This window comes from Durio zibethinus, chromosome 18 (assembly GCF_047325235.1).
Source record: "Durio zibethinus cultivar Kanyao isolate XHJ-2024 chromosome 18, ASM4732523v1, whole genome shotgun sequence".
Lineage (NCBI taxonomy): Eukaryota > Viridiplantae > Streptophyta > Magnoliopsida > Malvales > Malvaceae > Durio > Durio zibethinus.
Genome location: NC_143179.1, coordinates 15,064,153 through 15,201,300, shown reverse-complemented (window position 1 = coordinate 15,201,300; position 137,148 = coordinate 15,064,153). Strand labels below are relative to the sequence as shown.

Below are 137,148 nucleotides of genomic sequence, written 5' to 3'. Positions count from 1 at the left end.
TCTTGGCTTAGAATCTATTTTAAAGATCACCAAATTGAACCAAGAGATTTTCAGCATTCAAAGGTAACACTTTTAGCCAAAACTATGCTTGCTTGTATATGTATATTGCTTGTATAATCTTATTGATTGATCTTAGCTTTAAGAAATTAAAATTTTAAAAATTTCATTGCTTTAACTTTGATAATGATATATAATTCCTTTCAAGTGGTATCAGAGCCTTGTCAATATAGACTATACAAATTAAAAGTTTGTTTGGTTATTTATGATATCAAAATTGTTTTGATTGCAATCTATTATTGTAATGTAAAGGCTGAAAAATTAAATTTTTTATTATTATTTTTATTGGATTCTTTTATAATATTAAAGCATGATGTCTTAGGATGATTGGGATTAAATTTTATGATTTATGGATATCATTTGCATGCTCAATTCTATGGTAGTGGTATTATAAAAATTGTTTCTCATTCTAGGGATATTATTTGGCTACAAAATTTTAATACATGAAAATAGACATAATGATAATCATTGCATAAAAATTTCAGAATTTTTTGAGTTGATTTGGTTATTCAAAAGTTGATGACAAATTCAGCCTAAAAATCTACTAGTGGTGGCTGGGTATGTAAAATATGCATATGATGTATGGTTGCCCTAATATGAATATGGTAATTGATTTTCTTGATGCAGCTGGTATTCTTAAAAGCTAATAGACTTTAAAAACTTTCTCACTAAGATTTTATGGAAAATCTACTAGGTAATTAATATTGAAAATCTTAGAAAACTTGTTCATCAAGATTTCAAGATTTGCTTTCTTTATCACTAAGTTTAATGGATTATTTTTATAAAAGTCAAAGTAATTGTTACTTATGATTCAAGAATCAAGAAACCATGGGAAAGAATTTAGAACTCTTGGATGGTGGCTAGTCAGGGCAGCATAGCAAAAGATGGGCAAAACTACCTAGTTTTCATAAAAACAACCTTAGTCGCAACTTGCTTTTTTTCTTGGATGGGTTTTTGGCCAAGCCCTAGATTGGTGCTATTTCTTATTGAATTTGGATTCCTAAATAGTTTGAGTTTGAGAAATAAGATTTCATATAAAATCCAAAATGATTTGGACCTTCTAAATTGTTTAGAATTTCTAATTAACAAGAAACTATTTCATTACAACACCTAGTTGAACTAGAAAATCATAGTGTATGAATTTGACTTGATTTTAATTGATTGATATCCCTAAATGGTTTAAAGTGATGTCAACCATGTTACATTAAAATTAAATTATAATTATAATTTCTTAATTGTTTAGTAAATTATGATTGTAAATTACATATTCCAAGATAATAGTTAGACATATTTGGCCATGCTAACTAAACATGTCTATGGCTCACATAAAATTGAATTGAATTGATAATTGATATATGATATTGATATTGACTCAAAGAATAGATGTGCAAGACCATGAATTTGAGCCATATATGATGATTGTTGTAGTATGCATGTTAATTATGAGATAAATACCATGTATGCTATATTAATTTATTGTTATACATGCTAGAATTTATATGTGCTAAATGCCATATATAATTGTTAGATGCATGATAAGATTACATGTATTGGATATATGATGAATTTTTATGCATGCTTGATGAGACTTATGATGAATAAAAAAAAAATTTTCATGAAAAATATTAAGTCTTAATGCCTTCCATTAGCATCAACAATTAAACTTTCTGCTAGTAGGACTTGTTGAGTAAAACTCAAGGCATTCATTATTCGAAATAAAGTTGTGTTATGGTTAATGGGTCTTACCTAACTATCATTGTATTGTTTGAATGCAAAAAACTTGACTGTATAGTTATAGAGGCAATGATTAGGCAAATCACATAAAATGTGATTAGACAAAAAGTTGTCATCCAATTGGTTAGGAGTCACAAGGGGATATGATTGTTAAGCAAGTTATCTACCTAATTTACTATCATGGCTTGTTGAAACAAACCTCAAGATTATGGTAAACTAAATGGGATGCTAACCCACTAGAAAAATATGATTTTTTCAAATTGATAGTGAAAGCTATTGATTTGATTAAAATAGTGAGAGTAACTAATATATAGATTTGTACCTTATTTATATTGGTATTGATCAATATGATTGATACTTGTTTATATTTTTAAGTTGCAAAATGAGTAACCGCTTGTCGTTTCGTAGCATACTTGATGCTAACAAGCTCACATGCCTAACTTCAATGATAGTACCGTAATTTGGAACTTGTCCTAATGCAAAAGAAAATGCTTTATGTTTTTAATGAATCAATTCCATTAGAACTAGATGCTAGTACTAATGATACAATGTGGTAGGTTTATGAAACCCATAAGGACCATGCTGATTAAGCTGCATGTATCATGGTGGCTATTATGACTCCTGAGTTATAAAGGCAACATGAGAATATGGATGCTCCTCAATTATTTTGCACCTTAAAGAGTTATTTGACTGACAAACAAGGGTGGACAGAAAGGTTTGAAACCTTTAAAGAATTGTTCCAAATAGTTTTGTTTGAGAGCACTTTGGTCAAAGTTCATTGCATTAAGATGATTAATTGGATTGAAAAACTTGGACAATTGAGATTTGTGATAGATCATGAGTTAAGTGTTGACTTGATCTTGTAATCTCTTTTTAGTAGCTTTCAACAATTTGTAATGAACTTCAATATACATTAGATGGAAGTAAAATTACCATAATTGATGAATAGGCTTAACACTATCGAAAAATCCATTAAAAATCAAAAGCCTAAGACTTTTTTGGTTTTTTTATCTAAGGCCAAGAAGAAGTCATCCAATAAGAAAAGTAAGAAAGTTGATAAAAAAAAAGGATGAAAATAAGGCTATCAAGCCTATTAGCAACATCAAGAAAGACAATGGTGCATGTCACCATTGTGGTAAGAAAGGTCATTAAAAGAACAACTGCAAGGTCTACTTGACAAGCTTGAAGTGAAAAAAGTCTAGAGAGATTTTTACTTCAGATACATTTATGATTAAGATCAATTTATCTCTTTTTGACATATCTTTTTAGTTATTGGATGCCAGATGTGCTTTTAACTTATGTAATGACATATAAGAACTGAAAAACAGTAGATGTCTAAAGAAAAAAGATGTGTCCTTGCATGTTAAAAATGGTGCAAGTGTTGTTGCCTATGTCAAAGGGACTTATTATTTACCTTTACCTTCTTGTTTAGTTTTAGAACTAAATGATTGTTATTATATTCTTGCCGTAACTTGAAACATCATTTTAGTTTCTTATTTAAGTATGAATGTAATTGATGATATGCAAGCGCACAAAATCAACACAAGTAATACAACGATAAGTAGAATATCGTTCTCACAAAGACTGTTATTATGGAAGAATCAAGTACTGAAATTGTATCACCTTTTCTTATACTTAGATAAATCAATTAAAAGTTATGAAACAAATCAAATAAACTCTAAAAAACTGCAATACTATAAATAAAATAGATCAAACCAACTATAAATAACTAAAAACACAAAAAACTAAAATCAAATAACTAAGATACATCAAAACCAAAATCAACTAAGCAACTAAACATGTAATATAAATCAAAAGCATAAAAGTTGAATGCTGTATAGAACAAATAAGCTAAACCAATCATAATCCTAATCAAAATAACATGCAATTCATGCCAATTAACTCAAACCAAAAACCTAATATATTTTTAAAACATGTAAACAATTTAAATTAATTAAAGAACATGCAATTAAACCAAATTAAACTAAAATAGAATTTAAATTAACCAATTTATAAAACCCTAAAATAATGACACCTTAAACTTTATAATACGAAACCCTAATAAAACCCTAAACCAATTTAAATGAACTTTAAAAATCAAATGAAAACACAATATCAGAAACTTATTAAATCAATAACTACTTAAACAAAAGAAACATGCAAGAACTTAAACATATAAATCAAGAATTAAACCTAAATATGCAAACTAAACAAATTAAACATAAACCAAAATTAAATCCAATCTTTAATTATATAACCGAATCTTCAAATCAAGATTAAACATGCAACTAAATGAATTGAACCAAAATAGAACCTTAACCAAATAGATTTACCCAAAAATTAAGCAAGAACACAATTTATGTACGCAAGAAAACAAAATCAAATACAAAGATTGAGTTTTTAAACTAAAATGCATAACCAAAATTGAATAAGAACTTAAAACAAGAATTTGATTGCTTAAAAACTTAAAAAGAATATACTTGAGCTAATCCTGAAAACTAGAAAATTTAAAGAACAATAAATCTTTAAAACAAAAACTTGAAAACTAAAGAAAGCTTAAAGAAAACTTAGAATAAGAAAAACTAAAGTTGTTAAGGTTGGACTACCACTCCAACCCTTTACACCCTTTTTTCTAAGAAGAATATGATGCATTTATAAGCAAAAGAAACCCTAAAAATCCTTAAGTAGGTTCAACTTAAGTGAGACTTCAAGAAGTCTTCTCTCAATTTTGATTAGACTTAGTTTTTTCAATCCAAGAATGCTTCTTCAACTAAGACTCTTAAAAGAAAGCTTCTAGATTTTTCCTATACCATACTTATCATGTAGTAACTCTTCCATACTATATATCAACTTACCAAAAATAGAATCTTACTAAATCAAGAAAGTATAGTTTCAACCTTATTAAATTTAGCTTCCAAACATTCACTTTAAATTACTCCATCTTGATCTTCATCTTCTTTTCCATGACATGACTTAAATTTTTAAAGAAAAATCATATATTAACTTCATCCAAAAAGCTTCATAAATGCCCATACAAGTTGTATTTATAACCCACGCAAAATCTTACTCTAAATAGAATTAGGAATACTTCACCACAAAATAAAGAGATTCAACTTCAAATAGGAAAAAAAAATAGAATTGCCACTTCATCTTTTTTAACTAATAGAAAAACTCTCAAATGCCCTTTCATCCCATAGTAATCCTATGCATGTGCACTTACACAAGCTACCATGGACTTGCAATCATGTGAAAGTACAATTTTACCCCTATTCATTGCCAAAATTCCAACTTAAATTCTTGCATGAAATTTCATCTTATTTATTCAAGATTCATCACTTCAACTTTACAACACTTGCTAAAGCCAATCTTGAACATTTTTCCCATTTTTGAACTTTAAATTTGTCAAGAAAATCAAGAATTTCTAAGAACATTTCAACTATCTATAATATGATCAAGAATCATCCAAGAATCATAAAAAAAACTTCAAGAATCTTCAAGAATTACCAAGAACCATTCCTTTATTCAAGAAAACCTACAAAATAAAAAACTCAACCATTTAAAAGTAAAAAAAAACTTTATTTTGCCAAGAACTAAACAAAAATTAACCATAAAAGCACTAGAAGTAACTCTATAAAATAGAGTTATTAGAATGATGAATACCAATTTAATATTAAAGGTAATTTTTGTTCCTTTTATTTAAATGATGTGTTTTATGACATGAGAATACATGATAGTAGCTTATCTTTAACTAAGGATGTCCTCAATATAAATGTCAAAAAAGCTAAACTAGATAAATTGAATCAATGTTACTTGTGGCATTGTAGGCTCAATCACATCAATGAAATAAGAATCACAAAGTTACATAAACAAGGATATTTTGATCCACATGATTATGATTTTCTTATGTATGAGGTGTATGGGTTGAAATCCGAAGCTCCATTATATCCGTGATCTGTTTGTAAGAGACTAAGTTGCATACCGGACCTAGCAAGCATTCATTTTTCTATTTTCTTTTCATTACATGAATATGTTGTTCTTCTAGTCTTCTATTTCTACGATAACTTAAGATTAAATGTCCCATCAGTTTTGACGTCTGTTGCATGGAATACCCAGGAAAATTGACGCTTCATCATTCCATGCATGTTGTCCTTGCATATGGGTCATGTTTGATACTTTGACATAAGGCCATTCATAGAAACAAAGAACTATAGGTAGATTGTTTACATGTTTTTGCTCTTTTTGCATGATATTCATCTATGGATGGAGAAAGTCCAAAGTCTTTCTTTTATTTAGGAACATACTACTGTGTTTTTTTTTGGCATCGGGCTTGATAAATCTTGGATATGGATAAATTCACCATTTAAATCAAGAAGGTAGGTGTCTCTGTTGGATATGCATATCTTTTGTATTACTTAAGTTAAATTTACCATTTAAACTTTTTTTGGAGTAATTAGATACTTATGCCTATTTTAATTTGATGCAATTTAATGCTTCATATTCTAATTTGTTTAGATTTATGATAAAAAGTAAAGAATATAATAGTAGTAATAATTAAATGAAAAAATTCTGAGGATGAGATTTTAAGAAAGTCCAAGTAGTAATTCCTTTAGACTTCCTTAAAATCTCTAGGTGAAAATATTTTTCTAAAAATACTATCAAAGTAATAGAGTATTTAGAAAAATATTCAATATAAAAAACTTTCATTCATCTATTTTCCTAAAAACATATTAGATGATAATAAAATAATGTATAATTACTCTTTAAGTAATCAGATTACTATAATAATACATGAATATTGTGATTAATTAATTTTATCATTCAAAAAACAATTTAGTTCATTAAAAATAATAATACTAATTAAAAATTAAAATTAAAATTAAATTAAACAAAAAAAAGTAAACGAAATTTCCGATGATGAGATTTTAAGGAAGTCTAAGTAGAAATTCTTAAGAGATACCTAGGTGAGAAAATTATTCTAAAATACGACCAAAGTATCGGGGTATCTAGAGAAATTTTCAATAAAAGATTTTGTTTGCTTTGTTCCTTCAAAAAATTTTTAGTAATAATTGTGAAATAGCTAAAGAGACTAAATATTAATTAAAATGAATAACAAAATGTATAACATAATAAGTATTTTATTTTTCGCATGCATATTCTATTTTATTGTTTGCATTACATAATTTTAAATGCAAATAAAATTTTCGATGTGGGATTCTAAGAAAGTCTGATAAGAGATTCCTAAGAGATCTCTATGTGAAAAAATTATTCTAAAATACCACAAGAGTATTGGGGTATCTAGAGAAATTTTCAATAAAAGATTTTGTTTACTTTGTTTCTTTCAAAACTTTTTGGTAATAATTGTGAAATAGTTAAAGAGATTAATATTAATTAAAATGAATAACATAATCATAAGTAATTATATATATATTTTGGATGTATATTTTGCTTTATTGTCTTGCATTACATGATTTTATGTGTAAATAAAATTTTTTATGATGAGACTTTGAGAAATTCAAGTAGTGATTCTTGAAAAATCCTTAGGTGAGAAAAATCTTATAAAAATTGCCAAAATATTGAAATATTTGGAAGTTTCTTTTCAATATTAAAAATTTCCATTCTATAATTTGAACAATTTTCTTAATAAATAAGAGTGTGTTTTTTAGGAAATAAATATATTTGTAGATAATTATATTATTATATGACTTTTAATCATTTTTAAAAATAAACAAAAAATCTCTAAGGATGAGATCTTAAAGAAATCTGAATAGTGATTTTTTAAGAATCTTTAGGTAAAAAAATTTATCTTAAATGTCATCAATGTATTGGAGCATTTAGATTAATTTATGATAAAGATTTCTTGCTTTTTTTAATTGCATAGAAATGAGTTTTAGGAAATACTATTTGTTTTTAAAATTATAGATATCATATTTTATGAAAATAAATCTAAATCACCGAATATAGGATTTTTGAGAATTTCGAATAGTGATTCTTAAAAATTTTTTAGGTGAGATAGTTCCTTTTAATATTAACAAAGTATTGAAATATTTTTAAGAATTTTTCAATATAAGGTTCATATTTATTCAAGCATACTAAAAATTGAAAATATGTTTTTTAAAAAAATTAAGGACATTAAATTTTAAATACAAAAAATTAAGATCATTTCAGTTAATATTAAAAGATAACACATAATTAATTGGTACTGTTATAGACACCAAATTTTGTTAAGAACATTTTAGCATAGTTGAACAAAGCCTATTTGAAACCAACAAAAAGACCTTTTAAAGAGCTCATAAAATGTATCTATATTTAGGCCTAATAAACAAATAAAAAAAATTTTGTATGGTTACTTTCAAACTCTTTCACATGGGATTTATATGGATGATATTTTTTAACATTATTGTATAAAAAATAAAGAATAAATAAAATGGGTAAACACCTAAAGTCAATTCTGGTTAAAATTATACAAAACCCAATCAAAATGTATAGAATTGGGGTCGAGCCTCAAAATTCACAACCTTAGTGAAATCAATGTGGTTTTAAATTAAATTTAGTGATTTTTAAAACACTAAAATTTTTATTGTACAAGGAAATGTGTGAAATTATCAAAATACCCTTATAAAGGTATTTTCATAATTTGGCTTTCTCGAACTCTGATTTTCATGAAATTTTTTAAATCTTACTTTCATAATATTTTATGATTTTTGGTGCATTTGATATCACAGCCATATCCGAGGAAGTGTAAAATTATCAAAATACCCTTATAAAAGTATTTTTGTAATTTGTCCTTCTCGAGCTCAGATTTTCATGAAACTTTTCAGGTCTTAATTTTATAATATTTCATGATTTTTGGTGCATTTGAAATCATAGCATTACCTGAAAAATGTAAAATTACTAAAATACCTCTATAAGAAAATATATTTTCGTAATTTGATGCTAACTTCTAAATCAATTAATATTTTTTATATTTTTCAAAAAAAATTTGTTAAATTAAAAATAGACGTACCAATAAATTAAGTTGTCAACTAGATCCACAAGTTAAGTTGAATTCTAAGTGAGTTTTGGGCATGAGTTTTAAGGTCTAAGTTCAAACCAGTCTAAGTTATTATTTTATTAAAAATATTCTTATTTAATTTGCATTTAAAAGAATATTTAAAAATATTAAAAATACTAATGTAAAATATATTTAATATTTTAAATTTTAATAGTAGAAAATGCCTATTCAAGTTTGTAACATATTGGTCAAGCTAGACTTAAAGTGAGGCTTTAAAAATATCATACAAGATTAATCGTTCATGAACATCTCTAGTTGTAATTCAAATAATTAAATTTATCTTATTTATTAATAAGTGATAGTATGAAAATTATAATATTTCAATTAAAAATTTATATTGATATTTTATAACTAAAAAAACTTGACTTTTGACAATTCACTTAAATATTGTAAAATAAATGACAAATATAAAATAAAATATTTTATGATGATGTATAATCTAATTGTAAAATTGACTTTAATTATACAATAAAATATTACTTTTATACATAATATAAAATTTAGAAATTAAAAGTAAAGAAAATAAATTATATTTTTATTGTCTTTTAAAGTTATTAAAGTACTCATGTTTTGTGTTACGTTTTTAATTATAGTCAAATTAAGTAGGTATTAAAAGACAAAGAATAAAATTATGCAAAATTTAAGATCGGTTTACAATCTTTTGAATTTGTTCGGGTTTCCATTCGATCCGCTTTATCCATTTATCTTTTAAACTTAAAAATTTTATCATCATTCTAAATTTTATCTTCATGCTGAAAATTATATCAAGACTTAAACAACTTGCAAAAATTTTTTGTGTTTATTTTATTTTTACTATGTTTATTCATGCTTTACAATGTTTAAAACAATTAACAAAAAAATTTGAAAAAAAAAAGGTAATTTTTATTTTCAAGATATACACTTTTTTTTATTCTAAAACTGAACTTAAAAAATATTTACTAACAAAATTGAATATAAAAAAGTAATTTTTTTCTTATAATTATCAAAATCATTAGTATTTTTTCTTACTAAATACTTATCATCATAATTGTAAACAAGTGAAAAAATTTTATCACCCTTTTTTGTAATTTTATCTTTTAACTTGAATAATGATTTTACAGCTGGCATTTAACGGCTACATTAATGATTTGGTTGACGAAATATGACATTTCTTTATGACCATGATATATCGGGATTAATATGTTAATTTTAAAGTATGAGTATCAAAATGATATTCACCTCAAAATTTAGGAACCGTGGAAGTATTTTATTCAAATATGCAAACCATTCATACAAGTTAATTTTGACGTTAAAAGTATACAAGAAGGGGCAAAACTTCATTAAGATCTTTTGGTAAAGTTTATTAAGGTTAGACATTAAAAGTGATTAAATTAAAATTAAAATTAAAATCTGAATTGATAGATATCTTGTTACTAAAATTTTATAGATGAATTATTTTTAAATGAATTTAAAACAGTGAAACTTAAAAAATTTTATTAAATTGTCAATTGTTATGAGTATTTTATGATTAAAATGATATAATGGTTTTCTTTTTTAATAAGAGAGTGACTCATCATCAATTCGAGATCATTTTGATCATTAGATTTAAGTTGACGTGATAAATTAACTGACCTCAATTCTCGAAGTCCACATTAACTCTCCAAAGTCATTTTGGTCATTAAGTAAAGTTGACGTGGCAGATTGACTTTAATTCTCAAAATCCACATCAACTCAACCAGCTATACATTCCGCCTTCCAGCATATGAATACGTTAACTTGCCATTCTCCTATTTGACTTTCCTTGTTATGTTAAGTCAATCGACACCGTCAACCCTAAACTTAACTTTGAGAATTTGGATCACTAAGATCCAGACATCTCACACCTAAAGTATAAATAACCCCTTTCATCTCAAGTATGGGCAATCAATTCTAGATATTTTCTCTTCAGATTTCTCCTCTTTCTCTCTATTTAAAGTACTGACTTGAGAGTTGTAGCACAAACATTGAAAAAACCTCCGACCTTTATCCTTGATTGATCTTCAATCTCTTATAATTTCAAGGCTTTACCATCCAGGTCGAACCCGTCACCAGCATCAACAAAAAAACTACATTGGTTTAGGAAGTTATATTTTTTTTATGAATTCATAATTTACCCTGCCTGAAAATATGTTTGCACTTATAGATTTTAAAAAGGCACAATCTTCAGGACAGAATATGATCAGTAAGATGAATAATGTTGCATGTATGTCCGGTGTAATATATAAGGCATGCAGGACCTTCAACTTTTGGGGATGAATAGCTGAAGTTTTTGGTTTGTTTTTGTGAAGGAAGTAGCTGAAAAAGTATTGCAATGTCTAAATGGGCGTAGCAGTTATACTAATTACATCTGAAAGTGGTGGGGTGGGGGGATTTGCTGTCGATGAAGATATATAGGCATGACAGCTTTAATAAAATCAATGGCAACACTACAGGAAACTTAAAGAAGCTAACAATTAACCACGAAATACCAAACATGCATATAGTTATGAGTAAAGTGCTGATATATAATGTGAATATTTCGAGTTGGACGTTTAAGCATAAAATGGACATTCCTGGTCTATATATATATAAAATGTAAGAACTGACAAAATAACCAGAATTCAAATAAGCAGCACGCCACGACAGTACGTAGTTCTGTACACCAACTCCCATGATCATATTTATAGCTATTGGCAGCAAGTACAAAAACCTGGAAATTAACCCCAAATTGAGCTGATGAATCTTCAATTGATTTTATATTTTTAACAATCCTCTTCAATTTGATTCTTTTGTGATCGCTAATGTAATCCTGCATGAAACTACACAATCAGCTTCGCACAGCTTTTGATATATATATATATATATATATATGAATATATGTACGCATATGATTGCGCATGTATTGTATATTTTTTTATGGAAAATGAAAATAAAGTCTCCTATAATCTCAAGAACCAAAATGCTAAGTTATAGGTATACTTGCAAAATTAACAAATAATTAACTAGGATGCACCCAACAAAATAATATATACTTGCAAAGTACAATGCATGTTCAAGTTTGACTGAACTCATTAACAAATTAAATCCTACACATCTCTAATTAATGGTATATTCTTCGTTAATAAAGTCAGAGGTTTTAGACTCAGATCTTAATATTTGAGAGGAGTGGATAAGAGGGAGAAAAGCCACAAAGAATGCACATCTTTTGTCTCAACTCACATGTAATGTAAAAGACCATAAAGATGATGAAAAAGATTAACGGTGTGACTCGAAGTAAAATTGCAAATATAAAGAGCTAGTTACAGCAACATAGATAAACTAATTGATCATGCAAAGATATTTTCTCCAAAAACTAGGAATCTAGCATGTATATACGGGATGTGAATGACATTAGAAAAGTAGCCGCATAATAGGCTCCTTAGACAGAAAAGGTTGGTGTAAAATTTGTCCTGGTTGAAAAATAAACTGAAATTTCCAAGTTGAAAAGTGGCATACATAGCTGTGGAACCCCTAACGAAACCTAATCAATGTGCTTACTGATTGAGTCTGAGGAATTTTAATCTGCTTGTTGAATTTTGATGGTTTTGGCACATTTTCTCTCGTCTATTCTTGTTGGTCAGTCAGTCAATTTTCTGTAGTAATGGACAACAATTAAAGGCAATGAATCATACCACTTCACATTTTTCTCATATGAGAACGTGGCAACATTTTGGCATATATTTACATATAAGTAGATATAGAAAAAGTGAAGACAGAACCCTGCCTTCATTGGAAGCATATATGTTTCTGTTCCATATAAATGGCCTTAGCCAAAATACAAATCATATTAACAATTCCCAATTAGAGAAGAATATAAGTATCACTTCTTCAGTCCTATTTTCTTTTTATCTATCGTGTTTTTTTTAACTATCCCAAAATTATGCCATTTTTTTAAACCTATAAAACTTTTATTTTTTTATATTTTAAAATTATATTTTATTATTTTTTTACTTTTTTATATTAAAAATTATGAAACTTTAATTTTATAAAAAAATTTTAACTTTTAATATTAAATACACTAAAATAAAAATTTTGTTTTCTTAAAATTCATAAAAATTAATAATGTTCAAACAATTTGATATAAGAATATACATTTGATGGAGAAGAGATGATCAGATTCAAGAAGAACGACAGGAAGACATTAGGTGGTAAAAGTTTTAAGTGCAAAATAAAAATATAAAACTAACGTTTGTTGGTTTGAATGATAAAAAATTCGATTCTCTTTAAGTAAAGTATCAGTTTCAAGTCTTGTGAATAAAGAAGATAAGAGCTAAGAGAGCTTGACCCCTTTATTGGGTCCAACCCAACTTGCCTTTAGATTATTCGGGGTCCAAAGTAACTATCGAATACTGAAAGGTCTTAAATAAAAAAATAAAAACATAAAAATACAAGTGAATATATCTTTTTAAAGAAATTATTTTTTTAATTAGACCTAATAATTTTAAACATAACAAAATGATATTATACAAAAACGATAACAAAATATAAAAATGATGCAATTTAAAATTTTAACAAAAAGTATATTTAAATTTAATAAAAATAAAAAATATATATTTTATATTTTATATGTTAATATTTAACATGAGTTTGACACAATAATTTTGAAACACATATTTAATATAAATCAGACATGAATCAATTACACTAATGATCAAATTTACTTTTAATGTCCACAGCTTCAGCCATCTAAACAATCAAACGAAACTTTAGCACCAACGTAATCTTTAATCTGTAAAACAAAGTATATATATTGCAGATGGAATAAACTTACTGTCCCACAAAATCTGACATTGGACAACATGCAATCTATTAAAGGTACAAAGGGCAAAATATATTAATGAATGCAGATGCAAAATCTCAAAACTAGCCTTGCATCTGCACTAAGAAAAAATCAAAACCAGTGGGGCATTACTTTAATTGTTGTTATTCTTATCGTTAAACAAAACAATTGCTAATTTATAATTAGTCAGGCATTAGGCTTCCGCTTGCATCATAAAGGATTCCCAATTATGTTAATTGAATTGAGCAAAAGCCACACAAAATTTTGATTAAACACTAAAATATAATCCAAGCTGATATCTTAATTTTCCTTAAACATTGATTAGTTGTTTGCTTTTAATTATTCGTATATTTTATATTTGCAAAAATGATAAACTATCCATGGATATTACTTCAAGTCATAAATAGAATGTATTCTTTTTTATTATTATTTAAATTTAAATTTGTAAGAAGATTATAAGAAAATAATTTTTAATAAATTCATTAAATTCAATGTAAATAAATTTACTTCAATTAATTAAAAAGAGAATGTACCGATTAAAACCAGAAAATCCGTTCTTACTAAAAAAAAAAAAAAAGGAAAAGTATATGATATCTCACTTGACCATTCATGGGGGACAAAATCTGCAGAATCTCAAAAAGGGCTAAATCAAGGAAAAGTTGCCATGAAGAAACAAATATTAAATTCAGCAACTATTATAGTGTCTAATTTTGCATAATTTTAACTTCTTGTCGGTTTGAGTGAGAACAAGAGAGAGAGGGAGAGAGATCTTCCCCACAATAGGAGCAGCTTTGTAGTTTCGAGAGATACACACAATATTCTCCCCATCGCATTGAATGTCACCAAAGAGTAAAAGATAGCTAGTAAAAGCTACTATCTAAACATCTCCGGAACTTACATCACCCCAATGTCTTTATTTATCATGTCACTATTTAGGCAAATTAGGGTTGCTGAAAGTTGTAAAATTTCAATGGAAGTCAAAAGAATATGGGCTGTTATTGAAAGTTCAAAATTTAAATCACATTGAGAAGCTAAAATAATTACCAAAGCACTGCTAGATCTAGCATTTTAAAGTGAAAGTAGTTATAGAAATTAAGCAAATTGAGAGGCTAAAATTATTACCATATATGATCCAAAGAAGGCAAATGAATCAAGAGAAGTGAATGGTAGAGCTGGATTCATCACTTCCCTTGCCTTGATTCGGCTTCTTCTTTTTCTTCTTATAAGGGATCCCCCTTGCCTTGGCTTGACTCTCCCTGACTTCTCTGAGATAAACTCGAATAGCACTGCTGGCGAAAGGGTTGGTCTCAGGTAACCCTCCATTTTCTTCATAGGCAGCTCGAAGCCTCCCAATAAGAGCATCAAGGCTGCCCCAAGCTTGCCTAAGGGGGCAAGTGCAAGGAGCAGACGGCTCAGGCTGTCCATAGAACATACATCCCTGTAGGTGAACCTTGGTCTTGCCAAACTGATCCAGATATCGAAGGAAGTCTAGCACATGCTTACAATTGCACTGTGAAAGAGGAACTGAGGGCCTCTGATTCTTCAAGTACTGCCCAAAAGTATTCCAGTCCCTTCTCTTCTGTGACTCATAACGGCTAGGTGTTGGTGGTTGCTGCTGATCGCCGGGATTAATCCTTGATGATCCTTCTAATATATCCTTCCCTCTTTCACTCGACATAGCGTTGAGATCGATGCAGATTAATTATCTTTTGCTAAATAAGGCAAGAAATTATAAGAGGGGGGGGAGAGGGGGGAGGTGAAAGGAATAGGAGAAGCAAGGGAGTGGAGGAACATGAAGTTGCTTTCTATTCCTCTTTTTCTTCGTCTTTGATTTGTATGTTCTCCTTTTCGAAAATAGTACTGTATAATTAGCTCTATATTTCCCCAATCAATCCATACAATAATTGTATGTTATTTGTCAACATAAAGCTCTTATCATGTTTTTTAGAATTACCATTAACCCCTGATCCTCTTTATGATTTCTCTACAGTTTCTACAAATAAGCTCCCACCCGTAACAAATCAAAATTTATTATTTCATCAAATATTAGAGTTTTGTTTTATAAACAGGATTAAAATGTTATCATGTATTTTTTGTTATATTTATTTTTAATTTTTTAAATATCTATATTTAATGTACTATCAGTAAAAATATTATATACTATTAGTCAATCACATAATATGATATCCCATAAAAATTAATTTGAAATATAATTTTAGGATTAAGCGTATTTTCTTCTTAGATTTTTAAAAATTTTAAATTATTTTTTATGAGATGCCATTATATGATTCACTAATAGTTTTATAAAAATTATACATTAATAATGTATTAAATATAAAAAAAATTTTAATATAGTCTAAAATAATAATCTTATTAGATGAGATAATTTTTCTAAATTAAAGTGCCACAAATTAGCTTTTATTTTGCGTAGTAAATTGTGTTCCATACATAAAAACATATTTTGAAAAAATAAATAGTAATTGTTTTTAACTCGTATGAGTTGCAAATTAATTTGACTCATAAAACTCGTTTTAGCTTTTATATTTGGCTTATTAAGATGTGAATGAGATCTACCATTGAGATTTGATGTTGCTGTTTCATATGGTTGAGTCATTTTCAAAGGCAATGGAAATTTATATTTATGTGCATACAAAATCAAACCATGAAAGAAAACATAAGATACTAAAATATATACCCATGACATCAATTCATCAAGTTCTAGCTACAGCCAAGCTTTGCTAGGTTTCTGGAAACATAATGCCTGCCAAAATCAGTGGCCCCTTATCGCCCGTAAATATGCATAAGTACCCATCATTTATTTCTCTCTCCCCTTTGGGGCAGACAAGACGTTATAAATTTGCAATTCGGCTACACTCTACAGCATTGGAGAGAATTGGGCTTTGAGTGTCTTTAACTATTTCTCTCCCTTTCTTCTTTTAAGTGTGTTTAATTGCCGATTACGTAATATTTGAAAGTTTCTTTATTCATATAGTATTCTCTTTATTTTTTTTTTTAAATTGTGTTTTTACATTTGATTAGATGGTGATACACATCTTTTTACTCAAAGATCAACATGTTCAAATTTTCTTCTTTCCGCAGTCTATTGATAATTATTGAATTTTTAGTTTCAATTACTAAAATTTAAATTTTGATAATTTTAAATATAAAAACAATTTTGTTTTTTCAAATCTGTGTTAGGTAAAAACAAAATGCCTTGTGTACGTAGTTGTATTTCTAATATTACCTCTTACTAGGGTTAGTGATAGATTAGCATAAAAATTTTACTCAATGAAGAGATGATACCTGTCTTTTTTCTTAAAATAAAATTATAAAAATAATAAAGAAAGTAAGCGTAGTCCTTTGGCATGCATACATAAAAACTAAGAACGATTGGGTTGGCATGTGATTATTATAATTTGGAACTAAAAACCTAATACGGATGATTTTGCTGATAACAAATTATAATATTCTTACTTGTAATGATTTGGGAGTGAGGAAACCTGAGATACAATCCAATTTGATGGGAGATCACAGCCGACCAGCCTCCATGGGTCCTACGCGTAAATGTTCATGACTACGCGATCTTTGTGTTCATCCATTTATAATTCGCTAAATCTATCAATTTTGCCCATTTCTCTAGTACTGCTGTTTCACTGAATATTGTCAATTAAAATTGGTTTACACGAATCTTAAATTTCCTTGCAAGCTGTTGCATATTCTAACTAATTTCACTGCTAAAACTATACAAGTTTTTATTTGGAGGGATAATAATCTTGTATATTTGAAATAAAATGCAAAAGCCAAACAAGCAAATTAATACACAGTTTATCAAAATTCCATGTTAAGTTGACTAATTCCACATGAGGTGGTTTCAAAACTTCTTTCTAACTGCTGAGATAAAATCTTATGGCAACTAAAGATGTTCACGGATGGAATTATTTGTCGTCTATACCCCAATTTGACATAAAATATTATTATATTGAAAAATAATATTATTTAATTATAAAACATATTTAAAAATATGAACATATAAATAAATAATGTGTATGGTTTAGACTGGGCTCAAGCTTGAACTTGGGTATTATAGATCCTCGTTTCAACTTGATTTATGAACACTTTTAAAACTAATAGCTATTAGAAAATGCGAACAGGCTACAAGAAATTTCATACTTATTAACCAAAACTACTTGTAGTAACATTTATAATATTGCAATATATATATATATATATTTGCAATTTAAAAGATGTTATGTGACAATATGTTTTACAAAACTATAAGGAAAGTGTTCCAAACATAGGTGACCTTTGTATAGTATTTTATTTTTATCTACAATATTTAAAATTTAATTTATTGATCTACAATCTTTTACCTTTCAAAGAAATACTAAGTAATTCATTAATTCAATCAACCATCATTAAACTTCGTCAAATAGGTGGATTCGTTTTTTTTTTTTTTTTCTTTTTGGGTTGAAGATTAATTTATGTCATGTGGAGATCCATGTCGACCTAAAGTGCCATATCTATTGATGATCAAATTATGTCATATTTCTATATTTTGTAAAAATTTGATATTTAATCACTGTATTTTTATTCATATAAATTTAATTCTTTTACTATTTTGATTTGATAATCTTAATCTAATCATTAATTTCGTCAATTTTTTACTATTAAAAATACTGACGTGACCGTAAATTTTGTTGACATGTCATTGATTTTATTGATATGGCATTGACTTATTGATATGACAATTAGGATTAATGAAATAAGTTATTAAATTATGCAAATAATCCTTGCACTCATACGAAATTTGAAACTAGTCTATGTACTCGTATAAAATTTGAAATTTAAACCTTATACTCGTAGGAAATTTAAAATTTAGTCATTCTAATAAAAAAATATGTTGAATTTTTTAAAAATTTTTTAGTATTTTAAAATATTAAAATTTAAAATTTGCTACAATATTCTCTCATAATATTTTGTCATAATATTAAAAAATCTATCACAATATTCTATCACAATTTTCACGTATTGTCCCTAAATTTGTCATTATGTTTTATTACTCATGTGAAAGATTAATAGTTCTATCACTATTTCTTATTACATTTCTCTCATAAAAATAAATTCGTTATTGATTTTTTCACACTTTCTTGTCACAATTTTAATATATTGTGGTCATATGAAAAAAAATCTTACACAAATCTATTAAAAATCTATCACAAATTTGTCAATATATGATACAAATCTGTAACTATCTAATTTTAATAAAACTATTATTTGTTATTAATTTATTAAATGAATTAAAATTATGATTACATCCCATAAAAGTAAAATTATCCATCAAACAATGTTTCTATTCCTTTAAATTAAATACTATTTAAATGATTTTTTTATAATCAAATCTAGGTTCAAAATTCTAACCACATTAAAGTAATTTATCAAACTTAATATGTATTAGTTTTAAAATTAACCTTATTATTTAATTTAACATAATTATTTAGATAAATTTTTTTATGAAAACTAAAAAAAATTAAAAGTCTCATTATGATATACGATATTGATGTTTCTATTTGTCAAATAAATCATTTCCTCATTTTGTTTTGCTAGGATTTAAAATTCATCCTTCAAATGGATAGGAGTTCATTGCTCATAAAAATCTTGATTGGAATCTCTTTTTTTGTTTGGTTGGATGGAATGGTCATTTTATACATGGTATATTTTGGATTATTATAAATGCAACTATATTCAATAGTTTAGTTCATTATAAATTTTGTTATATGATATATTTAAATTAATTAAAATAATATTAACATTGATATATTAATTTAAAATTTAATATTATAATTGATTAATATAAATGATAATATTATTATTATTAATATGATATTATTAATAATTAATTATATATAACAAATATTAATATGTTTCAAAAAATATTTTTATATTAGAGGGACTAAATTTTAAATTTCGTGAGTACCTGGATTAAATTTCAAATTTTGTGTAAGTACATAAACTATTTATATTGTTTAACAACTAATTTCATCTATCTAAATTGCTATATCAATAAGTCGACGCCATGTTAGCAAAATCAACGCCCACGTCATTAAGTCAACATTCACATCAACATTTTTAATGGCAAAAAATTAATAGAGTTAATGATTGAATTAAGATTATCAAATCAAAATAATACAATAGCTAAATTTTTTATAAATTACAGTACATGGATTAAATTTTAAATTTTCACAAAATATAAGGACTTTTGGCAAATTTGACTATTTTTATTTTGTATAATTTTCTCATAAGAATATGCATAAAATTATTACAAATACTTTATGCAACAATATTATTTGCTTAACCTTACAATATTACTCAAATTTTTTATTGCTAAATATATAATATCTTGTGAAGATTTAATTGTCCATTTGGTATCTAAACTTTAATAAAATTTAAAATTTGATAGTTTAAGAAAAAAATTTTAATTTATATTTTAAAATTTAAAATTATATATCATATTAACTAAAAATCTAACACTGCTAACCCAACTAGCACTATACATGTGATATTTGATCAATTTATCAAGTTATTATACATCATATAGAATTGTCAACATCATTTTCTATGGCAATTTTAAAGTGTATTTTATCTTTGAACAATAATAAATCCATAATAAATTTATCCAAGATTGGCCGATTGTTGGATGCCATATAGGAATCAACATGGCTTGCACGTTAAATTTTCATAAAATATTTATCAATTTTATTTAACACGTGTGTTCGTGCATGTTATCAATACACCTTTATATAAAAAGTATCCCCTAAGGGATCTAATAGTGCCATGTGTACTTTTTTTTTATTTTTTTACAATTTTTTGTTATTTCACTAGGACTAAGTTGGGGTTTTATCGGTCAAAAAACTTTTTTAGAGGATATAGGTGTCTGTTTTTATTGTTTTGTCTTTGACATTTATGTTTTAACTTCAATTTTAAAGGTTTTTTTTTTTTTTATTATTCCTACTTCAAATAGTGGAGCTTTTGGTGTGAAAGAGAGGCTTCTCATGTTCTTTTTTTTTAGCTATTTTTAGGTAAAATCTGTGATTATTTTTCATTGATTAATTAAATGTGGTTCTTGTATTTTTTAGGTTTTCTTGAAGATGATTTTGCTATTAAACATTTTCATTTTATTTAATAGAGTTGGATTATTAAATGGGGTTTAGGTTTTGTGGTTCTAAGGTTTGAATGTTGTTGTGAATATGATTTATTTTTTTTTAAGAATTTTTCTTTGCATGTTGTGATGTTGAATGAAAATAAAATTGTTGTTTATAGAAACATAGATTTGCAGTACATAATTTGTGTCTTCTTTTGTTGTTTTGTATTTGATACTTGTGTATTAAATATAATTTCGAAGGTTTTTTTTTAGGTTTTTATTGTTGCTTCAGAAAGTGGAGCTTTTGGCGTGAAAAAGAGACTTATCAGGTTTTTTCTTTTTTTTCAACTATTTTTGGCTCAAACCTGTGGCCATTTTCATTGCTTAATTGAATGTGGATTTTATCTATTTTTTTATTTTTTTATTTTCTTGGGATGATTTTGCTGTTAGGGTTTGGGTTTTGTGGTTCTAAGTTTGCATGCTATTGTGAATATGTTTTTTTGGAATAATTTCTCTTTGCATGTGCTAATGTTGGATGAAAATCGAATTATTGCTTATAAAAACATAACTTTGCAATGAATAATTTGTGCCATTTTTAGGAGTATTTTGTTTTGCATGTTGTTTGAATGAAGTTATTATTTTAAGGCTTTTTCAAGTATATATACACCACAATGATTAGTTACACTCATTTATCTCGAATGACTTTTAGTTACTGTGCACCGAGTGAAGCATTGATTCAATAACAAAAGAGAAAACATGGCTGAAAAGTAGCAAAGAGTTGAAATTCCTAGAGTGAAATTGGAAACTTGAGGATTTAAAGTAAGATTTTATTCTTCTGAAAGTAGTCAAAAAGAGGTTGCATGGTGATGTTTATGAGCTAATAGGCTTTCAATTTCGATAACTTTCACAACTTTTCCTTTGTTTTTTATTGTATTTTTCTTACAAAGATTTTTAACTTAATTAGAACTTAACTTTTAATCAAATTTACATTATTTTCATGCTCAAACAGTATCTTCTTGTCTCATTTCTACTATAAACTTTATTATTTTATAGGTTTCCTAGTTAAGGTTTGGCAATATGGGACTTACAGGAATGTACAATGATCCTGTCTGTAAAGATGTTGCTTTATCAATCATCAAGTATGGATTTGGTAAATGAATCATTTTTTTTGATACATCATACATCTAAGGACCCAAAACTAATGAAATATTGGTTGAAAAGGTAACATGCTTGCATGTAAAGTTCTATTATAGACTTTTAAGATGAATTCCAAGTTCCAACAACTTCTTAGTTTTGCTTTTAAATGAGTTTAAGCAAATGGCTTTTTGTTAAAGCAATTCATGACTTAAAAAACCAATGTTTTCAGGCATTGAAGCAATTAGCATGAAAGAAAATATAGTTAGCCATAAGATTTGGTATTACAAAATTATATTCTACTAGTTTAGTAATACATAGCACATTTTAAAATATTGGTGCTTGAAGCACCTTGATGTCAATACATTGATATCTATTATCAGCACAAGGTCAACATAACAATACTAGATAATATAAATGCTATAGTAAAAAGCATCATATATTTTTCTTGGTTTAAATACACATTGTGGTACTATGATGTTTAGCTGCTTGAACGTAGAACTAATTTATTTGTGTTTATTCTTTCTATCTTAGATGGGAGAACTCAAAAGTTGGTAGAAAAAGGGGAAAATAAAATACATTGGTTTATTTGAAGCTAGCTTTGAAACTATAAAGAGGGCACATGCCATTCATCCCATCACTGCTGTACAAATGGAGTAGTCATTATGGGTTTGCGATATTGAGGAGGAAATAATCCCTTTTGCAGGTTTCCTTAAAACCCCACAATGATCTTGATGAAAAATAGTATATTGAATTATTAAAAGTAAAGGTTACTTGGAATTTGAACTTTGTTTTTTATGGCATATTTTTATTTCTTATTATAATGAAAGTGAGGTATCCTATGTTACCTCCAATCTATTGTTTCAACAATTATGCCTTTTATTTCTTGAGACCAAGACATGAGAAATGCTTAATTAAATGTATTCCAATAATGCAAGAAACTTAGAATAGTTCCATGGGTCCTTCTCAATTGTGGTTTCTTTGGTGGTAAGGTAGTTGTAGAAAGTGTCCCTGCAAATAGTGCTATGTATAGAAACTCATGTATTTATGGTTTTAAGCTGAATTCAATCTTACTTATAAACAAGCCTCATACAAACATCTCCTTCTTCAAATTTCCTACCACTTCTTCCTTCTTTTTTTTTCTCTATTCTTTATTTGAGCTAAGGTTTGATTATAGGATTCTTTTCTGTTAATTATTTCATTAGCAACTATTGATATTATAATTGCATCTTCTTTTACCAAAAACATATTCACTCTATAATAAATAAAATTTTACTTTTTTTCAAATTAAGTTTTAATGATTTATAAAATAAAATATTATTACTATAAAAAATAATATAAAAACTTAAAAATAATCTCCAAATTATTATAACAACTCTTTCAAAAAAAAAAAAACAATATTTTTTCAAAATATTATAAAATTATATAAAATATCTAATATAAAATTATTGTAAAAGAAATAGAATAACACAGTTTTTAGGAACTTTGTAACTCTAAAATGCACACCTAACATTTTCTATTTAGTTTTATATTAACTTTCTATTGAATTTATTTTAGCAAACCTTTCTACACTTAATAATTAATAACTTTATATTAAATTATTTAAAATTCTAATTCAATCAAATATTGATGAAATAAAATACTAAAAATTAATTAATACATTGGATAAACCCGGGGCCCAACACTAGTATTTGATTAAATGCTACGTTCTGGAGTTAGGTTAATGGTGTTAAAGTTTAAATTTAATTAGTAAGTTCAAGACTAAATTATATATTTTTTATAAGGTCAATTTATATATTTTATTATAATCGGTATCAAAAGTATAATAATTTTTTAAAAAAATGATATAAACTATTTAGTGAATAAAAAGGGCGGTTGTAATATTGTTATTAGAAATTTAAAAATATCTAATTGAAAAAGTTAAAAAGAAAATGATATTAATGGGATAAAAAGATTTAGCATTAACTTGTATGATTAAAAAATCTTATGAATTTGCACCAGATTATTCAATTCAATAATAAGTATACATGTATTCCTTATTTAAAAATTAGCTTCAATCTCTCCTATAAATATCTCTAAAATTCTCAATAATATATATTTATATATGAAAAATTCTTTATATATATCTACACTAACAGGACCAAAGGGTTGATAAATATTATTTTACGTTATATCTAAAAAATGAAATATAAATATAAACGAAAATTAACACATGACCATTTTTAAATTATTTTTGGAAAATTTAAAATTTTTATCGATTATATGACCTAATAGTCATATTTATATATTTATATGAATGAATATGTATATATAATTTGAACCTTTAGATTTGGCATGGTGTCTGGATGAGATGAATCTGTTAAGGTTATTGGCGGAGGATAGGACAAAAAGTTGAAATTATTATGGCCTTTGCTGAATTAATAAGACCAAACATATCGTGCCTACACACATCAGAACTTCAATTTTTTTAAAATTTTGTTAGGATCTTTAAACTAATTTTGTTTGTTATTATTTTATTACTAGTATATTATATTATATTATATTATATTATTATATCATATTATATTATAATATGGTATATTATATTTTTATTATATTGTATTATATTATTATTTTTTTATTTGTATTATTTTTCTTTTCTTTTTCAATCCGGATGGGAATAAAGAGATTGAATCAACTGAATCAGAGGAATCTGCATGGTCAGAGAGTTTTAATTTAGAATCAAATCATGGGTTTTCAACGCAATCCAAAAAAATCAATAGGAACCTAAGCCTAAAATCATATTCAGTCAGAATCCAATCCTAAGATTCAAACTTAGATTGATTATGCCCAATCCCTAAAATCTCTATGAGGATTGCCTTTAAATTGGATGCAATAAGATAGAACAAGACACGATTGATTTTTGGGGAGAAAAGGCTCTGTGTTTAAAATTCTAAAATTTTTTTTGAGTGGTACACTTATGAGATTTTGGGTTTTTGGGAACTCTAGGTTGGATTTTGGGTTTCTGGGTTTGGATTTAGACTCTTGGGTTCAAGGTTAAATTTTTGGAAAGTTTATGAAGGAATTTGAAAAATTTTGGGAATTTCTAAGAAATTTTTGGAAAACTAGGTTTGAAGGTTTGAATTTTTGAATGTGTTGTTGAATTTTTTGATGAACTTTAAATTTTTCGACTGAATTCTGATGAGTTTTTTCAGAAACCAATGAATTTTACCAGCTTCTAGTGTTCTTGGTTTTCTTTTAGGGAAAAGGCAGAGGACTTTAGGGCTAGAAAGTGAGAAAAAGGGGATCGGGAGCTTTTGAAGGAAAATAGTAGAATTTGGCTTTTATAGGGACTCAATATGATGTCATTTTTGCAATCTAGGATCTGCACGTAGACCCATCAACCCACGTCTCTAACCCACCCGATCGTAGGTTTTTCTTTTCATTTTATTTTTATTTTTTAATTTTCATTTTAATTTTATTTTTTTAAGCTTTATTTCATTCTCCTTTTTATTTTTAGTTTTTTTTTAATATTTTATTTTATTGATTTTCTTTTAATTGAACAATTTATTATTTATTAAATATTTTATAAAATTTCTATTTTTAGAAAACAACACATAAAAATAAATAAAAAAATCTTTTCAAATAAATTCATGAATCCTACCAAATTATTGGAAATTTTCATGGATTTAAGTTTTATGGAATCCACCAAACTATTAGGAAATTTCATAAATAAGTTTTAAAAAATGAAAAACAATTTTTATCCTACTAAATTATTAGAGGATTGCATCTTAAGTTAAATCTTACCAAACTATTGGAGGATTTAATGAATCTTTTTAAAAAAATTAAATTTTATAAATATTTTTCAAATAAAATCTCACCAAACTATAAGGAGATCTGCCTCAAACTAAATCCTACAAAACTATTAGAGGACTTTACTAATTTTTTTGAATAAAATATATCAATCAATCCGATGACGGAGCCTCTTCAAAGAGGGACACTAATCTCAATGAATACTTATGAGATGAGAGAATTATCTTAAATTGCTGCCAAACTATTGAAGTAATTTTAGGATTAATTTTCAATATTAAATATTTTGGTAAAATACAAACATATTTAAGGCATGAATAATATGAAATCAAACTGGTACCATCCTCTATATGGGCACTGTAAAGGTGATATAACATTTCTCACATGTAATCGTACTCCAGGACCTAAAATTTGGTTTCGAGAATCAAAATCTACTATTTAAAGATATCGAAGTCAATCTTGGGACTCCTCTTTAAATGGGACAGATTCAATCAGGTGACCAATCATACCTAGACAAAAAAGATTGGTGGCAACTCTTAAAACCTATATCTAGCGGTAGGTCTATGGATCTATACGTTATGACAGTTTGGCAACTCCATTGGGGACTTAAGAGTTAGGATAGTAAATGATTTCTTACTATCCAAGCCTTGCCTAATAAATTCAAAATTATTTTCTTTCTCTCATATTTCTCTCTTTTCATCGTTTATTTCTTATTTGGCAATTCATTTATTTATTTTATATATCTATCATTCATTTGTATGGGCATAACATAAGCTTTCCACCCAAGCTTAACCCCTTAAGAGGGAGTGAAGTGCCTATGCCTTCATGAGATTTCATGTCTTCTCATGGGCCTATGAAATACTTCCACTTAGATTGAACCATTTTTGTTTGTAGCCTATGATGGGCGAGGATCAGGGTGCCTTTCTTGTCTGTGATAGACAATAATGTAATGAATAATTTGAGAACCTTTTAGAAGTAATCCAAATCACATATAGTTAACTTTAAGAACCTAACCATAGGTAAATCCATGTCCCTCCAACTTTTATAGTTAATCCAAAATTTAGGGTCATGTTATATATAGTGTTTATTCTGTATTTCCATTGAGTTGACTAACTGATTTTTTTGTCTTCTATTATTTCTTTTCTTCTTGTGTATATTCATAAACATGCATATAGATCACATATTGTTCTTGCCCTGAAAGTACTTTCAACAAAAGCTTTTATGGAGTCTACATAACGTCAAGTTTGCGCCTCGTCTATACTTTTCAAATGTGACTTGCCGATAGATGTGAAGATAGAGTTAGAAAATAGGTAGTAAGAAGAAGAGGATTATTTACCGCCTGGTTATGTCTCTACATTATCAAAGAAAGTTCATTTGTTTTTTAGACAAAATGATGTGACAGGCTTATTAGATGTATGGAATAGCATGGTTCCTTTAAGGCAAGAGGCTTTTTGTCAGAAGTTTAGGCATATTGCACACCTTTTATCAGTGAAGGTTGAAAACTTACTCATCAGGGTGATGGTATAGTTTTGGGATCCTTTTTATAGTTGTTTCATCTTTAATGAGGTTGATTTGGTACCAACAATAAAGTAGTATTCGACTTTGGTAGGTATGCATCTTTAGTGTCCAGACAGAGTGTATGTAAAAAAGCATAAATTAGGGAATCGCAGGAAGCTGGTTCATATTTTAGGATGAGAAAAGAGCTCATAGATTCATATATTCGAGAAAAGAGAAAGCATAAAGGTATTCCATGAGAATCTCTTCGAGATTTCATTATCAAATATCCAAACGATGGTCAATGAATGAGGGTGTTTACTCTTGCCATATATGAGATGGTTATTTTCCTTAAGGTCTTAAGCCATATTAAGATCGAAGTGGTGGATTTATTTAAACAGATTGAAAAAGAGTGTAATTCTTCACCAGTTATATTGGCAAAACCATTAAATCTCTAAACTTTTGTAGACAGAATGACAAAGTAAGTTTTTTGAGATATACACTACTACTGTATCTATGGATGAAAAGTCATCTCAAATGTTAAAAGAGTGCTTTCTCCAAACTCTATTTTCACAGTTGAAATATAGTTAGAGAATTCTATGAGAATGAATGGTCAGAAGCAAAGACCCAAAAGGAATAAGAGTGTCTTTTATAGAAGTTCACAGCTTGTCAAGTGAAATGGTTAGCTCTATGGATAAATCGTGAACCTATGTTGTATCAATGTAGAGATAAGAGATAAGATAGGGGTTTCACTTTTAGGCTTATGGGGGTCAACACCATTAATGGTAAGAAGACAGTATGGGGCTAAACAGTTTATTCTCATGACATACAAGCTTAGCCAATTTGACCATTTATATGGGGAGCTTGAAACTTTTCAAAGAATTGATGGTATAATCAAGGCTTGGAAGAAGCCCAAAAGGGTGAGCCTTGGACCATTTACTAATAAAACCACTCATGGGTATTTGATTTGGAGAGCCAAGAGGAGCAAAGAGGTCACACCTATGTTCAAGGACCAGTGCCAATCAATGAATCAAAGGTTGGATAATGTGTCCTTAGAGCCAAACTTTAAAAAAAGGAACATGAAGTGAAGAAAGTGAAACTAAAACAAAAAATTCTAAAGCTTCAGGAAGAAAAAAAATTATGGAAAGACAAAATGGAAAAGTTAGAGATTCAAGTTCACCAGATTTCTAAAGAATGCAACAAGACTCAAAAGGTTATCAGAGAATGGGATAATGTTCTTAATGAGTTGATGGAGATATAACAAAAACACAAGAGGTTGCACATATAGATGCATGCCAAAAAAATAAACAACACAGATTTAGCTTGTAAGAATGAAAAGTTGAAGCGAGAATGCTCCTAAATAAAGGATGATTATGTTAAAATCCAACATGAAAATGAAATGCTTATAGAGTACATCCAAACATTGAAACAAAAGTTGAATAAGCAAAAAAATCACATCATGGCACTTACAAAAAAGCATAGAGAATTATTTTACCAAGTGTGGTTCGGTAAAAGAGAAAGGTTGGAAAGACAAAGATATATAGAGCATCTTACAACTCAGATAGGCAAAACAGTGATTATGGCGTTAAGAGCTTTAGTTATACCAGTAGAAGAGCATAAACAATGGCTGTTGAACTTCATTGAAGAAGCTAATGATCAATATCAGCAAATTAAATGCTTTTACAAAAGAAAAATATTAGATTTAATGGAAAACAGAATTCTGTGGAATAAATGTAAGTCCACTTTTATTAAAATCCTTAAAAGGGTAAATATTTTTTTTTTGTTCTTTTTCATGCATTGTATCACATTCATTCATCATAAATCATATCATGTTTACCAACTTTAAATTATGGTACTAAAATGCTAGAATAGCTCAACATTCATATAACACATGGGCTAAAGCCAAGAAGATGGAGCATGATAATGCAAACCATTTCAAAAGGTTAGAAAAGGCTTAGAAAGTAATTGAGGGGAAGCTAAGCAAGATCCTTGAAGCTTTAAAAAAGATAAATATAAGAAAAATAGTAAAAGAAGATATCTCACATAAAATTACTAAGTCATTGTATATTCTAGGTTTCGGCCCTAACCACTCCAAGCTTTCAGCCATAATAGACAAAATTCCCAAATTATAGTTACCCAAAAATGCCTTATATACCCAGTCAAGCAAATGTTCAAAGTTACACTAATCCTATCTTCATTGAAAAGGTAATTGAGCCAATCTAAATCCCCAATTAAGATGAGGCAAAAAAAAGTGAAGCTGCGTACGATTGTGTCCTGAAAAGATTTTAAGACTGAACAAATAATGAGCATGATTGAAGAAAGATTGTGAGCTATAAAAGGTATTGACTTGTATAGATCCATGGATGTTATAGGGCTTTACTTGGTACTAGATATGATGATACCACCAAAGTTCAAAGTACCAGAGTTTGAGAAGTATGACGATATTAAATGTCCCATTACACACTTCATAATGTACTATCTTAAGATGGTAGCACATGTTAATAATGAAAAACTACTCATACATGTTTTTTAAAACAACCTAATCAAGTCAACTGCAAGGTGTTATGTTTAGTTGGACAGGACTCACATAAGATCATGAAAGGATTTGACTCAATTTTTTATCAATCAGTATAGCCATATCATAGATATGACTCTTAATCATTTTTCATTGCAATGAATAAAGAAGAAAATATCTAAGTCCTTCAAGGTGTATGCCTAAAGGTGGCAAGATATCGCTACTCAAGTACAGCCACCACTAATAAAGAAAGAGACTATAGTACAATTTGTAAACACTCTAAAGTTATCGTACTATGAGAAGATGATAGGGAACGTAACTAATAATTTTGTTGATATGGTGATTCCAAGGGAGATCATAAAAAATGCCATTAAAAATGACAAACTTGAAGGAAGAAAGTCTTTTATTGCTAAAAGAATGCCTAAAAAGAAAGAAAATGAAACTCAAGCTATGAGTTTCAAAGGATAGCAATTCAAAAACTACTCTTGATCAACCTATCCCACATATTACCATACTGTAAGTCATACTTATGCTCCACTCTACCAACCAACCACATGACCTTTTTATCTAACCATAACAAGGCCCTTTGCTCACCTAACTAATCCAATAAATGGTGCATGGAAATTATAAACCCGAAAAAGATCTACATTTGATCCCATTCCTATAAGCTATACAAAATTTTACCAAAAGCTTTATAAAAACCATTTGATTGCCCCGATCCCTACTAAACAGCTTGAACCTCATTATCGTAAATCATATGATTCCACTACCCATTATGACTATCATTATGGGGTGACTGGCTATTGTATTGAGAATTGTACTTTTTGAAGCATAGAGTGCAAAGTTAATTAAATAAGGGTTGATAAGTTTTGACACAAGTGAAAACATAACACCCAACATTAGTAAGAACTCATTACCTAATCATACAATCAATACCTTGAATGAAGATAATAGGGATATGAAAAGAAGAGTGAAGAAGATTAAAATGTCATTCAGTCAATTATATGATTCTCTATATGAGGTTGGACTAATACAACCAGTGGCCTTATACACCTATCGCAAGAAATATGTCTCGAATCAAAGATACAAGTATCATAGTGGGGCTCCGAGGCATTCTATTAAGATATGCCAATAGTTTCATGATGGGGTGTGAAAGTTAATGAATTCTTACCAGATAAAGTTATATGAAAAAATGGAAGCCTCAAAAAACATCGAATTGGCCATGATAAGTAAATGAGTGCCAAAGCCCATCACCATTCATTGCAATGAAAAGCCAAAGTCGATTGAAAATAAGTTTGTTCCTAAACTAGTAATCTTTAAAGTCCCAAGCTCATTCTCCTACAAAGATGAGAAGGCTATACCATGAAAATATGGTTATGAGGTAATAGTCCAAGCGAAAGAAAAAGCTATGCTAAAATTGAAGACTACCGACATAACCGGTATAGGTGGTATGACCAGGAATGGAAAGTGCTATACTTTTAGGATGTTAGAGAAAGTAAAGTAAGATAAGGCGATGGAAAAGTAAATTGAATCTGAATCAAATAAAGACATTTCAAAGTCTGTGCCTAAAAAAAAAACTTGTGAGTTTTTTAAGTTAGTGAAGTATAGTGAATATCCTATAGTAAGGTAATTGAATAAGATGCTAGCTAAAATTTCCTTATTATCATTGCTACTTAACTTGGAGCCACATCGTAATGCCTTACTGAAGGTATTGAATCAAGCTTATATGGCATATAATGTGTTTATAGAATATGTGAACCATTTAGTAGGAAACTTAGTGGTACCACATTATATATCTTTCAGTGATGATGAGATTTCACCCGAGGGTAGAAGAAGTACCAAGGCTTTGCATATCATTGTTAAATGCAAAAGTCATATAATAGCCAAAGTCCTTATTGATAATGGTTTGGCTATTAATGTCATACCCATGTCTACTTTGGCCAGATTATTTTTTGATATGTCTCACATCTAAAATAGTCATATGGTGGTCTGAGCATTTGATAGAACTAAGTGGGAAGTGTTGGGAAGCATTAAAATACCTATACAAATTAGGCTATATGTTTTCAACATAAAGTTCTAGGTTATGATATTTCACCATCCAACAATTACTTATTAGAAAGATCATGGATTTATACGATAGGTGCTATCCCTTCCTCATTATATCAAAAGATCAAATTTCATGTAGAAGGCCAATTGGTGATTATGGCTAAAGAAAAAAATTTGTTGGTAACTCAGCCTATAAATGCCCTATATGTAGAAGCTATAGAAGAGTTATTGGAATACTCTTACTAATCTTTTGAACATGTCAATGTAATAATTGGAGGACTAAAGTTCAATAAAATTATGATCAATCAGATGATCAATAAGGGCTAGAATATTGACATTGGTTTAGGCAAAAATTTGTAAGGGATAAGAGAGCCATCAATAATTAAAGATAATAGCAAAAGATTGGGTTTGCACTATGAAATAGAAAAAGTGTAAGACAACAACTAGAGTGTAAGAAATAGACTAATAGTTATTCCTCATCTAAATGAAACATTTATTTTTAGAAGAGATTATACTAGGAAGTTGAAGAGAATATTAGAGAAAAATCAAAGTGAGAGAAAGCTTTCGCTAAATTATCCATCCATGTGGTAAGCGATGATAACCGGAATGAGGAAATGTTAGCGTACCCATGCCAACCAAACTATGAGCTGAAAAATTAGAATGTCATTTAGATACCTATTGTTCCTGACTTTTTATCAATGTAACTACAACTCCTAATTACTTATGCCCAAAAGCATTGGGATGATCTCTTAAGTCTGAGCCTTCAATTTTTCACTATTTTAATAAAATATAAGAACATACATTTTATTCATTTCTTTTATTCAATCTATTTTCTATCAAAGCATATTGCCAATATTTCCTATTTCATGTAATTTCAGGTCCCTAAAAAAATATGAAGATAATTATGACAATGATCAGGGATTTAATTTTGAAAATTCAATTAATACTGATGAACTTGACACTAAAAAGGACTTTGAAGAATACACCTTACCTCTAAATTTGATGAGGTTAATTGAGCAAAAAAATAAATCTATTGAGCCTCATCAAAAAGTTACTGAGACGGTCAATTTAGGTGATACCGAAAATAAAAAAGAAGTCAAGATTGGTATTTCGCTCTCCGTAGTTGAAAGACAACGATTATAGGATATACTTTGAGAATTTGTAAATGTGTTTGCTTGGTTTTATCAAGATATACCTAGGTTTAACATTGAAATAGTGGAACATAAGCTACCCCTAAAGCCTGAATGTAAGCCGATCCAACAAAAGTTAAGAAGAATGAAACCAAAAATGTTGTTAAAGATTAAATAGAAAGTAAAAAAATAATTTAATACGAGCTTCTTGCAAGTGACCAAGTATCCTAAATGGGTGACAAATATAGTTCATGTTCCCAAGAAATATGGCAAGGTATGGATGTGTGTGCATTACCACGAATTGAACAAGGCTAGCCCATAGGATAACTTTTCCCTACCCAGTATTGATACATTAGTGGATAATATAGCCCGACACATGATGTTTTTTTTATAGATGGTTTCTTCAATTATAATCAAATAAAAATAGCTTAAGATGACATGAAAAAGACCATATTCGTAACTATGTAAAGAACCTTCTGTTATAAGGTTATGCCCTTTAGATTGAAAAATGCTGAGATAACCTATCAAAAGGTTATGGTGATACTTTTTCATGATATGATGCACAAAGAGATTGAGGTATATGTGGATGATATGATCACTAAATCTTGAAAGAAAGAGGATCATGTAGCTAACTTCAAAAAATTATTTGAGAGGTTAAAATAGTTTCAGCTCAAGTTGAATCCAGCCAAACGTATATTTGTAGCTAAGTCAGAGAAATTATTAGATTTTGTAGTGAGTGAAAGGGGAATAAAAGTTGACTCAGACAAGATTCAGGCCATTTAGAACTTGTCCCTACCAAGTACACCAAAGAAGGTCCGAGTTTTATTAGGTAGATTAAACTATATCTCTTGATTCATTTCTCAACTTACTTTCAAATGCGATCCCATCTTTAAACTCATCCAAAAAAATAATCCTGATGAATGGAATAAAGAATGCCAAAAAGCTTTTGATAAGGTTAAACAATACCTGTCAAGCCCTCTAATATTAGTGCCACCTATTTTGAAAAAACTAGTGATTTTGTACATAATGGTACATGAAAAGTCAATGAGATGTGTGTTAGGACAGTAGCATGAATCTGGCAAGAAAAAAAGAGCTATCTATTACTTGAGTAAGAAGTTTATAGAGTACAAGTCTAAGTATTCATCACTAGAGAAGATGTGTTATGCTTTAGCTTAGACAGCTAAAAAATTCAGGCAGTATATACTCTACCACACAACTTGGCTTATACCCAAGCTAGACCTAATCAAATATATTTTTGAGAAGCCATCATTGTCAATAAAGATCACAAGATGGCAAGTGATGCTTTCAGATTATAACATAATGAGTAGAGATTTTGTATAAGAGAAGTAAAGATCAAATATTATTGCACTGTGTTGGTGCCTCTAAGGCCAAAAAAATCATCGAGAAAATCTATGATGGCATATGTGGAGCACATGTAAATGGATATATGATGACAAGACAGATTATGAAAATCGAATATTATTGGTTGACATGGACAAAAATTACATTGATTATGCATGAAAGTGTCACAAATGCCATATTTATGCTAATAAGATTCATGCTCTGCCCACTGCTTTACATGTTACAACACTACCTTGGCCATTTTCTATATGATGTCATTGGTCTTATCACTCTAAAAGCATCAAATAGGAATAGATTCATTTTTGTGATGATTGATTACTTCACTAAATGGATTGAAGTAGCTTCCTTCATAATTGTAACTTGATTAGTAGTCTATAAGTTCATGATGAGAGAAATAATCTATTAATATAGACTCCCGAAAAAGATTATTTTAGATAATGAAAAAAATTTGAATAGCAAGATGATGCAAGAAGTATATGCTCAGTTTAAAATTAAGCACTATAATTTAGCTTCGTATCACCCAAAAATGAATGGGGCAATATAGGCAGCTGATAAGAATGTCAAGAGGATTTTAGAAAAGATGACTAAGACATATAAGGATTGGCATGAGAAATTACCTTTTTACTCTACATGCTTACCAAACATTTATATATACCTCTACTGAGACAACTCCGTTTTCCTTAATTTACAGGATGAAAGTCATATTGCCAGTAGAAATAGAAATTCCATCTCTGATAATCCTAAGAGAAGTGGGATTAGAAAAAGCTGAATGGATTCAAGAGCACTATAAGTAATTGAACTTCATTAAGAAAAAGAGATTAGTAGCACTCTACCATGGCCAATTGTACCAAAAAAGAATGATGAGAGCTCATGAAAAAAAGGTCCATCCTCATCAATTTCAAGAAAGAGAGTTGGTGTTAAAAAGAATCCTCCTTAGCCAGCATGATAGTAGAGAAGAGTGACTTAGAATTGGGAAGGACCATATATGGTTAAATGAGCTTTCTCAGGTGGAACATTGATATTAGCTGAGATGGATGGAGATGATTTGCCTAATCCTATAAATTTTGATGTTGTGAAAAAATACTTTGCTTAAAAAAAAGAAAAAAGTTCAAGTTGAAAACCCAAAAGGGCAACTTAAGCAAAAAAAAAAAAAAAAAAGAGTTCAAAGTTTAAATTGAAAACCCAAAAAGGGTGAGTTGAACTAAACGAGATTATCTGAGTTGAAAACCTATAAAGGTAACTTGGATAAGGAGGATATGGTGTCATTTAAGAGGCATACCAAAGTTACTGAATTTTGAAAAGTTCTGAAATGTTAGGGCATTATATGGTTGAGTTTTTGAAGAAATCCAAGATTTGTTGTCATAATTATTTGATTATTTATTTTGAGGCATTGCCATCCCAACTAGCCATCTTTATACACTTTTATTTTGTTCTTTTGCTATTATTTGTAACTTGCTTCTTCTCCAAATAAATGATATCCATGTCATCCTACTTATGTTATACTTTTGATATTTGCCTTTCCCTTTTATGATTTACCATGAATAGAAAAGTGCATAACTTGCATTTTATATTTTGAAATTAAAATAATGATTAATAATTAAGTAATATCATAAGAGATTCTGTGTTACTTTGAGTGAATTGAAAGGGACAAAGGCCAAAGATGAAATCCTCAAAGAGTGGTAAAGTCATTAGTTTGGAAAGCTCCCTTTGAGACAAAGATAAATGCTTATCCTAAGTAATGAAAAACGGTTGCTAATCTGCCTATGAGAGATATGTGAAAGAAAGCTATTGGAACCTAGCACTACAATTGACATTTCATTTGCATCCTAAATAGGGCATGTACTTGCATCATTGTATTATCATTCATCACTTGTTTTGATCTCTGTTCAACTAAATTATTTTTTAACTTATGGTTCAATCTCGATTGTTTGATTTCAGCTTGGTTCAGATCATCTATTGACCATGGTTCAACCATGATCACCTATTTTCGACCTCAACTTGGTCCAAGTTAGCTTTTCAGACTTGTGGTTCAATCCTAATGTTCGATCTCGGCTCAATCCAAATCGTTTGTCCAGACTTATAGTTCAATCTCGATCTTTGATCTTGGCTCGATCCACCATGGTTCGACCACGATCACTTATCTTTGACCTCGACTCAATCCAAGTTAGCTTTTCAGACTTACAGTTCAATCTCAATTATTTGATCTCAGCTTAGAGTAGATCGTCTTTCTAACTCGCGACTCAGTCCTAGTCATTTTTGCTTACTGATTTGTCTCTTGTTTTTGGACCAAAATAAAGTGGATGTCTAGGTTTTTACATCATCCATGTCTAACAAGGATGTGCAAAAAGGAGCAACTATAAACACCTATTTGTGTTCGGGATCAATTAAGGTCGATTTTTACTATTATTATTTTATTATTAGCATTAGTATTATTTATTATTATTTTATTACTAGTATACTATAGTATGTTATATTATATTATATTATTATACTATTATTATTATATTATAGTATGGTATATTATATTTTTGTTATATTGTATTATATTATATTATATTATTATTTATTTGTATTATTTTTCTTTCCTTTTTCAATTCAAATGGGAATAAGGAGATTGAATCAGCTGAATCAGAGGAATCTGCATGGTCAAAGAGTTTTAATTCAGAATCAAATCGTGGGTTTTCAATGCAATCTAGAAAAATTAGCATGAACCTAGGCCTAAAATCATGCTTAGGTAGAATCTAATCCTAGGATTTAAGCTTGAATTGGTTATGTCCAATCCCTAATGAATTCAATGACGAAGCAACTTTAATGAAGGATACTAGTATCCATGGATTCTTTTGAACTAGGAAAATTTTTTTAATTTGCTACCAAACTATTAAGGGGTTTGGTTAGTAAAATCTTAAATTCTATGAGGGAAAGTGATCCCAAGGGAAGTGCTGATTCCTACGAAGGGGTGATTTTTCCTATCATAGGAATTTTAAATTCTTGTGTTTGGTACATGGAATCCCAAATTACATAATAAAGATTTTTTACTATAATATCCTTAATTATATGTGAATAACAAGTGACAAACATTTCTACTTAAACAACATGTGACAATCGTTAAACAACAAAAATAAAAAAAGGTTTTCAGTTTTCATTATGTTAAAAATAAGGTCGTATATAAATGCCATTTTTGTTATATAAATAAAAAACGACAAATAAAAATAAGTAGTCTTTAACAAATAAAAAAATTCATTATAAAACGATATTTTTGTTATATAAATGCCATAATAGATAACAAACACACTACAATAAAATTTTCATATACTTACACTTGGTTATACTGATAGTCAAATTGTGTCAGTAAAAGAGATTCATATTGATGATTTTTAATACCATCAAAATATATCGTATCTATACTAATACTTTATACAACCATCGGTATAAATAAACTTTTTTATGGTATTTAACTATCCATTAGTATTAGTATGGTATATACTAATACTTACCTATACTGACGATCAAATTATGTAAATAAAAAGTATCTATACTGACATATTTTTGTTAGTGTCAATACAAACAGTGTCTATACCAACACTTTATAAAATTGTTGGTATAGGTAAATTTTTAATGACAATACATGAATATCCATCAGTATAAGTATGTTATATACTGACGGTTATTAACGATTATAATAACTGTCACTATAAGCTTCAAAAAATATTAATTTTTAATTTCTTTTTTGAAAAATATTAATTCATAAAGTTTCCCTTTAATAAAATTTCTAAAAACTATAATTTCTTAAAAACCATAATTATTAATAAATAAAATTTGTAACTTAATTAATTTTAAATGATAATAAATTTTAAATAAAATTTTTAAGTATTATATTAATTAATAATTTTATAATTAAATATTCTACTAAAAATTTTTAAATTTAAATATTATGTTAAATATTATTATAAAAAAAATTTTATTGTAATTCAACATATTTTTTTTATTGTAAAAAAAATTGACTTTCAACAATCTTTAAAGGGCATTTGGTTCGCGGAATCGTAGATTTCGAAAAAAGTGTGATCCTCAAAAAAATATGATATTCGGGTTTTCTTTCATTTTTAGGGCATCTTGTGTTCAGATTCATTCATTTGGTTAAGAAGAATGCAGATATATTAAATCCTGAATAATTACTATAATCTCATTGGCATATATGATGGTAACTTAAATAATCTAATTTTTAATTAAAAGGGACTATTCAAAGTGTTTTTGGTCAGAAAAATCTTTGAATAATCCTTATAAAAAATTAAATAGGTTTATCTAAAGTAAATTATTCAAGGCGTTTTTGACCAAAAATGCCTTGAATAATCCCTTAGTAAAAAATTTGAAGGAGATTATTCAAGGCGTTTTTAGTCAAAAACGCCTTAAATAACTCCATTCAATTTTTTGTAAAGGATTATTCAAGGTATTTTCTGATAGAAAACGCCTTGAATAATCTTAAAAAAAATGAAAAAAGATTATTGAAGGTGTTTTTGGCATAAAACACCTTCAATAATCTGCTTCCACTTCAATAATCTTCTCTCTTTTTTTTGGATTATTCAAGGTATTTTTTTTCAAAAAATACCATAAGTAATCCTTTAAAAAAAATTGAATGGGGTTATTCAAGGTATTTCTGGCAGAAAATACCTTGAATAATTCCTTAAACCCTAAACCCTAAAAATTGAGATTCTTTAAGGCATTTTTGACAAAAACTCATTGAATAATCACATCATAAAAATTGAACTGAATTATTGAAGGTGTTTTCGCCATAAACACATTGAATAACCCCATTAAATTTTTTGTAAGGGAATATTCAAGGCGTTTCTGGCAAAAAATAATCCCTTTTAATTTTTTTACTAGGGGATTATAAAAACGCCTTCAATAATCCCCTCTAAATTTTTTTTTGCATTATTCAAGGCGTTTTTGCCTAGAAAATGCCTTGAATAATCCCTTCCCATTTTTTTTGAATTATTCATGGTGTTTTTCCCAGAAAACACTTTGAATAATCCCTTAAACCTTAACCTTAAACCCTAAACCCTAAATATTATGAATTATTCAAGATATTTTTAACAAAAATACCTTGAACAATCATCTCATAAAAATTGAAGTGGATTATTAAAAGCGTTTTGGTCATAAACGCCTTGAATAACCTTATTAAATTTGTTTGTAAATGATTATTTAAGGCGTTTCTGACCAAAAACACCTTGAATAATAATAATAATAAAAAAAAGATAAGGGGTTATCGAAGGCTTTTTTGGCCAAAAAAGCCTTGAATAATCCCTTACAAAAAAATTAATAAAGGTTATTCCAGGTGTATTTTGGCAAAAAATACCTTCAATAATTCTCTCATAAAAGTTTTTGGGGATTATTCAAGGTGCTTTTGGCCAGAAACGCCTTAAATAATCTCATTCAATTTTTTGTAAGAGATTATTGAATGCATTTTCATGCCAAACGCTATATATAAACTAAATTTTTTACTAACAAAAGCCTACAACTGACTTGCATTCATTTCTAGACATGTTTAACTAAAATATTAAAAAATATTAAATTATTTTATTTTTTGTTGTATTTTTATTTTTTGTATTTAAATAAATTTTTTATTTTAAATGAAAAATTAATTTAATTTATTTAAAATATAATTAAAATTTTCAAATTTAAATACCTTATTTACAGGTAAAAATTTTAAACGAAAAAGCTTTTTCTTTTTTGCTTAGAAGAGGCTGGTTCGATGCTCATAGCTTACAAGGCTATATATGATTGTACATTAAACCCCATCCTCCACTCTTTTCCTAACAAATTCTAACCCACCATTAACAAATTTTTCAAGAAAAAAAAATGTCATTCAGCTCACAACATGTAAAAGTATCCCAAAATTCAACAAACCACCTCATCGGAACCTAATCTCCCCCAAAAAATACACAAAAAAAAGATCATATCTATAAAAATTCCAAATCAAAATTCAAAAGGTTTAAAGGAAAACCCTAATTTCTCCTTCCTAAATCTCTTGATATCGATTTGATTTGATTCAAATCGAAAGCTTCAAATGATGAGAGATATCAACCTTGCTCTGGTAATCGTTGTCATAGTCATTTGTATCGTTGATGCCATGCTCATTTTCTTCACAATCCCTTTAGCCATGTTTTACTAAAAAGAGACTAGGACGAGTATGTGTTTGTAGAACTTTGATTGTTAAACCTCATTGATTATATTAGTATATTGCTATATTTTTTATTTTATTTCATCTATTTGGTTTTGGTTGTAGGAGTGTTGGCAAACGGATAAAAAGTGCATTGCTTTAGGTAATGACAATGGTAATTGTTTTGCTTTCTTGCTTGCCATTCTATACGGTTGGTTTTTTTTCCCCCTTTTTAGATTTAATTTCATTAGCATTTTCTCTTTAAACAATAGAGTCTTTTTTGTGCCATAGAAGTATTGATAGCTAGAATATTTAGTCAATTCTTTGAATACTAATTTTGATTTAAGATGCTTTTATAATTAGAAGATCTTAGCAAATGTTTTAAACATACACATATGCTAGAACTAGTACTTGCATTAAGCGGATAACTAAGCAATTTTTTTCGCATTTGTTGAATGTGAGTCAATATAAGTCACAAATCTAATTTTGATAAGCTCGTTGATGAAGAAATATTTCAAAAAATTAAGTCTTGGGTAATAAAAAACATGAGTACTAGGTGAAGGCAATGGAAGAATGAATTGAAGTCTAAATTTTATAATGAACACAAGACACCAGAGGAAATGGCCGCAAAGGTTGATGATTCTTAAGTAGACAAAAGTTAATTTTTGTTTTTTATTGCACATTGGTTGACTAATAAAGCGAAGGTAAATGTTTACAAAATATAATATTTACTTTGTTTTAACACTATGATAATAGTTATAAAGTTATTATAATATATCTTTTATTGCTCATTTGTTTCAAGGAACAAAGTGAGACAAACAAAACAAACCGCTCAAAATTAGATGAGCCTCATTGCATAGGAATAAAATCATTCTCAAGGATCATTTAAACCATGGTACATATATCAATTTTCTTTGCCGCACTCAATTATGGTATTTAATTTAGTTATTACTTGTTTTTACTTATGTTTAGTTTCATTGTACTAAAATGTTTGTTTACAATTTTAATAACTCATGAAAAAAGGTTTAAGCGAAACTAGTACTCAGAATTCTAAAAGGAGTTCATAAAAAGATGATTATTCAAAAGTTAAAGGATTAGAGAAAAAAGAGCATGTTCGTGGCATGGGTACAATATCTACTTCATCTAAACAATATGGTCTTTCATCTTTTGAAATGGGTCAACATAAGGAAGAGATACAATAGTTGAAAGCTAAAATTAAAAACTTGAAAAAAAACTTTAAGTACCATCTTATTGATACTTAAAAGATAATTTTCTAATAAAAATATGGATATCTTGAATATTGTTACTCACATGGTGAATGAAGAGGTCTATATAACATCTATTTTAGTTTATATATATGTAAATTGTCATTTTGCTCATGAATCTTGAACCTTATTGAAAATTTTTTTTAATTATGTTTAGGTTCCCAATGCTACTAGTGCTCCAAAAATCACATGTGAAAATTATCGTTCTTCAAATTTAAGTTATCACCTTAATCAAAATGAAAATAGTACACTCATCATCACATGATATATATGTGGAAATACTTTACTTGATATTTGTTTCTTAGATAGAATGCCAAAATCAATTTTGAATCTAGGTTTTGAATCATATAATTGTGTTATTGAAACATTACTTATCATCTTTGTCATAATCATTAAATTATACTATGATTTAAAGCTTGCTCTTTTTCCCTTGAGAAGGCATTCTTGTCTTTTTTTTTCCTTTTGAAAAGGCTTCCTTATGATGTAGCATGCTTTGTAGTTGTAGACTTGAATGTTATAGTAAAATATTTGTTTAATAATAGTTTTGTTGACTAAAATAATCTTAGGTTGGTTTCATTAAGTTATTATTTGGAATTAAACTAAAGAAATGAGGAGATTACACATGCAAATTAGGTTATTTCTTGTTCATTCATGCATTACACTAATGAATAGGATGTTTGTAAAATTATTTTTGCTAATATATAAATGGATGATTACCTTTTTTATATATGAATGAATAAGATGTTTATAAAATTATTTTTACCAATACATGAATGGATGATTACCTTCTTACCTTCTGTTTATATAAGATAATTTACAAGAATTATCTAATTGAATTTTTTTATCCTATGCAAATGCTTTTTTGTAGAAATCTATGATGGGATCATTTATTTTAGGAAGTTGTTTATTTACTCTAAGCATTATGTTTGTAGACATTCAATGATGTTTGTTTTATCGATGTTTATTTTATCAAACTTCATACAATGACTTTAGTTTTTGACTTATACTAAGTTTATGGATTATAAATAATTTGCATGTAGTTTTAATGGTATTAAATATCTTTTACTTTATTGTGTTTTGTTTTTTGCTTATATGAAAATATATCATATTATGATTATAAATAAATTAATATTAATAATTAAAAATATAATTTTTAAAAAAACTTATCAACGTCTTAACATTTATACTGAAGCATTTAATCGTTAGAATATTTCAAGTGATACTAACAGTCACCAATTGTCAATAAACTGTAATAAAAAATTAAACATATAAATCTATACTGACAATATTTAACTGTCAATATAGGTAAAAAAATTAAAACATAAAAGTCTATGCTGACAGTTTCTAATCGTCAGTATAGATAAGAAAATTAAAAAATACAAATCTATACTGATGGATGTTAAGCATTGGTACAGGTAAGAAAAATTACAAGTCTATACTAACAGGTGTTAATCGTCAATATAGGTAAGAAAAATTAAAACATATAAGTCTATACTGATGGGCGCTAACCGTCGATATAGGTAAGAAAATTAAAACATACAAATCTATACTAACGGGCTTTAAGTGTCAGTATAGGTAAGAAAATTACAAGTCATACTGATGGACATTAACTGTCGATATAGGCAAAAAAAATTAAAACATACAAGTCTATATAGATAGGTGTTAACCATCATTAAAAGGTATAACAGTGGAACACACAACAAATGTTATACCAACAGATATACATTTACTGACAGTCTTAAACTATAAGTATATCTCTGCTAGTTATTCCAACTCTCTAAAAATCATTACTACAGGTCTATACCGACAAGGAATATACTGATAGTTAAAAATTTCTCAGAATATACGTTTTGACCGTCGATATAGGGTATATTATGTTATACTGATAAATTTTTTTATTTTACAAATGGTTTTTTGAGCGTCAATATATGTCAGTTTTCTTGTAGTGACATGATGTTTTTATCACTATAAATGCAATGTTTGATAAAGAATCAAGCACTATATTTTGGTTTATAAACAAGCATGTAAGCACCATGTTTTGTTTTATAAACATAATATTTTAATTAAATACGATGTTTATGAAATTATAAATACAATGTTTAGCAAATAAACAAGCATGATGTTTTGAAACTATAAACGAGTTTTTGAACAAGCATGACATTTTTACCATTATAAACATAATGTTTGACAAATCATAAAAAAATTTGATTTAATAAGCATGATGTTTATTCTATGATAAACACGGTGTGTGATATTCTTTATAAACTTTTTTCCCTAAATCTGTAAATGAGTCTCTCTTTCTAGCATTAGTGCATTACTCGACATCTTTCAATATTCTTTATACCTTAAACCATATGCCATTGAATCACTTTCGCTATTATTGCCTCTGCTGACATTATTCTTGTTTCAAGTATCAAATCATTTATCATTGTTCTTATTTTATGAAACAAAAGCAAACAATCAGGTATTCAAAGCTTATTTATCTTTTTCTCATTCCATATTTATTTGTAAAGATAAATTGATATAATGGATTATAAAAAACATATGTCTACTTCAACTAAACATGAAGAAAAACATGTGTCATTAACCTATGTGGTTGACACATCATGTTCAAAAAAAAAGCTATGGGAATGATTGAGTTGCTTCGAGTAATTAGAAAGAAATACATGTTGAGTTTAATGCCAATGGCCAGCTTATCTTAAGTGGTGGGTCAAATATGGCTAGCCATATTGAATGTCTTGTTAGAAAGATAATATTCATTAATTACAATAGTTAGAGGAACATTCTAGTAAAGAAAAAAGGACTATATTTGGGAATTGATTAGGGTAAGTTATTTTAATAAGTTATTGCTTCTTTAATGTGTATTGCTTATGGAATGTAATTAGACTGTCTTATTCCAATGTATAATTTTATTCTTTATAGGAATGCTTTGACATACCAACTAAGTATAAGAAGATTATATTACAATTTGCTAGTATAAAATTTAAAGAATTCAAAGGCAGATTGGCTAAGAAATATATATTATCTAATGCTAACAATTTTGAACTTTTGGCTCATCCCCTTCCACATATTCAGATATAATTAGTGATGTAAAATGGACTAAATTTGTTTTAGCTCAGTTATCAAATGAATTCAGTGTACACATAGCAATCTTTTTTTTTGTAAAAAATTATTAAGAAATAATTGTTATTGAAATTATTTGTTTAATGTGTTCTTAATATGCAGTAATTCTTATCCTATTTTTTCGTAGAAAACAAAAAAAATCTAACAAAAAATATGGACCCAAAAAAGTATAACCATTTTTTATTGTGTATTATACTCAGTTATGGAATTTGAAATATTCTAGTGGCAACATATATTTTCATATAGTTGTAGGAAACATCTTGATCAAGCAACGAAATATCAAGATGGGATGTTTGGAAAAAAAGTATATGCATAAAAAATTGAAGAGTATACTGATGAAGTACTTGAAGAAATGGTTATAAAGATGATAAGTTCACATATATCTTATTTGCTATTTCCCAATTTGTGCAAGTTAATATATCATATTGATTTACGTAAGCATTTTGTGTTTTAAGAAAACTTAGTTATGAAATGCACATCCAATTAAATTGAAATTGGTGATGGCGTTGATGTACTGACTTTGGCTTTCAATTTTAAAGATAGACTTGGTTATGTTAAGGGTGTTGAAAGCTATGTTTGTCTAAAAAATTATTTCAAAACAAAACCTAAACCCTACACATCCAAGACTTAAATTAAAATAATAGCATTTAATTTAAGCACTAAATAAGATTTGCCCTAGTAATAAAATTATATTTAATTTAAAAACTTAAATTAAAATAATAGCATTTAATTTAAACACTAAATAAAATTTGACTATGTAAGCATAATGTCACATTTTCATTAAGAATAATATTTCAGACATACTTTGATAATTAAAATTATGTATTTTAAGGAAAAGCACAATTAAGATTAGTTTCGGTTGAATAAGCAAGAAAAAGGTAGAAGATAAAAGGAAAATAGCCCAAAACCAATGCAAGAAAGGTATAAATGTGAAATAGGGTTACCAATGTAGAGTTATTTGGGTTTGGGTTTTAAGGAAATAGGGAATATTTAAAATAACTCACAATTACAAAAGGACAAAATATGGGCAGCTTGTAAAAACTATGTAAAAACGAGGGATTTTTGTGAGGAAAACAAAATTTTAAAGCTTGAAAATTTAAACAAGGATTTTAGCTACAAAGTTAAAAAGATCAAAGGTAAGGGAGAGTGAGACGAGATAAGCTTCAGGTGAGGTAAGGATTTAAAGGCAAGGTAAGGATAGTGGGAACAAAACTTTCACTACTTTTGTTTTAATAAGTTTATAGTTTTTTTTTCAAAAAGGTTTTCATTCCCAAGACATAGGAGCATAAAGTAAGAACGGTGGATTATTGAAGGTATTTTTTTTATAGAAAACGCCTTCAATAAGCTTTAGAAAATCTTGGCATCTAGTTATTTAAGGCATTTGTGGCTAAATATGCCTTGAATAATCCCCTTTAATTTTTATAAGGAGATTATTGAAAGTATTTTTTTTGCCAAAAATACCTTGAATAATTCTCAAAAAAAATTTATAGGAGATTATTGAAGGCATATTCTACTAAAAACACCTTCAATAATCCCTTCCATTTTTTTAGAGGATTAATCAAGGTATTTTAGCCCCAAAAATACCTTGAATATCATTTTTATGAGGTCATTATTTAAGGCATTTTGTCCAAAAAATGCCTTAAATCATCCCTTACAAAAAATTGAATAGGGTTATTGATGATGTTTCTGGCTAGAAACACCTTGAATAATCCCTTTAAATTTTTTATAAGTGGATTATTCAAGGTATTTTTGGCCAAAAACACCTTGAATAATCCCTTCCAATTTTTTTAGAGGGGATTATTCAAGGCATTCTGTACCAAAAATACCTTCAATAATTCCCTCTTATTTTTTTACGATCATTCAAAGTGTTGTTGTGAAAAAATGCCTTAAATAATATATTAGGGTTAGTTAAGGCATTTATGGCAAAAAACGCCTTGCATAATCCTTTCAATTTTTATGAGAAGATTATTGAAGGCGTTTTTGCCTAGAATATGTCTTGAATAATCCGTAAAAAAATATTGAATGAGGTTATTAAAGGTGTTTCTGGCTAAAATATTTTGAATAATTCGTAGATTATTGAAGGCATTTTTTGCCAAAAACATCTTCAATAATTCCCTTCAATTTTTTAGAAAGGATTATTCAAGGTGTTTGCTATAAAAAAATACCTTCAATCATTCACGATTTTTTTTATTGGGATTATTCAAGGAGTTTTTGCCCAAAAAACGCTTTAAATATTCCCTTACAGATTATTAAAGGTATTTTTTTGTCAAACGCCTTTAACGATCATTTTTTATATTCATTCCCTTGTCTTGAATTTTGAAATCTCAAACTGCTAATACAGTGAATGATTAAAAGTTACATTGCAACCAACCCAAAACCCCTAAACCCATTTAGTTTGCCTTTTGGTTTTTTCATTTCTCTCATCGCCACCAACCTTCAACAACTCAATGCCGTCACACCTCTATTTTTACCAGTATGTCATTATTTTATTTGTTTTTTATATTATTTATATTCTTCAATATAGGTATTTTTTTTTCGTTCCTTACTATATATATATTTTTATTCATTTCCCCATCACCTTAGTCATCCAATCTCCCTTCATTGCATGTATGGTTTTTCTTTATAGTTTGGTTTAAATATTGTGGTTTTCTTAATGGTATTGTGGAAATTGAGTGTATTTTTTTACTTATCATTTATTTTGCATGAAACTCTTATTTAAAGTAGAAATCACAATATGGCTTGTACTAGTAAAATATTATCGGTTTAAGGATGTTTTATGTATATTGGTGTAGTAACTATAGTATGATATTGGTTGTATTTTATTATTGTATAAAATTTAAAAAGACAGTTTGGTGTATTTCATATAATTATTATCAAAATTACAGGTATAATGAAATCCAAAGAACATACTTATCCTACTACTAAACATGAAGAAAATACACCTGTAATGAAAAGAAAAAAAGAAAACCAAGGGGACAAAATAAATAAATTCAAGTGACTGACATAAAAATTCATATTGACTTCAATCAAAATGGGTAGCCTGTGTCTGATGGAACTGCCAAGTTGGCTAGTCATATTGGAACGGTCATCCATAGTAGCATTTCTATTACATACCATAATTGGCAAGGAGTTCTTGATAATCTAAAATATCATATATAACAGTTGGTTGTGGTATGTTTATTCCACTATTTCATAAAATTTGTTAAATGATCATTTAATTAAAATTCAATATGTTCATACAATTATGTTAAATTTATTAGGAACGGTTTAACTTCCCAATTGAGTGTAAAAAGCTTGTGTTGCAATTGGCTAAGAAAGCATTCAAAGACTTTAAAAGCAAATTGACAACCCAATATATTTTACCATTTGCTGATAATAGTGATATGTTGGTTGTTCTACCTTCGTCATATATAGATGTCATAAGTTATGAAGATTAAATGAATTTCATTCAAGATCAACTATTAGAAGAATTAGTGGTATGCATACCCATTACAAAACAATTGTTTATAAGATTTTATGTAATATATTCGATATCTTAATGTGTGATTTATGTAATTTTTTTCTTTTCTAGAAAATTAAAGAACAACGAAAGAACATTCGAGCCAAATAAGTATATCACTATCGAACATCGAGAAAGGGTTATGCAAATATCAAATATGAGCTTGTAAGTATTCACACACTTATTTTATACTCATAAATGAATATTTATGAACATTCATTTAATAGATCTGATTCTTATATAACATTAATTTATTAAGAATCATCTAGCTCTAGTACCAAAGTTTCTAAATGAGATGTGTGAAAACAAAGACATATGCAGAAGGACGGATCATTTGCAGATGAAGCAACCAAGAAAATGGCTAAAAAGATTGTATGTATAACTGCTCATTATATCATGCATGATTGGTTTTGTGCTTATATGCATGACTCTATTCTTATGTAGATTTGTTGTTATGATCGATCTTATTATTGTCTTTCAGGATGATTTTGCTACTAAATTTAAATTCAGTGAATTAACAACCCACTATGGTGAAGATCCCTTGTCTTTAGCGTTAGGAACGAAAAAAAGATATGGTCAAGTTCATGGGGTTGGTAGATTTGTATTGCCATCAAAGTTTTTTAGTAATCAACCTTAAACCCCTCAAATGACAAATGCACAATATGAAGTAATCATTGAGCAACAATAGCAATGCTTGAATGATCAACAACAATGACTCACAGCTTTGGAGGTGATGTTGGCATCAATACAGCCTAGCATGCCTGTAGGCCAATTAGTTAGCATCATCCAGCAAAGACAAGTTTCCGTTGTAAGTTAGGTAACAAACCCAACCTCTGGTATCAACCATGAAGTATGATTTTGTTTATTCACTTAATATTTATTTGTTTATTATATTTATTGATTTGGTTTTAATACTTATATTTCATTATATATTGTAGCAAGATGTTGGAACTCAAAGGATGACCCTTGCTCAGACTGTCATTGATGTATTATCTAATTATGCACGTGATCATTTATCCAGAGGAAACGTCATTACCATTGAGTCCAAAGATGGGCTATTTGATCATCCATTAGTTTCTTACATTAGGGGGCCTGAGATTAAGGCATTTTATACCCTGGATGAAATATCAGCTTATGATATTGTTGCCTATATAAGGTTAGCTTATAAATTTAAATATGCAAAGTCAATATGTATTAATCTATATTATATGTATTACTAACTAGTATTATTAATTATTATCGTATAGCTTCCTATATAGAGAGATCAATGCGAGACAAATGACTCATATATTCAGATTCGTTGAGCCAAATTTCATTAGTAAGCAGAGTGGCACTTTTATTTTTTATGGTAGTCATGTGGGTCAATGCATGTAAAAACGGGCCAATTATTTTTTGATCTCGTATAATGTTGCGTAAGTTATATTCATATAAATAATTATTCCAACCTTACTTGAATCTGAAATGATGCCTAATCTGAGTATATCATTCTTATTATTTTGTAGTTGTCATTGGCAGCTTATTATAATTGATACCAATTTTTTTATGCTATACTTATTTAATTCCGCTCAACCAATGGCAAAGCCTAATCCCGATATTCATAATTTTATAAAGAGGCATTAAATGTTATTATATTATCTTGTGTTTCTTCATAATTACTTTTATTTTGGTATTAAGTACTTTTTTTGTTCAATTTAGGGGAATGTCTACAATTAATAAGAAAGCAAAGATAAATTGGGTGTCATTATCGGTAAATGTGAAATTTATTCTTTTATGCTGAGTTTGTTTAGATAAATGTTTCCTAAACCCACTAAATTTATTTTTTAGGTACCTTGTCAATCAGGATATACTGAATGTGGATATTATCTCATTCGTTTTATAAGAGAGATAGTTTTATATGATTTTATGATCACACCATTCAAGGTTAGTATTAATTTCATACAATCATAATATCTTTAAAAAAAAGCTAAATTATGTTATCGTTTATTAACATTTACTTCTGAGTAAAGAAAGCTTCACAGAAGACGAACTGGATGAAGTTCGTAAAGAGTGGTCGAGTATGTATTATTGTTCGCTACACCTTAAGGTTGGAAATTGTTGGTTGGGTGTAAATATATGCATTTCATTTTTTATAATGTTTTTAACATGCCATATTCAATGGATAATTTAAGTTTCTAGATTCAGGTATTGGTTTGATATTATTGGTATATATTTATTTTATATCAATTGATAGCTTATATGAGTACACATATATTGAGTACAATTATTTGAAAAAAATATATTTATATGGTAATGTTATCAGTTATAAATTCGAATATGTGGTGAATTTATTGAAATACTACATGTTCATAATGTAAATTTCAAAATGTAATTTGCATTATCACATGTATATATTTGATTCACACAAGTACGAATCTGAAATAAATAAACTCATGTTTTTGTAAAAAAACACCTTGAAGAATCCTTTGGAAAAATTGAATGAGATTAGTCAATGCATTTATGGCAAAAAAGCCTTGAATAATTACCTTTTAACTTTTATGTGGGGATTATTAAAGGTATTTTTAGTCAAAAAATGCATTGAATAATTCTTTACAAAATATTGAATAGAGTTATTGAAGACGTTTTTGGCTAAAAGCGTCTTAGATAATAGATTATTGAATGCGTTTTTTGATAAAAAAATACCTTCAATAATCCCCTTCAAAAATTTTTTTGTGGATTATTGAAGGTGTTTTTAGCCAAAAGAACCTTTAATAATCCCATTCAATTTTTTGTAAGCCAATAGTTTTTTTTTTTTGTTTTAAGCCTATACCGACAGTTACGTTAATAACTGTTAGTATATAATATATTTATATTGACAGATAGTCATATACCATTAGAAAAAATTTATTTATATTGATAGTTAAATAAAGTGTTCGTATAAGTATGGTATATTCTGACGATATTAAAATCCATCAGTAAAAGTCTTTTTTACTGACGAAATTTGACCGTCAATAAATAATCCATAGAAAAATTTTTTTGTATGGATTATTGAAGGTGTTTTTGGCCAACAACGCCTTCAATAATCCTATTCAATTTTTTGTAAGCCAATAGTTTTTTTTTTAGCCTATATTGACGATTACGTTAATAACTGTCAGTATATAACATATTTATACTAACAGATCGTCATATACCATCAGAAAAAGTTTATTTATACTTACGGTTAAATAAAGTGTTGGTATAAGTATGATATATTCTGACGATATTAAAAATTCATCAATAAAAGTATATTTTATTAAGGGAATTTGATCGTCGGCATAATCAAGTGTTAGTATATAAATTTTTTTTGTAGTGCTAGTCAAAGGGGATTTTCTAGTTATTATTAATTTCTCTTTTTTGTTCAAATTTTAGATAATTTAGACATTATGAAGTTATTAGTATATGACTCATACAATCAGAGATGGCAAAATAACTCATATTTAATAAGTTTCGATTAGGGGGTAATTGATCAAGTTTGAGTCAATATAATATCAAACTCGAGCTTGACTTCAATTTCGATGCTAGAAACTCAGCTCAAGCTCGATTGATTTCTATTTTTTCAGCTTAAGCTTGACTCGAGATAAATATCAAGCTACTCAAACTGGCTCGATTAGTCTCATTTAACATTTAAAAATAAATTCGATTATAATACTCGACAAAAGCTCAAGCTTGAGCTTGAGATTTTTTATAATTATTTTTATTAAATTGATAAATATTATATTTTTAAAATGATGATGATGATGATGATGATGATAATAATAATAATATCAAAACAATAATAATAATAACAACTTACATAGCAACCAAATCCAAACAAATAAAAGTCTCTCATCAAATGGTTCAAACAAAACTAACAAATAAAAGACCAAGTTGCCAAAAAAAATAAAAAAGAAAAGAAATGAAACCATTGCTCTAAAACAAGTGCTAGTCTGAAACCGTTGGTTTAAAACCATTAGCCTAAATAAGACCAATTTTGCTTCTAGCAAACCTTTTATTCCTATTTAACGAAACAAAAAAATTCAATTTATTTTACACAAATGATGTATATAATTAATTATCAATAAAAAGCATATTTTATTTTTTCTTGAATATAGTCATGGTTAGGAAATGTCTTTGAGCCACCTAGTCAACGATTACTTTTCAATGCCTTTTGTTAGTTTCCCTATCATTTAAATGATATATTTCCTTTTACTTTTTGAGAATGATTAGAGAAGAGAAACATAGGAGGTGCTAGAAACAATTTAGCTGCAATGGATGGAGATATCAGAGACACATACCCAGCTAAGACATTAAGAAAACCCTGTGATCCAAGTAGTAAAAATGATTAAATTGCAATGCACATTTTTGCCAACCAAAAAAGAAAAAAAAACTAGTTTTAGTTTGAAATGCCTCAACAATCAACAATGAGAACAATGAAACTTAACTAGAATAACATTATAAAAAAATCTTCCTATAGACAATTGTTCTTAAATACATACATGCTAGTATGTTTCTAAAAGGAAAAAGTACCACAAAAAATTACATTACAAGATGTCTAAATGGTGGCACTAAATAATTAGTCAAATATTTAGTATCTTAAAGTTGATTTACCAATGCAAAAATTTTCTTGAATCATAAGTAATGTATTAGACAATAACCTATCTCTTTTGTAAAGAAACTAGAAGAACCAACAGAGTTCTTTTGAGGTAGCCTTATAGACCTTTCACTAGTAATGAGATCCCAAATCTCAACCTTAGTGTATAAAACATTAGGAAACAATCAACAATATGATATACCAAATAAGAAGAAATAAATCAAGAGTAAATGAAATGGAAAATAAACCAAAAGAAACATAATGCAAAATTTAGCCACTTAAAATTGACTTCCCTATTTGCACAAAAAAATTGACTTCCTTGTACTATGTAGGATGGACTAGCACATACGTGGTTGTCTCTAGCATATCAAGTATTTGTTTCCTTGTTAAAGCAAAAAAAATAAAAAAGGACTATGATTCGTTCTAGGATGCATCTTCCCATTCTAGATTACAACTTACCCTTCAAAAGGATGACACATGCTATATCATTACCAATGAAAAACCAAAAGAATTTGTCCCAATGTATGATGTAGTTGATAAGTGGTTGCTTTGCATACTATAGCTAGGATGGTAAGTGAAATATTACTACAGCTGCTATAGCCCTAATTTCTATATCTACAAAGATATTTTCTAAAATTTGTTTTCTAGTTTCTAAGAAGGCATCTCATCTTCTTTCATTGTCAGATAAGCCATACTAAGTCTTCAAAATAAGTATTGATCAAGAAAAAAAAATGGTCCCTTGAGTCTATTTTTGAATCTAAAAGCTCATCGAGAATCTAACCTTATATAAAATAGAGTTAATTCTCATAAAAATTTATGTTCAAAACCTGCCTAAATCTCATAAACAAACTTTCAAAGGTGTTGGAACCCTCTACTCGATTTTTTGCATTCTCCTCTGCTATCTTTTGAAATGTCTACATTAATAGTTTCCTTCCATAACAAGACATTAACTTATAACAGATCAAGTTAAAACTTAACAAAAAAAAATTAGGATTTTCATGTAAACTGTCATAATAGCTAAACATTTTGACATGGATTAATCTTTCCTTTCTATAGGATAAATTTACAGAGACTTATCCAAGTGTGGTTCATAAACTGATTTGCAGATAATGCTATTGATGTACTGTTAGGGCCTGAGATATTGATCAACAAAAGCATTGCTAGCCTAGATTTTTTGAGATTGGATAGAGACTAAGATTAAGTCAGAATCAAAGAAGATGATTGGTTGAGAAAGGCATTGCATGGGATTGGAGGAAAAGAAGGCATTAATTGCATAGAGGGAGTAAAAGAAAGTGAATGTGATAAAGAAAGAACAAAGTGGAAAATGCATTAGGTTTAGGTAAGGTATATTAAGGGTAAAATGATAAATTATTAATTAAAATATAAAAGCTCAATTAGGCTCACGAACTACTTCAGTCTATAATTAAAAAGTTTAAACTCGACTCGTTTAATAAGTCAAACTACTCGAGCTCAAACTTGACTCGATAATAACCAAATCGAATTTAAGTTTTATTCGAGTCTAACCTAAAAAGTTTGCAAGTATTACTCTATTACTTACGACCTTAATTTCAACCTACCCTAATCCAATAAGATCAGGTTTTTTCCTCTAAGGTTGGGTCCAGGTTAGAATAAGGTTTTAGCTGGCACCATCCTGACTTAACCTATATATATAATATTTATATTATTTTATTAATTTTTAAATTTTAAATTTATATTTATGTATTATCTTAATAAAATTATTATTTAATATTTTAATTTAAGATATTAACTTAATAAAAATATTATATTTATGTATAATTAAGATGTAATTTATATTAAAAAAAATATTTTATAAATATTATACAAAATTAAATTATTAAACTAATTTTAGGTTGGATTGGTTACATTTTTTGAATATATGAGTCGGATATGAAAAAAAAGATTTTTAATATTTGATCAAGTGAAATTCGAATATAAATATTAAGAAGTAAAGTCCAAATTGGGTTAAGTAAAAACCTACCCTAATTTGACCCTTTGTCATACCTACGTGTGATGCATGAAATTTTTATTTGTCATAAAATTATTTTAATAAATTAAATCTGCTATGATAATTTATATTTCTTTTAGATTTTGAATTTATTTATTGTATTTATTTCACCTTAAAATAAAAGTATAACAAATTCTTTATATAGAATTGCACTTAAAATTAGATAGTATATTTTGTTGTTATTTTTCTAACAACCTATAAATTGCATTTGATAACTTAGATTAAAATTACTCTATCTTAAAAGTAAAGATTTTAAAAATGTCTTGGTTCAAGAAAAAAACTCACAAAAATTGATTAAGGAGTATCATCAATTTTCATCCAGTGTCCAATTGAGTAAAAAATAAATATTTAAAAATTTAACTAGATAAAATAAATGTTTAAAGATTCAATTAATTAAATTATAATTATAATAATTATAATAATTATTTAATTTTAATTCAAGACTTTTTTATTTAATTAATCTAATTTAAAACTAAATTGGATATGTTTAGCTCTCTTTTCTTACGAATTTATTCGTGATAATATTTATCTCAGTTTTGATAATCTTTTAGTTTTTCCAAATTTTATAAGCATTTCAATTTCAAATTTTCTTCCAACTAAAGAGTGATTAACACATTAAAAATCTTAGAATCTGATTTTTATTTTAAGAAAATAGCAGGTTCTTTCCTATGGCATATTCCAATTTCTAAAGCTTAAATAGTACCCAATTCTAAATGCTGTTGCAAGCAATGCAAATTAAAAAATAAAATAAAATAAAGAAAGAAAGAAAGTGTGTACTATTGACTTTTAGAAGTTATTAAACAAATTAATTAATTAATTAATTTTGCTGAAGAAAAAAAAAGCTCAATTTTATTTTATTATTTTAAAACTATAATGTGGTTGATAAAAGGCAGAAAAGAAAATTTACAAAAATAAAAAACATTAAAAAAACAGTTGCTTTTGTTGCTGGTATAAAATAAACAAGGGATGGAAGTGTGTTTGTGTTTCAGGTTTTCTGCTTGACATAATAACAAGGGAAATAGAGGTCTGTCTGTCCGCGTGTCAGTGTCTGTCTCGTGATCCAATCTTTGTTTCACTTTCTCGTGTTGAGATCATAAGTTACCCATTTTTTGTTTCTTTTTTTTTTTCTTCTAGCGATTTCTTCATCTGGGTATCACGGAATTCGCGTCATTATCCAACTCTTTTTCCTTTAACAAAAATTTTTTCTACAGAGATTGGATTTAATTCATTTTTTTCCGGTTTTTGGTTAACGGATTCAGTACAAATGATTTTAATCAAACTTTTGATCATTTTACTGCATAATGCTAATAAATTGATCCGTAATTTCTGTTAGGATAAATTGCCTTCCTTTTACTTTTTCTGGCTTTTAGTAATTCATATAATATCTTATATTTATAAAAGCAAAGGAAAGACAGTTGAGAAGAGAGTGTGTTGTGGCTCTGATAAATAATAAATAAAAATCAAAATAAAAAGCCAGAGAGCGAGAGAGAGAGAGAGAGAGAGAAATGGCAGGTAGGAATGTAGAGAAGATGGCATCAATAGATGCACAGCTGAGGCTATTGGCGCCTGGGAAAGTCTCAGAGGATGATAAGTTGGTGGAGTATGATGCTTTGCTATTGGATCGTTTTCTTGATATTCTTCAAGATTTGCATGGCCAGGATATCAGAGAAACGGTATTATTACTATTTCTATCACCATTACTCTTCATTCATTTCATTTCGCCTCTCTTTTATATTCACTCCAGCTTCAATCTCTGTTTCATTTTTGTATTGCTACTAAAAACAATGGAGTAACCCAAATACATTCATGAAATGAGGAATTTCATCTTTTGGACTTATAATTTGCCTCTTATTAAAGAAGAGAAATAGCTAATATATTCAGAAGACTATGTGGTTAATGTTAGGTTCAAGAATGTTATGAGCTTTCAGCAGAGTATGAGGGAAAGCATGACCCTTCGATATTGGAGGAGCTTGGTAAGGTAATAACAAGTTTGGATCCAGGGGATTCAATTGTTGTTACGAAATCATTCTCCCACATGCTGAGCTTGGCCAACTTGGCTGAGGAGGTTCAAATTGCTTATAGAAGAAGGATCAAATTAAAGAAGGGAGACTTTGCTGATGAAAGTTCAGCAACAACTGAATCAGACATTGAAGAGACCCTCAAGAGGCTTGTGGGGCCATTGAAAAAGTCCCCTGAAGAAGTTTTTGATTCTTTGAAGAATCAGACTCTAGATTTAGTCTTAACCGCACATCCCACTCAGTCTGTTCGAAGATCTTTACTTCAAAAGCATGGAAGGTTTGTCTGCCAGTTATCTACATACCTTGAGTTGGAAACTTTTACTCCTTATTAAGAGAAGTGATTCTGAAAGTAAAAATATCTGAGCATTTTTATCAAGTATATGTTTCTTGCCCTGATTTTATTACATTGATTGGCTAAAAATGGTGCTTGGAGCTCCGGTCATTCAATCCTTAGATTGAGAATGGCATTTATTAGAAGTTTTATCTCGTTTATGTTATAGTTTACCCAGAATTTTCATTTTGATCTTTCAGGATTCGTAATTGTTTGACTCAGTTGTATGCTAAAGACATTACCCCAGATGATAAGCAGGAACTTGATGAGGCACTACAAAGGGAGGTAAGAATATGCCAAGATTACAATGTGGAGACCAATCAACAATTTTACAACATAATGGCGTATTGTACCTCATTTTCCTCTTGCCATTTCTCTTTCACTTTCTTTTGTGCATTAGTATCAGAAGCTTCACTCCCTTAGAAAGCCATATCAAGGAAAACAAAATACCAAGCACAATTATTGTTTCTGGAATATCTTATTTACTGTTTCAATCTTTTTATTATGTCTTACATCTATCAGCTGGTATATTTTTATGGTGTAATATTTTCTATCTTTTAGATATTTGATTGACATTTTGTTTACATACAAGCTAATTTATCATTGTTATCTTATCTTATAGTTTTATGACACATGACATGATAATTTATATTACTTCGTTTCATTGACTGTATAACATTGCCTACTTCAGTTTTAAGGTCTGATGTTCACCAATAATCAGTCCTTGTATATTGGAATGATATATACGAGACTAGGACTTGTGTGCTTGTTAATAAAAGACCTCCTCCTACTCTCTGTGTTTCATATGTGCTCTTATGCATTTATATGGAGTTTAATGTCCACGCTTATATAATAATTTATTAATGTGCATCTTCTGAAAGCAACTAATAATGCTGATGAAGTTGTGGAATAAAATAATTCATTCATCCCCAGAAATGTAGCTGCCTCTCCTGGGAGGCATGCATCTTGAACGAGGTTTGTATGATCTGCATAGGTTATTTTGGTTCATATAACAAAAAGGACTTGTGGCTTAGCTTCCTCTTTGAACCTTTTCCATATATGCTTCATATCTGAGCTTGGATGTATCTGTAGGGAATTGGGGGTTATATTCCTGATTATCTAAATCAACATTTGACACCTACAATTATGGGAAACACCATTTGTTGCCATGCTCATTACTATCTCTCTTTTATTTTCATATAGATTCAAGCTGCTTTTCGTACGGATGAGATCCGAAGAAATCCTCCTACCCCACAAGATGAGATGAGAGCAGGAATGAGCTACTTCCATGAGACAATCTGGAAAGGTGTACCAAAATTCTTGCGCCGTGTTGACACAGCTTTGAAGAACATAGGGATAAATGAGCGTGTTCCCTACAACGCCCCTCTTATTCAATTCTCTTCGTGGATGGGAGGGGATCGTGACGGTATGTTTCTTTTCCACGTATAATATTTAACTGCAGAATGTCTTGCTTTTTGCATATGCTTTGGTAGTTAAAGACGGCAACATTGCAACTGTAAATCTCATTTATCTTGCTGTAGGTATGTGAAAGAAAAGTAGATAGTGTGCAAAATGGGGTTTATTATTCATTAAACATAGAAATGCTCATTTTAGTCCATATAGTGGGACATCTAAGTGGAGATGTATATTTGATGTGGACTGCAGGAAACCCCAGAGTAACTCCTGAAGTTACAAGAGATGTATGTTTATTGGCTAGAATGATGGCTGCTAACTTGTACTTCTCCCAAATAGAGGATCTTATGTTTGAGGTATTAAAGAGATAACTTCCCTGACCCAGACACTTTTTTCCTCTAGTTAGAGTGTAGTTCATGGTTTATCACGATTTTGATTCTTCTTATTATTTCTTTTTTTTTTTTTGCTCTGGTTTTATTTTCAGTTATCAATGTGGCGCTGCAGTGATGAACTTCGCGTTCGTGCAGATGAACTTCATCGGTCCTCAAGAAAAGATGCAAAGCATTACATAGGTATCTAACATTGATGTTAACATGTTCTTTAAAGATTGCATTTTAGAGTTGCTTTAGTTCATCAGTAATAGTTGTATATATTCTTGTCACTTGGTTGGGAAAAGGAGTGCTTACTGAAGAATATATTCATGAGCTCCATATTATTGACTTATTGTTTGGGCATATTTTGTAGATCTTCTGTGTTGAAAATAAATTTTTTATGAGTGCAGAATTTTGGAAACAGATTCCTCCAAATGAGCCCTATCGTGTTATTCTTGGTGATGTGAGGGACAAGCTGTACAATACACGAGAACGTGCTCGTTACCTATTGGCCAATGGGATTTCTGACATTCCTGAAGAAGCAACTTTCACCAATGTGGAGCAGGTATCTACTTTAAAATCCATCAAATAAACTTTCTGGGGACAGCTGAATTAGTTAATTTCCAAGTGTTGTGTATTTATTACCATTTATTAAAGTAAAGCTTGTTGTTTTTCCCAAATGACATAAAAATGTATTCCTTAAAACTTTTTGTGATGATTCATTTTTTGGTGGTGATTTCATTCAGTTGAATTCTATTTTGGAGATTTTCATGTATTGCAATAACCTTCTGAAAAGGTGAGCAAGCAAGGTCATGCTTGAGACTTTTCTCATGCCTCATTACTTTGGAAGTGGAAAGCAATTCACATTGAGATGCAACCTTGAAGCCTAAGACTATTTATGCTATTTTTGCGATGATTCTTATACATTTATGTTGGGATCAGAACGTAGTGTTTAGTCCAACATAATTATTTCTTCCCTAATATTGACTGGTTCATTTTTGCATTCCTGTAGTTTCTGGAGCCTCTTGAACTCTGCTATAGATCACTTTGTGCTTGTGGTGATCGGCCAATAGCTGATGGAAGCCTTCTTGATTTCTTACGGCAAGTTTCTACCTTTGGGCTTTCACTTGTAAGACTTGATATCCGACAGGAATCTGACAGGCATACTGATGTTCTTGATGCTATCACAAAGCACCTAGACATTGGATCTTATCGAGAATGGACTGAGGAACACCGACAGGAATGGCTCTTATCTGAACTTAGAGGCAAACGCCCTCTATTTGGCCCTGATCTTCCCAAAACAGAAGAAGTCGCTGATGTGTTGGACACATTGCATGTCATTTCAGAACTGCCTCCAGATAACTTTGGTGCCTATATAATCTCAATGGCAACAGCACCATCTGATGTGCTTGCCGTTGAGCTTTTACAACGTGAATGCCATGTGAAGCAACCATTAAGGGTAGTTCCATTGTTTGAAAAACTTGCAGATCTTGAAGCTGCTCCTGCTGCTGTGGCTCGTCTTTTCTCGATAGATTGGTACAGAAACCGGATCAGTGGAAAACAAGAAGTAATGATTGGTTACTCAGATTCTGGAAAGGATGCTGGCCGTCTCTCTGCAGCTTGGCAGTTATACAAGGCTCAAGAGGAACTTGTAAAGGTGGCAAAACAATTCGGTGTTAAGCTTACAATGTTTCATGGCCGAGGAGGGACAGTTGGAAGAGGAGGGGGACCCACCCATCTTGCTATATTGTCTCAACCACCTGACACAATTCATGGATCACTTCGTGTAACAGTTCAAGGTGAAGTTATTGAACAGTCATTTGGAGAGGAGCACTTGTGCTTTAGGACACTTCAGCGTTTTACTTCTGCTACACTTGAGCATGGAATGCATCCCCCTATCTCTCCAAAGCCAGAATGGCGTGCACTTATGGATGAAATGGCAGTAGTTGCCACAAAAGAATACCGCTCTGTAGTCTTCCAGGAACCTCGTTTTGTTGAATACTTCCGCCTAGTAAGTATTCCATCACTATAAGTACATATTTTGGTGCATCAATCTAATCTACAAACTTTCATTAAAACTTCACCATCTTTGAGAAAGTTTTATTTTGGGTGACTGATCTATATCTATAAGCATAGGAGCTGATTTTCAGACAATACAATAATCCACTTTATATATCATAAGTGAATCATTCCCATGTGGAAACATTAAATGCTACTGCAGGGCCAAAAAAATACTGTTGCATGTATTTCATAATTGTCAGAGGATCTGGTTGATCATGTACTAAAGGAAAAAATTGACAAATATCTTGAATCTGAGTTTGAACTTTATTTCTTAAAATTTTCACTTTTTCCTTTTGAAGTATCCTGCCAAGTTCTAAACTTTGATTCTTATATTTTTCAACTTGTCAAATTGTTGAAGCTTAATAGTTAAAGTAAAAACAATGCTTGTGAAAACTGTGGTTTTAGTTTTAACTTCTGTGAATTAACTGGTTGCAGGCAACACCAGAATTGGAGTATGGTCGGATGAATATTGGCAGTCGTCCATCAAAAAGAAAGCCAAGTGGAGGCATTGAATCACTGCGTGCAATCCCATGGATCTTTGCATGGACTCAAACAAGATTTCATTTACCTGTGTGGCTTGGCTTTGGGGCTGCTTTTAAGCATGTCATCGAGAAGGATATTAAGAATCTCCACATGCTTCAAGAGATGTACAACCAATGGCCTTTCTTTAGGGTCACAATGGACTTAATTGAAATGGTTTTTGCCAAGGGAGATCCAGGAATTGCTGCCTTATATGACAAGCTCCTAGTATCAAAGGAACTCTGGCCTTTCGGAGAGAACTTGAGAACTAACTGTGAAGACACCAAGCGTCTTCTTCTCCAGGTAATACAAGGGCTAGATGAGTACACTGATTCTAGAAAAAAGCTATTTACATGGAACCTACAAAGCATTATTCCTTCACTTTATAGGGGGGCTTATTTTCATGAGTTGAGGATTTTTTTGCTTGAGAAATGTCGAATAAGGCACCTGTGCCATAAACCATATATTTAACTTTCTCCCCTTTTAGGTTGCTGGACACAGAGATCTTCTTGAAGGAGATCCATACCTGAAACAGAGGCTCCGTCTTCGTGATGCTTATATCACAACCCTTAATGTCTGCCAAGCATACACTTTGAAGAGGATCCGTGACCCTGATTATCATGTCAAGGTGAGGCCTCACTTATCCAAGGAATACATGGAATCAACCAAGCCGGCTGCAGAGCTTGTGAAACTTAACCCTACAAGTGAGTATGCTCCTGGTCTTGAAGACACTCTTATTTTGACCATGAAAGGTATTGCTGCTGGCATGCAAAACACGGGTTAAAACTAAACATAGCCGCTAAATTTGCGTTATGGTTTTCATATGTTCTCATGCTTCATCAAAGTATATTCCTATTGTATGAAATGCATGTTGTAGCCTTTGAAAGGCTGAATAATTTGCCGCAAATAAATCCTTTATTATTATTATTATTATTATTTCTGGTTTCATCAGCTAGAACTAGAAATTCAATTTTCTTATTTCTTTATTTTCACCTTGCCTTTGATATGAGGGTCATGATCTTCACAAAAACATGAAGGTGGAAGGCATGGAACTCATGTTTTGCATGTTGATGTTTCCATCTGAACATGAGATTACAAATTTCAACTTTAGTAAATTTTTTTGAACATAGAATAAAAAAGGAATTTTAAGTTAGTATTATGTGTACTTCCCATTTAACAGGAGTTTTGTTCCATAATTTACTGTTATCTTTACCCAGTATTTTACAGAAATCGTACAAGATAACTTACTGTGATATTCTAGAAAGCATTTTACTCTTCACCAGAAGAAAAATCAATGCACCAAAAACTTCTGTTTTCTCTAATCAAAAACCTTTCAAATTTGATAAATATCTTTTAGAGTTTATATTTAATGCATTATCTTCTCATAGTGAATTAGATTATACCATTTTGTTAATAAGTAAATATTAACTTTTAAAAAAATATAAAAGGTTAAATACTTTTTAAAAATTTATTCATTAATAAAATAATATTATTTTATTTGTTTAAAAATGATATCATCTAATTCATTGACAATATATAAAATATATATAATATTTTAAATATAAATCTTATCTTTTAATGGTTAGGAATCACAGTTTACCCAGTAACTTGAATTAAATTTGAAAGTTAATACCTCTCCAGGAAAGTGTAGTTAAATACGGGTACACCAATGAAAAATGAAGACCACTAGAATCAGAAAAACACCCCGTTGCAAGTTGAGGTTTTTGTAGCATTAGTATTACGTAGTTGTCACTCAATTTTATAGTAAATTCCTATCGGTTACATGATCGTCATCTTGTTGAAAAAAAAAATGACTTGCCCCTGTCGTTGAAGTTGACACCAATACGAAGAATCCAATGCATCAAGTAATCTTTAATTAATTAGTTTCAAAGTGCATTTATGAAAACACTTTTTTTTTTTAATTTATTTCGTCGTATCAAATTTTGGATAGTTTTGCTCATGAGCTTATCGATCGAAATTTTGAGAAATTTGAACATAAATTTTAAACTTATTAAATGATTAGATAAATAAATAAAATTTGATCAAAAAATAAGATTAAGTTTGAGTTTTATCATTTAAAACTTAAGTTTACTCTAGTTTGATACGAAAATTAAAAATATTTTTTTATTATAATGAGACAAAACATATTTATTTTATTTTTATAATAGATAAAGTCTATTTATTTTATTACTTATGATATGATAAAATTTATTTTTTTATACAAAATAATAATTTAATTTTAAATTGAATTCAACAAAATTAAATTGATCCAAACCCAAATGAATCATAAATTTAATTAAAATTAATTAAATTAATAATTTACAAAAAAATAAAAATAAAAATTTTTCTTTAATTTTAAATACTAATGTTTTAGCATAGATTTTAATTTTATTATTTCACGTAAAAAAGAATTTGAACAGAAAATGAATAAAAAAATTAGATCAAATCAAATTTAAATTTACTTAAAATGCATAAATATTATATCAAATCCAATCCAACCTAACCTATAAACAGATCTAGTTTTGAAATACAAGAGATTAATTAAAATAGTTTATGAGATATAATGAAATCTTTGTTTGCATTAATGAAGTTCATACCAATAAACACGTTCAAACCACTAAACACTCCTACAGAGAACCAAAAAACTAACTTTTAAGTTTGTGTTTTCTACAACAAATAAAGTTTAAGTGACTTACCTCTACTTTAAGATTAAAAGGGAGAGAATTTTGAATTCAAGAGAATGTTTGAAGTATGTACAAATGTATTCTAACCTTCTCTATTTATAGAAAATTGATTTAGAAGCTATTCATTAATAACACAATTTTATGAATGATTATAGCTGTCAGTTGTAACTTTTAGCATTGTTTCTGAATTCAAAAGAGAAACGAAAACCCTTTTTTTTTTCTCAATGAACAAGTTGAAAAGACTTTGCAAATAAGGGAAACTATCATGTAGGATCAAAATAAGCCAAAAGCCTTGGACATGAGAGAACATGAACTTCAGTGGTTAAAACTTGTTCCAATCCAAAATCTCAAGTCTCATGACAAGAGGGACAAGATTTATAGGAGAAAAAAAAAAGTATAACCTCACGTTATGTAACCCAAGTCCCATCTTCATACTTGCCCAAAAATTTTTTTTAAAAAAAAAAAGATTGAGGTCTTAAAACTAAAAGCAAAGATTTATCTCTACATAGCATTTTACAGAAATTATACAAGAATAAGTATTTGCTATTTTCTACAAAGCATTTTAATAGTTCAACAATAGAAAATTTAAAAGTTTTTTCCCATTCAAAAACCTAGTAAATACCCTGCAATGATCTAAGAATGGTAGAGTTTTCTTGTTTCATTTGTCTTCTGCACAAGGCTTTCATGTTTCATTTATTAATTTATTATCTAATAATAAAAAATTAAAAAAAAAAGAAGTTTAACTGTTCAAGGACATTTGAGGTTTTAGGTAAACTATAAGGGCAAAATGAAAAATAATATAAAAGCTACGATCGGACCAAAAAGATCCTGTGATTGATCACCACTAGCTACATCGTGCTGAAGATCTATTTGGATCTCAACTGGCCAATCGACATTAAAAAAGATGGCAATTGGTCCCCACAGAAAATCTATTGCATTCAAATGCAGCCTAAATTAGAGGTTGAATGTATAGTTTAGAAAAAAGAAATACTATTTCTTTTTTTTTTCTTTTTGAAATATGTCCAAATAAAAAAAATTAAAAAAGCTATACAATTGTCCTCATATACACATTACGACATACAAACACTTAAATATATAAGATTAATAATCATAAACTAATATTATTCAATTATTTTCATTTTTCAAATAATTAATAAAATACTTATATTTATCATTTATATTTTAAAATTTGTCATATAATTTCTTCTTATTTATGATTAACTATTATATGACCTCACAGAATTATTAATAACTTGTTATGATTGAATTTGACCATGATCTTATCCAATCTCATTTGAAAATTTAGGTTTCAATTTATAATTTTTCTTCATTGTTGAAATCAACTAAAATCTCTTTTTGCACTTTTCTCTTTTTTAATATGAGTTAATTAGATTATTTTTTTCAAAATAAAAAAATATTAAATTTTATATTCTTTAATAATTTTAAATCTTATCATTTTTTTTAGAATCTATTTGAATCCTATCATACAATCAATGAGATGCCATTGGATCACTTTTTGAGTTTAACTATACCAAGTTTTGCATTTGGATTACATGGGGCAATGTGGTTAGTGTTGTTTAACTACATTGCACCCACAATTCGGAGTAAAAATTTTCAAACTCATTGTAACATTTATTTTTTAAACTACACCTATTTAAGGTTTTTTTCTTTTTTTTTTTATCCTTAAAGGTGTAGTGTAATGTAAGGATGAAAATGTCCTCACTACTTAAACTCTTTCCTTTTGTTTTTTTTTTTTTTATTTAAAAACTTTTTAAATTATTTATATTAATTTAATATAATAAATAAATCTATATAATTATCTAATAAATAGATAATAACTAAAAAGTTAAAATTAAATAAGTACATGAATAAATAATAAATAATCTAATCTAATAAATTATTAAATAATTTATACATAAAAAGTTAATAAATAATTAGAGTAATTTTCAATTTATTAACAAAAATATTATTTAAAATAAAATAATTTTAATAATTTATTAATTTCATAAATATTAAATATATATTATAAATTTCAGTATATATAAATTTTAATTTAATATGTTTAATAATTATTTTTTACTACATTTCACTTCATCATAATCATTATATTTACATTCAAATATAAATAACATTATTAATTTTAATCCTATCATGGTCTCATTAAAATTCAATTTGAATTGTATCATTATTTAGTTGCCATTGGACCAATTTTTGAGTCCAATCGTATCATACTTTGCATTTGGATTACGTTGGGCAACGTTATTAGCGTCTGACAACTGCAGTGCACCAGAATGTGGGACTGGACCTTTTGGGGTCTATCCAGTTCAAAATTCACTGTAGCATTTTATTTTAAAAGTACCCCTGCTTAAGTGGTTTTTTTCTTTTTTTTTTTGGTGTTATTTTATCTTTAAAGGTACAGTGCGGGGACGAAAATGTTCCAGCTACTTAAGTCTTTTCCTTTTTCATTCTTATGTTTTGTTTAAAACTTTTTAAACCACTGTATTAATTTAATATAATAAATAAATTTATATGATTATCTAAGAAATAATTAATAACTAAATAATTAAAATTTAATAAATACATGAATAACTAATAAATAATATAGTCTAATAAATTATTAAATAATTTAATAATAAAAAAGTTAATAAATAATTGAATAAATAATTCTATTAATTTTTAATTTATTAAGAAAAATATTATTTGATAAAAAATTTAATAATTTAACAATTTTAATAATTTTAATATATGTTATAAATTTTAATTATTTATTAATTTTAATACATGTTATAAATTTCATTATATAAAAATTTTAATCTAATATTTTTAATAATCATTTTTTCTTTTCATTAAATTTCATATTTTCATCACTATTATATTTATATTTAAATATATATTTTATCATTAATTTTAATTTTATTATTATCATAATTAATCTCATTATTATAATAATTAATCTTACTACAAGTTCTATTTTTAATTTTAGTGAAATATATCTCATACTCTATTTAAACAACTCCTAAGTAACACACTAAAAAATAACGCAGTACATTAGTCAATCGTCACCCTTTGAGTTTATATTTTAAAAGAATATTTTTTGAAAAAAAAAAAAAAAGAATTTAAGTTAATTGGGATTGGGCTATTTGTGCCATTTGGAGCCGAGAAGGAGGATGTTTTAGTATTTTCATCAGTGGAGAAAAGCCCTAGCTCTAGCAGCTGCAGCCAGCCATCTCCTTTGCGCTTCAGGCGTCTAATGTATACTGCTACGACTCCCCTTCTGCTGCCTTGGCTCCCTTGGGGTGGGCTGATCCTGCTCTTTTATAATAAAGAAAGGGTTAGCTCTCGTGGGACTTAAATTTTATTTAAATTCTACTTTAATCTTTAAATTTTTAAAAACTTTAATTAAATCCTTAATTAGTTAAAATTATTTTATTTTATTCTTTTTTGTCTATGAAACCATTTAAATTAATAGTAAATACCAACTTGCATCATGTAATAATGTCAGATAATATCTTATATGATAAATGAGAAATTAAAATATAATATTCTCAAAATTTAAGAGCCAAAGTTGAAATTATCTCAAAATTTTATATATTTCATACATATTTTATAAAAATATTAAATATAAAATTATATTTACATATTATTTTATAATATAACTTATTAGATAGATTTTTGTTTTAAATAGAAAATAGATATTCAAAACTTAAAATTAAGTTAAAATTTTTAATTTTTTTAAAATTTAATACATTTTAAAAATAAAAAATTTTTATTAATAATATAATTTACTCATAAGTCTTAATAAAACATATTACTTTCTTTCCAACAAATTTATTTTTTTAAAATATTAAATATTTTTTATTTTTCCTTTTAAATATATTTTATAAAATACATTTAATAAAAAATAAAAAATAAAAATATTTTCAATTATATTTTATATTTTATATGAATATAAAAGTTTTTACATTTTTAATAGATTAATAAATCTATTTTTGAAAATGATCTAAAAATTTTTACATAATATTTTAACATGATATAGAGTTTTTATTTAATTTCTTAAACCTATATAAAAATTTTTACTTAATTTTTTAAAATGATATGTGTAGACATCTCATTTTGTACGAATTTTTCTCAATATCAGCTTTAAGCCCAATAGAACAAATTTTAATTTTAATTTTAATTTGATTTCTTTATTATTATTGTTTAAATTTACTTGCTTTAAAAAGTATAAAAAAGGTCAAAAGGGTAAAAAGTCAAAAATAAAAAATAAAATCAAATGATGAAAATGTGATTTATGAACCCACAATTCCATCTTGGATTCAAATTTTGAGAATTAATAATGAATGAGAAAATCAGGAAGAATTAGTTCTCAGAAAATCAAATCAAATAAATTTGGTTGAATTGATTCGTTTCAAAGTTTAAAAGGGATTCAATCCTTATAAGAATAGGAAACCAGACACATTGAAGGAAAGGAGAAATAAAAAAAAAAGGTGAAATTTTAGGTTTTTTTTATGGTTTCTGGAAATCTTAAAGAAAGTTTTTTAGGTTTTTTAATTATAGAAAATCAGTGACACAGGGGTTGGATTTTTAGTTATAGGTTTTAAGTGTTTTTTTTTTAGTTTAGGGTTTTAACATTCACGAGGGTTTGATTTTTTATCTACTTGTTTCAGTGTTTTGAAGGTTAAGTTTCAAGAATTTTGGTTTTATTTTTTATTATTATTATTTTGGAAGTTTAGGTATAGGTTTTGTTTGATTTGAAATTGTGAAAATAATTCGAGTTTCTATGTAAAGTTTGGTGAATTTCTTGAAAATTTTATGATTTTTTGGGTTTGGGAAGATTCTAAAAAAAAATTTGGATTTCCAATAAAGCTTTGAATATTCTGACAACATCCACGGTGGTCGGAAGGGGACGAAAGTTGCCGCTTTCTAGGTTCATTTGGTTTCTAAAAAAATTTGAAGTTGTCAGTGGCTGTTTGAATTTCACTGCGTTGAAAACTAGGATTTTTGGTCGAGATCTAGGGATTTTGAAGTTTATGATCAAGCTTTTAGAGAAACAGCAGAGCAAATATAGGCTAGAGAGAGGGTGCAAAGGAATTTAAGAAAAAATAATTTTTTTTGCTTTTATACGGTATTGAAATGCGTCATTTTAGGGAGAATATCTGACCTGCGTGAACTCAACTTCAGACTTGACCCGGTCGCAGGTTTCTTTTTTTTTTTCATTTTTGTTTATATTTTTATTTATTTTATTTTTAGATTTTCTTATTATTATTATTATTATTATTATTATTATTGTTGTTATTGTTGTTGTTGTTGTTATTGTTGTTGTTTTATCTTTAATTATTATTTTACTTATTTTAAATTAAAAATTTTATTATTTTTTAAAATACCTTTGTAAATTTTATTTTATTTATTTATTTAAAAAAACAAAAAAAAATGTTTCTAAACTAAATTCATGAATCTTACTAAACTATTTGAGAATTTTTCATGAATTTAAATTTTTTTATGAATTCTACCAAACTATTGAAAAATATCATAAATTAATTTTTATAAAAAAATTTGTTATTAATAAAATATTTTATTTTGATCCTACCAAACTATTGGAGTATTTGCATTTTAAATTAAAATCTTATCAAACTATTAGAAATTTAATACATTTTTCTAAAAAAATTTTATAAGGAAATCTTACCAAACTATTGGGAGATTTGCATTAAGGTAAATCTTACAAATTTATTGAAAGATTTTACTAATTATTTTTTTGAATAAAAATATATTAATGAATTCAATAACAGAACCTCTTCAATGTATGACACTAGTCTCTATAAATACTCTCGAAGTGAGAGAATTATCTTAAATTACTACCAAACTATTGGAGTAATTTGAATATCAATTTTCAACATTAAATATTTTGGTAAATTATAAATATAGTTAATGTTTAGATAATTTGAAATCAAACTGGTATCATTCTTTGGATGAACGTGGTGAGGATACTATGAATTTTTTCACGTGTAACTATACTCCCGAATCTAAAATCTGATTTCTTAGACTAGAATCTACTATTAAAGATACCTAAGTCAATTTTGAGAGTCATCTTTACATAGAACAGATTTGATCAGATGACCAATCACACCTTAATAAAAAAGATTAGTGTCGACTCTTTTAATCTATATCTAGCAATAGATCCATGAATTTACACGTTATGATAATATGTAATTTTAACAAAATTATTTTGAAAGTTTCAACTTAAGTTTAATTTTTTAAAAAATCTATTTTCTATTAAAATATTATTCTATTAATAAATCATATCATAGTAAAAATTAAAATATATTTTAAATTATAATATTTTATAAAAATATATTTTAAATATATAAAAATCAATTTTTTCTTGAATTATTTTTATCTTTTCCTTTATTTATTTTTTTATAAAATATATTTGAAAAAGGAAAATAAAAGACATTTAATATTTTAAAAAATATATTTTATGGATAGAAAATAATATTTTTATTTTGATTTATGTGTACAATAATATTTTAATAGAAAATATATTTTTTGTTTTTAAAATGATATTGAATTTTTAACTTAATTTTAATTTTTAATAATCTATTTTCTATTAAGAACTAAAAAATATAACTAATAAATTATATTATAACAATAAATATACAAATATAATTTTAAATTTAATATTTTATAAAATATATATGAAATATATAAAATTTTAAGATAATTTCATTTTTTGTTATTAAATTTTGAAAAAATTCTATTTTGATCTCTCAATCGTCATGTGAGATGTTAGCTAACGTCATCACATGGTATCAGTTAGTATTTATTGTTAATTTAAACGATTCTATAGAAAGAATGATCAAAATAAGATAACTTTAAACAATTAGAGATCCGATTATTAAATTTTTTTAAAATATAGAGATTAAAATAAAATTTGAATCAAAATTTAAACATTATGAGTGCTATTAACTCATTAAAAAAAATAGTGTTGTAAGATGATTTTCTCAGTTACTGCTGGTGTTTTTTAGATTGTTTTGAGAAGAAAAAACTATGTGCAATAAGCCGATGCTCTGGAACAAAGAAAGAATGAAGCTAGCATGGTAGTGTGCATAGAAATTGAATCCTTCCAATGGGTCAACTTGTTTGCGCTCTTTGGGTTGCCTCTCTTTCTAGGGGGCATTGATGAAAGGACCTGGTTTTAGGCCTACATTTTTATGTACTGTTTGTGTTAAGCAATCATTTTATAAATTGTTGTCTTTTGTTTTGTGGTTTTTGTTTTTTTTAAGATTTTAGAATTATGTATTCATTTCAATGTGATTAGGAGTGTAATCGAGCTAAATCGAGATGATACAATGAAAAGTTTAAGCTGGACTCTCAACTTACCACTCGATACTCAACTTGAACTTAATTAAGTTTTATTTTCTTAGCTCGAGCTTGATTTATGATCGAAATCAAGTTATTTAAGCTCGCTCGATTAGGCTTGATTAATATATAAAAATAAACTTAATTCTTATACTCAACAGAAGCTCAATCCTTGAGATTAAGATCTTTTACAACTATTTTTTATCAAACATAATAAAAAATATCTTAAATAATCTTCTGTCATTTTTTTTTTGAGATTATTCAAAGCGTTTTTGGTCATAAATGCCTTGAATAATCTCTTAAAAAATTGAATGGGGTTATTCTAGGTGTTTCTGATAAAAAACACCTTAAATAATCCCTTTTAATTTTTTATTGAGAATTATTCAAAGCATTTGTGCCCAGAAAATGCCTTAAATAATTTCTTACAAAAAGTTGAATAGGATTATTCGAAGTATTTCTAACAAAAAACGCCTTCAATAATCTCTTTCAATTTTTATGAGGGCTAAAATTATCTTAAATAATCCCGTCAAATTTTTTGGAAGGGATTATATTTTTTTTTGAATTATTCAAGATGTTTTTTTTTATAAGAAACATATTGAATAATCCTTTACAAAAACTTGAATTGGGTTATTCAAAACATTTATATTAAAAAACACATTGAATAATTCCCTTCAATTTTTATGAGGAGATTATTCATGATATTTTTTGCTCAATTTTTATTAGAGATTATTTAATGCGTTTTTGCCCATAAATCGCCTTGAATAATCTCTTACAAAAATTAAATGAAAATATTCTAAAAAAAATGAGAGTGGATCTTCTCATAAAAATTAAAAAAGATTATTTAATATATTTTTAGCTAGACACACTTTGAATAATCCTTTTCAATTTTTATTAGAGGATTATTTAAAACGCTTTCTGGCAAAACACTCCTAGAATAATTCTAAAAAAATTTTAAAAGAAATTATTCAAAGTATTTTATATCAAAAATATCTTAAATAATTATTTTTAATTTTATAAAAAATTTTTCAAAGTATTTTAGGTTATAAAACACCTTAAATAAACTCTATTTAAATATATATATATATAATAAAAAATTTTGATTAAATTCATGAGTTATTTGAATCGAATATTAATATATTTGAATTCAATTTATTTAATAAATTAAATTATTTAAGCTTTAATTTGATGATTATTAAATCAAATTTAAATTTTAATTGAATTAACTTTTAAAAATTTATGAATACTAATGTATCGTACTATTGAAATCAATCTCTTCAATTTGATTTTTTTTTTTTTTTTTGCGATTCATATAAAACACGACGGTTCCTTCAAACTGCAACTGTTTCTTGCCAAGCTAGTGCTAGTAGTACTAGTTGCGAATCCCCGCAAGTTTAAAGTGAAAAATGTGGCTAATGGGGGTGAGTTGATTTGATTTGATGGTGTCAGACCCAAAACGTTGCATTGATTATTGATGCATCAAGCTAAGTTCTTGTCCGGGGTATAGTATGTAAAAATGTCAAATCTGACTCCAACACTAACACACTTTGAGATCAAAGATGTAAAAATTTCAGTGGATAATAAAAATAAGTCTGATCGATTTACATAGACCGCAAATTAAATCGTATAGAATTATAAATATGGAGATTTAAATTTAAATATATTTAATATTATTTTTTAAAATTAATTATAATAATTATATGAGCTAAATTTTAGATTTAATTATTGTGTTATTGATATTTATTGAAAATAATGATCTATTTAAATTATTTGTATATGAGATAGAGCAAAATTTTTATTTAGAGTTTTTTTAACATAAGAAGTCAAAGCTTAAGAAAAATTGAAAAAAAAAATGTGGGAGATCGAACCTCGGTATGAAATTTAATTCCTAAGATATGTGATGAACTATTTAAACTAAATTCAAATTCAAATTTTCAACTTAAATTCTCATGAAGATTAAAAAATTCTTAAATTTTTATTTTATTTTATAATATGATCAGTGTATTTTTAAGTTTTGCTTGAATTTAATCTTATTTTAAATGATTTTTTAATAGTTTTTTAAATGATTTTAATGATTAATTTGATGCATACTCTTTTATATTTAGTATAAAAGAGGTCATAATTTAAGAAGATTTTAACTTAAAAATAAGAAATTGAATTGCAAGTATTAAAATTTAAACTTAAATGTGTTTAATACCACTTTTTAAAATTGGTTACATGAATCATATGAGTTAATTTCAAATTCAATTATTGTCTTATTGATGCTTATTGAAAATAATAATCTACTTAAATTATTAGTATATAAGATTTAGAGTAAATTTTCAATTTAGAATATATATATTTTTTGTCAAGGCCTAAGAGAAATTTGAAAGAAAAAATTCTAAGTGTTGGAAATCGAATCTTAGCCTTTATAAAATCCACTTTCTAAGATGAGTGGACTGTTTAAGCTGAATCCAAATTTAAATTTTCAACTTAAATTCTCATGAAGATTAAAAATTGCTTACTATTTTATTATTTATAATATGATCAATATATTTTTAAGTTTTGCTTGAATTTAATCATTTTTAAATGACATTTTTATAAATTTTTAAAATAATTTTAATGATTTATTTGATTTGCGCTCTTTAATTTTTTTTTTTTGTACAAAAAAAGTTGTAGTTTGATAACAGAGAAAGGGATTGTAATTGCTAAGATTTGAATATCAAATTTACTAAATAATAGCTTCTAAGAATCATTTTAAAAAAAAATTAAACTCAAGCAACACTTAAAAATACACTTGTCATATTGTAAAAAATAAAATATTAAATTTTTAATCTGCGTGAGAATTTAACCACTCTTCCACGTTGATCAAAAGCGATTACAACTTTTTGTTATCCTTATGCTTTGTATTAGTTATGTATTGCATACAATTTTTTCAAATTTTTTGGCCAAATAAAATTTGTTAATTTAAACTGACATTCCTATTTAATGGTATTACGCACATACATTACATGGGCCAAAAGATAAGTAAAAATTTTTTATTGTTTATCAATTATAATGATTAATAAGAGAAAGTAAGTTATGATTCTTCTTATCAGAAGTTTCTATTTACAAATTTAATCCAAATAAATACATTTGCAATATGAGAAGTGATGAACAATCAAGGAATATACAATGAAATGAAAAGCAATTCCATTATTTATTTTGATTCCAAACGTAAACCAAATAAAGAGGGTTGGTATGATATTAGGAGGTCTAAGGGGATTCGAATTTTAGAGATCTTATATATCCTAAGAATAGTAATAACCAAATAAACACTTGAATGAAAAAGAACTCAATTATTCATTTGATTCTAAATAAATTTAATAATTTGAAATTCATATTGTGTCCGTTTTGTGTCAAATATAAAAATTATTGTGTTATAATTCGTATTGACATAAGAATACAAAATATATTTTTTTATTTTTATCAAATTTATATATGATTTTTATCAAAATCTTAAATCATATCACTTTATATATATTTTTATATTATTTTCATATTATATCATTATATTATATTTAAAATTATTAGATCTAATTTTAAACATAACTTAAACAAGGAGACTTTGGTTATTGTAAAGTTATTATGACAATAAAGGAATATTCATATATATATATATATATATATTTCCACTAGAAGTTGGATTTAATGTTAGCCTTGGTTGACAAAAAAGAAGTCCTGATAATAAAGATGACGACGCCTAAGCACCACACATACTTACCATTGCGTCCATGCGTGAATCATTTCAGCCACAGCCATCCTTTGCGGCCGATTGATCGAATACAAGCAGAGGAAGAACTTATTTGCTCTGGCTGTGGCCTAGATGTTACGGGTTCAATTTTCAGGTGCACCAAGTCTGACTGTAATTTCCTTCTTCACAAGTCATGCTTCAATTTGAAATTAGAGGTGCAACACAAATCCCACCCTCACCACTCTCTCAAACTTCTCTCCACCCCTCCTCACGATTACATTAGTGGCCTTTTCATTTGTAACGCTTGCTATGACTATGGCACTGGTTTTGACTACCATTGCTCCATATGTAAATTTGATCTCCATGTTGGATGTGCTCAACTGCCCCAAACCATAAAGCATAAGGATCACCAACATCTACTCACTCTCTACTATTCCTTCTCATGCATCAACGAGAATATTAAAACTTTCCTTTGTGATCACTGTGGCCAAGATTTGCCAAATCGGCTCTGGGTTTACCATTGTAAGAAATGCGATTTTGGCATCCACTCACGATGTACAATTCCTGATTGTTCTCGTCATTTGTCTTGAAAACTATCTTTCGAGGAAAAAATTCAAAAGGTCTTAGCCCTTAAAATAAATCACATATGATTCAATTTCACTATTAAATAAACTTTTATGTACATATCATTCATGATATTCTATATTTATGCTTTTCCCAAATTTGTTAATTTATTTTTTATTGTTAATTCAGTTATTCAATTTGCAACATAGGTCTCTTCTAGGTTCTTGAATATATGATTATAAAATGGCTTTATTTTCTTTCTTTAGTTAGAACATTATGACTATGATGATCATGCCTCCGACTTCCAATCTGAATCCATGATTAATACACCTAATGACCTCAAAACATTGTTCAGAAGCAATGGTTTAAGTGCAGCAGTCTCAAATTCTGCTAATTGGTTAGGATCCGATCTTAATCTTATTGAGGCTACTTCATATGTTAACATTGCCCCGTTACCTGTCAGTCACGGCAGCCACAACGAATATCCGGTTACTCATTTATGCTGGTTTACCAAATTTAATTTGCCGTGCTAATAATGCATCTTCTGTTGAGATGATTATGAGGATCTTCCCAGTCACCCTTTAGAATGAGGCTGGGCTTTGGTATGATCTTAACATAGAGCCATACCATTCATTTTGTAGGGAAGAAATAAAGACTTCCTTTCTGCAGGCATACCATAAAACCTAAGTAACAGATTAATGATTAATCAAGGCAGTGAGGAGTGTGGAGGCTCATATTTTCTGAGACTGCAATGGAGTTTCCAGAGATGGCCTGATTATGGGATCCCAGAAATTTTTGTTAAAGAGATTTTTGTTGATGGACCGAGGGAGGATTTTCAGAATTGGATAATTCATTGGAAAAGCGTTGAGGCTTTCTTTTGCTTTTGAGCAAGTGACAGGCATCAAGTTTTCAAGGAACAGGCATCAAGTTTTCAAGGAAAAAGGATTTGAAATGTGATTTCCTTGGAGGAAAGGAATTGCGGAATGAGGGAGAGAATGAGAGAGTTGTGGAAAAACACAAAGGATGACAAACAATAGATGGATTCTTCGGACAAGAATCAAAGCGATGAAGCAATAAAAAAGGAGAGGGTAGTGTTGTGGCGAAGATTGAAGAGGAAAATTAATGTTGGAGACGTGGACTGTTGGAAGAAGCAGCTTGACAGAACCAAGCTGCCATATATTTCCAGATATTCTAATGTATTCTGATTTTCTTTTCTTATTGATTCTTGGTTAATCTTTTCTGTATTAATAAGAAAACTCCGAGCTTGGTATACGAGTAAAGTGATATCAACTCAATTTAGAAATTTATAAACAATAAAATATATGTCTTACTAAAAATATAGTAGTAATTTAATTTTTCTTCAAATCATAAAAATCCAATTTTAATATTACTTTTTTCCATATTAGAAAATTTGTACTTGTTTAAAAAAAATTGTATGATATAAATCCCATATTTTCTCTCATTTACAGTTTAAAATAATTGTAAAGTTTTCTTTTCTTTTAATTTTTATCTACATAATCAAAATTTTATTTCACTTATATAGTGTATTAAGTTTAGCCTGTGCACTGCACGAGAAGTCTTTTTATCTTAAAGAAGGCTTAAATAATATATATGTATGCATAAATGTACGTGCATATATATATATATATACATATATATAAATTTAAAAAATTTTTGTTTAAAAAATAATTTATTCATATTATTTTATTGAAATAAAAATTAAAATAAAAAACAAACTAAATTTAAAAAATAATCAAAAAATTAAAATAACAACATATTGAAGAAAAAAATTATTATGAAGGGTAAATTCCATCTAAATTCATAAGTTTGAGCTAAATTCAATACAAATCTATTAGTATAACAAATAGACAACTCACCCTAAACACTTCAATTTATTAGGACAAAAAAATCCTTTCATTAACTATAGGTTAAGGTCCTAAAATTAAGATCATTTTATCCCTAAATACTCAATATATTTGTTACCAACATAAACCCTGAAGGTGAAGATGCAGAAGCTACAAAATTGAAGAGTAGTAGTAAAGATATTAGAATTTATTGGGCTAGAAAAGTGAGATAATTTTAACTTTTTCTTAGTTTTTTCTTATGATGACAAATTAAGATGCTGAAGCTACATGTTGTTTTACTTATTTGTGTATTTTTTTAAAAATATTGTTCACTATGTGTTTGTTCATCAAGTAATTAGGGTTTGTTCTGTCATGTTTGAAAAAAATTATTTGTTGTTTTGTTGTTATGGCTTTTGACCATATTTTGTTTATTTATGTATTATTTTAATAGGGTCATTTGTAACTGTTCACTAAGTGTTTGAAAAAAAATTCTCAAAAAATATTTCCTTGCCTTTTTTAAACAATAGTCACACACCAGATTATGTTATTCAATTTCAGCATAACTATTGTCGATATGGTCGAAAAGCTACTATAAAGATATCCTAATCTAAAAATAATCATTCAAAACTCCATTTTATTTGTCAAGAAAGGAATTGTAGATTTTTTCAATAGTGGCATCCAATCAATGTATATTTTAATACCAATGAAGATGTTAGTTTGAGAAGAAATATCATAGAGTTTATAAGTTTTATGACAAAAATAAAGAAGGAAGTTGAAGCTATAAACTCGATAGGTGAATACCTGAAGCTATAAAATTGAAGAGCTGCTATACGGACATCATAATTTGTTAAGCTAGAAAAGTGTGATGATTCTAACTTGTTTCTTGGTTTTTCTTATGTTGACAAATTAAGATGTTGAAGTTGCATGTTGTTTTGTTTTATTGTTTTGCTTATTTGTGTATTTTTTTATATGTTGTTCACTATGTGTTTGTTCATCAAGTAAATAAGTTCTGTTTTGTTATGTTTGAAAAAATTATTTATTGTTTTGTTGTTAGAGTTTTTGACCATATTTTGTTTATTTACGTGCTATTTTTATAGGGTCATTTGTAATTATTCACTAAGTGTTTGAAAAAAATTCCCAAAAAATATTGTCATACCTTATTCAAGCAATAGTCATGCACTAGATTATAATATTCAATTTCAGAACAAATATTGTTGATGTGATCGAAAAGCTACTATAAAGATATCAGAATATGAACATAATTATTGTAGACATCTCATTTAGTTTAGGGTCAATTTATATTTTAAAATTAAGCTTTAAATTTTTTTAATTTATTTTTGATATTGTATATAGTTTAGAGTTATTATTTTTTTTAAAAAAAAGTGGGGAAAGAATTGTTTTGCTAAAACTTGAAGAGGGTTTAATTTTAATTGGGTTGTTGAATTGAAAGTGTTTTAATTGAAAAAGGACTATAAAATGAAATTGGTTTGAGAGGTGAATTTGGATTAAAAATCCAAGGTTGAAGTTGATTAGGAGATTCAAACCTAAAAAACTCCTTTTCCTATTGTAATTGGGATTAGAGGCTTATAAAAAGACCTTATTAGGATTAATTAGAAACAATCAAGAATTAATAAAAAAAATCAAGAGAGAAAGAGAAAAAAAAAAGTAGAAAAATTAAGGGTTTTTTTATAGTCTTTTATGGGTTTTGGGTTTAGATAATTAGGATTTTCTTTTTAGAGTTATATGTTGAAGAACAAAGGAATCAAAGAAAAAACAAAAAGCAATTAGCAAAAGCAAAACCACCGCACTGTCTCTCTGTCATATTTCCTCCATTACCGAAGCTTAATCACAATAGTGCTAAACTTACTCACCATCTTGAAGAAAATTCAAGCCCAACAGTGAAGTCCAAAATTATCTAGCCAACCTTCTATTTTCAAGCTTGGTTAGAATTTTGTTGGGCCATTCCAAGTTCAATTTATTTTGGATTTCGACTTGGACTTGGTCCAATTGGTATAAATTTTATTTGCTTTTATTTATTTTATATTATTGTTTATGGATGTTTTAAAATATATAAAATAATAATAATAATTTTTTAATTCATGATATCTTACAAAATGATTGGAGGATTTTTATGAGTTTAAAAATCTTTAAATTATGAATTCTACCAAACTATTGGAGAATTTCATAATAAATTTTGAAAAATAATTTTTCATCTTACCAAATTATTGGAGGATTTAAATATCGAATTATGAATTCTACCAAATAATTGAAGAATTTCATAACAAATTTTAAAGAAAAAATAAAATTTTAATCATTCCAAATGATTAAAGGATTTCAATCTTTCAATTAAATCTTACCAAAATATTGAAAGATTTAATGATTCATTTTAAAATTTTCATAGAAGGGCTTTTTAAATAAAAATCCTACCAAACAATTAAGGGATATACATCGATATAAAATCTTACCAAACGATTGAATGATTTTATTAATTGTTATCAAAATTAATTTTTTGAAAAAAATCATATTAATGAATTTGATGATAAAGCCTCTTTAGGGTAGGACTCAAGTTTCTATGAAAACTCATGAGGTGAGAAAATTGTCTTAGATTGCTACTAAATGATTGGAGTAACTTTAAGACTAATTTTTAATATTAAATTATTTGATATAAATACAAATATGTTTTAAGGCTTGAATAACACGAAATTAAACTGAGACCATCCTTCGATGGATGTTTGTTAGGATGCTATAACTTTCTTCATACGTAATCGTACTCCTAAACCTACTAATGATTTTGTAGACTAAAATTTACCTTTTAAAGATACCTAAGTCAAGCTTGAGACATTTTTTTAAAATGTGACAGAATCAATTAGATGGCCAATTGCACTTAAATATAAAAGATTGATGGTGACTCCTAAGTTAGGTCTAGCTATAGGTTTATAGATTTATATGTTATGACAATCATCAAAACTCCATTTTATTTGTCAAGAAAGAATTGTGGATTTTTCAATTGTGGCATCCAATAATTGTACATTTTAATACTAATGAAGATTTGGTATAAGAAGAAATGTCATGAAGATTAGAAGTTTTTATGACAGAAATGAAAAAAAAAAACAGTTAGTGCTATAAGAAAAAATTGAAAAAAAAATTGAGCATGCTTTGAACTTATTGAAAACAATTGTTTTTTATGTTTTTAGTTATTTTAATTATTGTTTTTAACAAATAAAGTTTAGGGTTAAACAAATAATATTTAGTGTTAAACAAATACTAATATGAAGTTGTTATGTACCTTGCTAATTTAATATTGTAAACTTACATTTTATTTCAAATTACCTTTTTTTGCGTTGTTAGCATATTTTTAGCTTAAATTTTATTTAAAATTATCATTTTGACATTGTTAATAGTTGGGGTTTAGGGTAATTGGCTAGGTTAGGCATTCAAATTTTGTTACCTTAATTGATATAACCTTTGAAGTGATTAAAGCTCTATTTGATCTTCCATTTGCCTTAAGTGACTATGCTTTAAAAGTTTCAATAATTTTGATAGAATTTCCTCTTAAAACATGCATTACCATGCACTTTGTAAATCTAATCCTAGCACAAGAAACAAGCAACTAATTAAACCTAAGCAATAATGAAATAAATTGACTATGCCCATATTTTTGAGATTAATTAAAAAAAGGATGTTTATAATTTCATAATTATATTAATATGAAAATAGCAAACAAGATTATAGAGATTAGTAACCTAATGGAGCATACAAAGGCTTCCTAAACGTAGTTTGTGTCTCAAAAGTTAACCTGATTTTACATCCCAAAAGTTAAGTACACTGATTTATAAAAAGTTATATATTTCCATTTTAGAGATTAGTATGTTGTATATTGACTACCTTGCGAAGCTCCTTTATCGCCATACATTTGATTTTCACTTGAAATAGTAGTTTGTGTCCTTGAACTAGTAGTTGAAAAACCAACTGGAGTAGCAACAGAATTCACAATCACAGATGTGGCTATTAATCCCCTCCTAGCAGCTCTTGATCCTTTTTCAGCAACTTTTAATCCTCTACTAGCAGCTTTTGATCCCCTACCTATAGTAGCAACATACAGTCTTGAAGAGTTCACAACAAATTGTGGTCTTGATGCAGTGCACTTGGTTTATTTCTTTGCCTAAAAAACTAAACATAGTATAAGTAATAAAACATAATTAATAAAGTAAAACTTGTGAGACTTTATCTTTGCAATTACTTTTTTATTACTTCCAATAACAGATCTAGGACAAGTTCTTTTATTATAGTCAAGTTTGAGGTAGAAAGTGCATCAACAGTGCTATTTCTTCTTGCATTTTTTTTCTCAAGCTAATGGTTTTTCAAGTTCTCTCTTTCTATACTTTTTAGGTCTACCTAGCATATGACAAAGTAATGGAGGTTCAATTGGATCAACTTGACTTTTAAACTTAGCCATTGTGATATTAAGGATAGGATCAATGAACTCATTATATGCTAACATGAAAGTTTCCTTAGAGTAATAGTTATAACAATACAATTCAATATCAACCCTCTTGTGAATTATGCAAGCTGCTTCATGCTTACATGGTAGACTTGATATTTCTAAAAAACCACAAAGGCAACTCCAAACTCTAAATTGCAAGTTCACAACAAAACTCCTTCCACTTTCAAACACATTAAACTTATGCTTACTAGCAGGTATAATTTTACAAAACCTACCATTATACTTGCTTGCATTAAGTTTTTTTTTAATTTTTAGAGTAATGTATGTATACTATATACAACCTTTCTCAAATTTGTCATGTCATCAACTTAATTCTAATATCCTCTAGGAGAGTGAGGATTTGCTTACCTCTAACAATGCTAATCCATTAATTGAAACTTTTAGCCATGTTGTTTGCAACATGGTCACTTTTTACAGTAGGATCAAAAATGTGTCTTGCCTATAAATACAGTGATTTATCCATCAACTAGTTGTATGCATCATTGTTTTCTTTCTTGGTTTTTCTCATTGCTTCATTCCATTCCCACATATTAGGTATTTTGTCAGTTTTTCAAAACTTGACCTTCAACTCTAAATCTAGAAATTATTGTCTGAAATTACTATACAAATGCCTATCATACCTTCTTTAACTTATATGTGGCAAGATTTCTGTCATTATTTTCGCTAATCCCTATCATACAATAACAATCAAAGTAAAAACTGATTCAAAGAAAAAAAAAAAAATGAATATGAAAAAATTTTAATATTACATACCTTCTGGCTATCACTCATAAATGTCAATGATTTGCTTAAATCACTAATAATGAAACTCAATAACTACAAAAACCATCCCATGAGTCTCTATTTTCAAGTTTCATAATTGCAATAGCAATAGGAAATAGACCACAATTTCTATTGTACATACCTAATTTTGTTCAAATTTATCAAAATGGATCCGAATTGCATCTATATGTTTGATTTAAACCTATTCAGATATTTTGATAATGGTTTTTGTTTATTAAGTATAATTATTATATATTATTATTATTATTATTATTATTATTATTATTATTATTATTATTATTCAAGAAAAAAGGAGAAAAAGGAAAAAAGAAAAAAAAAGAGGCAAGAAAGTAAAAAAAAAAGGGAAGAAACTATTATGGACGGCATGAGCAAAAGTCTAAAATCAATTTTGCCATTGCCAAACTTGGCAGTAAAAATTTAGCTACTAAATCCCTCAAAGTCTTACTCAATCCTAAAAAAATATGGGATATAAAAGAAAAGAGCTTTTTAAATTGAACTATAATCATACACACAAGGGAAGGGAACCTAGTAGATACAAACCCGTACAACCTAATTTCATACACAGTTTTCGACCAGCACCAGCCTGTGCCACCCAAGCCCTACCAATATTGATTGTGCATCACCCATGCACCATTCAAGCCCTGCTAGTCCCTTTTTCACCAAACCCTAATCTCTGTCAGTCTCACTCCACCAAACACAAAAACCTAGAACCTACAAAAATGGGAAAACCTTGAAAAAAAGATAAAAAAAAACCCATATAAGAAAAAACCTTACAAAACAAAAGCCTAAAAAAAAATGTTTTGTCAGATTAAAAATATCTTTTTATCAAAAACCCAAGAAACAAGAAAAACAAATCACACACACAAACATAAAAAATCATAGCCCCTGGTAGTAGAGAACTCAGCGCTAAAAACACCCAAAAACAAAAAATCATTTTGGTCAATACTTTGAGCCTCGATCTATGCTATTTGAGGTCATTTCTTGTAAAATAGAGGTTAGATTTGAGTTCAAAGGGTTGAAAGGGGTTAACAAGAACTTTTTAAAAAAATTTTATGATCGACGATGACGGCTTGCAATGGTGGATGGTGGTTGACATAATGCTGATGGTCGATTTTTGGATTTTTTTGTGGTTTTTTTTACTCTAGAAAGAGAAGCTCTCTTTAGAGAGAGAGATAAGAAGAAAATGAAATAAAAATTTTTTTACCCTTTCATAGCATTGTAAAAAAAAAGCAAAAAATAAAACAATGCCGTTTAGAAGAAGAAGATCTGCGTGAACCCGTAACCCGGATTTAAGGTCCGTGCAACCAGCCCTGTAACCCACTTTAGGTTAGCCCTTGACCAGTCTAGCTAAATTAGTTGACCAAGTCGTTTGAACCATTTCCTTTTGATCAGTGTTGACTAGGGACCTTTTAGGTATTTTTTCATAATTTTTTTATTTTTTTGCTAAATTTTTTTATATTTTTATTATTTAACTTTTAATTCTTCAGTTATTTTTTTTTATTTTTGTATAAACTTTTGGTAGAAAAAAATTGTAGAAAGTATAAAATATTTTTGATTGAAATTAATTTAAAATAATTACTAAAAAAAACTTATTAATATTTGAAAATTTAATTTTCTTTTATATAATTTTAAAAAATAATAATGAAAATGAAATAATGAAAATGAAAATTTTAATGAACAAGAATAAAGAAAAATGTTAAAAATAAATAATGAAAAAAATAAAAAATAAAATTACAAGTTATGATTTTATTAAAAATATTTACACAAAGGAATTTTTAAAAATATTTTAGAAATTTTCAAGCACAAAAAATAATAATAATAAATTAAAAATATTATTAATAAAAATGAAATCATAAGTGGTGATTAGTTTTCATGGAAAGAAAATTTCTAAAATATTTCAAAAGTGTTGAAAATATTTTTAAATTTTTCAATAGTAATAATATTCACTTTGAATAAATAAGAAAAATTAAATAAATATAAAATATATATATATATATAACAATGGTATTAAAATCACAAATGGTCGTTCTTAAAAAAAATATTTTTTCAAAATTTTGTCAAAAATGTTGGTAAGTTTAACTGTTCAATAAAAAATTTAATAAAATATGAAATATTTAAATTGTCAAAATAAATAAAATTTTACAAGAATAAAAGTCACGAGTGGTGACTTTATCAAACTTTTTAGGTAAGGTATTTTTCTCAAAATAGTCCAAAAGTGTTAGAAATATTTTGAGAGTTTAACCAATAATTTTTTTTACTTCAATAATAAAATAAATAATAAATAAACATTCTAAAATAAATTAAAATTTTCATCGATAATAAAATTAAGAGAAAATCGTAAGTGGTGATTTTCCTCTAATTTTTTAAAATCATACCATAACTGTTTATATAAAGGAATCATATCATACTTTCAAGATATTAAAATAAATCCAACGATGGATCCTCTTTAAAGAAATAAGTGATTTTTTTGAATACTATTGAAATGAGAAAATTTCTTAAATTATACCAAAAGTATCGAAAATAATTTAAAAAATTTTAATATTCAAATAATAAAAGTAAAAAATAAAAATAATATGGTAATAAGTGAAAGGCTATTTGAATAAGACCAATTTAGGATCACATAAGATTATTTAGTACCGTCTTCAGATGGATGTTATAGGGGTGCTATAACTTTTCCTACACGTAATCGTACTCCCAAACCTAACCTCAAATTCGTAAACTAATAAAATGAGATTTGTGGCCAATCACATCTTAACAAAAAATATTGGTGACAACTCCTAAAACCATACCATAATTGTACTCCTTGTTGATGCTCGGTTTGATTATCATTCTCGGAATACAGGTCATTTAATAGAAAACTATCTCGCTTTCAAACGTAAAATACAGGGTTTAATCAAAATTGGCTGGTTAAGTTTTGGGAACGAAGGGAAGCTCAAAGTTCATTGCCTAATTGCATCAGTTGAAGAACCTATCAATAGCAGTACCATGATCTTGAAATTGAAATATAAGAATAGACAGTAGATTTTAGGATTATTTAAGAATGTTTTTTGGAGATTCTTGTTGTCAAAATAGGTTTCAATTTTTAAAAAGCTTTTTTTTTATATAGCATTAAATGCATGCTTCTATCCATTCATTCATATAATGTTTTTGCATAAATATGTAGCTACACATCATCCTAATTCTTAATTATGGGAATAATGGTTCAAGAGCTTGATTGTTAAAAGTTTCAAAGAAATCTACTTGCCACTTATCTAATACCCATAAAGCAAGAACAAAATAGCTAAATTAAAAAATTTCAAAAATTTCAAGATGAAATGAGAAGATACCTAGCCTAGATTATGGGAATGTTGAAAATTTGAGTGGAAGAATGGAGGAAGTCCACAATCGAAGAATAAAAGGTTCCTCAGATCCTATTAGGTTTGGTTCACATCAAGTCCAAGTATCCCAAGGAGTACAATCACAATAAGTCTTACTTTTTTGGGCATATTTTCATCTTGGAATACCTTTGATAACTACATAAGGGCAGTCCCAATGATACACTATTCTTGAAGATAAATTCGATCTGATCTGAATCCTTAACGATTCTAAAAAGTTAGAAAATTTGAAAAAAAGTTCATTTGAAGTAATAGAAGGTTCAAGTGCCTAAAAGAAAATGGATTTCATAAAGGAGAGGCTTCGAGTTATTGAGAGAACAAATTTTTATGCATCTATGAATGCATCAGAGCTTTGTTTGATGCTAGATGTGATTGTTCTACCTAAATTCAAGGTCTTAGAATTTGAAAAGTATGATGGGACTAAATGCCTAATGACCCATTACACTATGTACTGTAGGAAAATGACTACCTATATTCGTGATGACAAGCTCTTGATTCATGTATTTCAAGATAATCCTATGAAATTTGCTGCTAGGTAGTATGTTTAGTTTGACAGAACTCGCATCACTTCATGAAAAGAATTGGTTAAAGCATTTGTAACCCAATGTAAGCACATTGTAAATTTGGCCTAAGATCATCTATGATTGCAAAATATGAAGAAAAAAGCTATTAAGAGCTTTAAAAAATATGCTTAAAGATGGAGAGATATGGCTGACCAAGGTTAGCCACTGCTCATAGAGAAAAAAATCACTATTTTGTTTGTTAACACTCTTCGAGCACCTTATTATAATAAAATGATTGGGAATGCCATAAAGAATTTTACGAACTTGGTAATTTTTTTAGAGATAATTGAGAATACGATCAAGAGTGAAAAACTTAATGGCAAAGATACGAAGAAAGATGGGGCATCTAAGAAAGAAGAAGATGTGTAAATTGTGACTCATGAAGAGCAACGAGACAATGGTTTTTTCTCGTATTATCCTTACCCAGTTTACTGCTTTTATTATCCTATCATAAATAATGTCTCATCAAATTTTTACTTAAACCAATCAATGGTTTAGCTAAGCTTTCGACTCTAAACACTTTCATCTAAGTCCCAACTAGTTAATCAATCAAATCCCTTTAGGAATAACAAAAAAAGGCAGACAAAAGAAGGAATCGTGTCAACTTTATTCTCATATTTTATAATGAACTGTTATCCTAATTTATCTAGAATCAACTTTTGGATCCTGTGACTTTATAACCCTTTCAACCCCTTGCTTGAAATAATATGATCCTAATACAAAATGTGATTACCACAGTGAAATCAGGACCACTCAAGAGAATTATCCTGCAGTGAAATACAAGGTGAGAGATTTCATTAAAGCTGGGAAAATAAAGTTTTAAATGAAAAGGGATCATCATGTCACTAAAGACTCTCTACCTTGATATGTTGGAAAAGAGGTGAATCAAGGGTGTTGAAGCATCAATATGAATAATTTTGATGCAATGGACAGAAAAGGAATTTGAGAATGGTTATATGTGCTTTTATAGGGAAATGATAGACATTTCGTTCAGTGTTGCAAAAAGGTTGATTGATTCAAACTAAAAAAATGTGAACCTTTTGTATTCTTTTTAATCTTTCACATTTGTATTGGATATGCATATGAATTCATGACTCGTATGAAAGTTTGAATTTGAATTTTAATTAAGAGAAATTTTTTCCATTTTTTAAATTTCTTTTCTTTTCATAATAAAAAGTTTGAAAAAAATTGGTGGCTGTTATCATGAATCTATCCAAATAAAATATTTTTGTGTCCTTTTTCATGTTCTAAAACCATTTGAAAAACCTTAATGCTTCAAAAGATACAAATTTGAACTTTGTGATGCCTTTCGTTAAGGCAACAAACATTGAAATGATCAATTTGGAAAAACCTCTTGAGTTCCTAGAAAATTAAATAAATATAATGCTTTTTTTATATAGATGTGGGTGATTTGATAAGTGTCAAGGCTATGCTTCAAACATAAAGTCATTCAAATAATCATGAATACACAAATGCACCATGTTTTTCATCTAGAGGAATATTGACAAAAGAGCATGATTTTCAATTACCCCAAGATTACTTAGTTCATGCTACTATCTAATTTGCTGATAATGTGTGAAATCGAAACCTAAATAAACCCTTTCAACATGATTTCCATTTTCACATAAAACTTGTTGACTTATGAAGATAGGACAAAGATTGGTTATCATATAAGTTGTGAAAAGAAGAAGAAAGAAAAAAAATAAAAAAAAGGTAAATGGTGACATCGTGCACTCTAAATATTCAAATGATCCAAAAAAAAATAATGACAAAAAAGAAGAGATGTGATAAAAATAAATTTGAGTTTTTCAAAGAATCACTTTTCAGTACAAGTGACCAAGTTTGAAATGACAAATAATCATCTTTTTTTATTATTTCACAAACAAGAAATTATTCATTTGCTGTCCTTTTGAGCCTAATGAATTCTTTCTAAATGAACATTGACTGAAGATCACCCTTTACATTAGGAAAAAATACAAAAAAAAATTTATTTGATAAAGTCATGTTTTAACCGCAAGGGAAGAATGCCTTATGTTGTAAAGGCAAATGCCAGATAAATTGAGTTTTAGAAGTTTTGAATATATTCCAACAAAACTTGAAATATGTAAGAAAGGGCAAAAGTGAAAACGATACAAAAAAACAAAAAAAAATGAAAAGAAAAAAGAGAAGAAGAAATGAGATGATGGAATGTTAAGACAAAAAAAATAAAGAGATAAATGCTTGAAAGAAAGTCTTTCACATGATATGAAATGATCTTTTTTCTAATCACCTTCAAACACATGTTTTGGGCCTATTTATCCATTCTTTTTAGAACTTCGAACCATGGCCTATGTTACATACATGGAAAAGATCATTTTGATCAAATATGGATATTTGAACTGAAGAGTTTGTTCCTTGTAAAATCCCTATAACCAATTTTACTTTTGCTTTTTCTTTTTGCAAAATTTTCTTTTTTACAAGAGTACTTGAGTGCATGATAAAATCATAAAAAATAAAAATAAAAAAAGAAAAAAATGAAAGAGTGAAGCTCTAGGGTGAAAATCCAAAAATAGGTAGTCTAGAGTGAGAATGAGATTGCAATATGAAACTCATTGCAACCAATGAGTGAGATGTGTGTAAGGGTTATCATAAAAAATCCTAGCCTTTCCTAATATGATATTAAATTTACCATAACTAATCTTGACATTTATTAAAATATCACATTGTGATATTGAAAAGGGTGTCAAATCTGATTATACCTTAAAAAAAACCTTCCAAAGGAATTTGTTGTTGAAAAAGGATAAATTTTCCCCATTAAGTCATGAGGTTCCTTTTGATAATCAAGACCTTAATATGACAATTAACTATCTAAGAGTTTGAAAATATGGAATTGCCACTCTGTTTAGACATGTGCATAATAATGATTACCATTTTTTTAGAGACTTAAGAGTCATAATGTTTTCATAAAGGTTGACTAAGGTAATTTTTTATGAGAATTTTGTCATTAATATAAAAATTTTTAGAGAAGAAAAATAAAATTTTGAAAAATTTTTTTTTTTAAGAAAATAAGTGAAACCATGAAAGTAGTTTTTAACATAAAAGTACGTTTAATCAATTGAGTTTCACCAAAGTTTGATGGTTTGTTTTCTTTAATTCCCCTTCATCAAGTTCAAGTTGATCATATGCATATTTGATTTGAAGATGAAAAAAAGAAAAGAAAAGTTGAGAAATCCAAATTGTGAAGAAAGAAAGCAAAAATTGATGAAAAATGAATAGGAAAAAAAGGAATTGGAATTGAATGAGATGAAAGATTTGAGATTAAAAGAAAAAAATTTTTAGAAAATTTAAGAAAAGAAGATTTTAAGTAGTTGTATATTTTGACTTGGGTTTTTAAGAAAAGAAAATTTTGAGCATTTGAATATTTTCATTTTGCTTTTGCATCATTACCTTTTCTATCATTGATAGGAATGTATGCATTGGCATTTTTGTAAAAGATATTTGCATTTTATTTGTATAATCATTTTAAGAAAAGACAATTGTATTTTATTTGCATTATCATTTTAAAAGAAGACATTTACATCATAGGAGTGTTCACCAATTTTGGAAACATTAAAGAAAAAAGAAAAAAAAAGGCAAAAACATATCAAAAGATCAAGAATTTTTAGGAATTTCAATAAGATAGCACAAGATGACAACATTAAGCCCAATCTAGTTGGCATAAAAGTTGTAAACCCAGTGAAATCGGCATCAGTCAAGGAAAATGTTGTGATAAGTTGTTTTCAAAATATTCGATGGTGACATCCGAGTATTAAAGTATGAATTTTATTTTCTTCGACGGTGATATCTAAGCCATTTTTCAAAGTCACTAGGTGATGATATCGAGTATTGAAAGTCTAAATTTCATTTTTTCGGTGGTGATATTTGAGTGTTAAAGCTTGAATTTAATATTTTTTGTGGTGATATTCGAGACATTTTCAAAATCACAGTGATGATATCTAAGTTTAAAATTTGAATTTGTATTTTTTCTCTACATTTGCATTTTTTTTATGATGATATTCGAGTCTTCTTCGGTGGCAATATCTGAACTCATTTACATTGTCTTGATAGTGATATTCGAGTTTTCTTTCAGTGGTACCTATGCTTTAGTTTTTTAATAGTGATACCTATGCTTTAGTTTTGATTTATTTTTGTTCAAAACCTCTAATGAGAAGAGCTTTTAAATTTGATTTGAAAAAAAAAATCAGTATATGCTTATCCTTATAAAATTGTTGTCTTTTAGTCTTTGTCTTATTCTCGATTCTCAGTAATATGCAAAGAGGACAACTGTAGACATTTAATTTTGTTTAAATTTATTGAAATGGATCTTAATTGCATCTATATGTTTAATTTAAACCAATTAGGATATTTTGATTATGTTTTTTGTTTATTAAGTATAATGATCATATATATTATTATTTCATTAATTAGTTTAGAAAAAAAATAAAAAAGAGAAAAAAGTAAAAAGTAAAAAAAAAAGAGAAAAAAAAAGCAAGAAAGTCAAAAAAAGGTGGAAGAAACTCTTATAGACAGCATGAGCAAAAGTTTAAAACAATTCTGGCATTGCCAAACTTGGTAGTAGAAATTTAGGTACTCAATCCCCCAAAGTCTTACTTAATCTTAAAAAATATGATATTTGATCAAAGAGAAGAACTTTTTAAATTGAGATGTAATCACACACAAATGAAGGGAACCTAGCAGATACAAACCTATATAGCCTAATTCCAAGCACTGACTTTGCACCACCTAAGCCTTGCCAGTACTGGCCGTGCATCACCCGTGCATTACCCGAACCTTGCCAATCCCCTTTTCACCAAACACTAATCTATGCCAGTCTCCTTTCCACCAAACCCAAAGAACTAAAACCCATAGAAATGGGGAAACCATGAAAAAAAGAAAAAAAAACTCATCCAATAAAAAACCCTACAAAATAAAAGCCTTGATTAAAAAAAAAATTCTGCCATATGCCAAAAAAAAAAAAATCTTTTTGTCAAAAACCCAAGAAATAAGAAAAAAAATCATACACACAAACATAAAAAATCATAACCTCTAGTAGCGAGGATCTTAACGCCAAAAAAAAAAAAAAACTAAAAATCATTTTGGTTGAAACTTTGGGCCTTGATCTATGGTGTTCAAGGTTGTTTATTACAAAACAGAGGCTGGATTTGAGTTCAGAGGGTCAAAATAAGTTAAGAGAAATATGTTGAAATTTTTTGGCTATCGATGATGATGACTGACAAGGGTGAACGGTTGCTGACATGCTGACGATCGATTTTTTATTTTTTTTTAATTTTTTGATGGGTTTTTTTTTTAACTTTAGAGAGATAAGCTCTTTTTTAGAGAGAGAAAGATAAGAAAAAATGAAATAATTTTTTTTTGGCTTTTTATAATGTTGCAAAAAATAAAACTAAAAAACAAAACAACGTCATTTAGGGGAGGATGATTCGTATGAACTCGTAACTTGGAGCTGGGGTCCGTGCAACCCTACCCACAACCCACTTCAACTTCAACCCTTGACCAATACAATTGAACTAGTTGACTGAGTCGTTTAAATCGCCCCATTTTGATCAATGTTGACCAAGGATATTTTACGTATTTTTGTTATAATTTTTTTATTTTTTATTTTTTTGCTCAATTTTTTGATTTATTTTTATTATTTAATTTCTTATTTTTCTATTATTTTTATTTTTTTTGTATAAACTTTTGATAAAAAAATAAATAGTAGAGAGTATAAAATATTTTTGATTGAAATTAATTTAAAATAATTGCTAAAAAATAAACTTGGGAATATTTGAAAATTTAATTTTCCCTTAAATAATTTTTTTTTTAAAATAACGAAATGAAATAATGAAAATTAAAATTTTAATGAACAAGAATGAAGAAAAATATTAAAAAAACAATTATGAAAAATAAATAAAATATGATAAAATAAAAAAAATAACAAGTGGTGATTTTATTAAAAATATTTACAAAAAAAAGAATTTTCTAAAATATTCTAAAAGTGTTAGAATTATTTTAAAAATTTTCAAGCATAAAAAATAATAATATTAAAAAATTAAAAAAAAATTTTAATAAAAATGAAATCATAAGTGATTTTTTTTTTCATAAAAAAATTTATAAAATATTTCAAAAGTGTTGAAAATTTTTAAAAATTTTCAACAATAATAATATTCACTTCAAATAAATAAAAAATTAAATAAATACAAAAAATAATATAACAATAGTAATAAAATCACAAGTGGTGATTTTTAAAAAATTATTTTTTAAAAAATTTTGTCAAATGTGTTGGTAAGATTAACTTTTCAATAAAAAATTTAATAAAATATAAAATATTTAAATTATCAAAATAAATAAAATTTTACAAGAATAAAAGTCACAAGTGTTGACTTTATTAAAATTTCTTAGGCAATGTATTTTTCTTAAAATAGTCCTAAAGTGTTGGAAATATTTTAAAAGTTTAACCAATAAATTGTTTTTTTATTTCAATAATAAAATAAACGATAAAGAAACATTCCAAAGCAAATTAAAATTTTTGTCAATGATAAAATTAAGAGAAAATCACAAGTGATTTTTTTCTAATTTTTTAAAATCATAACATAAGTGTTTATATAAAGGAATCATATCATACATTCAAGATATTAAAATAAATCCGATGACAGAGCCCTTTTAAAGAAATAAGTGATTTTTTTGAATACTTTTGAAGTGAAAAATTTTCTTAAATTATATCGAAAGTATCAAAAATAATTTAAAAATTTTTTAATATTCAAATAATAAAATTTTAAATAATAATAAAAAAAATAAGGTAATAAGTGAAAAGCTATTTGAATAAGACCAATTTAAGATCACATAATATTATTTGGTATCATCTTTGGACAGACGCTATGAAAGTGTTATAACTTTCTTTACACGTAACTATATTTCCGAACCTAACCTTGAATTCATAGACTAAAAAAATAGGATTGGTGGCTAATCACACCTCAACAAAAAATATTGGTGGTGACTTCTTGACTTTTACATCTAGTGATTGAGTCATCGAACCGATATGTTATGACACCTATCAAGTGTTATAACTGCTAACAAAGCTCCCCCATAAGGGCCTTTTAAATGGCAACCATTAACACCAATGAAAGGTCTGCAGCCATTAACAATCCTCTCTTCATGGCATCGAATGAAAGAAAAAAACCTTTTAAAAGTAAGGTTAATAGTAATTTCAGACCTTTCTAATTGCATAATAGTAATGCTACCAGGATTTGTATCCCTTACCATTTGAGCATATAAATAAAGCATACCATATGACCTAGCATAAGTCTCTTGAAATTACTCTATTACTTATTTCTTAGCTCTATACAACTTTTTTAAATTAACTATCAACCCAAAATTCTTATTCAATTCATGCTGCACCAAGTTATAGGATATCTCCGGTTTAACATGCAACTTTGAGCATAACTTTTTTTCTATCCAAGCACTAGATGGAATACAATGGTTATTACTCACTCTAATATAAGTATGTTCGCCCTCACATATCTTTATCTTAAATGTTTTTTCATTAGCAACAATAAATGCTTGGATTCTGCAATTACAACCATGAGTCTTAAAATATACTGTAACCCTAGTCCTATCATTTTTAACCTTTACTATCTTTACCCCTTTTTGAATGACATAGTTTGTAAGGACTTCTTTAAAGTGATTAACATTATGAAATAATATGTTCTTAACAAGCCTTACTTTTTGTAATCATCAACTGAATATGGTATTCCTTGCATAGCTTTATCAATTGCCCTACCATCTTTATCAGAATAAAAACTTTCATAATTCCTTACTTCAACATCACTGTCAAGGTTAGATAACTCATCATTACTATCAAGCACCATCATAACTTCAAGCTCAACATTGTCATTACTAGGGATTTAAATAGCGATCGCGGTTACGTTTTCGGTTGCGTTGCATTTATCACATTTTTGGATATAACGAAATCATTGCGGTCATCATGATCATGAATTTTTTTTAATTTTGCACAATTTGTTATAAAATATAATAATTATAAAAACTTTTATTTAATGTTTTTTTAAAACAGTTTATGACATCTATATTTTTTATTTTTTAAATTCACAATTTTATTTAGATTATAATAAAACATTTATATTTGATTTAGTAACAAAATTTTTACTTGAGTAAAGTTCATATTCAAAATTAGTTCTAGATAAATTAAAATATTAACTAAACATAATACGTTAAATACCAAGCATCCATATTTAATAAAATTACAAACTTAAAAATATAATAATTTCAAATTCCATCAATTATTGTTATAAATTAATAAGAATTAATCTAATAACAAAAGAATTGACAACAATATAAATACCAAAATAACAAAAAAATTATTAAATTTCAAATATAAAATCATAAATTAATAAATAACAAAATCAAATTATAATATTTAATTAAAATTATTTTTATCTAACTTATATAAAAAAAATTTATTAAAAGTTTTCATCTAAAATATATATATAATTTCAAAAATTACAAATTTTTAAACTTATATTTTAATAAAATTAATTATAAAATTAAATAAATAAAAACCCACCCACCCGACACGTCCCCTTCAGACACCTCTCTCCCCCAAAATTTGATAACCAGAAAGGTAAGCCAAAAACCCTCGTCCATCTCTTTTTTGTGTTTTCTTTTTCTCTCTGCATTTGTCCCACTCTCTCGCATACCCTCATCAATGTCATTTTTACTGAGTCTCTCAATATCATCTCTCTCAGATTATTACAAAGATCAATATTATTTTACAAAAATTTTACCAAAAAAAAGAGGTAATTTAATTTTTTCTTATCTTTTTTTATTTTGATTGTTGATTCAAGACTTAAAATTGATTTGAATTTGAGTAACTTGTGCATTGAATTAGGATTATTGTTGATTGAAGTTTTTTTCTGTTTAATTTGAACCAGTAATTAAGAAAACGGAGATAATGACAATAACGGTCCGTTATTGCCGTTATTTTCCATTACACTATTTTTTAGCGATCGTTACTTACCGTTTTGAGTGTGATTCAATTTCTCAACCATATTTTCTCCGATAGCGATGGCGGATGATAGTGCTACCACAATTTCGTGACCGCTATTTCGTTACACAACCGCTATTTAAAACCCTGGTCATTGCCATTTAACTCATCATGTTCATCATCACTCTCAGCCATCCAACCAACATCCTCACTGGTAAACTCCTATTGCTTTTTCACGCCACTATTCATTTTAAGTTCACCATTAGATTCACTTTCAGTCATTCGATTGTCAAAATCAAATTTAACATGATGTGAACTACTAGTATGTACTTCTACATTTGACTTCCTATCATTCCTCTTACAATTATCTTTTTGATCAGCTCCTATAAAACCTAACTTATTAATAGTATCAACAGTAGGAGTGAAAGAAGAGCTATTTTAACTCACTGACTTGAACTTTGTGTTAAGTGTAATTGCTAGAGTAATTTCTAGGTAAATATGGATTTACTACGAATTTTATCATTGGGATTCAACAATCTGAAAAAATCCATCATCAAGCTTATTTTTTCTTTAATATATAATCAATATTTAATTGAAAAAATGGCTTCTTCGAAGGCGTTTTTAGTTTTTGTTAACAACGTTCCTCCTAGAGTCTATAGAGATGGCTTCAAAGGATTTTTGAGAATGGTGGACGTTTTCATCCCCCATAAAAGGAGTGGTATGGGGAAAAGATTCGGTTTTGTGCGATTTGCTGAATATGGTGATGCTAGAAGAATAGTGGAAAGATTGAACGGTAAATGGCTAATGGACTCTAAAATTGGTGTTAATCATGTAAGGTTTCAAAGTTGATCGTCATATTGGAGAAGGATACAAGGCAGTAAGAAAGAAAGCACAAGAGAACTAAGTAAGGAAAATCAAAGAAGGCGGGGAAAAGGAAGTGTCTGGAAATCGATCAGTTTAAATGTTGTTAGTGATGAAGGATAAGGTAGAACATTCAGTAGGCATTGATTAGGAAAGAGAAGATAGTGATCAGCGAGGAGGATGATCAGAGTGGGAATAGGAAATACAGAGACAGCTAAAGGAAGTCTTGTAAGGCAAGTGTTTTCGATGAAGCATTGCATAACTTGGAGAGTTGTGTCTTAGGTACTGCACGTGGTTACTATGAAGCAAACAGGTTGCAGGAAAACTTTCGAATGCAAGGAGTCTTTGACGTCCATGTGAAGAAAATCTCAGTTAGACAATTCCTAATCACCTTTAATAAAATAGAAACAATGAAGGTGATGAAGAACACATGATGGGTATGGCTTAAGGAATGGTTTGTAAGGATAGAAAGCTGGTCAGAGAAAATCAAGTTCAAGTACAGGGCAACGTAGATTACATGCTTTGGTGTCCCATTATATGCATGGAATTACAATACGTTCAAAAACATTGTCAACATATGAGGGGAACTTATATTTATGGATGGTAACACATTAAGTTTAATGGCATTAGTAGAGGTGCTATGCTGATTATGACAGGCCAATTAGAAAGGATTAAAGAGACTGTTAGCCTGGAGTGTGGTGATAAGAATCACCCTGTGAGAGTGTCAGAAGTAGGTTTAGATGTGATTTCGTCATTCCATTGTTGTTGTCTGACGTACAAGACAGACGAAAATGCAGTAAAAAAACGTGACCAGGGTAATTATTAGTGGTTATTTGAAGGAGAGACTAGCTTCTAAGGTGCACTGAAAGAAGAAAAAGAAGTGGAAGGGGAACAGATTCTTGAAACTTCAGCCGAGAATAACAGTAGGGATCTAACTAATGATGTGATGCAGGTATTAGTCTAAGAGTCCGAGGATACTTGTATGGATGTAGAAAGAAGAGAAGTGGGGGATGGAGTAGAGGTCATTAAAGAGGGACAAGAGGCAGGCCAAGAATGTATTCAAAATAGACATCTGAAAGCTGGACTGTTGATGGGAAAGGGAGGTACATGGTAGGCCTAATTGTGGATTTAAGCACATGTGAGGTTGAAGGCATGAGACTGGGTACGTTGGACAAGAGCCTATCGATAAAGGGATGTGTGAAGGAGAAAAAATAAAATAGGGCTTCTAAAAGAGGCAGGGGCTTATCCTCGGAAGGGGGAGGAGGTGTTGACAGGCCAAATAAAGCCTAGTACAAACGGTGGAGAAGCAGACAAGAATGGGCAGAAAGGTGAGATTTTTAGAAGAGGTGGAAGAAGACCTTTTTGAAAGACTTTTCAAAAGGAAGAATAGGGAAGGAAGAAAACTGAAAAAAACCTAAGGTAAAATTGATAAGAGCCTGGAGGAAATATTTGCAAGTGAATCCTTATCTGATGGGGACTTCTTGAATAGACAGAAAGTGATCACGAGAGAAGCAGAAGAAGCATGGGAGCTAGGCAAATGCCTCGGCTTTTCGAGAAATTGTGAAGATGAAGTAGTGGTGGAGCGACTCAAAGAGCTCGGGTCAAGGGATTAAAGGTTAAACGAGGATGGGATAAAGAGGCAAGTGCTCCTGTTGTTAATTTTATAATTTAGGCGTGGGCATAAAATGGTAGAATGAGAATTCTTTGCTTGAATATTTAGAGGATTGGGTAGTGGATCAAATATAGGGATTTTGAAGAAACTATTAGTAACTCACAGAGTTGATATGGTGATTATTCAAAAAATGATGAGGGAAATCATAGAGGGATCTCAGATAATGGTTCCTGGGGGCAATCTGAATTTCAATTGGGTATTTTCCTTGTCGATGGTTAACTTTGGGGGTCTGTTAATAGTGTGAGATAAAGGAAGCTTTGTGGCGGTGCGAACAATACCAAATAGCGGATTTATGGCAATTAAAGGCAGGTGGATTCGGGAATTTGAGCGTCTTATTTGCAACATCTATACTCCTTGTAATGGGGCAGATAAATTAATATTATGGGAAATTAGACTGGAGTTCAAAAATAAATTAGATTTATATTTTTTTAAATTAAATAAATTTTAAAAAATTCAATAAATAAAAATAATAAAATAAAAAAAAAGCTTAGAGCCGCAATAATTACCTGTCAACCATCTAACACTAAATAAAGTTTTAACTGAAAATCTAACGGATAAAATAAAAGAAAAGAAACAACAAAAAAAAAAAGAAAGAGAGAGAAAAGTAAACAATAAATAAAGGGGGGAGAATCTCTCTCCTATTGCCAAGTTCTTAGATTTGCGACACGGCAAAATCCTCTCACTATAAAAACCTAAATAATTGGTTTTCTATTTGTGGACAGATCAGCTATGGCTTCTTCTAAAGACCGTCAGAATTTCGTCTACGTCGCGAAGCTCGCTGAACAGGCTGAGCGCTACGATGGTAATATCCCTTTTTTTATACATTTCTTTCTTTCTTTTTCTTTTTTTTTTTTACACTCTTTTCGAAGTTATAATTTCGTTTTCCTATGCTTGCTGTGATTTGATCAAAATAAATGCTGAACTTGATGTTGTTTTTACTGTCCACTAGATTTACTCATAATTGAGTAAATTTATCCACGGTTTTTCTTTTTAAAAGTTGAGGGAAGAGTCAATATTGGCCGTTTTATTTCTTTTGTGCTGAATAGAATTTGGGACAATCGTATTATTTGTGCGATTGAATTTAAAGGCTAGTGGCGTGCAGTTGTCGACTTATTTTGCAAGTTCACTAATAATTTCATTTTAGAGAATTAAAATCCAATCGAAAGTCATGATAGGTGAATTCCTTTATTCTGAAATGCTTTAACATTTAATATCTATATTTTAGTGGGATTTTTCGTCTTTTCCATCTTCATTGCAATGGAAAGCTTTATTACATCTATCTCTCTCTTAAAAGAAATTTAATTTTTGACAGAGATGGTGGATGCGATGAAGAATGTGGCAAAGCTTGATGTTGAACTGACAGTGGAAGAGCGGAACTTGCTGTCTGTTGGGTACAAGAATGTGATTGGTGCTCGGAGAGCTTCATGGAGGATTCTTTCCTCTATAGAGCAAAAGGAAGAAGCTAAAGGGAATGAGGTAAACGCAAAGCGGATCAAGGAGTATAGGCACAAGGTTGAATCTGAACTTTCAAGCATCTGTAATGATATAATGACAGTGATTAATGAACATCTCATCCCTTCTGCATCTGCGGCTGAATCAACTGTCTTCTTCTATAAGATGTATGATGTTATATTCAAACAGCATTTTTGACTGCTTACAAGCAGCATACTTAGTTTTTATTGATTGATTGGTTGATTGATTTATTATTATTATTATTTTTTTATTTTATTTTATTATTATTACTTTTTACCCTTGGGAATCGCAGGAAAGGAGATTATTATCGGTATCTTGCTGAATTCAAAGCTGGTAATGAGAAAAAAGAGGCTGCTGATCATTCTATGAAAGCATATGAGGTATCTAATAAATTGTTTACTTTTAAACTGATTTTAGTAACCATTTTTACATATTAAGTACAAATAATGACCATGTGTGTTGTACTTACCTTTGTTTTTTTCTCCAAGTTGTACAAGCAACTTTCGAGAAAATTTCTTTAATTTGGAAGCCTTCATGACCGTAAGATTACTAAATTTTGTATCGTTGCTTAAATTTTGGATATCATGTATGTTTTACTTGGTATCGATGGTAATTTTGATCTGAAAACTTTGATGTCCTATTGTGCCCATGAGTCTTTGCTTTATTGGTAAGAGTGGGGGACTGTCTCTATGGATGTTTTATGTATTGTAGAAGAAAAATTTAGAAAAACTTTAATGATTTTGGCCAAATGTTATAATCCAGCTTAAACTTGAATTGATGGTTATTTATATATCCTTGGAAACTAAGAATTGATAACAGTTATAGAAATTTTTTGGTTTCTTTTAATTACTTGAGAACCATTAGCATGGGAATTTCTGGGTTCTGCACTTGGTTAAGATTGATCATTTCCTACTCATCATGTTCGTATCCTAGCCAGTTGAGACATGGTTTTGCTTATGGAAGTTCTTACTTTGTTTATTGATGCTGGCTTTGTTTGGATTGAGGAAGGCAAAAGGAAGAGGTGATTGACACCTCTTTACTAGCTTTAAAACATTTTAATGTGGTGGAAAGAGTTTTTCTTTTTAATTTTTTAATATTTTCTCCAGGTAATACTTATATGCTTTTATGCATATATATGTTTATCCGGTGTTGTTATTAACTTATTCTCCTCAACAAGATGGATGGCTACACACAGTATCCCTTTTTTTATGTTCTGAGGAATATGTTTGGCCCATCTGCTGATGTGTCGCTCCCTTCTCTTTTCATGGCTTGTTATTTATTTTAGAAGGCAATCAAACTATAGATTATTTATTCTCTTATTGAATTTTGTAGTGGAATAAATATGACTATGCGGTATATAAGATGGAATTGAATCAATTCAAGAAGGCAACCAAACCATGCAGTTTATTTTATTTATTTTAGTGGGATAAGTGGGAGTATCTTGTATTACTATTAGATCGAACTTAGTATGTCTTCTTCAGCTGTAAAATGTTGATGTCATTAAATGCTATGTAAATGGTCTGAAGATCAGGATTTTTTTTTTTTTTTGGTGCAGACAGCTACCACTACTGCAGAGGCTGAGTTGCCTACTACACATCCCATCCGACTGGGTTTAGCCTTGAATTTCTCAGTCTTCTATTATGAGATTATGAATTCACCTGAGAGGTTTGTTGCATAGGATGCATCTCATTTAGTATCGGTTGTTACATAGGATGCATCTCATTTAGTATCTTGCTCTTTCATCTTCTTTGAGATGAATGACTTTCTTTCTCTTCAATTTTTCTCTATCAGGGCCTGCCACCTTGCCAAGCAAGCTTTTGATGAAGCTATTGCAGAGCTTGACACGCTGAATGAGGAGTCTTATAAAGACAGCACCTTAATTATGCAGCTTCTCAGGGACAACCTTACCCTTTGGACTTCTGACATCCCTGAGGATGGAGGTGATTATCATAATTATTTCTGAACTTTTCATGCAGTTAAATGGTTAAATTAAAAAACTTTCTTTCAAGTAATGGGTTAGTTAGTTGTTGGTTCAGTTCGTTCTTTTCCAGCTAAAAGCTCTTGGCTCTTTTAGTGGGTGTTTGGCCTAGCTTATGACTGGTACCTAGAATGAATTAGGTGCCTCATGCTACATGCTAGCTACACAATGATATATCTGTCAAGATATCCAGAGTGAATTAGGTGGCCCCAAGCTACAGGCTATCTACGAAATTGATAACTCTTTCCATTGCACTTGTAAACATGTGTGGGATAGAGTGAGCTACACTGCTGAAACAGGTTTTTAGTTTCATCATTGAAACTAGAGTCTTTCTAGTAAAAAAAACCCTGGAATCTAGTACATTGTATTAATTTATTTTATCAAAAGGTTGGATTAGAAAACACCGTCTTTTAAAAACCTTTACGATGTCACTTATTTGACAAAAACTTGTTTCTGTGTACATTCACATTATTCGATTTAGTTGTTTATGTTATCTGATGATGCTTTCACTGATATTAATTTCTCTGTAAGTTTCTTTGCTTTTTGCTAACATCAAGTTTGCTAAATATTGTAATTAGGATGAAATGTTTGCAAATTTCTTTCAATCAAGGGTCAAGGTGTTGTGGTACATCGACCTCTTAAATTTTTAATGAGAAACTGAGACCGAACTGACTGGGAAGAAAAACTTATCTTATGCAGAACTGAATTACTCAGTTTTCAGTTTAGTTTCTTGGTTTTCCGATTCACATGCCATTAGTTTCAATCTTGCATCAACCAATAAATTTAAGAGTTTATACTTAATTTATAATTTTACACCAGGTTCACTACTTTGTCTTAAAAAAATTCCAATTTATAATTTTAGATCTTATATGTGAGATCCTAACTCTTTGATTTGATCTCAGGTCTAGTAGAGATAGAGAAGATAAAATGAAATTTGCCTTGGATTGTTGATGAACCAATTAGCAATATCATGATTGAGTTAAAGGAGAAGGTTTCCATGAGCAATATTTGAATGGTGAGAAAAGAATGGAAATCTTGTAAGGGAACTGCACCAAAAGAAAGGAGAAAGAATAAGAGGAAAAAAGTTTGTGAATAGTGTTTTTGCCTGTTGGGAAGATGGAAAGGAGGAGGGATACAGTTTTTAACAAATGTTAAGATGCAAAGTTGGGAAGTGGTTATGAAACCTAACCATTGGATAAATATTTTCCATCTTTTCTACCAAGCAATGCGGGACAGGTCCTCTAATGATAAAAGGTCTCTTTCCCCCATAAATTAGGAAAGCCTCTTATATCAATTACTAACTTGACTTGGTCAAATGGGATTTTAATAATTTGGAATAAGCTTAGCTGTATTCCATTCCCACGTTTGAACTTTGAGGATTGCGAAAATAGTGTGGTCTATGGTAAGTCAGGTAAATACTTATATTAACTCTAATCGGTTCAGTTTGGGTGACTAGAGTATCTATCTATAGTATGCTAAAATGAAATGAATACCATTGAAATCTATATGCAAACACCAAAATCTAATTGTTTTATGTTAAAAAGCAATCAAATTCTTGTTTTCTTTTTTTTTTTTTTTTGGCTGCCATAATCGAGGTTGTAACCTTTTATTTTGCTAAAGTTGTATCCTAATGAGAGCATTTAGCCTTAAAGTATTTGATGTCAAAAATTCTTGCTGCTTAAGGGAAACTCTAAGATTCCGGATACATTAGATGATTTTTTTTCTTCAAAATTTATGGTTTGTAAATATGTATTTGTTTAGAGTTTAGCTTATCTTGCTAGAGGAAAAATGATAAAGGGTAATATCAAAATTTTAAAGTAGATCATACAAAATTACATTGATTATGTATAGATGCATCAAGTAGATAAGATCCATATTTGGGAATCTTGAACACCTTATTTTTGGGCTTTAAATTAGTCGAGTCAAGTCAATAATGTGTGAAACATTAATTTAAGCTCAACTGAAGACTAGATAATTGACTTGAGCTTGACTTGAAAAAGGTAGTTGTACTACTTGATTTTACTCAATTAGGCTTGATTATTGTATAGTCAGGGCAAAATTGTAATATAAGATAATAATATTATATTTAATTGATTATGCATATTATAGATGATTTATATTGTAAATGCACTACAAGAAAAATGAAAGCTCAGCTAAACTCACAACCTACATAAGTCGAGTATTAAAACACTCAAACTTAACTTGATTAGATACTCGAAAATAAACCTCAAACTTCACTTGACTCTGATTTAGTCAAGTTCAAGTGTTATATGAGTCTCATAAGTACCTTAACTTGCTTACTCTCTGGTAGCCACATATGAAAAGGCAGAAGAGATGGTATAAGAATCTTTGTGGCACTGACTAATATGTACAAACTGATTCTATAACAGCAATATTTTTTAATTATGTTCTGTTTGTTATAATTATTAGAATTTAATTATTTAAAGATTTTATGTAAATTTTTGTGCACTATTCATGCAGTAGAAATATACTTTATGAAGTATTTCTGAGAAAAATGGAAAGCTAAATTTTAGTGGCATTTACTCACTAGAATTACCTTGAATCTAGAGGTGATTGAGTTGGAGTTCAAGTGTTGAATGTGAGTCTTCTGAGTACCTTAGCTTGCTTACTCTCCAATTCCCACACACGAAATGGTAGGAGAGATAGAATAAGAATTTTTGGTATCATCTACTAATATGTACAAACTATCCTACCAAAACAATGTACATAATTATGTTCTTTGTGTTAATTATTAGAATGTAATTGTTTGTAGATTTTTGTGTAAATTTTTCTAGAACTGCAAAGTATTCTTGCACTAAAAAGTATTTACAGAAAAGTGGAAAGCTCAATTTTCCATTTTTTCACAACCTCTTTATTGCAGTTTACTAATAGAGCATCAGTGTTAATCACAAACAATGAATAATAGAAACAACAATACAATAAATAAATAGATAAATTATATATGTATATGTTTTGATGTATGTCAGTATGTGTGCGTATTTCAAATTATTTTAGAGGTTACCCAAGTCTTGTATGCTAACTAAAAAGTTTACCTCTTTTATGTACAGAGTTCATGAGAGTTTCATTTGGTTTATTGATCACTGTACACCTTGAATGACTTAATTTCTTTTTATAATCTTCTACCAAGACTTTGCTGATAGTATTCTGATTCCAAGGCATGTTATTATTATTCTTTTTGTTTCTACTTATTATTCTATTTTCTTTTTCCTTGGAATACACGATAATGAAATATCAACTCTTTGTGGTAGACATGGTGAGGTTGGAACTCTAAGCAGGCCAAGATAGTTGCAAAATTTTTAAGTTCATTATTGTAGAATGCGGAAGAGGATATTAGTTTTTTTCCATTTGTAGGTGTAGACAATTGGTGGTTCAAAATTCAGGGTTGGAATGAATCAGGAATTAGTTAACAGGAGACCGTATGTAGTGCTACCAAAACTCTTTCTCTCTTATACCCATTCTTATACTAATAAATGATTAAAGCTGTGCGTTAATGGACATTATGTTGTGATTATATTGGGGATGTTAAAATGTAAGACACTTAAATCATATATGTTATAATATAGATTACCTTCTTTTTTTAGAGCATTGAAGTATCCACTATCACAGTAGTGCGAATCATATAAATAGAAAATCTTGTTAGAATAAATTTTGTTTGTTGTTGGACTGTTAAATGTACATGACTGTTCTACCATTTTGGTTGGAAATGAGCAAAGAAAAACACTTAGCTTTGTTATTGGTGGATGAAATGAATGTCAGTGCTAATTAAGTCTATTCCCTGAAATGTTTCTTCATGCATGCATTTATCCAGAAATATTAATAGGATCTAACGTTAAGTTAGGTTTCGGTGAGACTTCTACATGTGTAAAAAGTTCAGTGCAGCCAGTTACACATCTAAATGAAGCAATATTCTCTATTTTGAGGCATAGATGCAGAAATCTTCTATTATGAGTTATGGTAGCAGTGTTTTTAGTGTTCATTGATAATGCAATCTAATCAGATATACCGTGTGAATTACATCTTATTGTTTTCAATTCCTCACTGCTATCATCCTTTTAATCTTTTTCTTTTCTCTCCTTACTGCAACAGAAGATGCCCAGAGGGTCAATGGAACAGCCAAAGTTGGTGGGGCAGATGAGGCAGAGGTATACTTATTAGTTGTTTTTAATTTAGCTACTTATTCAATTGTCATGTCCTATGGCTTTTGTTCATGATATTCCTTCGTTTTACTCTGCAGTGAAACAACAGCTTGTAATATTACATGTGCTCGTGGGAACTTCTGTCTTGGGACTTCATGAGTTTGGGCAAATTGAACTGGTATTTGATAGCCAATGTTAGATTAAATATATACACCATTGATTATTCACTGTTTTTCTTTCTTCCTCTTGAAGTGCCGAGTTATGGTGTGGTTTATTATAGCATGATGTTTAGACGTGGTTGGTCCAATTTGTAGTCCACAGCTTTTCCTTAAAACCAGGGTGGATCGTGGGCAGTAGGATTGCTCTGGTCTGATTGTCTTTTTTGTGTGTGTGTAAATGCTACAAAATAGACGGAGGAAATCTGCTGTTCGGTTTCCTAATTGCTTTAAACGACATTCAGCTTTACGGTTCCATGATTGCCATTGCTAGTATAAATTCTGTTTGTCTTGTGTTGTGGACAATATGTAGTATTCCTTTGAAGAGGAGCTGAACTATAATTGAACTAACAATTAACCAATCAGAATTTAGAGTTGTGTGGTGGAGTCCACTGATGGCCTTCTCGAATAATTCATGATTATGATTGAACAATTGTACAAGTGTAATAAAAAGAATTTTAGTTTAAATTAGAGTTTTATCGAGTCAAGTCAAAATAATATAATGAAAAGTTCAAGCTCGATTATAAACTTGTGATTCGATATTTAATTCGAACTTGATCGAGTTTTATTTTTTTTAATTTGAGCTCAAATTATGATCGAAATCAAATTATTTGAATTTATTTGATTAGATTTATTTATCTATAAAAAGTAAATTTGAGTTCATATTTGGTTTTAAGTTTGATTATTGGTATTTGAGTCCAAGCTCGAATTAAGATCGATCAAATACAAATTTTTTGTATCAATTAAATCTGATATATTTTAAAATAATATCATAAAAATAATAAATAATCTAATACAATAATCAAACCAACTTGAATCCGCAAAAGAAAGACAAAATCACAAAGTTCAAAGCAATCAAAAGCATAGCCCATAAAGCAATCAATTTCTGCTCGGATTATATTCAAATAAATCATTATTCAAGTTAACATAAGAACTACAAATCTTATTTCTAATACAAATGAGAAAACTACAGATTTTGGTCGAATTTAAAAAGAAAAAAAACACTTTCTAGAAAATATAAATATAAACATGAAATAAAACTATTTTTTATAAGAACAAACAAAAAAGAATTTCTCACATTTCACAGATGCGACGTGTAGGCAGCTTCAAAAGCAATTCATGCTTCACATATTGGAGTAATTACAACAGGCAAATAGCAAACAATGGAATCATTACTCAGCGAGCGTGCTTGTGTCAACCATGAAATTTTGGTTCGCTGCTCACTTTGCCAGTTGCCAAACTCACCTGTTGCTGCTGATTGCAGCTTCCACCCCTTGTCGCTGTCAGCTATGATGCCGGTGTGCTCATTGCTCAGTCTTGATTTGAGGGAGCTTCGCTACTGCTCAAGTTCCAGAGAACTTCTCTACTGTTGTGGGAAAAAAAGGTGTCGTTGTTGGTATTAGGGATCGACAGTAAACAGTTGACAAGAGGGTCAGAAAACTTTGTTGATGAAGGCAGAGGGTAGGAAGCAGTGGCTGCTGGTGTTGGGATGGGATCGGGAGAGTGATGTAGGGGCACCGCTGGGATGGGGAGAGGGTGGAAGCAAATGTGTTATAAGTTTTAGTGTTAAAAGATTAGGAATTAAGGGTTTTAAAATGTTTATATATATTTAAGGGTAAAAAAATAAATTAATAATAAAATATTAGAAATATATATTAAAAATAAAAAATTCGATTAAATTTACGAGCTACTTAAGTTAAATATTAAAATATTCGAATTTAACTCGTTTGATAACTCACACTGCTTGAATTCGATTCGACAATAATTGAATCAAATTTAAATTTTTTTTGAATTAAATTCGAATAATTTATTAACACATATGTCTCATTTATATCCTTAGTTGAAATATTATCGTATTTCTATGTTTACAAACGATGGATTGAAGTATTTGTGCCTTTTAACCCTTAGCATTTCATGGAAGTTAGTAATTTCAATCAGAAATCGTCATTGATGCTCCAAGAATGAGTATGAATAAATACACCTACAAAGTAGTCAAAAGCTTAATAGGAATCCATTTTGAAAATGCCATTGAAGAATGTAGGATAGAGTTCCCGCTGAGTTATTTGCACTATGATTTCTTTAGTGAAACCATTGATGAGCAGAGAATAATAATTTATAAAAAGAAATTACGCCTAAATTTCTAACTCTGGTTTTTGTTTCGTTTTATAGAAGATGAGAGTTAGAATAACAAGGACAGAGGAAAAGAAGATAGAAGAGAGAATGAGAGAGAAATAGGAGATAGAGAAAACAAGATTTTTTCTATTTCATTACTACAAATAATTTGTGCACCTCTTTGCGAGAATGTCAGTTACACAGTTTGCAAAAGGGTTAATTGATCAAATAACTATAACGAAATATGTAATGTGATTTTAAATTTAAAACAATTTTAATATGGTATTTCAATTACGATTTTTTTAGCTTGTCATTTCCTTTTTATGTAAAACTTCATATCCTTCTCTCTTTTCCTTTCAACAGCAGATGATAGATGGTAGTGGGCGTTAAGGGGAGCCTTGCCCGCTATCCAAATTTTTAATTTGAAACTCCTAGAATGTATATATATTTATTTTGATTAAAATTAAATGGATTCCCATAGCATTAAAATTGTTATTCGTTAATTTTATTTATTTATTTATTTTTATTGTATCCTAATTTTATGCATTTTAATATGAGATAAGTTAAAATTACATTATTTTTATCTATTTATTAAATCCATATTCCTTATTCACATAGTATTAAAATCAACAATTTTTTTCACAAAATGTTAAGTAACAATCATGTAAACTTTCGAAAAGCCAAATTGATTTTCTAGCTTTCTCAACTCAACTTCTTTTCTCGTATATTTTAATTCTATTCTATATCTTTATGACCCTTTTCATTGGGTTTTGTTTAATCGTTTGGGTTTCTATTGTCAACTACCTCTATTAAGCTAAAATTGATATTAAGATTTTTTTTTTCTAAATTTATGTATATATATGCTTGTTTTTATATGAATCATCTTAAAAATTATGTGTTTCATAGAAAATTTGAGACTCTTTTTAACTTTGCTATAGTGCCATGTAAATTAACTTGTCTTAATTATTCATGAAAAATTCTTCTTTTACAAAACGTACACTTGTTGAGAATTTATTTACAAAAATTAAATTAATAGATATATGAATTGATAAAATTTATAATTTTATAAAATCTTTATTTTTAATTAATATATTATTTACAGGTATCTTTCATTTCAATAAATATAATGGAATATTCAAATGAAAAATAATATTTTTAATTGGCTCCATCAAAATCCTATGCCAAATCTGTCACTACCTCTTTTCCTTTCTTTGTCCTTGCTCTTTTCTGCCCGGCATAGCCACCATTGACTTTGCTTTTTCTCTTATTTTTTTCTACTTCATAAAAAATGAACAAAGCTTCTTCGTTAGTGGTATTGTCTCTTTTTTTTTTTTTTGTTTTGTTTTTTTTTGTATGCATTGGTTTGTAGTTGTTAAAATACTTGGTTTTTGTGGAAAAGGTTTTGTGAAATTAAGAAAAAAAAATCCAAATTTGTGTTCTCTATTGTTGGTGTTATTATTATTTTGATGTTTTAATTTTTTTTTCTTTTAATATAGAGGTATATCATTTTTTGGACCATTTTTCTTAAAATTTTTAAAATACCAGAAAAAGAAAGGTCTTGATCTGTGTTTTTTTTTTTTTTTTTTAATTGTTGGTGTTATTGATTTTATTGAAATTTTAGGTCAAATTTTAGTATATGGATTTAATTCGATTTTATATTAAATTTGTTGATTGGTTTGTTTGTTTGATTATTCAATGATATAATATCTAATTATGATGGTAAATTTTCATGTATTTGTAATTTCAAAAAATTTGTAATTTTTTTTTGGATTTTAATAAAATTTCAAATTAAAAAAAAAAAGTTCAGATCTACCCAATTTTCAATTTTTTTGAGAAAATTTAAAATTTTTAGATCCACTTGCTTGAGGAATATTTTCAGATTTTTTGTGGTTTATTATAATTTTTTTAAAAAAATTTTCGAGTGAAAAATGAAAACTTTCTTGCATTTTTGTTTCTTGCTGGTAAATTTTAGGTAGTGAATTTTTGATGTGGTTGGTGGTTCCAAATATTTTCTTTGTGTTTTCTACAATTTTTTCTATTCTTTCTTGTCTTGCTTTTTTACCTAATTTGTTTTTTATTTTTTATTTTTTATTTTCAATATCCAAAATCTAAATCTATGCGCATTTGTAAAAGTCCAAACAACTTAATTGATTTTCACGTGAAATCAATTTATAAGCAGCACAAATTGATGGATTGCTGCAATACTATTTTGGACTCAATTTTAATATAGCTAATTTTTTTACTTGTGCATTGCAGTGGGACTTCGAGGACAAAATTTTTTATTTAAATAAGATTTAACTTATTAAAATTATTATCTATGAAAAATAAAATTTGAAAGCATTAAATTATTTTTCAAATTTTAAAATAGGCGAATAATATATATATATATATTATTCATGAAACCATGGATTATCCATGAAACCAGCATTCAATAAAAAATTGTTATGGAAATACTTGGCTTCAAAAATCTAGAAGCATAATGAAAACTAATAATGTTATGAAGCACTGGCACTAATTATGACGTGATATGATAATTTTTAAAAATTAATGGCATAGATATAATAGGATACAGCAATAAAAAATATTTTTTTATATATTATAATTATTAATTAAGAATATATGGTAGATGTTAGACTACTTTTAAAAGATATTACCCTTGTAAAAAACTAATTATAGATGCAACAATAAAAGAGCATATAGTGTATTATTCATCCGAGAATTAATGACAGATCTTGATATTTAATTTTGAGGGGACTAATTAATATTATACTCAATTTTAATTTTTTTTCTTTATATGTAAACTACTATATATATTATCAATATAAATACATATATAAAATATACTAAATTAACTCACAAAATTCTGCTCCACCTATTGGTCTAGAAGATTGTATGAGAACATAAAGATCTTAATTTCGAGCCAAGATTTCCTCTTTTTTCCTTCTCCCTTGAGCAAAAGAAAAAAAAAATTAACAAAATTTATAAATTTTATCAATTCATAAACAAATGTATGAAGAAATTAACATAAAACAACAAATAACCATTTTACTTAAAATTGTGAATGATTTTTTTATTTTTAAAAAACACAAATAAACCAAGTGCTAAATAATATATTTTTTTATCAAAACAAGAAAAAAATACAATTAAAAGAATAAAATTAAACTTTGAAATTAGAAGTTAATAATTTTTTTAATCTTTTAAAAAGTTATTTAAATTTAACTTTTGTGTTGAAAAAAAATTACATTATAACTAGAGAAAAAATCTAAAATAAAATTAAAAGTGAATATTATATGGAAATAAATTTTCGTTGATTACAAAAAATTCAAAATTCAAATCTCTTTATAATACTTTTTTATTGGTCAAATATACTATTCGGATTTCAAGATATTATTAATTGGTTTAACTAAGTTAATTGGATATAATACATTCATATCAAGAACAAAGCTTATAAATTATTTAATTTCCTTAACAAATTTAATTATTCTTAAAATTTTGGAGGGTCAAAAGTCTCTTTTGACTTATATAACCATTCACCTGTCTCATGTTATTAGAAACACTACAGAGGTTTAGTTTTTTAGTGACATTTTTTTTTTAACGTTTAGCAACATTTATAAACGCCATTAAAAGATTTACAGCGTTTATGAAAAACGCTAGTCAGAGTGTCTGTTATACCCATGTCACGAAAAATAGTGACATTTTCATAAAAACATATCAATATTAACAGTGTTTGTATATAAAAATATCGTTATATTAATGGCGTTTGTATCTTTGAGATACCGCTAATTTAGTGACGTTTTTATGAGAAAAATACTGTTGCTTTAGTGATGTTTGTATCTGAAAACGTCGCTATATTAGCGGTGTTTGTATTTTTGAGACGCTACTAATTTAGTGACATTTTTATGAGAAAAATACTATTGCTTTGGTGGTATTTGTATAAAAAAAAATGTCGCTATTTTAACAACATTTTCTAGTAAGAGCGCCGCTACTTTTAATAATATTTTTTTATACAAACGTCACTAAATTATTCATTTACCGACATTCTTGAATGCAAATGCCACAAAATTAAGAAATGTATATTTTTTTAAATAAAAAAATTCGGTTAATATTTATTATTTTCATAAACTAGCTTAAATTCAAAAATTGAAATTAATATAAACTTAATTTACGTTCAAACATGCATCTAATTAATACAAAGTTTAATAATTAGTATAATAACATTCAAATATTTTTAACACATTAAAAAAATAAAAATTAAAATGTATGAAATTGATGACTACATAGATTTTAAAGGCTGTCAATTGATGAAGGAATTTTTTCACCTTGTTCACTAATGTGCTAAAAAACCTACTGAATAATACCATACAATATCAAACATTTCATTATAAGTTTTTTTATATTAAAAAATATAAATATTTACTAAATATAATACCTAAGTTGATGGACCACCAAGATCAGTTCCTAAAAATTGTTGTTACACAAAATTCATAAGATGATCAAATCAATCATATAACTGCTGAAATTTTGCACGATCTTACTCCATTCTAGCACGTTCTTCCTTAATTTTGGCACTCTCATGTTCTCTTTCTACTTTCATTTGCTGAAAACATTGTTGCATAATTTGCAACTCCTTTCTCAATATTCAAATATCTCGCGAAGACTAATTTGCTGATAATGTAAATTACTGAGAGCTATATCTATAGTAGGTAGATGGTGTTGGACCCAATCCAAGGCCTCGGACCCTCCATACCTTTCTTTTTCAGCAACTTTTATGAATATCCAATTTTTCAATTCTTGCATGTTGAGAGAACCATTAGATACTACTTCAATCTCAGTAGCCATTTTTTCTTTCGCTTTCTCTTATAAATTTGTCATATACAACTATCAAGTTTAATTATTAATTGATAATATGCTAAAAAGAGTAAATATTTACTTTCTGTTAAAATAGATGTTACAAATTACTATAATTTCTTGTGTTTTAACATTCATGTCGGATCCATTTTTTTGTGTGTTAAGCAAAAAAGTTTCACACGTCCAATTTTACCGCCCATTTCATTCTACTATACAAAAACATATGTTATTTAATAAGATACATATCAATCATAACTTATTCATTCATATCTATAGTAGGTAGATGGTGTTGGACCCAATCCAAGGCCTCGGACCTTCCATACCTTTCTTTTTCAACAACTTTTATGAATATCCAATTTTTCAATTCTTGCATGTTGAGAGAACCATTAGATACTACTTCAATCTCAGTAGTCATTTTTTCTTTCGCTTTCTCCTATAAATTTGTCATATACAACTATCAAGTTTAATTATTAATTGATAATATGCTAAAAAGAGTAAATATTTACTTTCTGTTAAAATAGATGTTACAAATTACTATGATTTCTTGTGTTTTAACATTCATGTCGGATCCATTTTTTTGTGTGTTAAGCAAAAAAGTTTCACACGTCCAATTTTACCGCCCATTTCATTCTACTATACAAAAACATATGTTATTTAATAAGATACATATCAATCATAACTTATTCATTCATATCAACTATTAATCAAGTTAAAAAATTTTGAATAATTTTAATATCATGTATTTATATTTTGGCTCCTTAACAACACAATAGACTTAAACAGATGCAAACAATAAAAGCATTTTGGGTTTTCACACATATCGATTATGAAAACCAAATTCAATTATTTAGACAAGTTTAATATCAAAGATTGAAGCCATTCAAACTATTGAAAGCCATCCAAAAGTTTAATTTGTATATTTACCTTTTATATGCAAAAATAGTCCCAAATAGACATAAACGATAACTTTTTCACCTATATGAACCGTAGAAATCAAGTTCAATCAATTGGACAAGTTTAATATCAAGTAATGAAGCTATCCAAACTGTTAAAATACAACAATAACAACAAATTTATATTTTTACCTAAATAGACGTAAATAATAATTTTTTCATACATATCATCTGTGTCAACTAAGTTTAAAACTTTCGATAAGTTTAATATCATGTATTGAAACTATCAAAACTATTAAAATAGAACAATAACTATTAATTTGCATATTTACCTTTTAATGGCATAAAAAGTTTATTGATTGGAATAAGTTTAAAATCATAAACTTACTATTTTTTTTTGCTTTCTTGCAAAACTTTTTGATCTACTTGTGTGGCTATATTTTATTGCTTTTTGCTACCAATCCCAATTTGTTCTCTTTCTTGTCATAAAAAAATAATTGTGTATATGATAGAAATACAAATATTACTAACTTAAAGCATAAAACACTTTCATCATTTCATTCTACTATACAAAGTTATAAATTAGTACCTCTCCTTTTCTTGAAAATCAAAATCTAACTAATTATTCATATTGCCACCTAATCATATTATGGGATAGATTTTCCATCATTGCCTCTATAGTAGTATTTCAATCGAAATACTTATTCTTCAAATTATGCTTATAATCTTTCCATTTCTTTCCCAATGACTTAAGTGCAAATAAAGTTGATATTTCAAATATAAATATTGATTGTAATAATACAATAAGAAAAGTTTGAATAAGTAAGCAAAATGTAAAATAATTATATTTTTATATGTAATTAATTATACTAATACCTCAATAAAGTTTAAAGCATCGGTTTTAACTTCTTTTGAAACTTTATGCCATGTTTCATAATGAATAGGCAATTTCATTTCATTACGGGCAAGCATGCTTAGAAATCAAGCCAACAGTTGAGCCTCTTCATCAATTGGTTTCCTATCAGAGTTTGTAGACACTACAATACGCTCATTTGGAGGTAGTGTAAATAATTTCTTCAAAATTATCTAGCCTCTGATCTTCCGTTGATCATTGTTATCAACTGCAACAAATAAAAAATAAAATTGTAAAATAGCAATACTTTTATCGTTATACTCGAATTCTAAATATGAGGTATATGAAAGACTATCAGTGTTCTGCTATGGATGCGGTTTATTAGGGCAGGCACACGGATCCAGAGTCTAAGATGCTGGATGACAAGGAAACGGAGGCATGAGGGGTGAAACCGTACGGGGAATGGCTGCAATCATAGCCGGTTAGAAAAGTAAATAAGCTTATATCTCTATTAAATTAGGGTTATTTAGAAATAAAATCAAAGAGATTTAATTCTTTTGGAACTCTCTCACCCAGCATCATCTGGCACTAGAAATAGAGAGCTTCTGAATAGTCATTGAGGATAATTCTCTGGAGAGGAAGAAGGCTAGAAGAGAATTCTCTGGGGAGAAAGAAGGTCAGAGAGCTCCCACAGCTTCAAGAATGAAGATCTGAAAGATCAACAAGATAATTCTTGGAGAATGAAGATCTTGAAATCAAGAAGATAATTCTTAGAGGGTAAAGATGTGAAGAATCAAAATCTCCAAAGTTCCCACAAGTTCAAGATGGAAAATCAGAAGAACAGAGTCTCTACTATAATTCCAACAAACAAATCGGAGAAGAAATTTGAAGATCAAGACCTGAAGATCCAAGACCTCCTTAAATTTTGAAACCAAATCCCAAGATGTCATGAAAACATTATATTTCTTCAATTCAAGTAAGCAAATCATTTACTATTCTTTTTATTACAATATTATAATTGTCCAATCAAAATAAGAAAAATAAAGATTTACACAAGAATCTACCATTTATAAATGTGAGTGTAAGTAATATACTACCAGTAGAGAAGTATGATCAGAGTGCAACAACGAAAGAAACAGGAAAAAAACAAGCAAGATTATCGGGTAAACATAGAAGTAAACACCACAACGAACCTAGGAAATAGGGAGACCATTGAAGATTATCATGTACTATACGACATATGGGTGAAAAAGGTAACTCAGACTAAGAGGACCAGGTTGGGTGAAAAATCTAAACCGATGAAACTGGCTTTCAGCCCCGTTAAATTCCAATGAAGTGTTTAGCCTAGAATTGTCGTGGGCTTAAGAACCCACCAGCAGTTCAAGCTCTTCGACTTTTACTGAAGACAAAATGATCCTGTTGTAGTTTCCTCATAGAAACTAAACTACATGTTCATAAGTTAGACAGAATAAAAAGAAACCGTGGGATGAACTCATGCTTTGGAGTCAGTGTAAACGGAACTAATGTTTGCTATCAATGTTCTGGAAAGAAGATATTAGTCTCAAGCTAATCAATTACATAGATGTGGAGGTTGAGGAGAAACGGGATGATGAAGAGAAGACTAACAGGGATATATGGAGAACTGGACGTGCGCAGGATGGAGCTTTCATTGGCTTTGTTGACCAACCTGGCTCCAGACCATATGTAATTAAGTTATTGAATCTCGAATAATTGTTTAGATAAATTAAAGTAAAATTTTACTATACGTAATAAAGTTATTCAAAGTTACATTTTTATTCATTTTTAAGTGTATTTTTAATTTTGATTTTTGATTTCATAACAAAATTTTATTTATAAATGCATATTGTAAAAAATAAGAAAAAAATAAAAACTTTTGTTTATAGTGTATAATTGTATGAGCTGAATTTAGTTATAATAATAGAAAAAAGTATTTTTCAAAATTTTTTAATACTTTATTTTTAAAATTTTTTTACTCAAAATTAAGAGTATACTACAAATATAATATCCAAATGTTTATAAAAGTATAAAAAAATTTAAAAGATAGTTGAAGTTATTAGATATTAATATACTCAAAATTTATGTCATATTTATTATTTTTATTAAATTAATATATTTAAAAATTAAAATTATATTTAATTTAGGTTCGAATCATTAGATCATTTTCTGTTAATTTTTCTAATCAAATCAGCCTGAATTAAATTCATGTTGGAGCAAGCATATCATTTTCTTATAACGTTTTGGCGCTTAGAATGTGTTTGATAGCGTGAAAAGGAAAAAAAAAATGAATTTTGCATGTGTTTATATAGGGAAGATAAGTGAGAAAAGAAAACATTAAAGATTACTCTTTTTCACACTAATTTACAAGTACAAATCATTCCAAATTTATAAATAAAAAAAAAAAAGAAAAAAGAAAAAATAAGAGAGAGTAAATAAGAGAAGCAAATATTACATATTTACAAGATTGTTCATTATTTTTAGATTTTTTCTTAAATTATATGATTTTTAAAATAAAATCATATAATTTTCATTTTTTTTTCATTTTTTAACTCTACTAAATAATGAATGAAAATAAAAATCATTTTTAGATTTTTTTCTTAAATTATATGATTTTTAAAATAAAAATCATATATTTTTCATTTTTTTCATTTTTTAACTCTACTAAATATTGAATGAAAATAATATTTTTAAAAAAAATTTTCCATCTTTCCAACCAAACACATCAATGTTAGGAAAAAATCATCTTCCTACTTTTTTCCTTTTTTAATTTTTAATTTTTCTATTTTTTCTATCCATCAACTAAGGCCTCAAAACTCAGCTCTAACTTTGTCTGTCAGATTCTACTAATTGAACTCGCTTTTATTTAATCAACTAATTAGAACTAATTTACATAGATGAGTTGCTTGCTCCTTACTGAAGAATGTGATTTCAATTGAAAATAAATATATTTATTACATTACAATATTTCAATTCATTTGGTGTATGATCATATAACGCACTTGTCTGATGAATTTATATTCTCTTTTAAATTATTAATATTTTTAATATTTTAATATTTTTTAATATTTAAATTATAGATCAATTTTTTTACAAAATTTAAATTTTGATGAAAAATATGCCAACTTCACATTTGGTTTGCAAAATGAAGTAAAAAGGAAATGAAATAATTATAACATGGGAGCAAAAGAGGAAAAAATAGCTAGTAAATAATTAATTAAATAATTCTGGTTTGTAGGATAGAATAAAGTAGAGAAAGGATTGTATAAAATGATTAATTTGTCAAAAATATATATGTATATATGTATAATCAATTCAAACCATATCACGTAATTATATTAGTAAAAAAATTAATCACTTATTATACATTATATGTGATAATTAAATAATAAACATTTAATTCAAATAGATTCATATATATATATATATATATAGTGTGCAATAAAATAATTGACTTTTTTTAATAATATGATTATGTAATTTAAATGAAAAAATATGTATGTTGGATTGAGAAAGCATTTCACTTACAATTTTTTTATTATAATCCTACAATTATCCAATCACATTCAAAATATTTTGTAAAGAACATTATTTATAAGTGTGGACTTTATGTACAATTTTGATGAACTACACATAATTTTAATTTATGATTAACTAATTGTAACACAATAATTATAAATAATATACTTCCAAATGTAGAATATTCATTTCATACTATCATTTCTCGTGAAGTGAAAAAATGTTTTGTTAATAAATCATAATTAGAATAAGGAATCAAAAGAAATATACAATTTTATCCTTTAATAAAAAGTAATAATAATTATTTATCTTTTATTTGTTTTATTAAACATTTTTTTTCCATTGAATGACCATTCCATGATCTAAATTCATGCACTACTATTCATTATTATAAAGAAATAAAATGAGAATGTAACATGCTTTTAAGTAAAAAAAACTTGCAAGGGAGGGGAATTGAGGAAGTAGATGGATCATACACGCTAAATACCTAAAAACCAGCAAGAAAACACAACATTATGCCTCATTTGCGGATGGTTTTGGTCCTACAATTACATAAAACATAAAGACTAGGACAACACATCATAGGTAAAACTACATCACTCATGTATGGAAGCAAGTTTTGCCTCAAACAGTCTATGTATATAGTTGCCCTCCCAAGTTCAAAAGATTCTAGATAGGGCTCAATTACCAGATTGACGCAACTCTGGTCGCACAAAATCAGCATCTGGGGGCACTGAAATGTCAACCGTGGGCCTCAATTGAGCACAGACTTCGATGGCACCATGCACCAGGTCAGACAGGAAGTTGCTCATCAGATCTTGCTTGATGGGAGTGCCCTTATCCACTGCCACCAAAGCCTGTTGGGTAAGGATGTAATCAAACCGAGGGGCCCATTTCCTTGATCCCAATCGTGCTGTTGTAGAGCAATTGTCTACCATAAAGGAAACTCCCCGAGCATGCATAAATGGATTTAAAGAATCTACTGCCTCTATCACGGTCTCATTGATGATCTCAGAGTACGAATGCCCTTTCTTCCTCAAGATCTCAATCTGCAATTTATTCAAACCAGTATAAAAGGATCATCAAACTAGCACCAAGTCAAAACTATTTTCTCAACCTGTCACTATTTTAAAGGCACGCATGGTTTTATTTTGTTTGTTCTATTTTTGACAATCTAGCTCAGTGTAGTTGCTTTAGCATAACTGAAGAAAAACATTTATTACTACCATTATTGCATTATTACAAATAATCACGATGTTGTTTTGAGTACTTAAATACTTTTCAGAAATAGACATTTTATTTCAAATTTCTTTTTTAATATCAACCTATAAACAGAACTCATGCAAGACCTGTAGGTTCATAGGTTATTAGTTGAATAGATGTTAAACTGATAAGTACAGTAGACTTGATTTTAGCCTAAAGGCCAAGAAAGGTATTAAAAATTTCAATATAAGAACCACAATACTTAATGGAAAACCTTTGTCCGTATCAAAGGTAAGCATCATACCTGAGCCATCATCAAGGCCACATAGACACCAGCTGTAAATGGATATACTGGCCCTAAATCACCAGCTGGTCGTACCTTTCGGACCCGCTCACCAACTTTCCACATGCGTGTTTGATCAATTTTCCCCATTGGGAAAGCTGGGAGACCATCTTTCTCCTGTAAAACAATCCAAAACACAATGTATCTTACTAGTCTAAGGTGCAAGGAAATCCATAAACTATAGATGGATAATTATGAGCATATTAAAGTCTAAATTACGAGAAACCCATATTCATTACAAGTTGAAGTATTGACAGCAGATGACAGAAAATACTTACATGAAAGCGTTGCCCAGCCAAGACAACACTGCGGAGTTCACTTCCACTGGCTACATCTTCATAGCACTCATACAGTATATCCATGCATGGGTAGTAAGATGCACTATATGCGGTCTCAAATTCCCTTTTTCCCTCTTCAGACAAGGAATTGTACACAGCCAACATGCCCTTTAAAGGAAAAAATAGAATAAAGTAAATAAATACAAATACTTTCACAAAAATGGGTGTGAGTGCATCAACAGGCGTAAAGCAAAAGAGAAAAGAAATAGATGAAGATAAGAAAATAGAATGGGTTTGAGAAAATGGACCCAATGGGCAACCTGTGTTGAGATGGTCTTTGATATAATTCCTGTAATGCATTCAACAGTGTTTTCGTAAGCAAAATCCTCACTCATTCCATTTTCTGTGTATCTTCTAAATAAAGACTCCACAATTCCATGAACAGCACCAAGTAGAACGCCTAGAAACCACATAAAAGACTCATCAAGCACAGTGAGTTAAGGGGGAGAAAAAGAAAGAAAGAAAAAGCATAAAAAGTTTATTGCAGAAGAAGGGAATGAAAAACTACTTACCCCGCTCCCCAAAGATGTCACTCTTGTACTCCTGCTCTAAAGTAGTAGCAAATGTGAAAGGAGATCCAAGGGCAACTGACCACCCCAAGGCAACATCAGTAGCTCTACCATCAACATCCTGTGCACAAAGAAATTACTCAGTGGCTTAACAGTAAACAAAGAAAGGTAAGGTAAGGGATATCAAAAATAGAAAGATGCACAACAACAAAAACATACCTGATGAACCCCAAAACTGGAATTGATTCCAGCACCATTGATCTCTTTGCCTTGAACATAAAGTCTCCTTACAGAAGGACCCATTCCTTTGGGACACACGGCAATTACACTAATATTCTTTGGGAAATCAAGTCCCATTGACTGCAAGTGTCCAAGAAGAAAGCCATGCGAAAGTCCAAGGATGCTATTTGGTTTCATGTGGGAGAATATCTTCTCATAATTGTCTGCCTGCAAAATCATATAGAATTTGATTCTTTGTACAAGAAAAACACATAGTAAAACTTATGATGACTAGTTCTTTTCATTAGCAGTTTAGCAAAAAGAACACAATAAATACATTCAACAAACCTGTGCTGCATCAGAAATCAACAGCAACACAAGATCACTTCCAGAAATAGTTTCCCATATATCACCCAAAGTGCCATTCTCTTCAGAGAAGCTAGCACCACGAGCTTCAGCAAAGGAACGAGAACCCTTCCTGAGTCCAATCTGTAATTTAAACAAAAATTGAATTTCTTGGTCTTAATTTATCTACTAATGGATTAACATTGCAGGATCATATTATCTCCAAGATCAAGGACTTTCTAGAAGAACTGGATAATATCAAGCAGCTTCAACAATTTTTAGCTATTGTTAATTATAGCAGACAATTTTTTAAAAATCTTTCCAAAAAAAAAAGTCTTCTTTTAAAAAAATTATGCAAAAACAATGGTTTTGTTTGGACACCAACAAACTCTGATATTATTAAACAAATCAAATCAGAGCTAACTCATATTCCTAAAGTCTATCTACCTAAATAGGGAGATTTATTAATATTAGACACAGATGCCAATGAAGAACATTGGGGATGTGTCCTTAAAGCAAAAATTCTTTATCAAAAGGATGAATTGATTTGTGGTTATAATTTAAGAAAGTTTAAATCAAACGAATTAAATTATATTATTTATGAAAAAGAACTGTTAGCCATAAAAAATGGTGTACAACAATTTCATATCTATCTGACCCTTGATACTTTTGTTATAAGAACAGATAACCAAGCTGTCCGAGATTTCTTAAAAAACAAAAAACTCTCAGATAATCCCAGAAGAATCAGGTGGTATAATTTTCTTTGTCAATATAGTTTTCTTATTTAGTTTATTAACTTTGATAAAACCATTTTAGCTCATTTTCTTAGCAAGCCAAATGGATCGAGATAAAACACCCCAAGAAAATCTTGGAGAATGGAGAACTATAAAAAAAAAGCAATCTAAAAAAAATTCTGCTTCCTCTTCTTCTTCAACCCTATCTTTTCCATGCTCTCCTGCTTTCTTTGCAAATCCTAACCTAGGATTTGATTTTTTCAATGATCCTAACCAAGGATTATTTTTCTATCAACCCCAAAATTTCATACCACCATATATGCCATCTCCTTTAAGAATTCAACCAAAATTCTCTCAATTTGCCCAAGACCCAAACGAATAGATTCCTCTGAGTTACTCTCAAATAGTTTCATCAATAAAAAAACTATTACAAGAAACCAAAGTCTCTAATCCAAAGATTAAATATTTTTATAATCTTGGACTTGAACCACAAGTCTAAAGATATTCAAGAATTTAAAGAAGCCACTCTCCAAAGGCTTTTATCAACTAACTTGCTAAAATAGCAAAATGTTGATCTCTTCGCTTTGAAACTCTGTGAATATTTTGAAAACATTGATAATTCTCAACTAACCAAGCTTAAAAGGATTTTCCTTTTTGAAAAAGCTGCTCAATTCCTAACCAAGGAATTATTTCAGTAAATAAATTTTTCTACCCTTTGCCCCTCATTCTTCGAGAATCAGAAAGATCCTTTTCAAGTTTGAATTTGTTCATTTGGAATCTAGGTTCTTCTACTTCATTTTTATTTACTTTTTTTTTTTTATTCTTTTTTCCCCCTCTTTTTTTCCTTTTTTTTTATTATTTTATTCCCTTCCATCATTCCTTAAGTCCCATAGATTGATCCTATAGAATCTGACCCATTTTCTCATTGAGCGAGGGGTAAGAAATAAATCAGATTCTCTGAGTTACTCTCAAATAGTTTCATCAGCAAAAAAACTATTACAAGAAACCAAAGTCTCTAATCCAAAGATTAAAGATTTTTATAATCCTAGACTTGAACCACAAGTCTAAAGATATTCAAGAATTTAGAGAAGCCGCTCTCCAAAGGCTTTTATCAATTAACTTGCTAAAATAGCAAAATGTTGATCTCTTCGCTTTGGAAGAAAATGCATTTACAGTTTCAGAAATAAACAATTTCTTGAAACTCTGTGAATATTTTGAAAACGTTGATAATTCTCAACTAACCAAGCTTAAAAGGATTCTCCTTTTTGAAAAAGCTGCTCAATTCCTAACCAAGGAATTATTTCAGTAAATAAATTTTTCTATTTAACAAACTACAGAAAAACTGTTAGTCGAAAAATTTTCTTAATACTATTATTCTTTATATATTCATACTACTACTATAGGAGACCAAATTCCAAAAATCAAATTTCATCTCAATCATTAACCTTTTGATGTAACCAGCATTGAATTTGATTTTGTTGGTCAAATCCTTGTACAAAATTTCTCTTTTGATTTGATCAAAGATTTCCCTACCTTTGTTAAACACCATATCTACCAAACTGTAAAAACAGTAATCATTTTTACTATATTCATTTTACCATAACCAACCTTATTGGAACCTTTCAAAGAGAAAGATTTTTCCAACCCTACCAAATCTAAAAAATTCAAAAATGCCTTTCAAGACCTTTCTTAAATCTAGTTACAGATGGTTTACAAAACCCAAAAAATTTAAACAAGATTGTTACCAAATTTTTCAATCCTACACAATACCAATTCCAAACAGAATAGAAATAATGAAAAAATCTCAATATCTATTTAATTTAGCCATCAGAATAAGTTTTCTCAAAGCTACAGTCTGGACAGATGGAACACGAACAATTGCTCATGCTTAGTATGGACCATATGAAATGTCAATCCGAGATAACGATCAAAAAGCACTGAAACTTCTTCAAAAACTATCTAAGATGAAAGATATAGATCATTTACAAGAACTACTCTTCTAATACCAAGAATGATGAAAAATGTATAACCAATCTAGATCTAATTCTCCTTACTCTTACCAAACCCTGGATGAAGAAAGAATAGAATTACAAAACTTGAATAATGCTGTGGAAGGATAAATAATCCCGACAAACTGTATTCCAAGCAGGAACTAGCCAAAGAATAAGCTGATCCAAGCTGTCGACACAAAAAGACAAAATTGTTCGGAGCCAAAAGACCAACCGTACTGTAACAGTTACTATTCTTGACAAAAAATCCTATAGCAGTCACTATAGCAAAAAGTCATTATAGGAGACAAAAACATGCCACCTAAAACACTGTAACAAGTCACTGTAGCAATTACCGTAGATAAAAATTCTACTGTACATTGTAACGATAACTGTACATAATTATTATTTTTAATCTGTTTATAAATAGATTGTAAGAGATTGGAGAAAGGAGGCTTTTTAGTCACTCTTTTTCTCAACTCATTTTCTTAAACTTCTTCACTATCCTCCAATACTAAAACTAAATATTGTACTTTTTCTTCAATTTTCTTGTCTTCTTAATCCTTTATATGTAAATCATTTCCGCACCCTTGTAAATGATATCATAGAAAAACTCATTTTAAGAAAAAACAAAAATATCTTTGGAAAAAATGGAAATCAGAAAAATCTAGTAAATCTCAAACACCTAAAAAAGGCAAATTTGTTATTAAAAAAAAAAATAATCTTCTAAACAAACTTGCAAATGTTTTATTTATGATCAAGAAAGTCACTATGCAAATAACTGCCATAACAAAGGAAAAAGTGCTAAAAAAATGATTTAAAAACTTGAAGAATGTCATCTTCAAATTTTATTTGTTAATGATTTATCTGATGAAATATTTTATGAAGTTTTTTAAAAACTGATTATAGTTCTTCTGATGATGAATCTAAATATATTTTTATGATGAATACAGAATCTAACGAAGATAATGTTTCAATTACTTTTTTTACAGGTACAACAACTACAGTAATAGGAGGTATGGTTAAACTAAAAAATGTGATGAGAAAAAAAACTCATCATATTTTTGAAGAAAAAATTAAAGAATTACCACTCATCAAACCAAATGAGATTTATAGCACAAGCTGGTTCAAAAAATTTCAACCTTAGTACAAACACCATATAGAAAAACTATCTGGTGATACGATTGTCAATGATTCTAAACAAGGATCAGTGGAAATATCTCTTTTTTCAAAACAGAAAATAAACCATTTTCTGAAAAAATACCCTAAAGTTAAATATATACATATTGGTATGATAATGATTACCATTAAATCACTGTTTCTTGCTTGCAAAGATATACCTATTATTACTGTTTTAATGAATAATCATTTCAAAAACCCTATTAATGCTATAATTGGAGGAATTCAATCCCTCTAACACTGAAATATTTGTGATGCATTGCATAGACCAAAAGGCATAACAATCCATTGGTAATGGCCTGTTGGTGCACTAAAAGCAGTTAATAATTTAGATTCGGGTTTGAGCATGATTTGCCAAATACCAGACTTACAATCAAATTTAAAAAAATATGTAGCATTTTTCACTAAATTTATCAATACAACTTTACGAGGAATAAAATAGCCATCAAATACAAGATTTTGATTTAATTTCTTATAATTGATAACCATAAGGGGTTTATCTCGTTTAATTTCTGAATGGTTTCTTACCATGAATACTGGGCTAGAATGTGGACTAGTATTTGGTTCTATCAGGCCTTTGCCTAGTAGTTCTGAAATCTGAATCTTGAATTCATCTATATCCCATTTGATATAGATCATGGGCTTTACTTTTACGATCTCTTTTGGATTGTGAAGACTGAGCTCACAATATCTTGAACTTTTTTGCCAAAGCTTCAATGGTTGTTCACTAAAGTTTTTCTACAAAATCTTATAAAGCCAATGTTTTTCATTGATTGTTTTGATAACATTTGTTAATCTTTTTGGTTGAAAGTTTTTATCACAAATATGCTCATGTTCCTGTAATAAAGGAATTTCAACTGATTTTTTGTCAATTGTAAGGGTAACATAAGTATTGGATATAGAGAATGGAATATAAGTACGTAAAAAATTATTTCCTAATAATATATCTCCATGCATATTAGGGAAACATAATATTTTTGGTATTATGAATCTAATATTATTAAAATAAATAGGAATATTTTTTGCTTTATAAGCAACAATAATTTCCTTACCATCAATACCTACTATGATGATAGGATGCTTCATTGGTTGCCATTTGTTTATGGGTAAAGCATTATTTTGACAACTTGAGATTGTTGCTCCAGTGTCTAGCAGTACATGTAGACTATAAGGTTTATAATCCTAATACCATTTACAAGGGTGCGGAAAGGATCTATACATAAAGGATTAAGAAGACAAAAAAATTGAAGAAAAATTACAATATTTAGTTTTAGTAGAAGAGGATGGTCAAGAAGTTTAAAAAAAGGAGTCGAAAAATAATGACCAAAGAGCCTATTCTCCTCAATCTTTTACAATCTATTTATAAACAGATTAAAAATAATAACTATGTACAGTTGCCGCTACAGTGTACAGAAGAGTTTTATCTACAGTAACTACTACAATGACTTGCTATAATGTTTTCGATGGCATGTCTCTGTCTTCTAGAATGACTTTCTACTACAATGACTGCTATAAGATTTTTTGTTGAAAACAATAACTGCTACAGTACGACTGATCTTTTAGCTCTGAACAGCTTTGTTTTTTTGTGTTGACAACTTGGATCAACTTATTCTTTGGCTAGTTCCTACTTGAAATAAAGTTTGTCGGGATTGTTTATCCTTTCACAACATTATCCAAGTTTTGTAATTCTACTCCTTCATCTAGGGTTTGGTGAGAGTAAGAAGAATTAGATCTAGATTGATTCGACATCTTCTATCCTTCTTGGTATTAGAAGAATAGTTCTTGTGGATGATCTATATCTTTCATCTGAGATAATTTTTGAAGAAGTTCCAATGCTTTTGGATCACTATCTCGGATTGGCATTTCATATGATCCATAATAAGCATGAGCAATTATTTATCTTCCATCTGTCCAGACTGTAGCTTTGGAAAAACTTGCTCCGATGGCTAAATTAAATAGTTATTGAGATTTCTCCATCATTTCTATTCTTATTTGGAATTGATATTGTGCAGGATTGGAGAATTTGATAACAACCTTATTTAAATTTTTTGGGTTTTCTAAACCATCTGTGCTGGATTTAAGAGAGGTCCTAAAAGACATTTTTGAATTTCTCAGGTTGAAAAAATCTTTCTCTTTGAAAGATTCCAATAAGGCTGGTTATGATAAAATGAATATAGTAAAAATTATTACTGTTTTTATAGTTTGGTAGATATGGTGTTTAAGATAGAAAAATCTTTGATCAAATCAAAAGAGAAATTTTGTATAAGAATTTAACCAACAAAACCAAATTCAATGCTGGTTACATCAACAGGTTTATGATTGAAATAAAATTTGATTTTTGAAATTTGATCTCCTGTAATAGTAATATGAATATATAAAGAATAATAGTATTAAGAATATTTTTCGACTAACAGTTTTTTTATAGTCTGTTGAATAGAAAAATTTATTTGCTGAAATAATTCCTTGGTTAGAATTGAGTGACTTTTTCAAAAAGGAGAATCCTCTTAAGCTTGATTAGTTGAGGATTATCAACATTTTCAAAATATTCACAGAGTTTCAAGAAATTGTTTATTTTTTAAACTGTATATGCATTTTCTTCCAAAATGAAGAGATCGACATCTTGCTGTTTTAGCAAGTTAGTTGACAGAAGGCTTTGGAGAACTGCTTCTCTAAATTCTTGAATATCTTTAGTTTGTTTAGCTAGATATTCGGCTAGTTTGGTCATCCCTTTATGAAAATGGATTTTGTTTTGAGAAAGATGGAATTTTCAAATTAAGTTTAACAAACCATAAACTTGTGATTCAAGTCCAAGATTATAAAAATATTTAATATCTAAATTTTATGAGTTTAGTTTCTTGTAGTAATTTTTCTGCTAATGAAACTATTTAAGAGTAACTCTGAGAAGTCCATTCGTTTGGGTCTTGAGCAAAGAGAATTCTGGTTGAATTCTTAAAGGAGATGGCATATATGGTGGTCTGAAATTTTGGGGTTGATAGAAAAATAATCCATCATTGAAAAAACCAAATCCTGGATTAGGATTTGCAAAGAAAGCAGAAGAGCGTGGAGAAGATCGAATTGAAGAAGAAAAGAAGAAGAACCTTTTTAGATTGCTTCTTCTTTATAGTTTTTAATTCTCCAAGATTTTCTTGAGGTGTTTTGTCTCGATCCATTTGGCTTGCTAAGAAAATCAGCTAAAATATTTTTATCAGAGTTAATAAACTCAATAAGAAAACTATATTAACAAAGAAAATTATACCACCTGATTCTTCTGGGATTATCTGAGAGTTCGAAAAAGAGAAACAAATTAAAGAGAAAAAAATAACTTGATCGCAACAACACAAGCCCACAGCACATAAACAGTGTATTAATCAGCTAAGAATAACTATGAAAATAAACTAGAGAGACTACCTTGACAACAATATCAGATTTTGCTTCAGCAAGAGAATCCCTCAAATTTTGAGCTTGAGCTGGTCCCTAAAAGAAGATTGTTAGGAGTTAGTAAACATGTGAGGATTTGAAAACACACACTTTACTCAGTCCAAGAATAGAGTGTAACTAGGATACAACAAGGTTTTCACTGTATCTGATCTCTACATAATTAAAAAAAAAAAGAAAGAATAACATACATTCTCCATTAGGCAGAAGATATTCAATGAAATGGCATCATCAATGGTTGTGAATGTTGTCTAACCAGCAAGAGCAGCAAAATTGTAATAATAGGTTTCTGTGGATAAAGATAATAGGTTTTTTTTCTTTCATATATTTATATACTTTTAGAACTTAAATATAGTAGTTAAGCCATTTCCTAAAAGCTTAATCTTTTGGATAATCGAGTACCCAATTTAACATAGTATAAGAGCTCCCGCGTTTGAATCCTAAAAAGTGCAACTCTTTTAATATTTATTCACCCAGTGTCTTGTTGCCCAATGAGCTGTGCAATGCTTTTTTAATCTTTTCAAGCTTGCAATTTCTTTATACACTTGGCTGACATTCAAGCATATTAATCATTCATCCAGATTCGACTTGCATCGTAAGGGACGTGTTAGAACTTAAATATAATAATTGGGCCATTTTAGAATAATCAGTCAGCCAACTTAACATATACAACTAATTATAAGAAGCAAAATTCATTGACAAAAGAATTTCCTACTTTGTGAAGGTGGAAAGTATTATTTATCTTATTCTAATGTATTGTCCTTAGTCGCAAGCAAATTAGATTAGATATATTACAAAATAAAAATAACAGAACCAACTGAGTGAATATCATAAGGATTTGAGATACAAAAATATAAATAAAACGAAACAAGAAAAAAAATTTTTTTTTTTTTTTTGTTCTAGTGAGTTCGAAGAAAAATCACCTGCGAGCCCCAACCAATAACACCAATCTGCTTAATCCCTTTGAAAGCGTCAGGCAGCAACTTGAACAAATCCCTTCCTCCTCTCACAATGTACTGAATATTTTAAAACACACAAACCAAACCAATAAGCCGTCGAAATGATAAGAAATGAAAAACGAAAAAACAAAAAACTCACCTCGTCGTTACCAGCAAGGGAGATTTTCTCCTTCTTGAAGACGGAAGTGTCGAAATCGAGAGAAACCTGAGGAGTTAAGGCTTTGTGGATTTTGGAGGAAGAATTAGGAGAGGGAGTGGAGATAGAAGAGAAGGAAGTAGCTGCCGCCATCACTGAAGTAGAGATTCAACTTCAGCAGAAGGGGGAGGGTAGCAAGTAAAAGAGAGGACGAAACGTAATCCAACTGGAGCGTTTTATATTACAAGTCAGCTTCGACGTGGGCCTGCGCTGCCCTGGCCCCTGCTAGTGCCGGCTTTAATTTGCACTATGTGCCCAATGCGCTCCTTAACTAAGGCCCAATTCGGAAGCAACTAGCTATGAATTCGTGCCAAATAGCATATTACTGTACTTGCCTAAAAACAATATACAAATTTAATTTAATGTAAGCCTTCTAACATAACATAATAACATAATTGTCTTATCTAGTTTCAGTTGATTCAATCTAAGAAAACGTAACAAGCAATAGGCCTGTTATCTAGTTTAGTTTTACTTTATTGAATCAAAGGAAAAACTAACAAACAATTTGTTATCCAAAAGTGATAATACGATCTTTTTCTGATTAAAACAAAAGAATGAAGGTTTAAAAGGAGGAAAAGGTACTAATCTTATGCAACTGAGACAGTGAGCACTCTATCTGAGATCGCAACTGAGTTTTTTTTTTTTTTTAATTGCTTCCTCTCGATTCGGTTGCAATTAAATGACCATTTTTTAAAAATAGAATCTTCAAATCAAGGGAGGATTACAATCGGATCCTTCTTTACCTTTTTTCTAATCTCTGAAAAGCAACTAAAAATGAAAACTCTGTAAAAAAACTTTTAAAATTTGTTAAAAGAAAATATAATACAACTATGACTTTGGCTCCGATCTAATTCCAATGACGTACCTCTTTCTTCTCTTCTTTCTAATCTCTTAACAATCAGCCCAAAATCTTGTTTAGCCGGATGATCTCTCTTATTACCTTTGTTTCCCCTCCAAAAATCTTATTCCTTTTTCTGTTCAAATTTCTTCCTTCTTTTATTTTTCTTCCGTTTCTTCTCCCCCCCTATTCTTCTTTAACAATTTTTTGGATCAACTTTTATAAATTCTCCTCTATTTTTTTTTTTCTGTCACAACTACTCTCTTTTTTGTTTCTAGGTTCTTCTTCTATTATTTTTATTCTTTTTTTTTTCACAAACTTGTACAAGGGCACATTTTGCTCCCATTCTTAAAAAAAAAAAAATGAGCATTCAATTGTCTTGCAACACTTGGCACAAAAATTGAAAATCTTGATGAATAGTCTTATTTTAGAGACTAGTTTCATTAATAGTTATAGATGCATAAAAAATAACTGACTTAATTTTAAATTTTTATAAAAAATAAATTTTTTTAAATTAAATTACTTCACGCTAGAAAAAATAACTATATTCTTTATATATTTTTATTTTAAGTTTGAAATGCACAAATATATCAAAAGATGTGAATGATATATTTAAAAATAAGAAAATAAAAATTGAATTTATTAAAAAAAAAGGTAAAAATTTTAATTAAGGGATCAATTTTCATAAATTCAAAGGAAAAGGGTATTTGGTCATTTTCCATTCAAATCATAGTTTGCAAACGACAAAAGAACTCTCTAGTGCTTTTACTATTGACTTGAAAATGGTCGTCAAAACGACTTTTTTGGCCAAATCGTTCCATGTTTGGCGTTACATGCGCGGTAAAACTGCGACTTGGGAGCCAAATAAACATTTATCTTTAATCTTTGTCGTCTTTATTAAAGCTTGCCAAGTTTACACTACAAAAAAATAAGGGCATTAGCAACAAAATTTTCCTTCGCTAATGCTTCGAATTCCACCAGTAATATTAATTGCTAACAAATTCTCATTGCTAAAAATTAGTTGAAATTTTGAAGTTTCTAAAAGTCTTCCTTTGGTAATGAGATTTTCTATCGATAACAATCAGATTTTTAGTGATAGAATTTTACATTTTTAATGCAAAAAATTTTGTCATTAAAAGCTATTTTACTTTTAAATTTTTTCAAATTAAATTTAAGATTTTATCGTTTTAAAATAAGTAATGAAATGTCGCTACTTCTAATTTTATTTTATTTTTTAAAAAACTTTTATGAAATTTCATTGTCGAAAACCATTACCGACGAAAATTTTTATCATTAGATGTGCTATATTATGTGTTTAACAATTAATCCCATTTGAATAAGAATAAATCCTGATTGAATGAAGATCAACTCCTATTGAATGAAGATCAATCCGAGTTGGATGAAAATCAATCATTCATTCAAAAGAGTAATTCTTTTATATTTTAATCAAAATTGTTAATTATCAACCCTATAAAAATCATCTATATAAATCTTAATACAACTATATAGTATCATAATTCAATATTCTATTCATTTCAATATAAATCCATGATATCCATGAATTTATCCATAAATTACACAAATATCATGAACATTCACTTATAGTTCCATTCAACTAAGCTTGATTCAATCTAATGCTGAACAAATGGTTGATTTGGTTAATTTAATGGTTTTTTCAATCGATTCAATATAGCTCTATTCAACTTAAGTTGGTCGATTTTTTCGATTTTTTCAATTTCAAAAGGTAATTGAATGGTTGGGATATGTTTGTTTTCTTCATGGCGTTCCAGCTTGTAAGCTACAAAGTATAGTGGCAGCATTACCTATGTGCACAAGCAGAACTAATTGACTTTAGAAATTGCTAGAAATCATAAAAGACAAGAACACAAGCCAAACTAAATCAAACCAAACCAAGTTGGCAGATCATAAATTTGTCTGCTTTAACAACACTTTTAGCAATTTTGAATATTGAAGGTACAAAATTAAAAGAAAAAAACCACAATTCAATGTAGTCTCAAACTTAATAACTTTCAAAGAAAACAAATACTAAACAACATACAACAGTGAAAATACAATTAAAAAGAAACCTTTGCCCATTATTTCATTTCCCAATCCAAGATTTCTAAAATTATTTGATGAGAAAAGAAACACAATCACAAGGAAAATATACATATTCGAAAAGAAAATATAATGATAAGAGTGAAAATCATTTACTTTAGAGTGAGATTTTTGAAAGTTGAAGGAGACAAGTTGAGACCCAAGATAAGAAAGTATTGATTTGGAAAAAAAACGAAGGTGTGCAGTATTTATGGTTGCTTTGTGGTGAAAGGACTAGATCGATCGATGGCATTTATGAGAACTAAACAGAGAGGAGATCGAGTGAAACACTGAGCATGACAAGTGACATTGAGATGTGTTTAAGATATTAGGTATTTAGATTTTAGGAATTTGGTAAAAAAGAAATTATAAAAGATAAAAGGGGATGGCTAAAAGTTAATTGGGTAATTATCAATTTTAAATATTTTATTATTTTTATTTCAATTTTTTGGTCGATTTGAGTTAAAAATTTCAACATCGAAAACCAACCGCTAAAATTGAATAAACTGAGAGCAAAATTGATTTAATCTTTTAAACATAAAATGCAAATCAATTTAGTTAGAATGAGTGATTTAGTTCAATTTTGTCGATTTAAACCGACTAATACTTTCCCTCATTCTCTTCCTCCACTAATGTCATTATTACTGACAAGTTTGCTGATAACACTAACCAAATGGTGGTATTATAAGGTAGTATAGGAAAGGTTCTATTGGAATTGAAGAACAAGTTTTTGCATTTGATCCTTGAGGACAAGGATCTTTTTTATGAAAGAGGTAGTGATACATGTCTATTTCTTTAAACAATAATTTGGGCTTATATATTAGTTCAATTTCTTTATTTTTGTTTTATATTTGGACCTTGCTTGGTTTTTCATGTCAAGTCTATTTATATAAAGGCATTTTTTAATAGCTATTGATTTTAGCATAAGAGTATAAAGAAATAGATGTTGGCATTTTTGAGATTTTAGTAAAGTAACCATCAAAGGGGAATGAGCACAAAAAAAAGTAAAGGTGTATTGCTTATCTATTCACTTATGTAAATGAAAAATAAAATTTCTCTCTCTAAGTTTTTATTTTTTTTTCCTTTTCTAAATTTTTCTTTATTATAAATTCTTCTTTTGTTTATCTTCTTCTTTTATTATTTCTAGAATCATGAGTTAAAATTTCATATCAATAAAAAATAATTAGAGAGAGAACCAAAATTTTTTCCATACACACAATAGGCTGCCAAAGCCCAAAACAATTTATTGATCATGAAGTAAATTCAATCTTAGTGAGTAAACCATGTCTATAAATCATGCAATTTAATACCATCATCTTAAAACATTATATTTTGATATTCTAAAGGAATCAAAGCAAAGCAAAATAAAAAAAAATAAAACTCTTTTTTTTAGCCTTCTTATCATAATATTGTAATCAAAATAATTTTTTATATCAAGAACAAGCAAACAAGTTCTAGTTTGTGTAATCTTAATTAACAAGGCTTTAACACCACTGTTAGGAATTGAACATCAAAGAACAAAGTATAAAGTAGTAGAATTGAAAATATTTCAATCCCCTAAGCCTTTGATGGCATTAATAAGATCACACAAATATACATAAGCTATCGATAAAGGTAATTTTTTTTTATTTTGCTTGTAATGGTGTCAAAAACACTTTAAGAACCACAAGCTCAATTGTTGCAAACTAGCAACCATAAAAGTGTCCAACCTCTAACAGTAATGCATACGAACAAGGTGAAAGAATCATCTCTAAGGGATCGGAAGAACTTAAAATAAAAATATCTAGCTACTGATATTTGTCAATTGCCTTCTAATTGCATTAAAATTTTAGTATTTTCATGCTTATTTTTTGGTCAATTTTGCTTATAGTTTGGCTTGTTCTTTGCAAATTGTACCAAAAATACTTTTATATGTATTTTTTTCTCATGTGTAGGTAAAAATAGAGAAAATGAAGAATTTTGGTCAATATGGATACATTTTGGAGGATTTTTAGTGCAAATTATGAAAATAACCTAAATTAGCGTCATTAAGTTATATTACTTCTTGAAGGAGTTTTCTTTATTCTTAATTCTATAGTTTTTTGTGCTTATTTCTAGAATTTTTTTAATGATTTTAATGGTAAATTTGTTTATTAAATAACTTAAATTCTTGACAGCCAAATAAATAAGAATGAAGCAAAAATAGGTTCCTAAAGAAGTAAAGCTTGTAGCATGAATGAAGCTTTATGCGCATGTGAAGTTGGTGCCATTCTTTAGTGATTTAAAGAGGGCCAAATAGAGCTACTGACATGACATTTTAGAAAGCTCTCATTGGCTATAATTGGAACTCTTTGGAGTGGAAAAATGCATAAGAGGAAGCTTACAACCAAGGAAGAATAGAGAAGTCAAAACTAGCCATGCATAAAGGATAAATGAAGGAACAAAGAGGTTTCTAGAAGACCTCTCATTTCTTCATACTTTGGACAGATTTTTTAGGGCTTAATTCACCACTCACCTACCTATAAATAAAATAAAGTTAGCCATTTTAGAAGACTATAGATTAGGATTTTAATTTTTCATTCTTTAGTTTCTGTATTTTCCTTTATTGCATTTTTAGTTTCTCACTTGCCAAACAACCCTTGATTTCAATGTTTTTTTATTGAAATTGAATGCAATTTTACATTTTTTGAAGTATTTTTCAATGTTCTTTATGATTTTGGCAATGAATTTTGCAAATTTTATTGATTTCTAGTTCAAATTCTTACGATATTTCACTAATCTCAATTATTTTTTTGAATATATATAGTTAACTTAGTTGTAATATTTCTTTCGAAACTCAATGATTCTTGTACTTTTTTTTGCTTCAATTTTTTTTATAGTTTCATAGTTCATTAGGCTTTAACATAGTAGAAAATTAGCATTAAATTCATTCATAATCAATACAGTTAATTGTTGCAAATTTTGGTGAAAACTAAAAGAAGTGCAATCCAGTTCATATGATCCAAGCTTGACCACAATTCTTCTCTCCTCTTAGCGAATTGTTTGCTTCTTTCAACCTTTAATCTCCTAGATTTCTTGTTATCTTACTTATTTGCATTTTTTTTACAATTTATTTCATGATTTTGAAGGTTATTTGGATGATTTTTCCCTACTAGAAAAAAGACTTTTACTGATAAAATTTTTTGTCAGTAAAAGTCCACATTCTGTGGGTAATAGCAATAGCAACAATTTTTGTGACAGAAATTTTTCATCAGTGGTAGCAAAGTCAATAATGCTATACCATTAGTAATAAATGAAATCTATAGATAATTACCAATAAAAAAATCCATCGGTATTTTTTTACTGATGGAATTATTGATGAAAAATTCTATCAGTAAAATTCACAACGATTGGTGCTAAACTTTCACCTATAGATTATCGATGGAATTAAATCCATCAGTAAATATTATTTTTTTTACATTCTATTAGTATTTGTGATTATAGAAGAAAAAATTTTATCGATAAAATTTTATTGGTATAAGTTGTAATTCTACTAGTGTTTGCTAAAGTTGTTTTGTTTTCCTCTATTTTGCATAGATCTTAATATGCTAGTTCATTGAGATAGATTTGCTTCATTGTACTACCATTTTTTTATTTGATTTTGAAGTAAACTTGTCGAATGATCATTCCTTAGCTCAGCTTAAGTTCATTTTTATTATAGAGCTCTAGATCTATTTTTTTCTTTTGCTAACTCAGTGAGTTATAGTTACACATTTACATTTGGTTTAGCTTTTCTTGCTTGTTTGTGTGTGTGTTTTTTAGTTTTCTATTACAATTTTAATGTTCATTTAGTCCTTAAATCATTCTTTTAAATTTCAATTCAAGTTCATTTCAATTTGTTCATTTTAGATCTTTAACCTGTGAGTTCAAAGTACATTTCTTAATTTCATTTGTTTGCAATTTCAACTTTTGCTTCCATTCTTTTGTGCGATTTTCTTCACTTTTATGTTTCAATTTAGTTCTTCATGATGTTCTTTGTTAGTTTTTTCAAAATTCAATTGGTTTTCATTTGATCCATGATCATTTTAGGAGTCAAATAGTAACATACATTCATAGGTTCAAGTTTGCAAGTTAGTTGTAGTTCAACCTTTCCTTTAATCTTTTAAATATTTTTGCTTTT

At 28.3% G+C, this 137,148-nt stretch overlaps 3 protein-coding genes, 1 non-coding gene and 2 pseudogenes across 6 annotated transcripts; 4 read left to right on the top strand and 2 right to left on the bottom strand.

Annotated features, from left to right (window-relative positions):
* Positions 1-11,313: 11,313 nt before the first annotated feature.
* On the bottom strand, positions 11,314-15,544 carry LOC111299715 (protein LIGHT-DEPENDENT SHORT HYPOCOTYLS 10 pseudogene; annotated as a pseudogene). Its single transcript, XR_016329914.1, has 2 exons — positions 14,781-15,544; positions 11,314-11,648 (listed from the first exon to the last, which is right to left on the bottom strand). The product of XR_016329914.1 is annotated as a protein LIGHT-DEPENDENT SHORT HYPOCOTYLS 10 pseudogene (transcript).
* A 40,354-nt stretch (positions 15,545-55,898) lies between these two features.
* Positions 55,899-62,569, top strand: LOC111299714 (phosphoenolpyruvate carboxylase 2). The gene is made up of 10 exons (XM_022895099.2): positions 55,899-56,591; positions 56,822-57,213; positions 57,468-57,552; positions 58,471-58,693; positions 58,933-59,036; positions 59,165-59,252; positions 59,462-59,616; positions 60,064-61,062; positions 61,548-61,934; positions 62,119-62,569. The coding sequence occupies exons 1-10, from the start codon at positions 56,424-56,426 to the stop codon at positions 62,413-62,415; spliced, it is 2,898 nt and encodes a 965-aa protein (XP_022750834.2). The 5' UTR covers positions 55,899-56,423; the 3' UTR covers positions 62,416-62,569.
* An 8,824-nt stretch (positions 62,570-71,393) lies between these two features.
* Positions 71,394-71,521, top strand: LOC149513758 (small nucleolar RNA snoR100). The gene has a single exon (XR_016330186.1). It is a non-coding gene; the product is annotated as a small nucleolar RNA snoR100 (small nucleolar RNA).
* A 3,842-nt stretch (positions 71,522-75,363) lies between these two features.
* Positions 75,364-76,157, top strand: LOC111300970 (protein VACUOLELESS GAMETOPHYTES pseudogene; annotated as a pseudogene).
* A 23,050-nt stretch (positions 76,158-99,207) lies between these two features.
* LOC111299713 (14-3-3-like protein B) lies at positions 99,208-106,643 on the top strand. 2 transcript variants are annotated; one of them, XM_022895098.2, is made up of 7 exons: positions 99,208-99,366; positions 99,877-100,183; positions 100,330-100,417; positions 101,593-101,702; positions 101,829-101,977; positions 106,126-106,178; positions 106,271-106,643. In XM_022895098.2, the coding sequence occupies exons 1-7, from the start codon at positions 99,294-99,296 to the stop codon at positions 106,271-106,273; spliced, it is 783 nt and encodes a 260-aa protein (XP_022750833.2). In that variant the 5' UTR covers positions 99,208-99,293; the 3' UTR covers positions 106,274-106,643. The 2 variants fall into 2 exon arrangements, with proteins under 2 accessions (XP_022750833.2, XP_022750831.2); XM_022895096.2 differs by having other exon boundaries at positions 106,123-106,178.
* A 12,342-nt stretch (positions 106,644-118,985) lies between these two features.
* Positions 118,986-130,222, bottom strand: LOC111299712 (ketol-acid reductoisomerase, chloroplastic). Its single transcript, XM_022895095.2, has 10 exons — positions 130,019-130,222; positions 129,844-129,936; positions 128,894-128,959; positions 121,588-121,728; positions 121,240-121,467; positions 121,024-121,141; positions 120,772-120,911; positions 120,452-120,619; positions 120,135-120,290; positions 118,986-119,676 (listed from the first exon to the last, which is right to left on the bottom strand). The coding sequence occupies exons 1-10, from the start codon at positions 130,166-130,168 to the stop codon at positions 119,308-119,310; spliced, it is 1,629 nt and encodes a 542-aa protein (XP_022750830.2). The 5' UTR covers positions 130,169-130,222; the 3' UTR covers positions 118,986-119,307.
* Positions 130,223-137,148: the final 6,926 nt, after the last annotated feature.

Coding starts and splice junctions, on each gene's coding strand:
- LOC111299712 (XM_022895095.2), bottom strand. CDS start 130,168: ATGGCGGCAGCTACTTCCTTCTCTTCTATCTCCACTCCCTCTCCTAAT. Junction 128,960..129,843: donor TTATTGGTTGGGGCTCGCAG/GTGATTTTTCTT, acceptor ATCTTCTTTTAG/GGACCAGCTCAAGCTCAAAA. Junction 121,468..121,587: donor TGATTTCTGATGCAGCACAG/GTTTGTTGAATG, acceptor ATGATTTTGCAG/GCAGACAATTATGAGAAGAT.
- LOC111299713 (XM_022895096.2), top strand. CDS start 99,294: ATGGCTTCTTCTAAAGACCGTCAGAATTTCGTCTACGTCGCGAAGCTC. Junction 100,418..101,592: donor ATTCTATGAAAGCATATGAG/GTATCTAATAAA, acceptor TTTTTGGTGCAG/ACAGCTACCACTACTGCAGA. Junction 101,703..101,828: donor ATTATGAATTCACCTGAGAG/GTTTGTTGCATA, acceptor TTTCTCTATCAG/GGCCTGCCACCTTGCCAAGC.
- LOC111299714 (XM_022895099.2), top strand. CDS start 56,424: ATGGCAGGTAGGAATGTAGAGAAGATGGCATCAATAGATGCACAGCTG. Junction 56,592..56,821: donor GCCAGGATATCAGAGAAACG/GTATTATTACTA, acceptor GGTTAATGTTAG/GTTCAAGAATGTTATGAGCT. Junction 57,553..58,470: donor ATGAGGCACTACAAAGGGAG/GTAAGAATATGC, acceptor ATTTTCATATAG/ATTCAAGCTGCTTTTCGTAC.